Genomic DNA, 143,675 nt, shown 5'->3' with positions numbered 1-143,675 from the left:
GTCGTTTTTTCAAAAAATAAAACGCCTTACGATACATGGTCGTTTTTTCAAAAAATAAAACGCCTTACGATACATGGTCGTTTTTTATCCAAAAATAAAACGCCTTACTATACATGGTCGTTTTTTCAAAAAATAAAACGCCTTACGATACATGGTCGTTTTTTATCCAAAAATAAAACGCCTTACTATACATGGTCGTTTTTTATCCAAAAATAAAACGCCTTACTATACATGGTCGTTTTTTCAAAAAATAAAACGCCTTACTATGCATGGTCATTTTTTTTCCAAAAATAAAACGCCTTACTATACATGGTCGTTTTTTCAAAAAATAAAACGCCTTACTATACATGGTCGTTTTTTCAAAAAAATAAAACGCCTTACTATACATGGTCGTTTTTTTCCAAAAATTAAAACGCCTTACGATACATGGTCGTTTTTTATCCAAAAATAAAACGGCTTACTATATACATGGTCGTTTTTTTTCCAAAAATAAAACGACTTACTATAAATGGTCGTTTTTTCAAAAAATAAAACGGCTTACTATATACATGGTCGTTTTTTCCAAAAATAAAACGCCTTACGATATATGGTCGTTTTTTATCCAAAAATAAAACGCCTTACTATACATGGTCGTTTTTTCAAAAAATAAAACGCCTTACTATACATGGTCGTTTTTTATCCAAAAATAAAACGGCTTACTATACATGGTCGTTTTTTCCAAAAATAAAACGACTTACTATACATGGTCGTTTTTTATCCAAAAATAAAACGCCTTACTATACATGGTCGTTTTTTCAAAAAATAAAACGCCTTACTATACATGGTCGTTTTTTTCCAAAAATAAAACGCCTTACTATACATGGTCGTTTTTTCAAAAAATAAAACGCCTTACTATACATGGTCGTTTTTTTCCAAAAATTAAAACGCCTTACGATACATGGTCGTTTTTTATCCAAAAATAAAACGCCTTACTATACATGGTCGTTTTTTCAAAAAATAAAACGCCTTACGATACATGGTCGTTTTTTATCCAAAAATAAAACGCCTTACTATACATGGTCGTTTTTTATCCAAAAATAAAACGCCTTACTATACATGGTCGTTTTTTCAAAAAATAAAACGCCTTACTATGCATGGTCATTTTTTTTCCAAAAATAAAACGCCTTACTATACATGGTCGTTTTTTATCCAAAAATAAAACGCCTTACTATACATGGTCGTTTTTTCAAAAAATAAAACGCCTTACTATACATGGTCGTTTTTTTCCAAAAATTAAAACGCCTTACGATACATGGTCGTTTTTTATCCAAAAATAAAACGCCTTACTATACATGGTCGTTTTTTATCCAAAAATAAAACGCCTTACTATACATGGTCGTTTTTTTCCCAAAAATAAAACGCCTTACTATACATGGTCGTTTTTTCAAAAAATAAAACGCCTTACGATACATGGTCGTTTTTTATCCAAAAATAAAACGCCTTACTATACATGGTCGTTTTTTTCCCAAAAATAAAACGACTTACTATACATGGTCGTTTTTTCAAAAAATAAAACGCCTTACTATACATGGTCGTTTTTTCAAAAAATAAAACGCCTTACTATACATGGTCGTTTTTTCAAAAAATAAAACGCCTTACTATACATGGTCGTTTTTTCAAAAAATAAAACGCCTTACTATACATGGTCGTTTTTTATCCAAAAATAAAACGCCTTACTATACATGGTCGTTTTTTCAAAAAATAAAACGCCTTACTATACATGGTCGTTTTTTTCCAAAAATAAAACGCCTTACTATACATGGTCGTTTTTTATCCAAAAATAAAACGCCTTACTATACATGGTCGTTTTTTTTCCAAAAATAAAACGACTTACTATAAATGGTCGTTTTTTCAAAAAATAAAACGCCTTACGATACATGGTCGTTTTTTATCCAAAAATAAAACGGCTTACTATATACATGGTCGTTTTTTTTCCAAAAATAAAACGACTTACTATAAATGGTCGTTTTTTCAAAAAATAAAACGGCTTACTATATACATGGTCGTTTTTTCCAAAAATAAAACGCCTTACGATATATGGTCGTTTTTTATCCAAAAATAAAACGCCTTACTATACATGGTCGTTTTTTCAAAAAATAAAACGCCTTACGATATATGGTCGTTTTTTATCCAAAAATAAAACGCCTTACTATACATGGTCGTTTTTTATCCAAAAATAAAACGGCTTACTATACATGGTCGTTTTTTCCAAAAATAAAACGACTTACTATACATGGTCGTTTTTTATCCAAAAATAAAACGCCTTACTATACATGGTCGTTTTTTTTCCAAAAATAAAACGACTTACTATACATGGTCGTTTTTTCAAAAAATAAAACGCCTTACTCTACATGGTCGTTTTTTCAAAAAATAAAACGCCTTACAATGCATGGTCAGTTTTTTTCCAAAAATAAAACGCCTTACTATACATGGTCGTTTTTTCAAAAAATAAAACGCCTTACTATACATGGTCGTTTTTTATCCAAAAATAAAACGGCTTACTATACATGGTCGTTTTTTCCAAAAATAAAACGACTTACTATACATGGTCGTTTTTTATCCAAAAATAAAACGCCTTACTATACATGGTCGTTTTTTTTCCAAAAATAAAACGACTTACTATACATGGTCGTTTTTTCAAAAAATAAAACGACTTACTATACATGGTCGTTTTTTCAAAAAATAAAACGCCTTACAATGCATGGTCAGTTTTTTTCCAAAAATAAAACGCCTTACTATACATGGTCGTTTTTTTCCAAAAATTAAAACGCCTTACGATGCATGGTCGTTTTTTCAAAAAATAAAACGCCTTACGATACATGGTCGTTTTTTCAAAAAATAAAACGCCTTACGATACATGGTCGTTTTTTATCCAAAAATAAAACGCCTTACTATACATGGTCGTTTTTTCAAAAAATAAAACGCCTTACGATACATGGTCGTTTTTTATCCAAAAATAAAACGCCTTACTATACATGGTCGTTTTTTATCCAAAAATAAAACGCCTTACTATACATGGTCGTTTTTTCAAAAAATAAAACGCCTTACTATGCATGGTCATTTTTTTTCCAAAAATAAAACGCCTTACTATACATGGTCGTTTTTTCAAAAAATAAAACGCCTTACTATACATGGTCGTTTTTTCAAAAAAATAAAACGCCTTACTATACATGGTCGTTTTTTTCCAAAAATTAAAACGCCTTACGATACATGGTCGTTTTTTATCCAAAAATAAAACGGCTTACTATATACATGGTCGTTTTTTTTCCAAAAATAAAACGACTTACTATAAATGGTCGTTTTTTCAAAAAATAAAACGGCTTACTATATACATGGTCGTTTTTTCCAAAAATAAAACGCCTTACGATATATGGTCGTTTTTTATCCAAAAATAAAACGCCTTACTATACATGGTCGTTTTTTCAAAAAATAAAACGCCTTACTATACATGGTCGTTTTTTATCCAAAAATAAAACGGCTTACTATACATGGTCGTTTTTTCCAAAAATAAAACGACTTACTATACATGGTCGTTTTTTATCCAAAAATAAAACGCCTTACTATACATGGTCGTTTTTTTTCCAAAAATAAAACGACTTACTATACATGGTCGTTTTTTCAAAAAATAAAACGCCTTACTATACATGGTCGTTTTTTCAAAAAATAAAACGCCTTACAATGCATGGTCAGTTTTTTTCCAAAAATAAAACGCCTTACTATACATGGTCGTTTTTTTCCAAAAATTAAAACGCCTTACGATACATGGTCGTTTTTTATCCAAAAATAAAACGCCTTACTATACATGGTCGTTTTTTCAAAAAATAAAACGCCTTACTATACATGGTCGTTTTTTATCCAAAAATAAAACGCCTTACTATACATGGTCGTTTTTTATCCAAAAATAAAACGCCTTACTATACATGGTCGTTTTTTATCCAAAAATAAAACGCCTTACTATACATGGTCGTTTTTTATCCAAAAATAAAACGCCTTACTATACATGGTCGTTTTTTTCCAAAAATAAAACGCCTTACTATACATGGTCGTTTTTTATCCAAAAATAAAACGCCTTACTATACATGGTCGTTTTTTTTCCAAAAATAAAACGACTTACTATAAATGGTCGTTTTTTCAAAAAATAAAACGCCTTACGATACATGGTCGTTTTTTATCCAAAAATAAAACGGCTTACTATATACATGGTCGTTTTTTTTCCAAAAATAAAACGACTTACTATAAATGGTCGTTTTTTCAAAAAATAAAACGGCTTACTATATACATGGTCGTTTTTTCCAAAAATAAAACGCCTTACGATATATGGTCGTTTTTTATCCAAAAATAAAACGCCTTACTATACATGGTCGTTTTTTCAAAAAATAAAACGCCTTACTATACATGGTCGTTTTTTATCCAAAAATAAAACGGCTTACTATACATGGTCGTTTTTTCCAAAAATAAAACGACTTACTATACATGGTCGTTTTTTATCCAAAAATAAAACGCCTTACTATACATGGTCGTTTTTTTTCCAAAAATAAAACGACTTACTATACATGGTCGTTTTTTCAAAAAATAAAACGACTTACTATACATGGTCGTTTTTTCAAAAAATAAAACGCCTTACAATGCATGGTCAGTTTTTTTCCAAAAATAAAACGCCTTACTATACATGGTCGTTTTTTTCCAAAAATTAAAACGCCTTACGATACATGGTCGTTTTTTATCCAAAAATAAAACGCCTTACTATACATGGTCGTTTTTTCAAAAAATAAAACGCCTTACTATACATGGTCGTTTTTTCAAAAAATAAAACGCCTTACTATACATGGTCGTTTTTTTCCAAAAATTAAAACGCCTTACGATGCATGGTCGTTTTTTCAAAAAATAAAACGCCTTACGATACATGGTCGTTTTTTATCCAAAAATAAAACGCCTTACTATACATGGTCGTTTTTTCAAAAAATAAAACGCCTTACGATACATGGTCGTTTTTTATCCAAAAATAAAACGCCTTACTATACATGGTCGTTTTTTATCCAAAAATAAAACGCCTTACTATACATGGTCGTTTTTTCAAAAAATAAAACGCCTTACTATGCATGGTCATTTTTTTTCCAAAAATAAAACGCCTTACTATACATGGTCGTTTTTTATCCAAAAATAAAACGCCTTACTATACATGGTCGTTTTTTCAAAAAATAAAACGCCTTACTATACATGGTCGTTTTTTCAAAAAAATAAAACGCCTTACTATACATGGTCGTTTTTTTCCAAAAATTAAAACGCCTTACGATACATGGTCGTTTTTTATCCAAAAATAAAACGGCTTACTATATACATGGTCGTTTTTTTTCCAAAAATAAAACGACTTACTATAAATGGTCGTTTTTTCAAAAAATAAAACGGCTTACTATATACATGGTCGTTTTTTCCAAAAATAAAACGCCTTACGATATATGGTCGTTTTTTATCCAAAAATAAAACGCCTTACTATACATGGTCGTTTTTTCAAAAAATAAAACGCCTTACTATACATGGTCGTTTTTTATCCAAAAATAAAACGGCTTACTATACATGGTCGTTTTTTCCAAAAATAAAACGACTTACTATACATGGTCGTTTTTTATCCAAAAATAAAACGCCTTACTATACATGGTCGTTTTTTTTCCAAAAATAAAACGACTTACTATACATGGTCGTTTTTTCAAAAAATAAAACGCCTTACAATGCATGGTCAGTTTTTTTCCAAAAATAAAACGCCTTACTATACATGGTCGTTTTTTTCCAAAAATTAAAACGCCTTACGATACATGGTCGTTTTTTATCCAAAAATAAAACGCCTTACTATACATGGTCGTTTTTTCAAAAAATAAAACGCCTTACTATACATGGTCGTTTTTTTCCAAAAATAAAACGCCTTACTATACATGGTCGTTTTTTCAAAAAATAAAACGCCTTACTATACATGGTCGTTTTTTTCCAAAAATTAAAACGCCTTACGATACATGGTCGTTTTTTATCCAAAAATAAAACGCCTTACTATACATGGTCGTTTTTTCAAAAAATAAAACGCCTTACGATACATGGTCGTTTTTTATCCAAAAATAAAACGCCTTACTATACATGGTCGTTTTTTATCCAAAAATAAAACGCCTTACTATACATGGTCGTTTTTTCAAAAAATAAAACGCCTTACTATGCATGGTCATTTTTTTTCCAAAAATAAAACGCCTTACTATACATGGTCGTTTTTTATCCAAAAATAAAACGCCTTACTATACATGGTCGTTTTTTCAAAAAATAAAACGCCTTACTATACATGGTCGTTTTTTTCCAAAAATAAAACGCCTTACTATACATGGTCGTTTTTTATCCAAAAATAAAACGCCTTACTATACATGGTCGTTTTTTCAAAAAATAAAACGCCTTACGATACATGGTCGTTTTTTATCCAAAAATAAAACGCCTTACTATACATGGTCGTTTTTTTCCAAAAATTAAAACGCCTTACGATACATGGTCGTTTTTTATCCAAAAATAAAACGCCTTACTATACATGGTCGTTTTTTATCCAAAAATAAAACGCCTTACTATACATGGTCGTTTTTTTCCCAAAAATAAAACGCCTTACTATACATGGTCGTTTTTTCAAAAAATAAAACGCCTTACGATACATGGTCGTTTTTTATCCAAAAATAAAACGCCTTACTATACATGGTCGTTTTTTTCCCAAAAATAAAACGACTTACTATACATGGTCGTTTTTTCAAAAAATAAAACGCCTTACTATACATGGTCGTTTTTTCAAAAAATAAAACGCCTTACTATACATGGTCGTTTTTTCAAAAAATAAAACGCCTTACTATACATGGTCGTTTTTTCAAAAAATAAAACGCCTTACTATACATGGTCGTTTTTTATCCAAAAATAAAACGCCTTACTATACATGGTCGTTTTTTCAAAAATAAAACGCCTTACTATACATGGTCGTTTTTTTCCAAAAATAAAACGCCTTACTATACATGGTCGTTTTTTATCCAAAAATAAAACGCCTTACTATACATGGTCGTTTTTTTTCCAAAAATAAAACGACTTACTATAAATGGTCGTTTTTTCAAAAAATAAAACGCCTTACGATACATGGTCGTTTTTTATCCAAAAATAAAACGGCTTACTATATACATGGTCGTTTTTTTTCCAAAAATAAAACGACTTACTATAAATGGTCGTTTTTTCAAAAAATAAAACGGCTTACTATATACATGGTCGTTTTTTCCAAAAATAAAACGCCTTACGATATATGGTCGTTTTTTATCCAAAAATAAAACGCCTTACTATACATGGTCGTTTTTTCAAAAAATAAAACGCCTTACTATACATGGTCGTTTTTTATCCAAAAATAAAACGGCTTACTATACATGGTCGTTTTTTCCAAAAATAAAACGACTTACTATACATGGTCGTTTTTTATCCAAAAATAAAACGCCTTACTATACATGGTCGTTTTTTTTCCAAAAATAAAACGACTTACTATACATGGTCGTTTTTTCAAAAAATAAAACGCCTTACTATACATGGTCGTTTTTTCAAAAAATAAAACGCCTTACAATGCATGGTCAGTTTTTTTCCAAAAATAAAACGCCTTACTATACATGGTCGTTTTTTCCAAAAATAAAACGACTTACTATACATGGTCGTTTTTTCAAAAAATAAAACGCCTTACTATACATGGTCGTTTTTTCAAAAAATAAAACGCCTTACAATGCATGGTCAGTTTTTTTCCAAAAATAAAACGCCTTACTATACATGGTCGTTTTTTATCCAAAAATAAAACGCCTTACTATACATGGTCGTTTTTTCAAAAAATAAAACGCCTTACTATACATGGTCGTTTTTTATCCAAAAATAAAACGGCTTACTATACATGGTCGTTTTTTCCAAAAATAAAACGACTTACTATACATGGTCGTTTTTTATCCAAAAATAAAACGCCTTACTATACATGGTCGTTTTTTTTCCAAAAATAAAACGACTTACTATACATGGTCGTTTTTTCAAAAAATAAAACGACTTACTATACATGGTCGTTTTTTCAAAAAATAAAACGCCTTACAATGCATGGTCAGTTTTTTTCCAAAAATAAAACGCCTTACTATACATGGTCGTTTTTTTCCAAAAATTAAAACGCCTTACGATGCATGGTCGTTTTTTCAAAAAATAAAACGCCTTACGATACATGGTCGTTTTTTATCCAAAAATAAAACGCCTTACTATACATGGTCGTTTTTTCAAAAAATAAAACGCCTTACGATACATGGTCGTTTTTTATCCAAAAATAAAACGCCTTACTATACATGGTCGTTTTTTATCCAAAAATAAAACGCCTTACTATACATGGTCGTTTTTTCAAAAAATAAAACGCCTTACTATACATGGTCGTTTTTTCAAAAAAATAAAACGCCTTACTATACATGGTCGTTTTTTTCCAAAAATTAAAACGCCTTACGATACATGGTCGTTTTTTATCCAAAAATAAAACGGCTTACTATATACATGGTCGTTTTTTTTCCAAAAATAAAACGACTTACTATAAATGGTCGTTTTTTCAAAAAATAAAACGGCTTACTATATACATGGTCGTTTTTTCCAAAAATAAAACGCCTTACGATATATGGTCGTTTTTTATCCAAAAATAAAACGCCTTACTATACATGGTCGTTTTTTCAAAAAATAAAACGCCTTACTATACATGGTCGTTTTTTATCCAAAAATAAAACGGCTTACTATACATGGTCGTTTTTTCCAAAAATAAAACGACTTACTATACATGGTCGTTTTTTATCCAAAAATAAAACGCCTTACTATACATGGTCGTTTTTTTTCCAAAAATAAAACGACTTACTATACATGGTCGTTTTTTCAAAAAATAAAACGCCTTACTATACATGGTCGTTTTTTCAAAAAATAAAACGCCTTACAATGCATGGTCAGTTTTTTTCCAAAAATAAAACGCCTTACTATACATGGTCGTTTTTTTCCAAAAATTAAAACGCCTTACGATACATGGTCGTTTTTTATCCAAAAATAAAACGCCTTACTATACATGGTCGTTTTTTCAAAAAATAAAACGCCTTACTATACATGGTCGTTTTTTTCCAAAAATAAAACGCCTTACTATACATGGTCGTTTTTTCAAAAAATAAAACGCCTTACTATACATGGTCGTTTTTTTCCAAAAATTAAAACGCCTTACGATACATGGTCGTTTTTTATCCAAAAATAAAACGCCTTACTATACATGGTCGTTTTTTCAAAAAATAAAACGCCTTACGATACATGGTCGTTTTTTATCCAAAAATAAAACGCCTTACTATACATGGTCGTTTTTTATCCAAAAATAAAACGCCTTACTATACATGGTCGTTTTTTCAAAAAATAAAACGCCTTACTATGCATGGTCATTTTTTTTCCAAAAATAAAACGCCTTACTATACATGGTCGTTTTTTATCCAAAAATAAAACGCCTTACTATACATGGTCGTTTTTTCAAAAAATAAAACGCCTTACTATACATGGTCGTTTTTTCAAAAAAATAAAACGCCTTACTATACATGGTCGTTTTTTTCCAAAAATTAAAACGCCTTACGATACATGGTCGTTTTTTATCCAAAAATAAAACGCCTTACTATACATGGTCGTTTTTTATCCAAAAATAAAACGCCTTACTATACATGGTCGTTTTTTTCCCAAAAATAAAACGCCTTACTATACATGGTCGTTTTTTCAAAAAATAAAACGCCTTACGATACATGGTCGTTTTTTATCCAAAAATAAAACGCCTTACTATACATGGTCGTTTTTTTCCCAAAAATAAAACGACTTACTATACATGGTCGTTTTTTCAAAAAATAAAACGCCTTACTATACATGGTCGTTTTTTCAAAAAATAAAACGCCTTACTATACATGGTCGTTTTTTCAAAAAATAAAACGCCTTACTATACATGGTCGTTTTTTCAAAAAATAAAACGCCTTACTATACATGGTCGTTTTTTATCCAAAAATAAAACGCCTTACTATACATGGTCGTTTTTTATCCAAAAATAAAACGCCTTACTATACATGGTCGTTTTTTATCCAAAAATAAAACGCCTTACTATACATGGTCGTTTTTTCAAAAAATAAAACGCCTTACTATACATGGTCGTTTTTTTCCAAAAATAAAACGCCTTACTATACATGGTCGTTTTTTATCCAAAAATAAAACGCCTTACTATACATGGTCGTTTTTTTTCCAAAAATAAAACGACTTACTATAAATGGTCGTTTTTTCAAAAAATAAAACGCCTTACGATACATGGTCGTTTTTTATCCAAAAATAAAACGGCTTACTATATACATGGTCGTTTTTTTTCCAAAAATAAAACGACTTACTATAAATGGTCGTTTTTTCAAAAAATAAAACGGCTTACTATATACATGGTCGTTTTTTCCAAAAATAAAACGCCTTACGATATATGGTCGTTTTTTATCCAAAAATAAAACGCCTTACTATACATGGTCGTTTTTTCAAAAAATAAAACGCCTTACTATACATGGTCGTTTTTTATCCAAAAATAAAACGGCTTACTATACATGGTCGTTTTTTCCAAAAATAAAACGACTTACTATACATGGTCGTTTTTTATCCAAAAATAAAACGCCTTACTATACATGGTCGTTTTTTTTCCAAAAATAAAACGACTTACTATACATGGTCGTTTTTTCAAAAAATAAAACGCCTTACTATACATGGTCGTTTTTTCAAAAAATAAAACGCCTTACAATGCATGGTCAGTTTTTTTCCAAAAATAAAACGCCTTACTATACCCGGTCGTTTTTTCAAAAAATAAAACGCCTTACTATACATGGTCGTTTTTTATCCAAAAATAAAACGCCTTACTATACATGGTCGTTTTTTCAAAAAATAAAACGCCTTACTATACATGGTCGTTTTTTCAAAAAAATAAAACGCCTTACTATATATGGTCGTTTTTTTCCAAAAATTAAAACGCCTTACGATACATGGTCGTTTTTTATCCAAAAATAAAACGGCTTACTATATACATGGTCGTTTTTTTTCCAAAAATAAAACGACTTACTATAAATGGTCGTTTTTTCAAAAAATAAAACGGCTTACTATATACATGGTCGTTTTTTCCAAAAATAAAACGCCTTACGATATATGGTCGTTTTTTATCCAAAAATAAAACGCCTTACTATACATGGTCGTTTTTTCAAAAAATAAAACGCCTTACTATACATGGTCGTTTTTTATCCAAAAATAAAACGGCTTACTATACATGGTCGTTTTTTCCAAAAATAAAACGACTTACTATACATGGTCGTTTTTTATCCAAAAATAAAACGCCTTACTATACATGGTCGTTTTTTTTCCAAAAATAAAACGACTTACTATACATGGTCGTTTTTTCAAAAAATAAAACGCCTTACTATACATGGTCGTTTTTTCAAAAAATAAAACGCCTTACAATGCATGGTCAGTTTTTTTCCAAAAATAAAACGCCTTACTATACATGGTCGTTTTTTTCCCCAAATTAAAACGCCTTACTATACATGGTCGTTTTTTTCCAAAAATAAAACGCCTTACTATACATGGTCGTTTTTTCAAAAAATAAAACGCCTTACTATACATGGTCGTTTTTTTCCAAAAATTAAAACGCCTTACGATACATGGTCGTTTTTTATCCAAAAATAAAACGCCTTACTATACATGGTCGTTTTTTCAAAAAATAAAACGCCTTACGATACATGGTCGTTTTTTATCCAAAAATAAAACGCCTTACTATACATGGTCGTTTTTTATCCAAAAATAAAACGCCTTACTATACATGGTCGTTTTTTCAAAAAATAAAACGCCTTACTATGCATGGTCATTTTTTTTCCAAAAATAAAACGCCTTACTATACATGGTCGTTTTTTATCCAAAAATAAAACGCCTTACTATACATGGTCGTTTTTTCAAAAAATAAAACGCCTTACTATACATGGTCGTTTTTTTCCAAAAATTAAAACGCCTTACGATACATGGTCGTTTTTTATCCAAAAATAAAACGCCTTACTATACATGGTCGTTTTTTATCCAAAAATAAAACGCCTTACTATACATGGTCGTTTTTTTCCCAAAAATAAAACGCCTTACTATACATGGTCGTTTTTTCAAAAAATAAAACGCCTTACGATACATGGTCGTTTTTTATCCAAAAATAAAACGCCTTACTATACATGGTCGTTTTTTTCCCAAAAATAAAACGACTTACTATACATGGTCGTTTTTTCAAAAAATAAAACGCCTTACTATACATGGTCGTTTTTTCAAAAAATAAAACGCCTTACTATACATGGTCGTTTTTTCAAAAAATAAAACGCCTTACTATACATGGTCGTTTTTTCAAAAAATAAAACGCCTTACTATACATGGTCGTTTTTTATCCAAAAATAAAACGCCTTACTATACATGGTCGTTTTTTATCCAAAAATAAAACGCCTTACTATACATGGTCGTTTTTTATCCAAAAATAAAACGCCTTACTATACATGGTCGTTTTTTCAAAAAATAAAACGCCTTACTATACATGGTCGTTTTTTTCCAAAAATAAAACGCCTTACTATACATGGTCGTTTTTTATCCAAAAATAAAACGCCTTACTATACATGGTCGTTTTTTTTCCAAAAATAAAACGACTTACTATAAATGGTCGTTTTTTCAAAAAATAAAACGCCTTACGATACATGGTCGTTTTTTATCCAAAAATAAAACGGCTTACTATATACATGGTCGTTTTTTTTCCAAAAATAAAACGACTTACTATAAATGGTCGTTTTTTCAAAAAATAAAACGGCTTACTATATACATGGTCGTTTTTTCCAAAAATAAAACGCCTTACGATATATGGTCGTTTTTTATCCAAAAATAAAACGCCTTACTATACATGGTCGTTTTTTCAAAAAATAAAACGCCTTACTATACATGGTCGTTTTTTATCCAAAAATAAAACGGCTTACTATACATGGTCGTTTTTTCCAAAAATAAAACGACTTACTATACATGGTCGTTTTTTATCCAAAAATAAAACGCCTTACTATACATGGTCGTTTTTTTTCCAAAAATAAAACGACTTACTATACATGGTCGTTTTTTCAAAAAATAAAACGCCTTACTATACATGGTCGTTTTTTCAAAAAATAAAACGCCTTACAATGCATGGTCAGTTTTTTTCCAAAAATAAAACGCCTTACTATACATGGTCGTTTTTTCCAAAAATAAAACGCCTTACGATATATGGTCGTTTTTTATCCAAAAATAAAACGCCTTACTATACATGGTCGTTTTTTCAAAAAATAAAACGCCTTACTATACATGGTCGTTTTTTATCCAAAAATAAAACGGCTTACTATACATGGTCGTTTTTTCCAAAAATAAAACGACTTACTATACATGGTCGTTTTTTATCCAAAAATAAAACGCCTTACTATACATGGTCGTTTTTTTTCCAAAAATAAAACGACTTACTATACATGGTCGTTTTTTCAAAAAATAAAACGACTTACTATACATGGTCGTTTTTTCAAAAAATAAAACGCCTTACAATGCATGGTCAGTTTTTTTCCAAAAATAAAACGCCTTACTATACATGGTCGTTTTTTTCCAAAAATTAAAACGCCTTACGATGCATGGTCGTTTTTTCAAAAAATAAAACGCCTTACGATACATGGTCGTTTTTTATCCAAAAATAAAACGCCTTACTATACATGGTCGTTTTTTCAAAAAATAAAACGCCTTACGATACATGGTCGTTTTTTATCCAAAAATAAAACGCCTTACTATACATGGTCGTTTTTTATCCAAAAATAAAACGCCTTACTATACATGGTCGTTTTTTCAAAAAATAAAACGCCTTACTATGCATGGTCATTTTTTTTCCAAAAATAAAACGCCTTACTATACATGGTCGTTTTTTATCCAAAAATAAAACGCCTTACTATACATGGTCGTTTTTTCAAAAAATAAAACGCCTTACTATACATGGTCGTTTTTTCAAAAAAATAAAACGCCTTACTATACATGGTCGTTTTTTTCCAAAAATTAAAACGCCTTACGATACATGGTCGTTTTTTATCCAAAAATAAAACGGCTTACTATATACATGGTCGTTTTTTTTCCAAAAATAAAACGACTTACTATAAATGGTCGTTTTTTCAAAAAATAAAACGGCTTACTATATACATGGTCGTTTTTTCCAAAAATAAAACGCCTTACGATATATGGTCGTTTTTTATCCAAAAATAAAACGCCTTACTATACATGGTCGTTTTTTCAAAAAATAAAACGCCTTACTATACATGGTCGTTTTTTATCCAAAAATAAAACGGCTTACTATACATGGTCGTTTTTTCCAAAAATAAAACGACTTACTATACATGGTCGTTTTTTATCCAAAAATAAAACGCCTTACTATACATGGTCGTTTTTTTTCCAAAAATAAAACGACTTACTATACATGGTCGTTTTTTCAAAAAATAAAACGCCTTACTATACATGGTCGTTTTTTCAAAAAATAAAACGCCTTACAATGCATGGTCAGTTTTTTTCCAAAAATAAAACGCCTTACTATACATGGTCGTTTTTTTCCAAAAATTAAAACGCCTTACGATACATGGTCGTTTTTTATCCAAAAATAAAACGCCTTACTATACATGGTCGTTTTTTCAAAAAATAAAACGCCTTACTATACATGGTCGTTTTTTTCCAAAAATAAAACGCCTTACTATACATGGTCGTTTTTTCAAAAAATAAAACGCCTTACTATACATGGTCGTTTTTTTCCAAAAATTAAAACGCCTTACGATACATGGTCGTTTTTTATCCAAAAATAAAACGCCTTACTATACATGGTCGTTTTTTCAAAAAATAAAACGCCTTACGATACATGGTCGTTTTTTATCCAAAAATAAAACGCCTTACTATACATGGTCGTTTTTTATCCAAAAATAAAACGCCTTACTATACATGGTCGTTTTTTCAAAAAATAAAACGCCTTACTATGCATGGTCATTTTTTTTCCAAAAATAAAACGCCTTACTATACATGGTCGTTTTTTATCCAAAAATAAAACGCCTTACTATACATGGTCGTTTTTTCAAAAAATAAAACGCCTTACTATACATGGTCGTTTTTTCAAAAAAATAAAACGCCTTACTATACATGGTCGTTTTTTTCCAAAAATTAAAACGCCTTACGATACATGGTCGTTTTTTATCCAAAAATAAAACGCCTTACTATACATGGTCGTTTTTTATCCAAAAATAAAACGCCTTACTATACATGGTCGTTTTTTTCCCAAAAATAAAACGCCTTACTATACATGGTCGTTTTTTCAAAAAATAAAACGCCTTACGATACATGGTCGTTTTTTATCCAAAAATAAAACGCCTTACTATACATGGTCGTTTTTTTCCCAAAAATAAAACGACTTACTATACATGGTCGTTTTTTCAAAAAATAAAACGCCTTACTATACATGGTCGTTTTTTCAAAAAATAAAACGCCTTACTATACATGGTCGTTTTTTCAAAAAATAAAACGCCTTACTATACATGGTCGTTTTTTCAAAAAATAAAACGCCTTACTATACATGGTCGTTTTTTATCCAAAAATAAAACGCCTTACTATACATGGTCGTTTTTTATCCAAAAATAAAACGCCTTACTATACATGGTCGTTTTTTATCCAAAAATAAAACGCCTTACTATACATGGTCGTTTTTTCAAAAAATAAAACGCCTTACTATACATGGTCGTTTTTTTCCAAAAATAAAACGCCTTACTATACATGGTCGTTTTTTATCCAAAAATAAAACGCCTTACTATACATGGTCGTTTTTTTTCCAAAAATAAAACGACTTACTATAAATGGTCGTTTTTTCAAAAAATAAAACGCCTTACGATACATGGTCGTTTTTTATCCAAAAATAAAACGGCTTACTATATACATGGTCGTTTTTTTTCCAAAAATAAAACGCCTTACTATACATGGTCGTTTTTTATCCAAAAATAAAACGCCTTACTATACATGGTCGTTTTTTCAAAAAATAAAACGCCTTACTATACATGGTCGTTTTTTATCCAAAAATAAAACGGCTTACTATACATGGTCGTTTTTTCCAAAAATAAAACGACTTACTATACATGGTCGTTTTTTATCCAAAAATAAAACGCCTTACTATACATGGTCGTTTTTTTTCCAAAAATAAAACGACTTACTATACATGGTCGTTTTTTCAAAAAATAAAACGCCTTACTATACATGGTCGTTTTTTCAAAAAATAAAACGCCTTACAATGCATGGTCAGTTTTTTTCCAAAAATAAAACGCCTTACTATACCCGGTCGTTTTTTCAAAAAATAAAACGCCTTACTATACATGGTCGTTTTTTTCCAAAAATTAAAACGCCTTACGATACATGGTCGTTTTTTATCCAAAAATAAAACGCCTTACTATACATGGTCGTTTTTTCAAAAAATAAAACGCCTTACTATACATGGTCGTTTTTTTCCAAAAATAAAACGCCTTACTATACATGGTCGTTTTTTCAAAAAATAAAACGCCTTACTATACATGGTCGTTTTTTCAAAAAATAAAACGCCTTACTATACATGGTCGTTTTTTTCCAAAAATTAAAACGCCTTACGATGCATGGTCGTTTTTTATCCAAAAATAAAACGCCTTACTATACATGGTCGTTTTTTCAAAAAATAAAACGCCTTACGATACATGGTCGTTTTTTATCCAAAAATAAAACGCCTTACTATACATGGTCGTTTTTTATCCAAAAATAAAACGCCTTACTATACATGGTCGTTTTTTCAAAAAATAAAACGCCTTACTATGCATGGTCATTTTTTTTCCAAAAATAAAACGCCTTACTATACATGGTCGTTTTTTATCCAAAAATAAAACGCCTTACTATACATGGTCGTTTTTTCAAAAAATAAAACGCCTTACTATACATGGTCGTTTTTTCAAAAAATAAAACGCCTTACTATACATGGTCGTTTTTTTCCAAAAATTAAAACGCCTTACGATACATGGTCGTTTTTTATCCAAAAATAAAACGCCTTACTATACATGGTCGTTTTTTATCCAAAAATAAAACGACTTACTATACATGGTCGTTTTTTTTCAAAAAATAAAACGACTTACTATACATGGTCGTTTTTTCAAAAAATAAAACGCCTTACGATACATGGTCGTTTTTTATCCAAAAATAAAACGCCTTACTATACATGGTCGTTTTTTTCCCAAAAATAAAACGACTTACTATACATGGTCGTTTTTTCAAAAAATAAAACGCCTTACTATACATGGTCGTTTTTTCAAAAAATAAAACGCCTTACTATACATGGTCGTTTTTTCAAAAAATAAAACGCCTTACTATACATGGTCGTTTTTTCAAAAAATAAAACGCCTTACTATACATGGTCGTTTTTTCAAAAAATAAAACGCCTTACTATACATGGTCGTTTTTTTCCAAAAATTAAAACGCCTTACGATACATGGTCGTTTTTTATCCAAAAATAAAACGCCTTACTATACATGGTCGTTTTTTCAAAAAATAAAACGCCTTACGATACATGGTCGTTTTTTTTCCAAAATTAAAACGCCTTACTATACATGGTCGTCTTTTTTTCAAAAATTAAAACGCCTTACTATACATGGTCGTTTTTTATCCAAAAATAAAACGCCTTACTATACATGGTCGTTTTTTTTCCAAAAATAAAACGACTTACTATAAATGGTCGTTTTTTCAAAAAATAAAACGCCTTACGATACATGGTCGTTTTTTATCCAAAAATAAAACGCCTTACTATACATGGTCGTTTTTTATCCAAAAATAAAACGCCTTACTATACATGGTCATTTTTTTCCAAAAATAAAACGGCTTACTATACATGGTCGTTTTTTCCAAAAATAAAACGCCTTACGATACATGGTCGTTTTTTATCCAAAAATAAAACGGCTTACTATACATGGTCGTTTTTTCAAAAAATAAAACGCCTTACTATACATGGTCGTTTTTTTCCAAAAATAAAACGCCTTACTATACATGGTCGTTTTTTCAAAAAATAAAACGCCTTACTATACATGGTCGTTTTTTTCCAAAAATTAAAACGCCTTACGATGCATGGTCGTTTTTTATCCAAAAATAAAACGCCTTACTATACATGGTCGTTTTTTCAAAAAATAAAACGCCTTACGATACATGGTCGTTTTTTATCCAAAAATAAAACGCCTTACTATACATGGTCGTTTTTTATCCAAAAATAAAACGCCTTACTATACATGGTCGTTTTTTCAAAAAATAAAACGCCTTACTATGCATGGTCATTTTTTTTCCAAAAATAAAACGCCTTACTATACATGGTCGTTTTTTATCCAAAAATAAAACGCCTTACTATACATGGTCGTTTTTTCAAAAAATAAAACGCCTTACTATACATGGTCGTTTTTTCAAAAAATAAAACGCCTTACTATACATGGTCGTTTTTTTCCAAAAATTAAAACGCCTTACGATACATGGTCGTTTTTTATCCAAAAATAAAACGCCTTACTATACATGGTCGTTTTTTATCCAAAAATAAAACGCCTTACTATACATGGTCGTTTTTTTCCCAAAAATAAAACGCCTTACTATACATGGTCGTTTTTTTCCAAAAATAAAACGGCTTACTATACATGGTCGTTTTTTTCCAAAAATTAAAACGCCTTACTATACATGGTCGTTTTTTATCCAAAAATAAAACGCCTTACTATACATGGTCGTTTTTTCAAAAAATAAAACGACTTACTATACATGGTCGTTTTTTCAAAAAATAAAACGCCTTACTATACATGGTCGTTTTTTATCCAAAAATAAAACGCCTTACTATACATGGTCATTTTTTTCCAAAAATAAAACGGCTTACTATACATGGTCGTTTTTTCCAAAAATAAAACGCCTTACGATACATGGTCGTTTTTTTATCCAAAAATAAAACGGCTTACTATACATGGTCGTTTTTTCAAAAAATAAAACGCCTTACTATACATGGTCGTTTTTTTCCAAAAATAAAACGCCTTACTATACATGGTCGTTTTTTCAAAAAATAAAACGCCTTACTATACATGGTCGTTTTTTTCCAAAAATTAAAACGCCTTACGATGCATGGTCGTTTTTTATCCAAAAATAAAACGCCTTACTATACATGGTCGTTTTTTCAAAAAATAAAACACCTTACGATACATGGTCGTTTTTTATCCAAAAATAAAACGCCTTACTATACATGGTCGTTTTTTATCCAAAAATAAAACGCCTTACTATACATGGTCGTTTTTTCAAAAAATAAAACGCCTTACTATGCATGGTCATTTTTTTTCCAAAAATAAAACGCCTTACTATACATGGTCGTTTTTTATCCAAAAATAAAACGCCTTACTATACATGGTCGTTTTTTCAAAAAATAAAACGCCTTACTATACATGGTCGTTTTTTCAAAAAATAAAACGCCTTACTATACATGGTCGTTTTTTTCCAAAAATTAAAACGCCTTACGATACATGGTCGTTTTTTATCCAAAAATAAAACGCCTTACTATACATGGTCGTTTTTTATCCAAAAATAAAACGCCTTACTATACATGGTCGTTTTTTTCCCAAAAATAAAACGCCTTACTATACATGGTCGTTTTTTCAAAAAATAAAACGCCTTATGATACATGGTCGTTTTTTATCCAAAAATAAAACGCCTTACTATACATGGTCGTTTTTTTCCCAAAAATAAAACGACTTACTATACATGGTCGTTTTTTCAAAAAATAAAACGCCTTACTATACATGGTCGTTTTTTCAAAAAATAAAACGCCTTACTATACATGGTCGTTTTTTCAAAAAATAAAACGCCTTACTATACATGGTCGTTTTTTCAAAAAATAAAACGCCTTACTATACATGGTCGTTTTTTCAAAAAATAAAACGCCTTACTATACATGGTCGTTTTTTCAAAAAATAAAACGCCTTACTATACATGGTCGTTTTTTTCCAAAAATTAAAACGCCTTACGATACATGGTCGTTTTTTATCCAAAAATAAAACGCCTTACTATACATGGTCGTTTTTTCAAAAAATAAAACGCCTTACGATACATGGTCGTTTTTTTTCCAAAATTAAAACGCCTTACTATACATGGTCGTTTTTTCAAAAAATAAAACGCCTTACTATACATGGTCGTTTTTTATCCAAAAATAAAACGCCTTACTATACATGGTCATTTTTTTCCAAAAATAAAACGGCTTACTATACATGGTCGTTTTTTCCAAAAATAAAACGCCTTACGATACATGGTCGTTTTTTATCCAAAAATAAAACGGCTTACTATACATGGTCGTTTTTTCAAAAAATAAAACGCCTTACTATACATGGTCGTTTTTTATCCAAAAATAAAACGCCTTACTATACATGGTCGTTTTTTTTCCAAAATTAAAACGGCTTACTATACATGGTCGTTTTTTCCAAAAATAAAACGACTTACTATACATGGTCGTTTTTTATCCAAAAATAAAACGCCTTACTATACATGGTCGTTTTTTCAAAAAATAAAACGCCTTACTATACATGGTCGTTTTTTCAAAAAATAAAACGCCTTACAATGCATGGTCAGTTTTTTTCCAAAAATAAAACGCCTTACTATACATGGTCGTTTTTTCAAAAAATAAAACGCCTTACTATACATGGTCGTTTTTTCAAAAAATAAAACGCCTTACTATACATGGTCGTTTTTTTCCAAAAATTAAAACGCCTTACTATACATGGTCGTTTTTTATCCAAAAATAAAACGCCTTACTATACATGGTCGTTTTTTCAAAAAATAAAACGACTTACTATACATGGTCGTTTTTTCAAAAAATAAAACGCCTTACTATACATGGTCGTTTTTTATCCAAAAATAAAACGCCTTACTATACATGGTCGTTTTTTTTCCAAAAATAAAACGACTTACTACACATGGTCGTTTTTTTTCCAAAAATAAAACGACTTACTATACATGGTCGTTTTTTCAAAAAATAAAACGCCTTACTATACATGGTCGTTTTTTCAAAAAATAAAACGCCTTACTATACATGGTCGTTTTTTCAAAAAATAAAACGCCTTACTATACATGGTCGTTTTTTCAAAAAATAAAACGCCTTACTATACATGGTCGTTTTTTTCCAAAAATTAAAACGCCTTACTATACATGGTCGTTTTTTATCCAAAAATAAAACGCCTTACTATACATGGTCGTTTTTTCAAAAAATAAAACGCCTTACGATACGTGGTCGTTTTTTATCCAAAAATAAAACGCCTTACTATACATGGTCGTTTTTTCAAAAAATAAAATGCCTTACTATACATGGTCATTTTTTTTCCAAAATTAAAACGGCTTACTATACATGGTCGTTTTTTATCCAAAAATAAAACGCCTTACTATACATGGTCGTTTTTTCAAAAAATAAAACGCCTTACTATACATGGTCGTTTTTTCAAAAAATAAAACGCCTTACTATACATGGTCATTTTTTCAAAAAATAAAACGCCTTACTATACATGGTCGTTTTTTTTCCAAAAATAAAACGACTTACTATACATGGTCGTTTTTTCAAAAAATAAAACGCCTTACTATACATGGTCGTTTTTTTTCCAAAAATAAAACGACTTACTATACATGGTCGTTTTTTATCCAAAAATAAAACGCCTTACTATACATGGTCGTTTTTTTTCAAAAAATAAAACGCCTTACTATACATGGTCGTTTTTTCAAAAAAATAAAACGCCTTACTATACATGGTCGTTTTTTCAAAAAATAAAACGCCTTACTATACATGGTCGTTTTTTTTCAAAAAATAAAACGACTTACTATACATGGTCGTTTTTTCAAAAACTAAAACGCCTTACTATACATGGTCGTTTTTTATCCAAAAATAAAACGCCTTACTATACATGGTCGTTTTTTCAAAAAATAAAACGACTTACTATACATGGTCGTTTTTTCAAAAAATAAAACGCCTTACTATACATGGTCGTTTTTTATCCAAAAATAAAACGCCTTACTACACATGGTCGTTTTTTTTCCAAAAATAAAACGACTTACTATACATGGTCGTTTTTTTTCCAAAAATAAAACGACTTACTATACATGGTCGTTTTTTCAAAAAATAAAACGCCTTACTATACATGGTCGTTTTTTCAAAAAATAAAACGCCTTACTATACATGGTCGTTTTTTCAAAAAATAAAACGCCTTACTATACCCGGTCGTTTTTTCAAAAAATAAAACGCCTTACTATACATGGTCGTTTTTTCAAAAAATAAAACGCCTTACTATACATGGTCGTTTTTTCAAAAAATAAAACGCCTTACGATACATGGTCGTTTTTTATCCAAAAATAAAACGACTTACTATACATGGTCGTTTTTTCAAAAAATAAAACGCCTTACTATACATGGTCGTTTTTTCAAAAAATAAAACGCCTTACTATACATGGTCGTTTTTTCAAAAAATAAAACGCCTTACTATACCCGGTCGTTTTTTCAAAAAATAAAACGCCTTACTATACATGGTCGTTTTTTCAAAAAATAAAACGCCTTACTATACATGGTCGTTTTTTCAAAAAATAAAACGCCTTACTATACATGGTCGTTTTTTTCCAAAAATTAAAACGCCTTACTATACATGGTCGTTTTTTATCCAAAAATAAAACGCCTTACTATACATGGTCGTTTTTTCAAAAAATAAAACGCCTTACGATACATGGTCGTTTTTTATCCAAAAATAAAACGCCTTACTATACATGGTCGTTTTTTTCCAAAAATAAAACGCCTTACTATACATGGTCGTTTTTTATCCAAAAATAAAACGCCTTACTACACATGGTCGTTTTTTTTCCAAAAATAAAACGCCTTACTATACATGGTCGTTTTTTTTCCAAAAATAAAACGCCTTACTATACATGGTCGTTTTTTCCAAAAATAAAACGACTTACTATACATGGTCGTTTTTTATCCAAAAATAAAACGCCTTACTATACATGGTCGTTTTTTATCCAAAAATAAAACGCCTTACTACACATGGTCGTTTTTTTTCCAAAAATAAAACGCCTTACTATACATGGTCGTTTTTTTTCAAAAAATAAAACGCCTTACTATACATGGTCGTTTTTTTTCCAAAAATAAAACGCCTTACTATACATGGTCGTTTTTTCCAAAAATAAAACGCCTTATTATACATGGTCGTTTTTTTTCCAAAAATAAAACGACTTACTATACATGGTCGTTTTTTCAAAAAATAAAACGCCTTACGATACATGGTCGTTTTTTATCCAAAAATAAAACGCCTTACTATACATGGTCGTTTTTTCAAAAAATAAAACGGCTTACTATACATGGTCGTTTTTTATCCAAAAATAAAACGCCTTACTATACATGGTCGTTTTTTCAAAAAATAAAACGCCTTATTATACATGGTCGTTTTTTATCCAAAAATAAAACGCCTTACTATACATGGTCGTTTTTTCAAAAAATAAAACGCCTTACGATACATGGTCGTTTTTTTTCCAAAATTAAAACGCCTTACTACACATGGTCGTTTTTTTTCCAAAAATAAAACGCCTTACTATACATGGTCGTTTTTTTTCAAAAAATAAAACGCCTTACTATACATGGTCGTTTTTTTTTCAAAAATTTAAACGCCTTACTATACATGGTCGTTTTTTATCCAAAAATAAAACGCCTTACGATACATGGTCGTTTTTTTTCCAAAATTAAAACGCCTTACTATACATGGTCGTTTTTTTTTCAAAAATTAAAACGCCTTACTATACATGGTCGTTTTTTTTCCAAAAATAAAACGACTTACTATACATGGTCGTTTTTTCAAAAAATAAAACGCCTTACGATACATGGTCGTTTTTTATCCAAAAATAAAACGCCTTACTATACATGGTCGTTTTTTCAAAAAATAAAACGCCTTACTATACATGGTCGTTTTTTATCCAAAAATAAAACGCCTTACTATACATGGTCATTTTTTTCCAAAAATAAAACGCCTTACTATACATGGTCGTTTTTTATCCAAAAATAAAACGCCTTACTATACATGGTCGGTTTTTTTCCAAAATTAAAACGGCTTACTATACATGGTCGTTTTTTCAAAAAATAAAACGACTTACAATACATGGTCGTTTTTTCAAAAAATAAAACGCCTTACTATACATGGTCGTTTTTTCTCCAAAAATAAAACGCCTTACTATACATGGTCGGTTTTTTTCCAAAAATAAAACGACTTGCTATACATGGTCGTTTTTTCAAAAAATAAAACGCCTTACTATACATGGTCGTTTTTTTTCCAAAAATAAAACGACTTACTATACATGGTCGTTTTTTCAAAAAATAAAACGCCTTACGATACATGGTCGTTTTTTATACAAAAATAAAACGCCTTACTATACATGGTCGTTTTTTTCCAAAAATAAAACGCCTTACTATACATGGTCGTTTTTTATCCAAAAATAAAACGCCTTACTACACATGGTCGTTTTTTTTCCAAAAATAAAACGACTTACTATACATGGTCGTTTTTTCCAAAAATAAAACGCCTTACTATACATGGTCGTTTTTTATCCAAAAATAAAACGCCTTACTACACATGGTCGTTTTTTTTCCAAAAATAAAACGCCTTACTATACATGGTCGTTTTTTATCCAAAAATAAAACGCCTTACTATACATGGTCGTTTTTTTTCCAAAAATAAAACGACTTACTATACATGGTCGTTTTTTCAAAAAATAAAACGCCTTACTATACATGGTCGTTTTTTCAAAAAATAAAACGCCTTACAATGCATGGTCAGTTTTTTTCCAAAAATAAAACGCCTTACTATACATGGTCGTTTTTTCAAAAAATAAAACGCCTTACTATACCCGGTCGTTTTTTCAAAAAATAAAACGCCTTACTATACATGGTCGTTTTTTCAAAAAATAAAACGCCTTACTATACATGGTCGTTTTTTCAAAAAATAAAACGCCTTACTATACATGGTCGTTTTTTCAAAAAATAAAACGCCTTACTATACATGGTCGTTTTTTTCCAAAAATTAAAACGCCTTACTAGTATACATGGTCGTTTTTTATCCAAAAATAAAACGCCTTACTATACATGGTCGTTTTTTCAAAAAATAAAACGCCTTACGATACATGGTCGTTTTTTATCCAAAAATAAAACGCCTTACTATACATGGTCGTTTTTTCAAAAAATAAAACGCCTTACTATACATGGTCGTTTTTTTCCAAAAATAAAACGCCTTACTATACATGGTCGTTTTTTTATCCAAAAATAAAACGCCTTACTACACATGTTCGTTTTTTTTCCAAAAATAAAACGACTTACTATACATGGTCGTTTTTTTTCCAAAAATAAAACGACTTACTATACATGGTCGTTTTTTCAAAAAATAAAACGCCTTACTATACATGGTCGTTTTTTCAAAAAATAAAACGCCTTACAATGCATGGTCAGTTTTTTTCCAAAAATAAAACGCCTTACTATACATGGTCGTTTTTTCAAAAAATAAAACGCCTTACTATACCCGGTCGTTTTTTCAAAAAATAAAACGCCTTACTATACATGGTCGTTTTTTCAAAAAATAAAACGCCTTACTATACATGGTCGTTTTTTCAAAAAATAAAACGCCTTACTATACATGGTCGTTTTTTCAAAAAATAAAACGCCTTACTATACATGGTCGTTTTTTATCCAAAAATAAAACGCCTTACTATACATGGTCGTTTTTTCAAAAAATAAAACGCCTTACGATACATGGTCGTTTTTTATCCAAAAATAAAACGCCTTACTATACATGGTCGTTTTTTCAAAAAATAAAACGCCTTACTATACATGGTCATTTTTTTTCCAAAATTAAAACGGCTTACTATACATGGTCGTTTTTTATCCAAAAATAAAACGCCTTACTATACATGGTCGTTTTTTCAAAAAATAAAACGCCTTACTACACATGGTCATTTTTTCAAAAAATAAAACGCCTTACTATACATGGTCGTTTTTTATCCAAAAATAAAACGCCTTACTATACATGGTCGTTTTTTTTCCAAAAATAAAACGACTTACTATACATGGTCGTTTTTTCAAAAAAATAAAACGCCTTACTATACATGGTCGTTTTTTCAAAAAATAAAACGCCTTACTATACATGGTCGTTTTTTTTCAAAAAATAAAACGACTTACTATACATGGTCGTTTTTTCAAAAACTAAAACGCCTTACTATACATGGTCGTTTTTTATCCAAAAATAAAACGCCTTACTATACATGGTCGTTTTTTCAAAAAATAAAACGCCTTACTATACATGGTCGTTTTTTCAAAAAATAAAAGGCCTTACTATACATGATCGTTTTTTTTTCAAAAATTAAAACGCCTTACTATACATGGTCGTTTTTTTTCCAAAATTAAAACGCCTTACTATACATGGTCGTTTTTTTTCCAAAATTAAAACGCCTTACTATACATGGTCGTTTTTTCAAAAAATAAAACGCCTTACTATACATGGTCGTTTTTTTTCCAAAATTAAAACGCCTTACTATACATGGTCGTTTTTTTCCAAAAATAAAACGCCTTACTATACATGGTCGTTTTTTCAAAAAATAAAACGCCTTACTATACATGGTCGTTTTTTTTCCAAAATTAAAACGCCTTACTATACATGGTCGGTTTTTTTCCAAAAATAAAACGCCTTACTATACATGGTCGTTTTTTCAAAAAATAAAACGCCTTACTATACATGGTCGTTTTTTTTCAAAAATTAAAACGCCTTACTATACATGGTCGTTTTTTATCCAAAAATAAAACGACTTACTATACATGGTCGTTTTTTCAAAAAATAAAACGCCTTACTATACATGGTCGTTTTTTCTCCAAAAATAAAACGACTTACTATACATTGTCGTTTTTTTTCAAAAATAAAACGCCTTACTATACATGGTCGTTTTTTTTCCAAAAATAAAACGCCTTACTATACATGGTCGTTTTTTTTCCAAAAATAAAACGCCTTACTATACATGGTCGTTTTTTTTCAAAAAATAAAACGCCTTACTATACATGGTCGTTTTTTTTCAAAAAATAAAACGCCTTACTATACATGGTCGTTTTTTCAAAAAATAAAACGCCTTATTATACATGGTCGTTTTTTTTCCCAAAATAAAACGACTTACTATACATGGTCGTTTTTTCAAAAAATAAAACGCCTTACGATACATGGTCGTTTTTTTTCCCAAAATAAAACGACTTACTATACATGGTCGTTTTTTCAAAAAATAAAACGCCTTACTACACATGGTCGTTTTTTTTCCAAAAATAAAACGACTTACTATACATGGTCGTTTTTTCCAAAAATAAAACGACTTACTATACATGGTCGTTTTTTATCCAAAAATAAAACGCCTTACTATACATGGTCGTTTTTTATCCAAAAATAAAACGCCTTACTACACATGGTCGTTTTTTTTCCAAAAATAAAACGACTTACTATACATGGTCGTTTTTTCAAAAAAATAAAACGCCTTACTATACATGGTTGTTTTTTCAAAAAATAAAACGACTTACTATACATGGTCGTTTTTTCAAAAAATAAAACGCCTTACTATACATGGTCGTTTTTTTTCCAAAAATAAAACGACTTACTATACATGGTCGTTTTTTCAAAAACTAAAACGCCTTACTATACATGGTCGTTTTTTATCCAAAAATAAAACGCCTTTCTATACATGGTCGTTTTTTCAAAAAATAAAACGCCTTACTATACATGGTCGTTTTTTAAAAAAATAAAACGCCTTACTATACATGGTGTTTTTTTTTCCAAAATTAAAACGCCTTACTATACATGGTCGTTTTTTTCCAAAAATAAAACGCCTTACTATACATGGTCGTTTTTTTTCCAAAATTAAAACGCCTTACTAAACATGGTCGTTTTTTTCCAAAAATAAAACGCCTTACTATACATGGTCGTTTTTTTTCCAAAAATAAAACGCCTTACTATACATGGTCGTTTTTTCAAAAAATAAAACGCCTTACTATACATGGTCGTTTTTTTTCAAAAAATAAAACGCCTTACTATACATGGTCGTTTTTTATCCAAAAATAAAACGACTTACTTTACATGGTCGTTTTTTAAAAAAATAAAACGCCTTACTATACATGGTCGTTTTTTCTCCAAAAATAAAACGACTTACTATACATGGTCGTTTTTTTTCAAAAATTAAAACGGCTTACTATACATGGTCGTTTTTTTTTCCAAAATTAAAACGGCTTACTATACATGGTTGTTTTTTCAAAAAATAAAACGCCTTACTATACATGGTCGTTTTTTTCCAAAAATAAAACGCCTTACTATACATGGTCGGTTTTTTTCAAAAATAAAACGCCTAACTATACATGGTCGTTTTTTTTCCAAAAATAAAACGCCTTACTATACATGGTCGTTTTTTATCCAAAAATAAAACGACTTACTATACATGGTCGTTTTTTTAAAAAAATAAAACGCCTTACTATACATGGTCGTTTTTTCAAAAAATACAACGCCTTACTATACATGGTCGTTTTTTTTCCAAAAATAAAACGACTTACTATACATGGTCGTTTTTTCAAAAAATAAAACGCCTTACTATACATGGTCGTTTTTTCAAAAAATACAACGCCTTACTATACATGGTCGTTTTTTTTCCAAAAATAAAACGACTTACTATACATGGTCGTTTTTTCAAAAAATAAAACGCCTTACTAAACATGGTCGTTTTTTTTCCAAAATTAAAACGCCTTACTATACATGGTCGTTTTTTTTCCAAAAATAAAACGACTTACTATACATGGTCGTTTTTTCAAAAAATAAAACGCCTTACTATACATGGTCGTTTTTTTTTCAAAAATTAAAACGCCTTACTATACATGGTCGTTTTTTTTCCAAAATTAAAACGCCTTACTATATACATGGTCGTTTTTTTTCCAAAATTAAAACGCCTTACTATACATGGTCGTTTTTTTCCAAAAATAAAACGCCTTACTATACATGGTCGTTTTTTCAAAAAATAAAACGCCTTACTATACATGGTCGTTTTTTATCCAAAAATAAAACGCCTTACTATACATGGTCGTTTTTTTCCAAAAATAAAACGCCTTACTATACATGGTCGTTTTTTATCCAAAAATAAAACGACTTACTATACATGGTCGTTTTTTATCCAAAAATAAAACACCTTACTATACATGGTCGTTTTTTTTCCAAAAATAAAACGACTTACTATACATGGTCGTTTTTTCAAAAAATAAAACGCCTTACGATACATGGTCGTTTTTTATCCAAAAATAAAACGCCTTACTATACATGGTCGTTTTTAAAAAAAATAAAACGACTTACTATACATGGTCGTTTTTTATCCAAAAATAAAACGCCTTACTATACATGGTCGTTTTTTTTCAAAAAATAAAACGCCTTACTATACATGGTCGTTTTTTCAAAAAAATAAAACGCCTTACTATACATGGTCGTTTTTTCAAAAAATAAAACGCCTTACTATACATGGTCGTTTTTTTTCAAAAAATAAAACGACTTACTATACATGGTCGTTTTTTCAAAAACTAAAACGCCTTACTATACATGGTCGTTTTTTATCCAAAAATAAAACGCCTTACTATACATGGTCGTTTTTTCAAAAAATAAAACGACTTACTATACATGGTCGTTTTTTCAAAAAATAAAACGCCTTACTATACATGGTCGTTTTTTATCCAAAAATAAAACGCCTTACTACACATGGTCGTTTTTTTTCCAAAAATAAAACGACTTACTATACATGGTCGTTTTTTTTCCAAAAATAAAACGACTTACTATACATGGTCGTTTTTTCAAAAAATAAAACGCCTTACTATACATGGTCGTTTTTTCAAAAAATAAAACGCCTTACTATACATGGTCGTTTTTTCAAAAAATAAAACGCCTTACTATACCCGGTCGTTTTTTCAAAAAATAAAACGCCTTACTATACATGGTCGTTTTTTCAAAAAATAAAACGCCTTACTATACATGGTCGTTTTTTCAAAAAATAAAACGCCTTACGATACATGGTCGTTTTTTATCCAAAAATAAAACGACTTACTATACATGGTCGTTTTTTCAAAAAATAAAACGCCTTACTATACATGGTCGTTTTTTCAAAAAATAAAACGCCTTACTATACATGGTCGTTTTTTCAAAAAATAAAACGCCTTACTATACCCGGTCGTTTTTTCAAAAAATAAAACGCCTTACTATACATGGTCGTTTTTTCAAAAAATAAAACGCCTTACTATACATGGTCGTTTTTTCAAAAAATAAAACGCCTTACTATACATGGTCGTTTTTTTCCAAAAATTAAAACGCCTTACTATACATGGTCGTTTTTTATCCAAAAATAAAACGCCTTACTATACATGGTCGTTTTTTCAAAAAATAAAACGCCTTACGATACATGGTCGTTTTTTATCCAAAAATAAAACGCCTTACTATACATGGTCGTTTTTTTCCAAAAATAAAACGCCTTACTATACATGGTCGTTTTTTATCCAAAAATAAAACGCCTTACTACACATGGTCGTTTTTTTTCCAAAAATAAAACGCCTTACTATACATGGTCGTTTTTTTTCCAAAAATAAAACGCCTTACTATACATGGTCGTTTTTTCCAAAAATAAAACGACTTACTATACATGGTCGTTTTTTATCCAAAAATAAAACGCCTTACTATACATGGTCGTTTTTTATCCAAAAATAAAACGCCTTACTACACATGGTCGTTTTTTTTCCAAAAATAAAACGCCTTACTATACATGGTCGTTTTTTTTCAAAAAATAAAACGCCTTACTATACATGGTCGTTTTTTTTCCAAAAATAAAACGCCTTACTATACATGGTCGTTTTTTCCAAAAATAAAACGCCTTATTATACATGGTCGTTTTTTTTCCAAAAATAAAACGACTTACTATACATGGTCGTTTTTTCAAAAAATAAAACGCCTTACGATACATGGTCGTTTTTTATCCAAAAATAAAACGCCTTACTATACATGGTCGTTTTTTCAAAAAATAAAACGGCTTACTATACATGGTCGTTTTTTATCCAAAAATAAAACGCCTTACTATACATGGTCGTTTTTTCAAAAAATAAAACGCCTTATTATACATGGTCGTTTTTTATCCAAAAATAAAACGCCTTACTATACATGGTCGTTTTTTCAAAAAATAAAACGCCTTACGATACATGGTCGTTTTTTTTCCAAAATTAAAACGCCTTACTACACATGGTCGTTTTTTTTCCAAAAATAAAACGCCTTACTATACATGGTCGTTTTTTTTCAAAAAATAAAACGCCTTACTATACATGGTCGTTTTTTTTTCAAAAATTTAAACGCCTTACTATACATGGTCGTTTTTTATCCAAAAATAAAACGCCTTACGATACATGGTCGTTTTTTTTCCAAAATTAAAACGCCTTACTATACATGGTCGTTTTTTTTTCAAAAATTAAAACGCCTTACTATACATGGTCGTTTTTTTTCCAAAAATAAAACGACTTACTATACATGGTCGTTTTTTCAAAAAATAAAACGCCTTACGATACATGGTCGTTTTTTATCCAAAAATAAAACGCCTTACTATACATGGTCGTTTTTTCAAAAAATAAAACGCCTTACTATACATGGTCGTTTTTTATCCAAAAATAAAACGCCTTACTATACATGGTCATTTTTTTCCAAAAATAAAACGCCTTACTATACATGGTCGTTTTTTATCCAAAAATAAAACGCCTTACTATACATGGTCGGTTTTTTTCCAAAATTAAAACGGCTTACTATACATGGTCGTTTTTTCAAAAAATAAAACGACTTACAATACATGGTCGTTTTTTCAAAAAATAAAACGCCTTACTATACATGGTCGTTTTTTCTCCAAAAATAAAACGCCTTACTATACATGGTCGGTTTTTTTCCAAAAATAAAACGACTTGCTATACATGGTCGTTTTTTCAAAAAATAAAACGCCTTACTATACATGGTCGTTTTTTTTCCAAAAATAAAACGACTTACTATACATGGTCGTTTTTTCAAAAAATAAAACGCCTTACGATACATGGTCGTTTTTTATACAAAAATAAAACGCCTTACTATACATGGTCGTTTTTTTCCAAAAATAAAACGCCTTACTATACATGGTCGTTTTTTATCCAAAAATAAAACGCCTTACTACACATGGTCGTTTTTTTTCCAAAAATAAAACGACTTACTATACATGGTCGTTTTTTCCAAAAATAAAACGCCTTACTATACATGGTCGTTTTTTATCCAAAAATAAAACGCCTTACTACACATGGTCGTTTTTTTTCCAAAAATAAAACGCCTTACTATACATGGTCGTTTTTTATCCAAAAATAAAACGCCTTACTATACATGGTCGTTTTTTTTCCAAAAATAAAACGACTTACTATACATGGTCGTTTTTTCAAAAAATAAAACGCCTTACTATACATGGTCGTTTTTTCAAAAAATAAAACGCCTTACAATGCATGGTCAGTTTTTTTCCAAAAATAAAACGCCTTACTATACATGGTCGTTTTTTCAAAAAATAAAACGCCTTACTATACCCGGTCGTTTTTTCAAAAAATAAAACGCCTTACTATACATGGTCGTTTTTTCAAAAAATAAAACGCCTTACTATACATGGTCGTTTTTTCAAAAAATAAAACGCCTTACTATACATGGTCGTTTTTTCAAAAAATAAAACGCCTTACTATACATGGTCGTTTTTTTCCAAAAATTAAAACGCCTTACTAGTATACATGGTCGTTTTTTATCCAAAAATAAAACGCCTTACTATACATGGTCGTTTTTTCAAAAAATAAAACGCCTTACGATACATGGTCGTTTTTTATCCAAAAATAAAACGCCTTACTATACATGGTCGTTTTTTCAAAAAATAAAACGCCTTACTATACATGGTCGTTTTTTTCCAAAAATAAAACGCCTTACTATACATGGTCGTTTTTTTATCCAAAAATAAAACGCCTTACTACACATGTTCGTTTTTTTTCCAAAAATAAAACGACTTACTATACATGGTCGTTTTTTTTCCAAAAATAAAACGACTTACTATACATGGTCGTTTTTTCAAAAAATAAAACGCCTTACTATACATGGTCGTTTTTTCAAAAAATAAAACGCCTTACAATGCATGGTCAGTTTTTTTCCAAAAATAAAACGCCTTACTATACATGGTCGTTTTTTCAAAAAATAAAACGCCTTACTATACCCGGTCGTTTTTTCAAAAAATAAAACGCCTTACTATACATGGTCGTTTTTTCAAAAAATAAAACGCCTTACTATACATGGTCGTTTTTTCAAAAAATAAAACGCCTTACTATACATGGTCGTTTTTTCAAAAAATAAAACGCCTTACTATACATGGTCGTTTTTTATCCAAAAATAAAACGCCTTACTATACATGGTCGTTTTTTCAAAAAATAAAACGCCTTACGATACATGGTCGTTTTTTATCCAAAAATAAAACGCCTTACTATACATGGTCGTTTTTTCAAAAAATAAAACGCCTTACTATACATGGTCATTTTTTTTCCAAAATTAAAACGGCTTACTATACATGGTCGTTTTTTATCCAAAAATAAAACGCCTTACTATACATGGTCGTTTTTTCAAAAAATAAAACGCCTTACTACACATGGTCATTTTTTCAAAAAATAAAACGCCTTACTATACATGGTCGTTTTTTATCCAAAAATAAAACGCCTTACTATACATGGTCGTTTTTTTTCCAAAAATAAAACGACTTACTATACATGGTCGTTTTTTCAAAAAAATAAAACGCCTTACTATACATGGTCGTTTTTTCAAAAAATAAAACGCCTTACTATACATGGTCGTTTTTTTTCAAAAAATAAAACGACTTACTATACATGGTCGTTTTTTCAAAAACTAAAACGCCTTACTATACATGGTCGTTTTTTATCCAAAAATAAAACGCCTTACTATACATGGTCGTTTTTTCAAAAAATAAAACGCCTTACTATACATGGTCGTTTTTTCAAAAAATAAAAGGCCTTACTATACATGATCGTTTTTTTTTCAAAAATTAAAACGCCTTACTATACATGGTCGTTTTTTTTCCAAAATTAAAACGCCTTACTATACATGGTCGTTTTTTTTCCAAAATTAAAACGCCTTACTATACATGGTCGTTTTTTCAAAAAATAAAACGCCTTACTATACATGGTCGTTTTTTTTCCAAAATTAAAACGCCTTACTATACATGGTCGTTTTTTTCCAAAAATAAAACGCCTTACTATACATGGTCGTTTTTTCAAAAAATAAAACGCCTTACTATACATGGTCGTTTTTTTTCCAAAATTAAAACGCCTTACTATACATGGTCGGTTTTTTTCCAAAAATAAAACGCCTTACTATACATGGTCGTTTTTTCAAAAAATAAAACGCCTTACTATACATGGTCGTTTTTTTTCAAAAATTAAAACGCCTTACTATACATGGTCGTTTTTTATCCAAAAATAAAACGACTTACTATACATGGTCGTTTTTTCAAAAAATAAAACGCCTTACTATACATGGTCGTTTTTTCTCCAAAAATAAAACGACTTACTATACATTGTCGTTTTTTTTCAAAAATAAAACGCCTTACTATACATGGTCGTTTTTTTTCCAAAAATAAAACGCCTTACTATACATGGTCGTTTTTTTTCCAAAAATAAAACGCCTTACTATACATGGTCGTTTTTTTTCAAAAAATAAAACGCCTTACTATACATGGTCGTTTTTTTTCAAAAAATAAAACGCCTTACTATACATGGTCGTTTTTTCAAAAAATAAAACGCCTTATTATACATGGTCGTTTTTTTTCCCAAAATAAAACGACTTACTATACATGGTCGTTTTTTCAAAAAATAAAACGCCTTACGATACATGGTCGTTTTTTTTCCCAAAATAAAACGACTTACTATACATGGTCGTTTTTTCAAAAAATAAAACGCCTTACTACACATGGTCGTTTTTTTTCCAAAAATAAAACGACTTACTATACATGGTCGTTTTTTCCAAAAATAAAACGACTTACTATACATGGTCGTTTTTTATCCAAAAATAAAACGCCTTACTATACATGGTCGTTTTTTATCCAAAAATAAAACGCCTTACTACACATGGTCGTTTTTTTTCCAAAAATAAAACGACTTACTATACATGGTCGTTTTTTCAAAAAAATAAAACGCCTTACTATACATGGTTGTTTTTTCAAAAAATAAAACGACTTACTATACATGGTCGTTTTTTCAAAAAATAAAACGCCTTACTATACATGGTCGTTTTTTTTCCAAAAATAAAACGACTTACTATACATGGTCGTTTTTTCAAAAACTAAAACGCCTTACTATACATGGTCGTTTTTTATCCAAAAATAAAACGCCTTTCTATACATGGTCGTTTTTTCAAAAAATAAAACGCCTTACTATACATGGTCGTTTTTTAAAAAAATAAAACGCCTTACTATACATGGTGTTTTTTTTTCCAAAATTAAAACGCCTTACTATACATGGTCGTTTTTTTCCAAAAATAAAACGCCTTACTATACATGGTCGTTTTTTTTCCAAAATTAAAACGCCTTACTAAACATGGTCGTTTTTTTCCAAAAATAAAACGCCTTACTATACATGGTCGTTTTTTTTCCAAAAATAAAACGCCTTACTATACATGGTCGTTTTTTCAAAAAATAAAACGCCTTACTATACATGGTCGTTTTTTTTCAAAAAATAAAACGCCTTACTATACATGGTCGTTTTTTATCCAAAAATAAAACGACTTACTTTACATGGTCGTTTTTTAAAAAAATAAAACGCCTTACTATACATGGTCGTTTTTTCTCCAAAAATAAAACGACTTACTATACATGGTCGTTTTTTTTCAAAAATTAAAACGGCTTACTATACATGGTCGTTTTTTTTTCCAAAATTAAAACGGCTTACTATACATGGTTGTTTTTTCAAAAAATAAAACGCCTTACTATACATGGTCGTTTTTTTCCAAAAATAAAACGCCTTACTATACATGGTCGGTTTTTTTCAAAAATAAAACGCCTAACTATACATGGTCGTTTTTTTTCCAAAAATAAAACGCCTTACTATACATGGTCGTTTTTTATCCAAAAATAAAACGACTTACTATACATGGTCGTTTTTTAAAAAAAATAAAACGCCTTACTATACATGGTCGTTTTTTCAAAAAATACAACGCCTTACTATACATGGTCGTTTTTTTTCCAAAAATAAAACGACTTACTATACATGGTCGTTTTTTCAAAAAATAAAACGCCTTACTATACATGGTCGTTTTTTCAAAAAATACAACGCCTTACTATACATGGTCGTTTTTTTTCCAAAAATAAAACGACTTACTATACATGGTCGTTTTTTCAAAAAATAAAACGCCTTACTAAACATGGTCGTTTTTTTTCCAAAATTAAAACGCCTTACTATACATGGTCGTTTTTTTTCCAAAAATAAAACGACTTACTATACATGGTCGTTTTTTCAAAAAATAAAACGCCTTACTATACATGGTCGTTTTTTTTTCAAAAATTAAAACGCCTTACTATACATGGTCGTTTTTTTTCCAAAATTAAAACGCCTTACTATATACATGGTCGTTTTTTTTCCAAAATTAAAACGCCTTACTATACATGGTCGTTTTTTTCCAAAAATAAAACGCCTTACTATACATGGTCGTTTTTTCAAAAAATAAAACGCCTTACTATACATGGTCGTTTTTTATCCAAAAATAAAACGCCTTACTATACATGGTCGTTTTTTTCCAAAAATAAAACGCCTTACTATACATGGTCGTTTTTTATCCAAAAATAAAACGACTTACTATACATGGTCGTTTTTTATCCAAAAATAAAACACCTTACTATACATGGTCGTTTTTTTTCCAAAAATAAAACGACTTACTATACATGGTCGTTTTTTCAAAAAATAAAACGCCTTACGATACATGGTCGTTTTTTATCCAAAAATAAAACGCCTTACTATACATGGTCGTTTTAAAAAAAAATAAAACGCCTTACTATACATGGTCGTTTTTTAAAAAAATAAAACGCCTTACCATACATGGTCGTTTTTTCCAAAAATAAAACGCCTTACTATGCATGGTCGTTTTTTTTCCAAAAATAAAACGCCTTACTATACATGGTCGTTTTTTTTCCAAAAATAAAACGACTTACTATACATGGTCGTTTTTTCAAAAAATAAAACGCCTTACTATACATGGTCGTTTTTTTTTCAAAAATTAAAACGCCTTACTATACATGGTCGTTTTTTTTCCAAAATTAAAACGCCTTACTATACATGGTCGTTTTTTTTCAAAAACTAAAACGCCTTACTATACATGGTCGTTTTTTCAAAAAATAAAACGCCTTACTATACATGGTCGTTTTTTTTCCAAAAATAAAACGCCTTACTATACATGGTCGTTTTTTCAAAAACTAAAACGCCTTACTATACATGGTCGTTTTTTTTCCAAAAATAAAACGACTTACTATACATGGTCGTTTTTTCAAAAAATAAAACGCCTTACTATACATGGTCGTTTTTTTTCCAAAAATAAAACGCCTTACTATACATGGTCGTTTTTTCAAAAACTAAAACGCCTTACTATACATGGTCGTTTTTTATCCAAAAATAAAACGCCTTACTATACATGGTCGTTTTTTCAAAAAATAAAACGCCTTACTGTACATGGTCGTTTTTTCAAAAAATAAAACGACTTACTATACATGGTCGTTTTTTTCCAAAAATAAAACGCCTTACTATACATGGTCGTTTTTTTTCCAAAATTAAAACGCCTTACTAAACATGGTCGTTTTTTTCCAAAAATAAAACGCCTTACTATACATGGTCGTTTTTTTTCCAAAAATAAAACGCCTTACTATACATGGTCGTTTTTTCAAAAAATAAAACGCCTTACTATACATGGTCGTTTTTTTTCAAAAAATAAAACGCCTTACTATACATGGTCGTTTTTTATCCAAAAATAAAACGACTTACTATACATGGTCGTTTTTTCAAAAAATAAAACACCTTACTATACATGGTCGTTTTTTATCCAAAAATAAAACGACTTACTATACATGGTCGTTTTTTCAAAAAATAAAACGCCTTACTATACATGGTCGTTTTTTTTTCCAAAATTAAAACGGCTTACTATACATGGTTGTTTTTTCAAAAAATAAAACGCCTTACTATACATGGTCGTTTTTTTCAAAAAATAAAACGCCTTACTATATATGGTCGGTTTTTTTCCAAAATTAAAACGACTTACTATACATGGTCGTTTTTTCAAAAAAAATAAAACGCCTTACTATACATGGTCGTTTTTTCAAAAAATAAAACGACTTACTATACATGGTCGTTTTTTCAAAAAATAAAACGCCTTACTATACATGGTCGTTTTTTTCCCCAAATTAAAACGCCTTACTATACATGGTCGTTTTTTTTCCAAAATTAAAACGCCTTACTATACATGGTCGTTTTTTCAAAAAATAAAACGCCTTACTATACATGGTCGTTTTTTCAAAAAATAAAACGCCTTACTATGTATGGTCGTTTTTTTTCCAAAAATAAAACGCCTTACTATACATGGTCGTTTTTTCAAAAAATAAAACGCCTTACTATACATGGTCGTTTTTTTTCCAAAAATAAAACGACTTACTATACATGGTCGTTTTTTCAAAAAATAAAACGCCTTACTATACATGGTCGTTTTTTCAAAAAATAAAACGCCTTACTATACATGGTCGTTTTTTCAAAAAATAAAACGCCTTACTATGTATGGTCGTTTTTTTTCCAAAAATAAAACGCCTTACTATACATGGTCGTTTTTTCAAAAAATAAAACGCCTTACTATACATGGTCGTTTTTTTTCCAAAAATAAAACGACTTACTATACATGGTCGTTTTTTCAAAAAATAAAACGCCTTACTATACATGGTCGTTTTTTTTCCAAAAATAAAACGACTTACTATACATGGTCGTTTTTTCAAAAAATAAAACGACTTACTATACATGGTCGTTTTTTCAAAAAATAAAACGCCTTACTATACATGGTCGTTTTTTTTCCAAAAATAAAACGACTTACTATACATGGTCGTTTTTTCAAAAAATAAAACGCCTTACTATACATGGTCGTTTTTTTTTCAAAAATTAAAACGCCTTACTATACATGGTCGTTTTTTTTCCAAAATTAAAACGCCTTACTATACATGGTCGTTTTTTTTTCCAAAATTAAAACGCCTTACTATACATGGTCGTTTTTTTCCAAAAATAAAACGCCTTACTATACATGGTCGTTTTTTTTCCAAAATTAAAACGCCTTACTATACATGGTCGTTTTTTTCCAAAAATAAAACGCCTTACTATACATGGTCGTTTTTTTTCCAAAATTAAAACGCCTTACTATACATGGTCGTTTTTTCAAAAAATAAAACGCCTTACTATGTATGGTCGTTTTTTATCCAAAAATAAAACGCCTTACTATACATGGTCGTTTTTTCAAAAAATAAAACGCCTTACGATACATGGTCGTTTTTTATCCAAAAATAAAACGACTTACTATACATGGTCGTTTTTTCAAAAAATAAAACGCCTTACTATACATGGTCGTTTTTTTTCCAAAAATAAAACGACTTACTATACATGGTCGTTTTTTCAAAAAATAAAACGCCTTACGATACATGGTCGTTTTTTATCCAAAAATAAAACGCCTTACTATACATGGTCGTTTTTTCAAAAAATAAAACGCCTTACTATACATGGTCGTTTTTTCAAAAAAATAAAACGCCTTACTATACATGGTCGTTTTTTCAAAAAATAAAACGACTTACTATACATGGTCGTTTTTTCAAAAAATAAAACGCCTTACTATACATGGTTGTTTTTTTTCCAAAAATAAAACGACTTACTATACATGGTCGTTTTTTCAAAAAATAAAACGCCTTACGATACATGGTCGTTTTTTATCCAAAAATAAAACGCCTTACTATACATGGTCGTTTTTTCAAAAAATAAAACGCCTTACTATACATGGTCGTTTTTTCAAAAAAATAAAACGCCTTACTATACATGGTCGTTTTTTCAAAAAATAAAACGACTTACTATACATGGTCGTTTTTTCAAAAAATAAAACGCCTTACTATACATGGTTGTTTTTTTTCCAAAAATAAAACGACTTACTATACATGGTCGTTTTTTCAAAAAATAAAACGCCTTACTATACATGGTGGTTTTTTTTCCAAAAATAAAACGACTTACTATACATGGTCGTTTTTTCAAAAAATAAAACGCCTTACTATACATGGTCGGTTTTTTTCCAAAATTAAAACGACTTACTATACATGGTCGTTTTTTCAAAAAAAATAAAACGCCTTACTATACATGGTCGTTTTTTCAAAAAATAAAACGACTTACTATACATGGTCGTTTTTTCAAAAAATAAAACGCCTTACTATACATGGTCGTTTTTTTTCCCAAATTAAAACGCCTTACTATACATGGTCGTTTTTTTTCCAAAAATAAAACGCCTTACTATACATGGTCGTTTTTTCAAAAAATAAAACGCCTTACTATACATGGTCGTTTTTACAAAAAATAAAACGCCTTACTATGTATGGTCGTTTTTTTTCCAAAAATAAAACACCTTACTATACATGGTCGTTTTTTCAAAAAATAAAACGCCTTACTATACATGGTCGTTTTTTTTCCAAAAATAAAACGACTTACTATACATGGTCGTTTTTTCAAAAAATAAAACGCCTTACTATACATGGTCGTTTTTTCAAAAAATAAAACGCCTTACTATACATGGTCGTTTTTTCAAAAAATAAAACGCCTTACTATGTATGGTCGTTTTTTTTCCAAAAATAAAACGCCTTACTATACATGGTCGTTTTTTCAAAAAATAAAACGCCTTACTATACATGGTCGTTTTTTTTCCAAAAATAAAACGACTTACTATACATGGTCGTTTTTTCAAAAAATAAAACGCCTTACTATACATGGTCGTTTTTTTTCCAAAAATAAAACGACTTACTATACATGGTCGTTTTTTCAAAAAATAAAACGACTTACTATACATGGTCGTTTTTTCAAAAAATAAAACGCCTTACTATACATGGTCGTTTTTTTTCCAAAAATAAAACGACTTACTATACATGGTCGTTTTTTCAAAAAATAAAACGCCTTACTATACATGGTCGTTTTTTTTTTCAAAAATTAAAACGCCTTACTATACATGGTCGTTTTTTTTCCAAAATTAAAACGCCTTACTATACATGGTCGTTTTTTTTCCAAAATTAAAACGCCTTACTATACATGGTCGTTTTTTTCCAAAAATAAAACGCCTTACTATACATGGTCGTTTTTTTTCCAAAATTAAAACGCCTTACTATACATGGTCGTTTTTTTCCAAAAATAAAACGCCTTACTATACATGGTCGTTTTTTTTCAAAAAATAAAACGACTTACTATACATGGTCGTTTTTTCAAAAAATAAAACGCCTTACTATACATGGTCGTTTTTTTTCCAAAAATAAAACGACTTACTATACATGGTCGTTTTTTCAAAAAATAAAACGACTTACTATACATGGTCGTTTTTTCAAAAAATAAAACGCCTTACTATACATGGTCGTTTTTTTTCCAAAAATAAAACGACTTACTATACATGGTCGTTTTTTTCAAAAAATAAAACGCCTTACTATACATGGTCGGTTTTTTTCCAAAATTAAAACGACTTACTATACATGGTCGTTTTTTCAAAAAAAATAAAACGCCTTACTATACATGGTCGTTTTTTCAAAAAATAAAACGACTTACTATACATGGTCGTTTTTTCAAAAAATAAAACGCCTTACTATACATGGTCGTTTTTTTTCCCAAATTAAAACGCCTTACTATACATGGTCGTTTTTTTTCCAAAAATAAAACGCCTTACTATACATGGTCGTTTTTTCAAAAAATAAAACGCCTTACTATACATGGTCGTTTTTTCAAAAAATAAAACGCCTTACTATGTATGGTCGTTTTTTTTCCAAAAATAAAACGCCTTACTATACATGGTCGTTTTTTCAAAAAATAAAACGCCTTACTATACATGGTCGTTTTTTTTCCAAAAATAAAACGACTTACTATACATGGTCGTTTTTTCAAAAAATAAAACGCCTTACTATACATGGTCGTTTTTTCAAAAAATAAAACGCCTTACTATACATGGTCGTTTTTTCAAAAAATAAAACGCCTTACTATGTATGGTCGTTTTTTTTCCAAAAATAAAACGCCTTACTATACATGGTCGTTTTTTCAAAAAATAAAACGCCTTACTATACATGGTCGTTTTTTTTCCAAAAATAAAACGACTTACTATACATGGTCGTTTTTTCAAAAAATAAAACGCCTTACTATACATGGTCGTTTTTTTTCCAAAAATAAAACGACTTACTATACATGGTCGTTTTTTCAAAAAATAAAACGACTTACTATACATGGTCGTTTTTTCAAAAAATAAAACGCCTTACTATACATGGTCGTTTTTTTTCCAAAAATAAAACGACTTACTATACATGGTCGTTTTTTCAAAAAATAAAACGCCTTACTATACATGGTCGTTTTTTTTTTCAAAAATTAAAACGCCTTACTATACATGGTCGTTTTTTTTCCAAAATTAAAACGCCTTACTATACATGGTCGTTTTTTTTCCAAAATTAAAACGCCTTACTATACATGGTCGTTTTTTTCCAAAAATAAAACGCCTTACTATACATGGTCGTTTTTTTTCCAAAATTAAAACGCCTTACTATACATGGTCGTTTTTTTCCAAAAATAAAACGCCTTACTATACATGGTCGTTTTTTTTCCAAAATTAAAACGCCTTACTATACATGGTCGTTTTTTCAAAAAATAAAACGCCTTACTATGTATGGTCGTTTTTTTTCCAAAAATAAAACGCCTTACTATACATGGTCGTTTTTTATCCAAAAATAAAACGCCTTACTATACATGGTCGTTTTTTCAAAAAATAAAACGCCTTACGATACATGGTCGTTTTTTATCCAAAAATAAAACGCCTTACTATACATGGTCGTTTTTTCAAAAAATAAAACGCCTTACGATACATGGTCGTTTTTTATCCAAAAATAAAACGACTTACTATACATGGTCGTTTTTTCAAAAAATAAAACGCCTTACTATACATGGTCGTTTTTTTTCCAAAAATAAAACGACTTACTATACATGGTCGTTTTTTCAAAAAATAAAACGCCTTACGATACATGGTCGTTTTTTATCCAAAAATAAAACACCTTACTATACATGGTCGTTTTTTCAAAAAATAAAACGCCTTACTATACATGGTCGTTTTTTCAAAAAAATAAAACGCCTTACTATACATGGTCGTTTTTTCAAAAAATAAAACGACTTACTATACATGGTCGTTTTTTCAAAAAATAAAACGCCTTACTATACATGGTTGTTTTTTTTCCAAAAATAAAACGACTTACTATACATGGTCGTTTTTTCAAAAAATAAAACGCCTTACGATACATGGTCGTTTTTTATCCAAAAATAAAACGCCTTACTATACATGGTCGTTTTTTCAAAAAATAAAACGCCTTACTATACATGGTCGTTTTTTCAAAAAAATAAAACGCCTTACTATACATGGTCGTTTTTTCAAAAAATAAAACGACTTACTATACATGGTCGTTTTTTCAAAAAATAAAACGCCTTACTATACATGGTCGTTTTTTCAAAAAATAAAACGCCTTACTATACATGGTCGTTTTTTCAAAAAATAAAACGCCTTACTATACATGGTCGTTTTTTTTTCAAAAATTAAAACGCCTTACTATACATGGTCGTTTTTTTTCCAAAAATAAAACGACTTACTATACATGGTCGTTTTTTCAAAAAATAAAACGCCTTACGATACATGGTCGTTTTTTCAAAAAATAAAACGCCTTACTATACATGGTCGTTTTTTATCCAAAAATAAAACGCCTTACTATACATGGTCGTTTTTTCAAAAAATAAAACGCCTTACTATGCATGGTCGTTTTTTTTCCAAAAATAAAACGCCTTACTATACATGGTCATTTTTTTTCCAAAAATAAAACGCCTTACTATACATGGTCGTTTTTTCAAAAAATAAAACGCCTTACTATGCATGGTCGTTTTTTTTCCAAAAATAAAACGCCTTACTATACATGGTCGTTTTTTTTCCAAAAATAAAACGCCTTACTATACATGGTCATTTTTTTTCCAAAAATAAAACGCCTTACTATACATGGTCGTTTTTTCAAAAAATAAAACGCCTTACTATGCATGGTCGTTTTTTTTCCAAAAATAAAACGCCTTACTATACATGGTCGTTTTTTTCAAAAAATAAAACGCCTTACTATACATGGTCTTTTTTTTTTCAAAAAATAAAACGCCTTTCTATACATGGTCGTTTTTTTTTTCAAAAATAAAACGCCTTACTATACATGGTCGTTTTTTCGCCAAAATTAAAACGCCTTACTATACATGGTCGTTTTTTTTCCAAAAATAAAACGGCTTACTATACATGGTCGTTTTTTCAAAAAATAAAACGCCTTACTATACATGGTCGTTTTTTCAAAAAATAAAACGCCTTACTATACATGGTCGTTTTTTCAAAAAATAAAACGCCTTACTATACATGGTCGTTTTTTTTCCAAAAATAAAACGACATACGATACATGGTCGTTTTTTCAAAAAATAAAACGCCTTACGATACATGGTCGTTTTTTATCCAAAAATAAAACGCCTAACTATACATGGTCGTTTTTTTTCCAAAAATAAAACGCCTTACTATACATGGTCGTTTTTTATCCAAAAATAAAACGCCTTACTATACATGGTCGTTTTTTTTCAAAAATTAAAACGCCTTACTATACATGGTCGTTTTTTTCCAAAAATAAAACCCCTTACTATACATGGTCATTTTTTTTTCCAAAAATAAAACGCCTTACTATACATGGTCGTTTTTTATCCAAAAATAAAACGCCTTACTATACATGGTCGTTTTTTCAAAAAATAAAACGCCTTACTATACATGGTCGTTTTTTCAAAAAATAAAACGCCTTACTATACATGGTCGTTTTTTTTTCCAAAAATAAAACGCCTTACTATACATGGTCGTTTTTTATCCAAAAATAAAACGCCTTACTATGTATGGTCGTTTTTTTTCCAAAAATAAAACGCCTTACTATACATGGTCGTTTTTTCAAAAAATAAAACGCCTTACTATACATGGTCGTTTTCTTTCCAAAAATAAAACGCCTTACTATACATGGTCGTTTTTTAAAAAAAAATAAAACGCCTTACTATACATGGTCGTTTTTTCAAAAAATAAAACGCCTTACTATACATGGTCGTTTTTTCAAAAAATAAAACGCCTTACTATACATGGTCGTTTTTTTTTCAAAAATTAAAACGCCTTACTATACATGGTCGTTTTTTTTCCAAAAATAAAACGACTTACTATACATGGTCGTTTTTTCAAAAAATAAAACGCCTTACGATACATGGTCGTTTTTTCAAAAAATAAAACGCCTTACTATACATGGTCGTTTTTTATCCAAAAATAAAACGCCTTACTATACATGGTCGTTTTTTCAAAAAATAAAACGCCTTACTATGCATGGTCGTTTTTTTTCCAAAAATAAAACGCCTTACTATACATGGTCATTTTTTTTCCAAAAATAAAACGCCTTACTATACATGGTCGTTTTTTCAAAAAATAAAACGCCTTACTATACATGGTCATTTTTTTTCAAAAATTAAAACGCCTTACTATACATGGTCGTTTTTTCAAAAAATACAACGCCTTACTATACATGGTCGTTTTTTTTCCAAAAATAAAACGGCTTACTATACATGGTCGTTTTTTCAAAAAATAAAACGCCTTACTATGCATGGTCGTTTTTTTTCCAAAAATAAAACGCCTTACTATACATGGTCATTTTTTTTCCAAAAATAAAACGCCTTACTATACATGGTCGTTTTTTCAAAAAATAAAACGCCTTACTATACATGGTCATTTTTTTTCAAAAATTAAAACGCCTTACTATACATGGTCGTTTTTTCAAAAAATACAACGCCTTACTATACATGGTCGTTTTTTTTCCAAAAATAAAACGGCTTACTATACATGGTCGTTTTTTCAAAAAATAAAACGCCTTACTATACATGGTCGTTTTTTCAAAAAATAAAACGCCATACTATACATGGTCGTTTTTTTTCCAAAAATAAAACGACATACGATACATGGTCGTTTTTTCAAAAAATAAAACGCCTTACGATACATGGTCGTTTTTTATCCAAAAATAAAACGCCTAACTATACATGGTCGTTTTTTTTCCAAAAATAAAACGCCTTACTATACATGGTCGTTTTTTATCCAAAAATAAAACGCCTTACTACACATGGTCGTTTTTTCAAAAAATAAAACGCCTTACTATACATGGTCGTTTTTTTTCAAAAATTAAAACGCCTTACTATACATGGTCGTTTTTTTCCAAAAATAAAACCCCTTACTATACATGGTCATTTTTTTTTCCAAAAATAAAACGCCTTACTATACATGGTCGTTTTTTATCCAAAAATAAAACGCCTTACTATACATGGTCGTTTTTTCAAAAAATAAAACGCCTTACTATACATGGTCGTTTTTTCAAAAAATAAAACGCCTTACTATACATGGTCGTTTTTTTTTCCAAAAATAAAACGCCTTACTATACATGGTCGTTTTTTATCCAAAAATAAAACGCCTTACTATGTATGGTCGTTTTTTTTCCAAAAATAAAACGCCTTACTATACATGGTCGTTTTTTCAAAAAATAAAACGCCTTACTATACATGGTCGTTTTCTTTCCAAAAATAAAACGCCTTACTATACATGGTCGTTTTTTAAAAAAAAATAAAACGCCTTACTATACATGGTCGTTTTTTCGCCAAAATTAAAACGCCTTACTATACATGGTCGTTTTTTCAAAAAATAAAACGCCTTACTATACATGGTCGGTTTTTTTTCAAAAATTAAAACGCCTTACTATACATGGTCGTTTTTTTTCCAAAAATAAAACGACTTACTATACATGGTCGTTTTTTCAAAAAATAAAACGCCTTACGATACATGGTCGTTTTTTCAAAAAATAAAACGCCTTACTATACATGGTCGTTTTTTATCCAAAAATAAAACGCCTTACTATACATGGTCGTTTTTTCAAAAAATAAAACGCCTTACTATGCATGGTCGTTTTTTTTCCAAAAATAAAACGCCTTACTATACATGGTCATTTTTTTTCCAAAAATAAAACGCCTTACTATACATGGTCGTTTTTTCAAAAAATAAAACGCCTTACTATACATGGTCATTTTTTTTCAAAAATTAAAACGCCTTACTATACATGGTCGTTTTTTCAAAAAATACAACGCCTTACTATACATGGTCGTTTTTTCCAGAAATAAAACGCCTTACTATACATGGTCGTTTTTTCAAAAAATAAAACGCCTTACAATACATGGTCATTTTTTCAAAAAATAAAACGCCTTACTATACATGGTCGTTTTTTTTCCAAAAATAAAACGCCTTACTATACATGGTCGTTTTTTCAAAAAATAAAACGCCTTACTATGCATGGTCGTTTTTTTTCAAAAAATAAAACGCCTTACTATACATGGTCGTTTTTTTCAAAAAATAAAACGCCTTACTATACATGGTCTTTTTTTTTTCAAAAAATAAAACGCCTTTCTATACATGGTCGTTTTTTTTTTCAAAAATAAAACGCCTTACTATACATGGTCGTTTTTTCGCCAAAATTAAAACGCCTTACTATACATGGTCGTTTTTTTTCCAAAAATAAAACGGCTTACTATACATGGTCGTTTTTTCAAAAAATAAAACGCCTTACTATACATGGTCGTTTTTTCAAAAAATAAAACGCCTTACTATACATGGTCGTTTTTTCAAAAAATAAAACGCCTTACTATACATGGTCGTTTTTTTTCCAAAAATAAAACGACATACGATACATGGTCGTTTTTTCAAAAAATAAAACGCCTTACGATACATGGTCGTTTTTTATCCAAAAATAAAACGCCTAACTATACATGGTCGTTTTTTTTCCAAAAATAAAACGCCTTACTATACATGGTCGTTTTTTTTCCAAAATTAAAACGCCTTACTATACATGGTCGTTTTTTTTTTTCCCAAAAATAAAACGCCTTACTATACATGGTTGTTTTTTCGCCAAAAATAAAACGCCTTACTATACATGGTCGTTTTTTCAAAAAATGAAACGCCTTACTATACATGGTCGTTTTTTTTTCAAAATTTAAAACGCCTTACTATACATGGTCGTTTTTTTTCAAAAAATAAAACGACTTACTATACATGGTCGTTTTTTCAAAAAATAAAACGCCTTACGATACATGGTCGTTTTTTCAAAAAATAAAACGCCTTACTATACATGGTCGTTTTTTATCCAAAAATAAAACGCCTTACTATACATGGTCGTTTTTTCGCCAAAAATAAAACGCCTTACTATACATGGTCGGTTTTTTTCCAAAATTAAAAAGCCTTACTATACATGGTCGTTTTTTCAAAAAATAAAACGCCTTACTATACATGGTTGTTTTTTTTCCAAAAATAAAACGCCTTACTATACATGGTCGTTTTTTTCGCCAAAAATAAAACGCCTTACTATACATGGTCGTTTTTTATCCAAAAATAAAACGCCTTACTATACATGGTTGTTTTTTTTCCAAAAATAAAACGCCTTACTATACATGGTCATTTTTTTTTCCAAAAATAAAACGCCTTACTATACATGGTCGTTTTTTATCCAAAAATAAAACGCCTTACTATACATGGTCGTTTTTTCAAAAAATAAAACGCCTTACGATACATGGTCGTTTTTTATCCAAAAATAAAACGCCTTACTATACATGGTCGTTTTTTTTCCAAAAATAAAACGCCTTACTATACATGGTCGTTTTTTCAAAAAATAAAACGCCTTACTATACATGGTCGTTTTTTATCCAAAAATAAAACGCCTTACTATACATGGTCGTTTTTTTTCCAAAAATAAAACGCCTTACTATACATGGTCGTTTTTTCAAAAAATAAAACGCCTTACTATACATGGTCATTTTTTTTCCAAAATTAAAACGACTTACTATACATGGTCGTTTTTTCAAAAAAATTAAACGCCTTACTATACATGGTCGTTTTTTTTCCAAAAATAAAACGCCTTACTATACATGGTCGTTTTTTCAAAAAATAAAACGCCTTACTATACATGGTCGTTTTTTATCCAAAAATAAAACGCCTTACTATACATGGTCGTTTTTTTTCCAAAAATAAAACGCCTTACTATACATGGTCGTTTTTTCAAAAAATAAAACGCCTTACTATACATGGTCATTTTTTTTCCAAAATTAAAACGACTTACTATACATGGTCGTTTTTTCAAAAAAATTAAACGCCTTACTATACATGGTCGTTTTTTCAAAAAATAAAACGACTTACTATACATGGTCGTTTTTTCAAAAAATAAAACGCCTTAATATACATGGTCGTTTAAAAAACTTCACTATACATGGTTGTTTCTTTTTTTTTTTTTCTTTTTTAAAAAAATGACCATGTATAGTAAGGCGTTTTATTTTTTGAAAAAACGACCATGTATAGTAAGGCGTTTTATTTTTGGAAAAAAACGACCATGTATAGTAAGACGTTTTTTTTGGGAAAAAAAACGACCATGTATAGTAAGGCGTTTTATTTTTTGAAAAAACGACCATGTATAGTAAGTCGTTTTAATTTTGGAAAAAAAATGACCATGTATAGTAAGGCGTTTTATTTTTTGAAAAAACGACCATGTATAGTAAGGCGTTTTATTTTTGGAAAAAAACGACCATGTATAGTAAGGCGTTTTATTTTTGAAAAAAAATGACCATGTATAGTAAGGCGTTTTATTTTTTGAAAAAACGACCATGTATAGTAAGGCTTTTTAATTTTGGAAAAAAACGACCATGTATAGTAAGGCGTTTTATTTTTTAGAAAAAAACGACCATGTATAGTAAGGCGTTTTATTTTTTGAAAAAACAACCATGTATCGTAAGGCGTTTTGTTTTTGGGAAAAAAAAACGACCATGTATAGTAAGGCGTTTTATTTTTTGAAAAAACAACCATGTATAGTAAGGCGTTTTATTTTTGGAAAAAAAAAAATTACCATGTATAGTAAGGCGTTTTATTTTTTGAAAAAAACGACCATGTATAGTAAGGCGTTTTATTTTTTGAAAAAAAACGACCATGTATAGTAAGCCGTTTTATTTTTTGAAAAAACGACCATGTATAGTAAGTCGTTTTATTTTTGGCGAAAAAACGACCATGTATAGTAAGGCGTTTTATTTTTGGAAAAAAAACGACCATGTATAGTAAGGCGTTTTTTTTTGGGGAAAAAAAACGACCATGTATAGTAAGGTGTTTTATTTTTGGAAAAAAGACGACCATGTATAGTAAGGCGTTTTATTTTTTTTTAAAAAACACCATGTATAGTAAGGCGTTTTGTTTTTGGAAAAAAAACGACCATGTATAGTAAGGCGTTTTATTTTTTGGGGAAAAAAAACGACCATGTATAGTAAGACGTTTTTTTTGGGAAAAAAAACGACCATGTATAGTAAGGCGTTTTATTTTTTGAAAAAAAAATGACCATGTATAGTAAGAGTAATGCGTTTTATTTTTTGAAAAAACGACCATGTATAGTAAGGCGTTTTATTTTTGGAAAAAAACGACCATGTATAGTAAGGCGTTTTATTTTTTTTTAAAAAACACCATGTATAGTAAGGCGTTTTGTTTTTGGAAAAAAAACGACCATGTATAGTAAGGCGTTTTATTTTTTGAAAAAACAACCATGTATAGTAAGGCGTTTTATTTTTGGGGAAAAAAAAACGACCATGTATAGTAAGACGTTTTTTTGGGGAAAAAAAACGACCATGTATAGTAAGGCGTTTTATTTTTTGAAAAAAAAATGACCATGTATAGTAAGAGTAAGGCGTTTTATTTTTTGAAAAAACGACCATGTATAGTAAGGCGTTTTATTTTTGGAAAAAAACGACCATGTATAGTAAGGCGTTTTATTTTTGAAAAAAAATGACCATGTATAGTAAGGCGTTTTATTTTTTGAAAAAACGACCATGTATAGTAAGGCGTTTTATTTTTGGGGGAAAAAAAACGACCATGTATAGTAAGACGTTTTTTTGGGGGAAAAAAATGACCATGTATAGTAAGGCGTTTTATTTTTTGAAAAAAAAATGACCATGTATAGTAAGGCGTTTTATTTTTTGAAAAAACGACCATGTATAGTAAGGCGTTTTATTTTTGGAAAAAAACGACCATGTATAGTAAGGCGTTTTATTTTTTTTAAAAACGACCATGTAAGGCATTTTATTTTTTGAAAAAACGACCATGTATAGTAAGGCGTTTTATTTTTTTTAAAAACGACCATGTAAGGCATTTTATTTTTTGAAAAAACGACCATGTATAGTAAGGCGTTTTATTTTTTGAAAAAACGACCATGTATAGTAAGGCGTTTTATTTTTTGAAAAAAAACGACCATGTATAGTAAGCCGTTTTATTTTTGGAAAAAAAACGACCATGTATAGTAAGTCGTTTTATTTTTGGCGAAAAAACGACCATGTATAGTAAGGCGTTTTATTTTTGGAAAAAAGCGACCATGTATAGTAAGGCGTTTTATTTTTGGAAAAAAAACGACCATGTATAGTAAGGCGTTTTATTTTTTGAAAAAACGACCATGTATAGTAAGGTGTTTTAATTTTGGCGAAAAAACGACCATGTATAGTAAGGCGTTTTAATTTTGGAAAAAAAACGACCATGTATAGTAAGGTGTTTTATTTTTGGCGAAAAAACGACCATGTATAGTAAGGCGTTTTAATTTTGGAAAAAAAAACAACCATGTATAGTAAGGCGTTTTATTTTTTGAAAAAACGACCATGTATAGTAAGGCGTTTTATTTTTGGAAAAAAACGACCATGTATAGTAAGGCGTTTTATTTTTTTTTTAAAAACACCATGTATAGTAAGGTGTTTTATTTTTTTCAAAAAACGACCTTGTATAGTAAGGCGTTTTGTTTTTGGAAAAAAAACGACCATGTATAGTAAGGCGTTTTATTTTTTGAAAAAACAACCATTTATAGTAAGGCGTTTTATTTTTGGAAAAAAAAAATGACGTTTTATTTTTTGAAAAAACGACCATGTATAGTAAGGCGTTTTATTTTTGGAAAAAAAACGACCATGTATAGTAAGGCGTTTTATTTTTTGAAAAAAAAACGACCATGTATATTAAGGCGTTTTATTTTTTGGAAAAAAAACGACCATGTATAGTAAGGCGTTTTATTTTTTGAAAAAAACGACCATGTATAGTAAGGCGTTTTATTTTTTGAAAAAAAAACGACCATCTATAGTAAGGCGTTTTATTTTTTGAAAAAACGACCATGTATAGTAAGGCGTTTTATTTTTTGAAAAAAAAACGACCATGTATAGTAAGGCGTTTTATTTTTTGAAAAAAACGACCATGTATAGTAAGCCGTTTTATTTTTGGAAAAAAAACGACCATGTATAGTAAGTCGTTTTATTTTTGGCGAAAAAACGACCATGTATAGTAAGGCGTTTTAATTTTGGAAAAAAAACGACCATGTATAGTAAGGCGTTTTAATTTTGGAAAAAAAAACGACCATGTATAGTAAGGCGTTTTGTTTTTGGAAAAAAAACGACCATTATAGTAAGGCGTTTTATTTTTGGAAAAAAAACGACCATGTGTAGTAAGGCGTTTTATTTTTTGAAAAAACGACCATGTATAGTAAGGCGTTTTATTTTTGGAAAAAAAACGACCATGTATAGTAAGTCGTTTTATTTTTGGCGAAAAAACGACCATGTATAGTAAGGCGTTTTATTTTTGGAAAAAAACGACCATGTATAGTACGGCGTTTTATTTTTTGAAAAAACGACCATGTATAGTAAGGCGTTTTATTTTTTTTTAAAAACGACCATGTATAGTAAGGCATTTTATTTTTTGAAAAAACGACCATGTATAGTAAGGCGTCTTATTTTTGGAAAAAAAACGACCATGTATAGTAAGGCGTTTTATTTTTTGAAAAAACGACCATGTATAGTAAGGCATTTTATTTTTTGAAAAAACGACCATGTATAGTAAGGCGTTTTATTTTTGGAAAAAAAACGACCATGTATAGTAAGGCGTTTTATTTTTGGAAAAAAAAACGACCATGTATAGTAAGTCGTTTTATTTTTGGCGAAAAAAACGACCATGTATAGTAAGGCGTTTTATTTTTGGAAAAAAAACAACCATGTATAGTAAGGCGTTTTATTTTTGGAAAAAAACCGACCATGTATAGTAAGGCGTTTTATTTTTTGAAAAAACGACCATGTATAGTAAGGCGTTTTATTTTTGGAAAAAAAACGACCATGTATAGTAAGTCGTTTTATTTTTGGCGAAAAAACGACCATGTATAGTAAGGCGTTTTATTTTTGGAAAAAAACGACCATGTATAGTACGGCGTTTTATTTTTTGAAAAAACGACCATGTATAGTAAGGCGTTTTATTTTTGAAAAAAAATGACCATGTATAGTAAGGCGTTTTGTTTTTGGAAAAAAAACGACCATGTATAGTAAGGCGTTTTATTTTTGAAAAAAAAACGACCATGTATAGTAAGGCGTTTTATTTTTTGAAAAAAAGAGACCATGTATAGTAAGGCGTTTTATTTTTTGAAAAAAACGACCATGTATAGTAAGGCGTTTTATTTTTTGAAAAAAAAACGACCATGTATAGTAAGGCGTTTTATTTTTTGAAAAAACGACCATGTATAGTAAGGCTTTTTAATTTTGGAAAAAAACCGACCATGTATAGTAAGGCGTTTTATTTTTTGAAAAAACGACCATGTATAGTAAGGCGTTTTATTTTTGGAAAAAAAACGACCATGTATAGTAAGGCGTTTTATTTTTTGAAAAAACGACCATGTATAGTAAGGCGTTTTATTTTTGGAAAAAAAACGACCATGTATAGTAAGGCGTTTTATTTTTTGAAAAAACGACCATGTATAGTAAGGCATTTTATTTTTTGAAAAAACGACCATGTATAGTAAGGCGTTTTATTTTTGGAAAAAAAACGACCATGTATAGTAAGGCGTTTTATTTTTTGAAAAAACGACCATGTATAGTAAGGCGTTTTATTTTTGAAAAAAAACGACCATGTATAGTAAGGCGTTTTATTTTTTGAAAAAAAAAGACCATGTATAGTAAGGCGTTTTATTTTTGGAAAAAAAACGACCATGTATAGTAAGGCGTTTTATTTTTTGAAAAAACGACCATGTATAGTAAGGCATTTTATTTTTTGAAAAAACGACCATGTATAGTAAGGCGTTTTATTTTTGGAAAAAAAACGACCATGTATAGTAAGGCGTTTTATTTTTTGAAAAAACGACCATGTATAGTAAGGCGTTTTATTTTTTGAAAAAACGACCATGTATATTAAGGCATTTTATTTTTTGAAAAAACGACCATGTATAGTAAGGCGTTTTATTTTTGGAAAAAAAACGACCATGTATAGTAAGGCGTTTTATTTTTGGCGAAAAAACGACCATGTATAGTAAGGCGTTTTATTTTTTGAAAAAAAAAACGACCATGTATAGTAAGGCGTTTTATTTTTTGAAAAAACGACCATGTATAGTAAGGCTTTTTGATTTTGGAAAAAAACCGACCATGTATAGTAAGGCGTTTTATTTTTGGCGAAAAAATGACCATGTATAGTAAGGCGTTTTATTTTTTGAAAAAACGACCATGTATAGTAAGGCGTTTTATTTTTGGAAAAAAACGACCATGTATAGTAAGGCGTTTTATTTTTGAAAAAAAATGACCATGTATAGTAAGGCGTTTTGTTTTTGGAAAAAAAATGACCATGTATAGTAAGGCGTTTTATTTTTTGAAAAAAAAAACGACCATGTATAGTAAGGCGTTTTATTTTTTGAAAAAAACGACCATGTATAGTAAGCCGTTTTATTTTTGGAAAATAAAACGACCATGTATAGTAAGTCGTTTTATTTTTGGCGAAAAAACGACCATGTATAGTAAGGCGTTTTATTTTTGGGAAAAAAAAACGACCATGTATAGTAAGCCGTTTTATTTTTGGAAAAAAAAACGACCATGTATAGTAAGTCGTTTTATTTTTGGCGAAAAAACGACCATGTATAGTAAGGCGTTTTATTTTTGGGAAAAAAAAACGACCATGTATAGTAAGCCGTTTTATTTTTGGAAAAAAAACGACCATGTATAGTAAGGCGTTTTTTTTGGGGAAAAAAAACGACCATGTACAGTAAGGCGTTTTATTTTTTGAAAAAACGACCATGTATAGTAAGGCGTTTTATTTTTTTTTTTAAACGACCATGTATCGTAAGGCGTTTTGTTTTTGGGAAAAAAAACGACCAAGTATAGTAAGGCGTTTTATTTTTTTCAAAAAACGACCATGTATAGTAAGCCGTTTTATTTTTGGAAAAAAAAACGACCATGTATAGTAAGCCGTTTTATTTTTGGAAAAAAAAACGACCATGTATAGTAAGTCGTTTTATTTTTGGCGAAAAAACGACCATGTATAGTAAGGCGTTTTATTTTTGGGAAAAAAAACCGACCATGTATAGTAAGCCGTTTTATTTTTGGAAAAAAAACGACCATGTATAGTAAGGCGTTTTTTTTTGGGAAAAAAAACGACCATGTATAGTAAGGCGTTTTATTTATTTTTTTAAACGACCATGTATCGTAAGGCGTTTTGTTTTTGGGAAAAAAAACGACCAAGTATAGTAAGGCGTTTTATTTTTTTCAAAAAACGACCATGTATAGTAAGGCGTTTTATTTTTGGAGAAAAAAACGACCATGTATAGTAAGGCGTTTTTTAAAAAAAAAAAAAACAAAAAAAAAAACATGTATAGTAAGGCTTTTTTTAATTTTTTAAAAACGACCATGTATAGTAAGGCATTTTAAATTAAAAAACAAACAAACAAACAAACGACCATGTATAGTAAGGCTTTTTAAATTAAAAAACACTACAGACAACATGTAGTTTGACAGCAAATATCAACTGGGAGTGGTAATAAACAACTGGAAGCACACTTGGTCTCTTTTTTTTTTTTTTTTTTTTTTGAAGAAGAAGAAGAAGAATTGTTCACTTGCTGCTTGTACCTTCAATTTTTGCTCACAGGTCAATGCAAAAATAATAACACAGACAGTGAATTATTATATCTAAACAAAAAAAAAATCATTATTGTTAGTCATTTTGAGGGGAAACAAATTGTAACTAAAAAAATATGTGTATGAAAGTTGGGGATATTTAACTTTTTCTCCAAGACAAAAGGCAGAATTTTATGACAATACAAATAAAACATTCTCACCAAGAAAGTCCAAATATGGTCGTTTAATAATGTGTGTTGGTCACTCACGTGTTTGTGTAAACAGGCTGATTTTCAGGCTAGGCAAAGGACCAAATGTTGTAGTACCACCAGGAAACAGTGGGGGCAGTGTTTCGATTAAATTACATTTATTTTTCAGACGTCCACATGTCCTCTTTGAGTACAGCTTAAAAAAAAAAAAAATCTTTTAATGAGCGACACAATAAGAAAATCAGCTCACTTTGCTTTTACAGTTTTTTTATGAGCTGTGCAAGCAACTACAAGAGGTATATATTCATTTGTTTAAATCTCTTTTAAAAGGCGGAAGAAACACGAAAATGATAATAAATAATAGATCATTAAAAAAAGAAAAAAGAAAAAGAGGCGGTCCAGCCGTGATTGATTTGTGCACGTGGCCCGAGGCATGGCGGGAATGTGGTTAGTTTAATGGAAGCACTTTTTTTTTTTTTTTTGCTCCTTAAATTGACTTTTTACTTCCCTCTCTGGGGAACATGAAAATTTTATCATACAAATTATCGTAAGATATTGTGCGTATTTTGCACGTGTGCTGTGTTTTATTTCCACATGAGACGCCCCCCAACGCAATCCTCCTCATCCTCCTCTTCATCGTCTTCTTTTTTGCTGCTCTTCTTTCTTGTGGCCTTTAAAATATTGAAAGCGCCTCCGCAGGCCTCGCGCATGTTGAGCAAATGAGGCGTGAGCACACCAAATCTTTGTCACTCACTGATTTCACTCGCAAAGTGAACACACACACAAAAAAAGGAAATCTTTTTTTTGTACTATCATTGTAACAATAAGAATAAATGGTTTATTGCAGATGACGACGTCTGAATTCGTCTTCTTGTAGCTGCAATGAAGCTTGGCAACGGTTAAAAAAAAAAAGAAAACAAACAAAAGAAATCAGCGTGTTGTTGACGGTGCAAACACGCACGCGAGTGGGCAAAACAAACACGCGGACGGCAGCACACGCAATCACAGCAAAAAAAAAAAAATCTGGCTCAGCAAAACATGTTACAGCTTAGACCAAGAAATAAAAGGCCAACAAAAAAGATCAACAGAGCTGAATTTTGTCAAAAATGCAAATAAAAATAATTCTTTTTTTGTATATAGGTTTAGGCCCTGCCCGAATTTGTAATCTATTTATGAATTACATTTCAAGCAAATTATGCGAGTGACAAATGGGATAAACCGAAAGTGACAAAAGACAACAACAACTTTACCACTGGCCAAAAATAAATACATAAATAAAACGAATGATATTTGAATGGTTTCTGTGTAACTTTGCTTCTAGTTTTTGAGAACCATTTTGGACAAATAACTGATTGACAATGAATGTGCTATATTGACAATTCACAAAAACAGATACAGGCTCACCAAGTACATTTTCATTTACCGGTAATCAGTATTTTTTTATGGAAAAAAAAATAAAAATCTGTATATGCATTGTTCATACTGCATTTTTTCCACATTATGTATAATATTCTACTTCTGATTTTAATTTGGCTCTAACTTACTAATAATCCATTATTTTTTATGCACAAATAGAGACAAAGCCTGTTTATTTCAATCATTTTGTTTTTGTTGAATAAATCATCTCGTGTAATTGCAGTTTGGTCCAAGAAAAATGTTTTTGCAGTTTGGTTAAATAAGAAAAAAAATGAATAGACAATATGACGTCATGGGCTCGTTTTTTTAAAGATGTGTAAGAAATAAAGTTTTTTTTTTAAGATAACTGCGAGCATGTGCTATATAAATGAACTCTGAAATTGATTTTTTAAATGTATTATTATTATTATTATTATTATTATATCAAATACTATTGCAGTTTGGTGAGAAAGGGAAGCTGGGGGAAAAAAAATAAAAAATCTGACCTAATGTTTTGCCAGCATGATTTGAGTGGCTCAGTGACAACAAACAAAAAAGATTCTAATCTTTTTTTTTTGTTTTTTTTTTTGTTTAACATTTCTAAATAAAAATTAATTATGAATATAAATGCAAGGAGATGGTAATCGGTATATTTGTGATATTGCCCAATATCAGTAAATATATAAATATATACTTTTTTTTTTCAACGCACCAATATCAAACTGTATCAATGATACCAACCAAAGCATACTTGTATTTGTGGTATCACCCAAATGATATATTTTGATATCAGTACTTTTAAAAGGTTTGGTGTTAATATTTGTTTCAAGCATCAATATCAAACTGTTTTCGTGATATCAACTTGTATTCAATACAAGTGGTTTCAGCCATACGATACTTTGTGATATCATGACTAGTGTTGTTCCGATACTGGTATCGGCAGAGGCGCCGATACTGCATTAAAACAGTGGTATCGGAATCGGCCAAAAAACGGTATCGGAACAACATTAATCATAGGGATGGGCGAGTACCGATACCAGGTATCGGTATCGGGCCGATACCAGCCTTTTTTCAAGTACTTGAGTACTCGTGACGCAGACGAGTACAAGCGACCGATGGCAGAGGGGGAAGACGAGGAAGGGGGAGTGAGTCTTCCTCCTTGCAGCAGTTTTTCACCAAAACTTCACCGGTTTGGAAATACTTCAAAATTGTGAATCTTAAACTAAAAGAGCATTTTTGTGTTTTATTTTGAGCGTTAAGACTATTGAAGAGTGACTGTGTTTGTTTGTTTGTTTGTTTTTTGGTCAAAATTAAAGGAAATATGTTTGTTTAAAAATATCTTTTAGTGATTTTTTTCATTTGTCAAAATGTACTACTGGTATTGGCAGTTGGTATCGGTATCGGTGAGTACTGAGAGTCTGAGTATCGGTCTGAAAAAAAGTGGTATCGAACATCCCTACGAATCATGATATCGCTGATATTTTCGATGCTGATGTAACAGACAAACTCGTGCGTATTTCGCCCTCGATGGCGTCGCCGTCACTTGATCCCGTGCTGCGTGTCCTTGTGCCTGCGCAGGTCCACCTTCCTCTGGAACCCTTTGCTGCACAGGTGGCAGGCGAAGGGCTTGTAGCCGCTGTGTTTGCGGCTGTGCGTGATGAGGTTGGAGCTCTGGCTGAAGGCCTTCCCGCACACCTGGCACTTGTGCGGCTTCTCGCCCGTGTGGATGAACGTGTGCTTCTTCATGTCCGACTTCTGGTGGAAGCGCTTGCCGCAGTACTGGCAGGCGTAGGGACGCGTGTCCGAGTGGATCAGGAGGTGCGTGGACAGCGTGGACGAGCGCTTGAAGCTCTTGCCGCAGATCTTGCAGTCGAAGCTTCTCTCCTGTAGGGGGCGGGCAGGAGTCAGCCCCCCCCCCCAAACCTATTCATATTGGTGTAAGAAACAGGCAACGCGAATACTGACCTGCGAGTGCACGGCCTTGTGCTGCTCCAGACTGACGGCGTGGCCGAAGGTTTTGCTGCAGACGGGACACGCGAAGGGCCGGGTTCCGCTGTGGGACCTGCGCACGTGGACCTCCAAGCCGTGCGGCGTGGAGAAGACCTGCCGGAACATAAACGTACGTCAGCATCGTGCAACTGTTAAAGGTTGTAAAACAGTCTTTTGTGATGTATAGTGACAGGCAGAACAATTAAATGTTTCTCCACTAGATGGCAGAAGGTCCATAATTCCTCTGGTGATCAACGTTTTGTGATTGTTGGTTTACTTGCAAAATTTCTGACAATTTTTAAACTCTTATTTTCTAACTTCCTCTTTTGGGCGGAAGTTTATTTTGAAGGAATGCGGAAATGGATAACGACGTAGGAGACGGCAAACGGATTCGCGCATGACGAATGGGGGTCATTCCGGCCACTGTTAGCGGCATCCCAACACTCGCACTGTCGCACTCACAACCAACACCTCAGCTCTCTGAAATGCTAAAAAATAATAATAATAAAAATAAATAAATAAATAAATAAATAAATAAATAAAAAGCTCTCTGATATGCTTCAGACAACTGAGACAGATGCAACCAAGCCCACACATCGCAAACCGGAAGCGGAAACAAAGCTGATGTGTGGAAACCAGGAAGTCGGAAGTCCCGCTTCCTTCGCATATGCTGCATTCGAGGATGGTCCGGAAATCGCAGTTTTCCGAGTTCAAATCAGGAAATGTGTACGGAACGCCACCTTGAAGTCGGAAATTCCACTTACGAAGTCGGAAGAAAAAAAAAGGACCCCGACTTCACCGGCGGACTGCAATGTGACGTCACTCTGAATGGCAAAACACAATTTACTCGAATATAAAACTAGATAGCTTTCTTCATAAATATCCGACATAACTCCACTTAACGCAACGTCACTGCATGAAATTACGGTCAGCTACTTAACTGTATGGAAAGCTTATGAAACAATATTAAAAATATAAATGAAGCCAAATTACAAAAAGGTAAGTTTTCTAGAGGTCAAAATTAGTTATAAGGACCACAATAAAAAACAGTTTATCCCAATCCGCCATTTTAGCTGTTTACCTTCACCTCGAACGCTTTCGGGTCGGAACTGGGAAAAACCAACTCGGATTTTTCCGATTTCCGACCATCCTCGAATGCAGCATTATCTTTCAACAGATTTAGGTTTGTGTTTACCTTTGGAGTTTAATTAGCCTGACTTTATCTGTTTGGTGAGCATGTATACGTGATGTTTCGCTACATATTTTTGAATTGGTCGATTGGATCGTGTCAAATATTTTTCAAGCTGCTCAAACTAATGAGAATGTTTCTATCAGCAGCACTTCCTCCGATGTCTCACCTTGCTGCACTTGACACATTTGTAGGCGCCGTTGAGCACCAGACTGGCGCACAGAACATCCGGCGGGGCCTCACGGTGGGCCTCAAGGTGGTGGGCGTGTAGGGGCCCCCCGTCGTGGAAGAGCAGCGAGGCGGCGGCGGCGTGGCGGCCGTACGACTGCTGCGCGTACGCGGACGAGTGGTGGAGCACCTGCGCGCCGGGTTCCGCGTAATAGCCGTGCACCGAGGGGGCCGCGCCGGGGTAGAGGCCCTGCACGGCGGGGGGCGGGTATCCGCTCCAGTCGTACGGCGGGAAGGGGACGGAAAAGGCCGGCGTGTCGTCCACCAAAGGAGAGAAAGATTTGAGGGAATCTACTGGAAGAAAAATGGAAGCAAACTTAAAAGAAGACGAAACGTTAACGCACTCTGGCGTCAGGTCTGAGAAACACTATCAAAACTGCACAAATTCAGCCATTCAAAAGACATATTTCACAGCAAAACGAATACAAATCATAAATGACTCCGTTTGTGTGCTTACCCGGCGAGGCAGAAGGGGACGGCGGCCTCCAGAAGCCCTCATAGTCGGGCGAGGGCGGGCACGGGCTGCCCGCGCAGCTCAGCGGCGACTTGGGGGAGGAGTCAGCCGCCTTGGAGACCAGGCAACCCGGGGAGAGAGACGACGAGTCCGCCCTCACCACCGCAGCCTCCTCCGTGCAGGGAAAGCTGCACGCGGCACCGGACGGTTCCGGAGGAGGACACGCACCACCATCACTCCAAGGACCTGCATCACCAAGACAGTCATGAAAAACAAAATTGGGACATTTAACATTCAAAGCACATTTAAAAATATTCATTTGAAACATATAAAACAATGCAGTTATTTCCTTCATAAGGTTACGTTTGCAGATAACATCATTATAGGATGTTCAGTATGCTGAAAAATGCACATCACACTGCTAATATGTTTTGATTTCATTAAAAAAATTAATACATTATTATAATGATGATATTGAGACAATTTATGTGTATGATCCACAAGGCTATTTCCTGCTAAATGTGTTTATTCCAGCAGAACAATATTTTGCACACACACACACACACAAATCATCCATTGGTAATATGTTTAATTTTTAACATAATCATTAATATTTGTGGAAAATGCATGTCCACACGTTATTATCTAAAGAGTTTACTTTAAATAAAACAATGCATTTGATGTTTGAAAATACATTGTTTTAACAACACATTCTCACTTGACTTCATTTAAATCTTTTTTTTTTTTTTTTGTAGCAAATAACCGGCAAAATAATATGAACAATTTTTCATATTATTGCACACACAGACGCACACACGCGTATCTATATGTGATCAAATTATTTTAACAGTAAAACGGGTTCTTTGTTTTGATTTTGGGCATTTAGTGCTCATGTACACGTCAAGTAAAATGTCTTTAATTTGATAGTAAAACAATAAAATGGAGGTTTTTAACGCGTTTTTCCTCCCGCTATTTTATGGGCATACATAAAAGCCAAATATAGAAACAATGGCATATATTTTACTGTAGCAAGAGAGCACAAACGTCTATTTCCGACCAAAACTAACGATGCAAAGGAATTTAAATGTATGTATAATATACTTTTTAAGGCAAATGAATGAAATATGACAGGAAATATGATGGTTACCTGTGCAGTCGTGCAGCGCTCGTGGCTGGTGGTACGTGTGAGCCTTCTTGCTTTTCACCAGGAAGGAGCGAGGCATCCTCTTCTTCTCAATTCTCCTCTTGTCTTTCTTCTGCTCGCTTGCTTGCTGCTTTTTCAAGCTTGAGGCCAGGCCGCGCATGCGCCAGGACTGCCCGCCCGCCCGGCGCCTGCCAGGTGTCACGAGCACGCAGGTGACGCTGAGGAAGAGGAGGAAGAGGACGAGGAGGAAGATGAGCCCCCGGGCGCTGACTCGAGCCAATTGAGTCACCCGCACACACACAATAGAAGCTTTATTTGTTTGTTTGTTGTCAGTTTAATTTAAAGAAGGGGGGAGACAGTGAAACACCTGTCGATGATTATTTTTTATTATTACCTATTAACACTTCAAATGTGCAGCTACAGCCAGAATTACTACAGTATAGTCGGTACATTTGTTGTCCAACCGCCCTTTGAAAAGTAAATAAATACATCTTAAATTCTTATTTTTTTAGACGAATCTTGGCCCTCCCGATGGAATGATGACGTCACGTGGGGACGTGATATGGAAAGCCGGTTTAGCCTACAGTAAAAAATATATATTTTTAGTTTAATTGCTTTTAATTGTATTCATTAGATGTGTGATTGTTTTTGTAGCTAGCCTATAAGCTACCCAGAAATCACAATGTTTCAATTAAATCAACATGACACTTTAGAATTGTTTACATTTCCCCCTATCATTGCGTATAATGTCTCATAAAATCATTGCCTGTCTTTTTTTAAACGAACATTGCATTAACAATCCAGTTTTAATCAAATTAAACGGAACGTATTGAGATAAACGGCTACCTTTTTCACTTCGTTATTTGCTTAACTTCTTCTTTCGTCTTCTTCGTCTCCCTTTCAACAGCCTCTGCATCTTGCCAGGAAATAAAAAAAGTCAAACGTGAGTGAAGAAATCGGTCTTATACATTTACAAAGTGATCATATAAGCCGCGTTTTGCGTGCCTGCTCGGTTGCGAGGCCTGGTGAGTGACGTCACGAGCCGAAGTCACGTGGTTAGTTCAGCACCAGCGCGCATCAACGCTCCTTGCGAGTGTTTTCATTTTGCTTTTGTATGGTTGCCTGTTTTGTTTTTTGTTTTTTTTTGCCCCGCTCAAACGGCTCAGTGCGCGTGCGCGCCTCTGCGCACCTGATCAATATGCCCGACGCCAATCATGAAGGAGCAGAATCGCGACAGGATGCGAGCAGACACACGTGCCCGAGCTCGATTAGACTTCCGCTCAGCGAGAAGCCAGCAGATAGGAGCCCTGGACGATTAAAAAAAAACAAAAAACAAACGTGCACGTACGCCAGCGTTTCCTGCCAGCAAGTGCGCAATCGAATACAAACGCACCACTGAAAATGAACACATTACACAGCGCGCGAACACATAGAACGCTAATATAATGCAAAACGAACACGAGTAAAATGAGCACAAGTACACAAATAAAACGAGTACACACAAACACAAAGCCGCACACAAAACAAAACGAACAAGACCAAATTAACACACACGGAACACACAAAATGAGCAATATATACATACATTATATATATATGTGTGTGTGTGTGTGTGTAGCCTAAGGGAAAGCTTTGCTCGTCGACTTGACTTACTGAAAGTTTCAAATAAAAAAACAAACAAAAAAACTTCTGAAATGCCCTGACTGTATTTAATCAATGTCAGTAAATCACAGCTGAAATCTAAAAAGAGGTCTCAACACGTACTCGGTTCATGAGCGACAGATTGATATCAGACTTTTGTGGTTTTGGTGTTTGAAATCATCAGTAGCCTCCAAATAGTTTCCTGCCTTATTGGAAAGAGAGAGCGAGAGGAAAAAAAACCCCCATCAATATCAAAACAGTTCAAAAAATGTTTTATTGTCAATTCCTCGGACACAACAAACTCACATCCCCGAGCGTATGATGTACTGCAGACTCCCAAAGTGCTTTAAAAATAAACAAACAAAAAAAAAGTACATGGATGCTGACCAAACAGGTACAAGTGTGATGTCATCACTGACACCTACTGTGAACGGATAAAAACACTCAAACCACATCAGGTCCAAGTACAAGTACATGTCCAGAGTCCAGATTGATGTATATGCCGAGATACAAGTTCACACCAAATCCAGGTCCAGATCCAGGCCCAAGTTCAGGTCCGGGTCCACCTCAAGATCCGTTTTCAAGTCCAGTCCAGGTTGATGTCAAGTTAGGTTTACAAATCCCAAGTCAAAGTCCAGTTCAAGGTTGAATTTAAAGTCCAGGTCAGGTTCCGAGTAAAACTAGGTCAAAGTCAAGGTGCGGTTTCAAGTCCAGGTCCAGGTGTGTGAAATGGAGTGAACAAAAAAAGGACAACTTTGGTAACAGAACCACAAGTGTCGTTCATCAACACAAACGATTCCTCTTTTCTCCCTTGTGGTGTGCGTTACCATGACGACCGTCCCATTCTCCCAAAATGCAGATGGCTTGTCTCCGGGTAGATTTGGAAATGTTTGAAATGTCTCATTTCTTTCATGTTGGGGGAGGAGGGTTTATTTAAAAAAAAAAAAAAAAAAAAAAAGCATGAACACGCTGTAAAGTTTGTTGGATTAAAAAAATAATGTTCATATAAAATCCCAAGTGTGATATATAATAAAGTGTTTTATTGTCTTTTTCTGGGTATCAATTCCCAACTTCTTGTCCATGCTTCCCGATCCGGAAAAGTTCCACGCGTCACACGGCGGTGGACTTGTGATTTCCGACATTAGCGGCGGGGACGGAAAGCCTCAAAGCTTCGCCGTCCTCATCTTCATCATCATCGTCGTCCTCCTCCTCGCTGTCCGTGGCGCCCAGTTTGGGATGTAGCGTGATGCGGCGGCCGCCTCCTCCACGGTCGCCGCCGTCCTTGGACGCGTCCTCGTCCGAAGACGGGTACGAGCCGTCGTCCCGAGGGTCATGGCGGTCGTGGTGGTGGTGGTGCGCGTAGTGGTTGATGATGTGGATGCCGTCAAAGGCGGGCGGCTTGGAGGAAACGCCGCGCTGTCCCTTTAAGCAGATGATCTGGGACAGGCGGACAATGTGGACATCATTAAAAAACAAAAAAAAAAACAAAAAAAAACATTAGGATCATTAAAAAGACAATTATGACATTATTTAAAAAAAAAAAAAAAAAAAGACAAAAAAATGCAAGTATGACATCATCAATAAGCAATGATATAAGCGAGACATTAAAAATTATGAGACAAATATGACAATCAAGTCGGACACTTAAAAAAAACAAAAAAAAACTTATGACGTAATTCAAAACTATGACATCGTAAAATGCTTCCTTAGAGACAATTACGACAATATTAAAAAAAATGTAAGACGAAAATGAAAACATGACATTAAACAAATGATGCCGACAATATTATTCATAGACTATTATGACATAATTAAAAGGCAAGCAAATTAAAAAAAATGTGAGAATGATGAAAATTATAATGCTATTATGTGACAGCATAAAAAAAAAAAAAAGACAATTGACACCAAAGACAAAATGTTATTTTATCCAAAAGGAATTTGCATAATTAGTGTTTCAAATAATTTTATTTGTCTTAATATTTTTACGTTAAAACATTTTCTTGTTTTGTACCAAAAAACAAATGGTCATCTCAATCGCGATTTTAATTATTACCAATACAATCGTGATTAATATTTTCTTCATGATTGAGCAGCCCTAAATGAAACCATTAAGATGACTATGACATGATTAATAACACGAGAATGACCAAAAATGACAATTAACAAAAAAAAAAAAAAAAAGACATAACTAAAAATATTCACGAAAAAAATGAATAACGTTTAAAACATTTGAGATAAAAAAAAAATGACATAATTAAAAGATGCCATAAATAATAAAAGATGATAATAAAATAAATAATAAAGATGCCAGGAGGGGTTTTGTTGGTGCTGGATTTCACTTTGATGGATTGGATGTACTGGCTTCTATGGATCTCACACTGCCTTATCGATCCTTCCCTCCTTCCTCTCTTTAGTTTTTCCTCTGGTCTCTTGAGATCTCGCTAAATTTGCTGGAATTTAGAGGCTTCCGGGGTTGGCGTCAGACTTTGATTTTGTAATCATGGGGAAGGCAGGAAGTGTTTTGTATATATATATATATATATATATATATATATATATATATATATATATATATATATATATATATATATATATATATATATATATATATATATATATATACACACACACACACACACACACACACAATTATGACAAAAAAAATGTAAAAGATACACAATAATGGAAAAGATAAATATGACCTGAGTCAAAATATCTCATTAAAAAGATAATTACGACATCATTTAAAAAAAAAAAAAAAAAAAAAAAAAAAAAAAAAAAAAAAGCCCTCAATGCTGTCCAGAACAAACTTTAACGAATCACTGCGACGTCGGCTAACGTTAGCTTAGCACGCGCGTTTTATCCCCGTCAGCTTTCACCGACGCTTTGTGAAGGACCGCTCGCCGTGTTGCCGCGACAACCTGACGATGTCGCGGCGCTGCACAGGAAGCGATTTTGGGTGTAGTTGACACTTCGACTTATCTGTTAGCCTCACAGTCAAACCAAACCAGGAAACAAATCTCAGAGCGGGGACGGAAAAAGGTGAAGAAGAAAAAAAAAAAAAGGTGTGAAAAGCTTGGTCATTACCTCATGTTTGAGCTCTTGGATCTGATCTTTGAGGTCTCTGATGTATTGGTTGGAGTCACTGTGGTTCAGTTGGCCTTGCACCTTCCCTTCTTCTTTCTAGAGCGCCAAAAACAACAACTTGTTAGCATTTTTTATTTTTTTAATCCAATATAGAGTGCTAATGTCAAACAGTGCTGCTAGCTGGCTAAAGCTAACGTCAAAGCTGTAAGTAAAAAGGTGCGTTGTGATTATGTTATCAAGCTAAAGCTAACGCTAACAGTGTATGTACTCTGTTTACATAAACACTATATGTATGTACGGAAGTAACACTGATTAAACAAACTCAATCACTTATTAATTTTGCAGTTTATGTCACAAGGTGCCCATGTTTTTTTTTCATCTAAAAATAGTAACAACTTCCTGCAACACCGCGGGGTCCCCATAGGACCCCGAAAGGAGGTCCAAAAACAAGCCTGATGATGTTTTTGAGGTGTTTTTTTTTCCCCCCAGCTTCCTGGAGCTCAGCTGCGATGCCAAACAGGTGGCAGCCAGCCGGCGAGCGGCGGCCGTTTAACGTCTCGGGAATGTTTTTTTTTTTTAAGTTGTATTTTTGTGGCAATCTTCCAGTAAGGAGCTGACAAAATAAAGCGACACATGAAGAGCTGAGAGTGAAACCACTTCCTGATGGGCCCCCCGCGAGCACACACGCCGCGACTGATAAACGACCGGTCGCCATTTCTTAAACAATTGAAAGTGAAACAAATTATGCAGTCAGGTAAAATGTAAAAGCATTTCCCTTGCATACTTGCAAAAATGTTTTTCTCCTATCCAACTGAAAATCTCATCTATTCACTATTTTTGTGCTGAAGCCAAAGCAATACAAAAAAACAAACAAAAAAAACTTACTTTGGCACCATCTGGTGGAATCTTATCTTATATTACTCTTAGGTTTTATTTAGTGATAGATTTTTTATTTTTAAATTGAGAAGTCCTGTTATGCTGTTGATCTTGGAACGCACCATGTGCCATCAAAAGAAAAAAAATGAAAGTACGTTTTTGTTTCTAGCTAGGTGTTGTTGACCTTGCCATTAACCTTGAACACTGAACTTTACTGTACTTTCCAAAAGGTGACTTTAATGACTTAATGTTACATGTGACCTCACTAGTCTAAACATGACATTTTGATTAATATTACATTTGTGGAATAGGAGTAATGAAGCCAAATCCATCTCAGGGGCGGCCATTTTGTTACTTGCTGTCGACGGACGATGACGTCAATGTTGTTCAGGGTTCACCAATCACAGCTCGCCTGTTGTCTGAAGCTGGCCTGTGATTGGCTGTTACCTGAGCAACTGTGATGTCATCTTCAGTCGACAGTGAGTGGCAAAATGGCCGCCCCCTGGGATGGATACAAATGGCTGGATTTTACTGCTTAACTCATATTCCACTCACGCAATATTAACCAGAATATCATCTATAGACCATGGGGCTGCATAGAACATAATGTAAAAAAAAAAAAAAATGGGTTGAAGCCATCGATGATTAAAAGGCATACTTTACTTATTTAGCCATTTTTGGCTATACTAAATTTGATATTTTCCTTATTTTTCATGTACAATTAGTACGTTTAAAAACACATTTTGCAACTTGCTGTCGACTGAAAATGACATCACAAGGGCTCAGGTAACCAATCATAGCTCAGCTTGTGAATGTCACATGACCAAACCTAGAAAACAGGTGAGCTGTGATTGGTGACCTGAGCCCTTGTGATGTCATTTTTAGTCGACAGCAAGTTGCAAAATGTGTTTTTATAGGTATTATACATGAAGAATATAGAAAAGTATCTAATTATAGACAAAATTAATTTTTGCAGGACCTGAATCTCTAGCTCAGAGATCTGCTGCTGCAGCTCGGCCATGGCGGCCATGTTGTCAGCCTCCCGCAGCCTCACCGCCATCACTTCCTCCTTGCTCTGGGAAAAGCGGCAACGTTTATCAGAACATTTTTTTACGCTTGACTCCGAACGAGAATCAGTTCGTAGGGTACCTTGCATTCCATTTCTGCTTGTCGCCGTTTGATGTCTTGGAGCTGCGAGTGGAGATCTTTGTTCTGGGTCGTCAACGTCTGAACGCGATCCTGAAGGTTTCGCGCTTCCTGCTCGGCTCGCCGCATTTGATTGCCGTGAATCTGATTCTGGAAAATCCCCCCCCAAAAAAAGTAAAAAAAAAAAAAAAAAAAAATCATTTATTCAACACATTTTCCATCTAGTGGTCGATAGTGGAATTGCACCCAAGTACTTCCAAATATTTTATTTTTTTGTGCGCGTGGGTGTACCTGGGTCTCCAGCTCCAGCATCCTCTGTCGACTTTCCCGCATTTCGGCCTGCGCTTCGGCCTCCCGTAGCCGCACGCTCATCAGCTCGTCCTGCAGCTCGCTCAGCGTGTTCTTCTTGGGACTCTCCCGCCAGCGGCCGGACGTCCGAGCTAGGTGGCGCTGCGGGGGTGCAGAGTTACACTCAAGTAAGACGTCACGGAGGGATGCAAAATTCCAGGAAAAAGTTGGATGGATACTTTTCATGGGAATTGATGGGAATCACTGTGAAAGGATTTACGTGATAATTTTTCTTCCACAATGATCCTCAACTCACTGCTATAAAAACTAGCACTTTATTGTGGGAATGCTGAAGCATTCACTTCTCCTACACAATACTTTCAATTTACATTGTTCAAATTTAAACTAGCTTCAAAAATTCTACACAGAACTACACAAACAGAAATCAACCCAACTTTATTAACAGATGTGTTGCATTTAAATATCGTGAACGTGACGACGACGATATTGTGGCAGTTTTAATATCGTTACATCCCTACAATTTAACATTTAATATCAACTTTTCCCCATTCATTTTCAATGGGATAGACATTGAACTTTTTCTAAGTATCGCTTTTCCACTCCCACTTCCATACATATAACTTATCATCATTACCAGGTGTCTGATACTGCTCGGTGGCACAGTTGGTATTGTCCAATAACCAGGTGGTTAGAATTTCATAATTTGTCTCTCAATTTACTTCAGAAGCATTCCACATTTGTTTTGGTTTTAATTGGTGAGATCTGCTCAGTGTAGGGAAAAATCTATCCCAGCTGGATGCAGGGCCAAAATCTGGATAAATCACAACTGACTTTAGTATTTTTCAGCTCAAACTGAAACCGTTTTGTCAGAAAAACTCACCTGCCAGTGGTCCTCCAGGTCTCGGACTTGCTGCCGCAGCTCCTTGAGGCTTGTGAGCGCTTCGGCCTCCCTGACCGTCATGGCCATCAGCTCCTCCTGCAGTCGAGCCACGTTGGTGTCGTCCGGCAGCGACGTGTTGCGCTGTTGCGGGCAGCAAAAGGACGTTCAGGGATGTTTTCCGACATTTTACAGCCTAATTTAAGACTTTACTGACCTTTTATTCACTAGACCACAAAAAGTGGATGACATAGGGTCAATATTATATCAAGCCATTTTGGTATTTGATCGACTATAAAATAAATGAAATTAAATGTGCAGCAGTGGTTATTAAAATGTAAATGTATCCACAGTTGGACTGCAATGTGGAAGTTTTAAATATGAGTAGCTTGTTTTTTTTCGTTTTTGTTTTGTTTTTTAAATGTTTTCATTTTTTTCCAATTTCAATTTATTGTGCTCATTCGATTCTATAACTCTAGATTTTTGAAATTTTTTTCAAATGTTTTTTATAGTACACATTTTATATATTTTTAAATTAAATGTATTAAATTTAAAACTGTTTTCACTTATTTTTCAATGTAGATGTTTTATTAATTTTATTCCATTCTTCCAGTTTCAATGCCAGGTAATTTATTGTACTCAATTTTATTTTAAAATTTATTTTGCATTATACAAATATAATATTTTTATTTATTATAATAATTCATTTTCATTAATCACTTGCATACATATTTTATTTACATTGCTTTATTTTTCCAATTTAAAGACTTTATTTATTGTACTCCATCCTGTCATTATTTAATTTTCTATGCCACCTGTCCTCATTACGATAATTAATTGTACTCATTTATTTGTATTTTGTTTAATAATATAGGTATTTTACTAATTGTATTTTATTTAGAGTACTGATTTAATGCCATTTTATTTTAATTTAATTTCTAAATTATTTTGCTGTTGTTATATATATAAAACCACTTGTAATTTATTGACTCATTACATATGAACTCAATTGTATGAATAAGTTTTATTTTAAATTTTGAGGCTTGCTGATGGGGTTATTCCCTCTTTGGACGCATCCTCTGCACCTCATTGGCGCAGCATCTCAAGTATGCGGCATATTGAAGCCAATTTGTTATTAGTCACCTTCTCCATGTCCAAGATCTTGTCCTGCATCTCCTTGAGGGCGCACTGAGACTCGGCCTCCTTCAGCCGGGCCTGCACCAACTCCCGCTCCAGCTGCAGCACCGCCTCCTCCGAGCAGCGTAGCGCCCCCTTCTGACAAACACACACCGAAATACAAACGATAAGCACGACCACATCAGACGTCTTCTGTTCCGCATGACGATAAAAATCAAAGACAAGAATGCCTTCAGTGCTAACTAAGTGTCATTTATACAAATATGGTTGCCTGTGTGGCCCGCTACATGAATAAATCATCCAAATGTCACACGACGTAAAACACGCACAGGCATGAATTAATAACTAAACATAATTATGCCAAGAGAACAGCTGTGCGGGGTGTGAAGACATTTGTAAGTGTGTACAGGAGGCCTGATGCGTTTCTACGCGCGTGCCCAAGTGGGACTTCGTGCCTGCGTGCCTAAACACGGACCGACAATCGGCTGAGTGATTACCCACAAAGTGGGTGAGTTAATTTAAATGAAAAAAATAAAAATAAAAATAAATTAAAAATAAGTAAATAAATAAAATAAAAATAATAAAATAAACATACAAATAAATAAAATATTTTTTAAAAACCTGTGATTTAAATGACATATTCAGAATAATAATTGGGCCAGTTTTGCCTGACCACGAACGACCATGTTGAAGACAATCTCATTTCCATACAATTCTAAACAGATTTGTGAATAATGATGAAGCTTAGCTATATTCTAATGCTAATTGCTGAAAAACAGAAACAGATAGAAATATAGCTTTTTTTCCTGATGAAAGATGATACTCAAATCTTTCTTTTGGTAGGTTGCAGTTTTTATAGCAATAGAACACAATATTCTGTGGGCCTTGCAATATCAGTCAAAATCCAGTAAAACTGCTGGGAGTGAATGAGTTAAAAGAAAATAATAGTATTGCCGATCTCAAGTGTCTCTCGCATTTAACCAAAAGTCAGTATGCATTCACCCTGCAACACATACTGGCGCAGGCGCTCCTGAAATTTGGCTTGGCTCCCGCGGGCGGCGGTGGCGCCTCCCACTGGCCGTCCTTACCGCATGCGGCTGCTGCTGAAGCTGCCTGATGATGTCGTTGGCCTGCTCCAGCTGAGCAGCGGCCTCCTCGCTCTGCTGTTTGACCGTGGCCAACTCCCGCTTGACCAGGTAGTTCTCCTCCGCCTCCTGAGCCCGAGTCACTTGTCCCTTCGGACGCACACGACCGAGGGTGGGTGGGGGAGGGTGGACGGGTAGGAAGGGCGAAAGATGAGCACGATAGGAAGTGAAAGAAGATGGCGGAAGAGGAAGAAAAAGTTTGGGGTTGTCTAAAAGGGCATGCTGGTTTTAAAAGTTGTTTTTTTTGTGTTTGTAAACACCTGAACAAGCGAGTGCACACTGGGCTTGTACTGCAACATTGTTCCTCCAAAATTAAAATTAAATTAATTAAAATAAAAATAAAAATACGTGCACCTAATAATATGAATGCAAGAAGCCGCAAGCTGCGTGCTACAGACATAATTACACCGCTCTCAAAGGGGCTTGAGACAAAACTGAAGCGATGGAATGCACCTGCCTATGTCTTTCACACAACACCCGGGAAAGTAGAATATTGCCATGTATGTGCCTGTTCACATAGCCGACGCGGCTTCCCGTATTCAGATAATTAGATGACATCATTGTCAGCTAAGTAGGTCTGCCAACATTGGATCACATTGACGACCAAAAAAAAAAAAAAAAAAAACTCCCTGTGCTGCAAGTCAGCATTTCGTGCCTCTTCTTTCATAAAGGCTTGGAATGTCCTCCCTTGTTCAGGTGAACAACATTTAACCGTTTAATTTGATTCTCTCATTTGTGACTATTTCATGCATTTATTTCAATAACCGTTAAGCGTTATAATTATCTGGGAATTTGATAAATGCAGCACAATTTCCCCTAAATGTGCATCATTAGCCCTTTGGGACTGACTAATCATCCGCATGCGGTGCTGCAGAGGCAGACAGGAAGGAGGATGTGGGTGCAGCGAGAAAAATAAAGTGAAGGGAAAAATACCTGGATCAATCTATCTGCCAAGGAAGCACTTTCCTACAAAAAACAAAGATATCCACAAAAAGACAGAGCAGAGACAATCCAGAGGACAGTTTAAAGCACACACACAAGATACTTAATGATTTTGTTTTGGAGACAAAAGAAATTCAATGTTCATTTCTACCTCCTACGGCAGTGATTCCCAACCAGTGTGCTGCGTCACATCAGTGTTTGTGTAAAATGGTTTGAAAATAATTGTTTTCTAGAAATCATATATTTCTATTTATATATTCCCATGACGTATAGGGCAGGCAGAGCAGTTAAATGCTCTTCAGAGCTTCCACTAGATGGCAGAAGACACATAATTAACCTCTGCATTCATCAGTTGCCATTCATACAATTAAAGAAGCCAATATGAGAGCAAATTGAGTCAAGGTCATCGAGTTCCTGACCTATATCGAGGTTCATTTACCACAGTCCTGCTAAATCGCAGTTTTTTTTTTGTGTTTTTTTTTTTTTTTAATGGAACATATTGAAGAGCTCTTTTTTTTTTTTTTTTTTTTTTTGGTAGATTTTTTAAAAATGAGTTTATGTCCGGTGTCCAGGTTAAAGCGAATCAATATAAATTAGGAGGCCAATTTGGCAATAAAAAAGAACTTTTATTAATAGATTATTAATCTTTGACATTACTTGATCACAAAATCTGACAAGTCAGAAAGTTTCCTCAAACCTAACTACTATACAGACAATATTCAAATCAAGTAAGTTTCCGATGTAACGTTGTAAATTAGGGATGTAATGATATCCAAACATCACGATACAATATCACGATATGAAGGCCACAATACGATAATTATCACGATATTGTGGGGAGGTTGTTGATATAAACACAAAAAAAAAGTCACAATATTGTAAAGAAAAAAAACAATACTGTGCTTATACAGCAATGAAAATATTATAAAAATATTATATATAAAAATATATAAATATATGTATTGAGGCACGTACTCCGAATATTGACTCAGTTGACAAGCATATTACTTTCCCCTTCATCTGACAATTAGCGTGGATATTAAACGTATAAGGGCCAAAACATGCCTTGTGAAAATTAAACTGCACTAAAAAACTAGCCAGTAGGGGGTGCTACAACTGCACAAATGGAAATCAACTTGACTTTTTTAACAGCTGTGCTGCTTTTAATATCGTGACATGACGACGACGATATATTGTGGGAGATTGAATATCACGATATTGCCGGTATCTTTACACCCCTATTTTAAATGGTACCCTGCTGTGAGCAGTCAAAATCCAAAAGCACGACATCCAAAATGTTTTGTAAATCCATACAGATGCCGCAAAATATTTTTTCTTTTAGACAAGGCTATGGATTGCCTAAATGAAGCCCCTCAATTCAACATTGTTCCTTGGCCCCCAGATGCCACTAGATGGCGCTAACATACTTTTATATTTAGATATGGCTGAACACAGAAATAGTGAATAAGCACGTTTTTCAGTGAATGGTGGATGGGTTTACCCCCCAAAAAACCTAAATAGGCTAATTTGCAAATGTGAATTAAGTGACTATTTTTGTGTATTGTGATGCGAAGTTCTTTTTATTTAATTTATTTAATTTTTTTATGTTTGCTGCTTTGGCTCAATAAAGGTTGGGAAACACTATGTTTACATCTAGGGGTGCAAAAAGGAACATTACATGCAAGAAAGTGAGATATGCATTTGGAAATCAATTTGATAAGCTAGCAACACAATGACACGAAGCAGTGAGAGAGCGTGCGAGAGAGAATGTGTGAGGAAGGGGCGGTGCATAAAAAAAAAAAAAAAAAAAAGTTCCCACGCCCCACGCTGGTTGGCGTTAGTGATAAAGATCCTGTGATGAAGAGCCTGGCGACGTCTGGACTGACTTACAATCCGACCACCCGCCTCATGCTCGGCGTGGACGCAGCGCAAACAAACCCGACATGCACGACAAGCACGCGCGACTCGCCTCGGTTAGTGGCGTCGCCGTGGCAACCGACTACCACGGCGACCCTCAAAAACAAAAAACGGCCGGTTAGTGCGGGACGAGGATGCCGTCACGACAAACCCGTCGATGTGAGCGGAACTCACCTTTTCCAGAGTGTCGATCCTCTGCTTCAGAAGCCGGTTCTCCGTGCGCAGCCGCTGAGAGAAATAAGCGTAAAATGTGAGGGGAAAATCATTTTTAACATTAGGGCTGCTCGATTATGGAAAAAATAATAATCACGATTATTTTGGCAATAACTGAAATCACGATTTTTCAAACTATCATTTATTTTTTGGTACAAGACAATGTTTCAGCAGTTACAAATATTAAGACCAATTTAAAAAACAGAAACACTATAATTATCTAAGTTCCTTTATATATTTATAATAATATATATTTATTTATGTTGGCAAAAACTTGAAGTTGGAGTGCAGCTTGTGCATTGTGCAGTAAGAAAATAATTTATTTTTTTAGTATAAAACAACAACATTTTAAAAAATAAAAAACAAAATATATTAAGACAAATAAAATTCTTTGAAATATTATAGTTATGCAAGTTCCTTTTGGATGAAACAAAATTTATTAGATGAGTTATTTTAAAATTTTGAAAAAACATTTAAACAACTCAAAAATTGGTATTAATAATTATTTTTACGATTATGCTGATTTTGTAATTGTGGAGTGTAATATAATTTAAATTGTAATTGAATTTTAATTAATTGCACAGCCCTGCTAAAAATCTGAAAAAAAATCATTGAAAGTGGGTTGCTAGACTCACTTTGATCTCCACCTGTTCCTCCATCTCTTTGGTTTTGATGGTGGTGTACTCCTTCTCCAACCTGAAGAAAACAAAAGACAAGAAGGTGATGATGCATGATGGTGTTTTTTCCCCCCACTTGGCCACATGGTGGCGACAGAGACACTACTGACATGATTATTATTGTAGTTCAAAGTGATACACTATTCCAGTTTGGGTCAGAAATGATTTTTTACACAAAAAAAAACTGAGCCTCTGCTTACTTTTTCATCTTCTTGGCGTTGTACTTGAACTGATAAGCCGCCTGGATGACCTTGTCGGGTCCGGTGTCCAGCTGGCGCGGGATGACCCTCTGAAAGTGCTGTGGTTTGGGGAGCAGAGATTATCAAACAAACACATATAGACCAAACGGCATCCTGGAGCAGCCAGCAGTCACACCTGTAACATTCCCTCCATGTCCAGCTGAATGAGTTCCGCCTGGTTCATCTGCAGGATGGCCAGGCCCACTCGGAACACGATCTCCAGACCCTGATCGCAGACAGCAACGCAAATGACTGCATGTACATCTTACATTTTGCTGTGTACTTTAAAGTTTGGATCCCAAATGCAGACACAAATAAGATTTTCTCCATTTATTCACATCGAGAGGCAGAAACTCAAAGACGCTGTACACGGGACGGTTGGACAATAATCCGGCAAATCACACACAATTCTCAGACCCTTAAATAGACAGTCAATCAATCTCATTGGTTGTGGCCAGTAGGGGTGGGACAAAAAACCGATTCGACCGAACCATCGGTCGTCAAGGGGAGCTAAACGACCGTATCGGTAGCAGACTTGTCAACCGATACAAAATCCGCCGGGAATCCTTAGATACATCGCTTGTAAAGCTGTGGACCGGATATCGCGTGGCTGTGAATCGGTTTCGAGTGAGGCTTTATGGTTTTCATAACAATAGCAAGAGTTCTGCGCCGTGCTCTACTTGTTTTGTTTACATTTCAGTAGCATCACTATTCAAGCTACTTCCCTGTTTACAGAGAGCTAGCAAAGTAGCGCTCAGAGACGCTTCATTCCCCGGATGTTGTAAACATAATGCAAAGACGTTACGCACCTTGGGGAGGAGCCTACCGTCAACGCCGTGCTCGCGACACGGCGCGCGCGCGCACAACGAGTGACAACATGCAACAGTGGAGACAGTTAGCAGAAGCTAACCCATGGCTATCGAGTCCTCTCGGCGCACTTGTATGTCCCGGGCCGGCGTTGGTACTGCGCGCGAGCCAAAAAGAATAACTCCCGTGACGATCCAATGCATGGATTCAAACGACACAGGTATGTCCCACAGCCAACACACCAGCTAAGCTAAAAGCACACTGCAAGTATCTCATTTCTCAGTTTGTGGCTCCCTGTCAATGTCTACAACTAGCATGATCAGCAGATAGGAGAACTGAGACGTGCCCGTGATTACGTCATCAAACGCAAAATGAACGACAGCCCAAAAAAACAAAACATAAACAGTAGTGATTCTGTGGTCATCATCTTGTCTCAGATTAAAAAAAACAAAAAGATGTCATACATTAACCAAAAATGAATGTGATGGCAAAGAAAAACAAAAATTGTTAATAAAAAGGGAAATGCACTTTTGGAAATATTTTTGTTTAAGTGGTTAAAATGTGTTTGATAGATTTATTGTTCCATAAGGTGGCTTCCTATTTCTTTTGGCTGGACGGTAGGTTTATTTCATGTCTTAAATTTATGTTTCTGAAATACTTAACAATGTGCACATATTCTGTTTAATTGTGTTGGTGTCTTTTTAAAGGTTAAATATTTATATTTCAAATTGAATTATCAGCCTTTTTTTTTTTTTTTCCTGATCCTTATTTTGAATAAAAAAAATAAAAAACAATTATAACTCTCAATAACGACTAATAAATATTTAACCTGATACATTTTTCAGTCATATCGCCCAGCCCTTTGTTGCGGTCCATTTAAATAATTGATTCAATATATAAAAATATAGAAGACATTTTTGTTTTTTTTGGTTTTTTTTTAAACACATTTGTAGATACTGTAAAAATTTGTGGTGTTTTAAGATTAATGTTTACAAGCAACAAATGTCACTATAAGTTTTGAATATTGAAATGAATCGTATCGAATCGAAAATCGTATCGTTCCCAAACTTAATCGAACCGCATCGAACCGTTCTGTTCTGAAAGATAATCGTTTTTCAATCGAATCGCAACCTGTGTATCGAGATACATATCGAATCGGCCTCATGTCAGAGATTCCCACCCCTAGTGGCCAGACATGTGAGTACCAGTACTGACATGGAATTCTCTGATTGGCTGTTAACTACAGATAGTTCCGGACATCCATAAACATCACATAGCATAAAAGATTCCTGACATCACAAAGTCCACTCATCATATAGCCAAAGTAGTTGAAACTGGATGGCGTTACATCAATACCAAAACAGACACGTAACGGGTCGTGAACTTTGGCGCACGGTCCAGCTCCAACTTAACCCAGACATGACACATTTAGGCTCAAACTCAGAAAAGAAATTGTGACCAAAATAAATAAATAAATAAAAATAGGGGGGATAAAACATAATTGTGACATGTCATCACTTAAATCTGACATCCCCGCATGACTAAAATCAGAATACCAAATGACACTACAGAACTTTTAATTAAGGACATCTGGATCACTTATTCAGCAGGTGGCGGTAGTGGACAAACAACAAAATCTATTTTAGTCTTATCGTACCCACCTCACACATGAAGATGTCGAAGATCCGGGTGGCGACGGCCAGGGGGAAAGAGGTGAGGAAGATGGTGAGGAACCAGGAGGAGGCGTACATGGAGGTATGGAAGCTTTGAGCCTGGAAGTGCACGTGGAGCTCGGGGAGATCCTCCTGGACGGACGAGAAAGTCCAATTAGTTTTGGAGTTTTCTTATAAATAATATTTGGAGGCGGAAGAAGAAAAGCGGCGAATGATGAATTTTCTGTTCTATGGATGATTTTGGTCATTTTTAAACTGGTAAACATCGTTTCAGGACATGGAGGCGAAGCGACGGTATTGTAGTAGAGTGGAATGCAAAAATTGAAAACAGAATTACCGTAAAATTTTAGGTGTGCAAATAATTATAATTTGAGCTCGAAAAAACATTGGTAAATTTCTTTCTTCTTGCCCTCCTACCTGGATCATGGACTCAAACTGGTACATGCAGAGGCCCAACTCGGCCATGCTGGGCTTGAAGAGCTCCCGGAGCCTGTAGTCCTGCATCAGCTTGACAAAGACGCAGAAGGCCTCCTCCTCGGGCATCTGGAGAACGACCACAAAAAAAATAATAATAATAATAAAAAAATTAAAAAAAATCTCACCATGAGGGTTTTGGCTTTGGTTGCCGAGTATGCGCAACATCAGAACCAAGGTTATTTTAGTTATCTAAAACTAACAAAAAAAACAAAAACAAACAAAAATTCAAAGAACAATTTTGTTTCGTTTCAATTTTATATTTACAAAGTTAACTAAAACTAACTATAATTATAGCAAAAATGTCTTTTTGTTTTGGTCTTTGGTAATTAATTTAATGCATGAGTCTTTGGGGATGATTTTAAATGTGATTTTAAGTAGATTTATTTTGATATTAACTGGTATAAAGACGTTTGAAAGTGTGTCACACAGAAGTGACGTCATCTAGCAGCAGCCAATAGAAAAGCACCTTCAGATGATGTCGCTTCCATTGTGGGTTTTTTTAAATATTGCGCACAACTAATACACATTTTTTTTTTTTAACTAAAACTAATACTGAAACTAACTAAAACTAAACATTTATTAAATAACTAAAACTAATAAAAACTAACAAAACCACCCCGAAAACTAATTAAAACCTTCTAAATTTTAAAAACAAAATAAAAATTAAGTAAAATGAAAAATTTCAGTACTGTAATAACCCTGGTCAGAACGTGACAATTACCTGCATGAGCAGCAGCCCGACGATGAAGGCGCTGCCTTGACAATAACCCACCTCGCGGTCCACCAGGGAGTAAGCCTGAGGAGTATGAAATTGATATCAGGCAACAAGAGAGAGATCCCGCAAAATTGGCGTGTTCACACAGAATCTGGAGAAGCACGCACATGCTGATAAAAGCACCAAAAAGACTGCGTGAAAGGGGCTCATCGTTGGATACCTTCATGACATTGAAGAGAACCTCCTGGCCCAGGCTGTCCTTCTCCTTGAAGAAGTCGTGCTCGGGGTAAGTGCGAGCGATGTCGCGGCGAATCAGCTTCTCGCAGGGCGACGTCATCTTCAGGAGGTCCGAGTACTGGTCCTTGATGGCCATGTTCTGGGCGTTGCACAGCAGCTGCCATACGATGGCCCGGAAGTGATGCGGGATCCCCTTTCGGACGAGATCCTGGAAACATACCGCCGCATCATCAGCACACTTTAGGAATCGATGCTGTCATAATGCTTCTACTTCCTGTTCAGGTTGTCACGGCTGGATTACGTTGTGTGAATATCACATCTATATCTTGTCACATCAAAGACAAAAAGGTAAGCAGAGCTGCAGTGAGTTTTGTTGTTTGTTAGCTAACTGAATTAGCATGTGACAAGTGGTCCAATACTTGATTACAAGGTGAAATTGTCAGTTGGGTAATTTGTTGATTATGTGACAAGTGAATGAAGTGCTGCCTACACAAGTGAAAAAGTTTTCCCCCCCCTCAGCTTTATGAAGTGGAGTGTATGAAATGCTGCTGCCTCCGCAAGTCAAGATGCTTTTATTGCGTTTACGGGCACTATTTTTGTTTTGTTTTGTTTTTCTCCATACTCTAGACTCAAATTGTGCATGTAGAAGCCACTCGCCTAATCACAACACCCTCGCTCCGGCCCCGGTTGTCATGGTACTGTAAGCTGGACTTGCCATTGGCCAGCAGTATGTCATTTTATTGTGCAATAGGGAACAAGCTTTAAAAACAGAAACAACAACAATGATGAATATTCATGTTTTCTTTTGATCGATTTCTCTCAAATTTTCACTGCATTATGCAACAGAACAATCCGTCAAAACACCACCATTATGGTCCGGCACAGCTCCCCTCCAATTTTGTTACGTGATAAGGAGGAATAAAACGGTTGACAATGATGTTATTATAACATGTGTGGGTTTGTTTCCATGCATTACTGCTGACACAATGTGATTAAGAAACTTCCTGTGCTGACGGAGCACACTGCTCTTTCCTGCTATGGTGTGCGTGCGTGCGTGCGCGTGCATCTGGTCGAGCCAGGGTGCATTTGGGCCAGAGGTTGAGTTAAATTAAACCAAGCTCTGGACACGTGTGCGCTTTTCAGACACCGTTGCCATGTTGTTAAAAATGTTAGTTCACGAAAGGCACCAGTAGGTGGCAGTAATTGTGCAGCTGGCCCATAATAACCATACACAAGAAGAAGCAGCGCAAACTAGTTAAATCCAGTTCAAACACTACTAAAATACACAAATTTAACCTATGTTGTTCAGACTTATTACTAAAACTTTCAACAAAATCTTTCAAAAATTTTTATTTAAAAGGGACACTTTACTGATTTAGCAATTTTTGGCAGTGAAACATTAATATTTTGCCTATAAGAATTTTTCTATTTTCATTATTTTTCACGTACAATTAGTACCTTTAAAAACACATTTTGCAACTTGCTGTCGACTGAAAATTACATCACAAGAGCTCAGGACCCAGGTAACCAATCACGGCTCAGCTTGTGAATGTCACATGACCAAACCTAGAAAATAGGTGAGCTGTGATTGGGTACCTGAGCCCTTGTGATGTCATTTTCAGTCGACAGCAATTTGCAAAATGTGTTTTTAAAGGTACTAATTGTATATGAAAAATAATGAAAGTATCAAATTAATTATAGACAAAATATTAACTTTTTATTGCTATAATGGGCTAAATAAGCGAAGTATCCCTTTAAGTTGTACAGGTGTATTACTCAAATTGTAGCTAAGGGGGCAGTGGTGCACAGCTGGGCAAAAACAGAGAATTTGACCCCATCATGACATGGAAAGTTTTTTTGTTGTTGTTGTTTTTTGCATTTTATAATAGGAGCCCATTTTTAACCAAGCAGTACTGTTTGGTTCAGTTCGATAGTTTCCATTGTAAAAAAGTTGTGACTCATGCAGTCCCACTTTTGCCACTCCATCAATCTATGGATTGGCAGTCGCAGCGAGTGTCAGGTATCAACATCAGCGTATCACTTCCTCCTGGCACACAAGTCAGGTTCAAAGCGGGAAAGGGGTGCCAAAATTAGATCTACCTAAAATAACTTGCCCAAGGACACGTGGCAGGGGCGCCTTGTACAAAGATAGCGACGGGAAATTGTTGCAAGTAAACACACAAGTCGGACGCTTCCTTCAGGAGATCCAAAGAAAGGCAAGGAAGATTATTAGTGGAGCACCATTCACACACAAGGGAAAAAAAATCAACAGTGCTTTGCAGAGGCAAAGAAACTGTTATTAAATGGGAAAAAAAAATCAAGATAAAATCCCATAGGATGAAAAAATACAACAAATAGTAAAATAGCAACAAAGACTGCTCATAACTGGAAAAAAAAGCCATCATGTTGTCACAAAAAGCGTCGCCCCAAATCTTACCTTGAGCTGCTTCTCCTTCTTTTTTCGCACCTCCTCCCACTCGTTGACGATGCGCCCCCACAGGATCCACGAGTCCTCCTCCAGGTGCGAGAGGTTGGACGAGGCCGAGGAGCTGGACACCAGGGAGGAGCCGCTGTTCCGCCGCGAGCCGTTCATGGAGCGCAGCGATTTGCTGTCCGTCTCCAGGAGCCTGCAAGACCAACAAATGGGATTCCAATGAAACCATGTTTACATGCGCAGATATTCACAACAGAAGAACTTTGCTTCTTTTTTTTTTTAAAGCTGACAAGTTGTTGTGAAGCTTTTTATGTTTTTTAATTTCTCAAATAGTTGCAGTATTTTATCTCAAATTATATTTAAAAAAAAATTAAATATGGGAGCCCATAATAAATGCTAAATTGCTGCTGAGCACAAAACTAGCAATACAATTCCAGGTCATGTTTGTAATTGTAAATGACAATTAGTTCTCAAACATTTTTAGCTGGTTAAATAAAATAAATCAAAAAATAAAAACAATTGAATTTCACAATAAATCATTTTGTTTCTAATATTTTATGTCAAACAATTATTGTCAAAGGTATTTAAAAAATTAGTCAAATAAAAACAATTGAATATCACAATAAATAATTTTGTTTCTAATATTTTATGTCGAACAATTGTCAATGCTATAAAAAAAATTATCAAACAAAAACAATTGAATATCACAATAAATAATTTTATTTCTAATATTTTATGTCAACAATTATTGTCAAAGCTATAAATAAAATAGTCAAAAACAATTGAATATCACAATAAATAATTTTCTTTCTAATATTTTATGTCAACAATTCTTGTCAAGGCTAAAAAAAATTGTCAAAAACAATTGACTATCACAATAAATAATTTACTTTCTAATATTTCATGTCAAACAATTGTTGTTATAGCTATAAAAAAAAAAAAAAAAAAAAAAAAAAAAAAAAAAAAAAAAAAAAAAAAAAAAAAAGAGTCTGCTTGTACAGTAAATAAAGATTTCCATTCCCTCTCCATTACACGTTTTCAAGCACCCAATCTTGGAAGAGTGCAGCGGCAGTGTTGACGTCACGCAGCAGGCTCGAGTTTCACCCGCATCTGGGTCGCGTGGGCGGAACCCGCGGCCAGAAAGAGCCAGGGAGCTTCCCACTCAACTCAGACTACAAGTTGAACAAAAGGAACGCCCGGAATTAAGTTCGCACACAAACACAACCGTGCGTGACCTAGCACGGTACGTCAGCATTATTCAGGAAGCCGCATTGAACACCTCTCATTCAATAAATATGACTACTATATATACAGATGATATCATGTGACATTTTGCAATAGCGGTTTATACACAAGGTGTAAGACTTACAGGCAGGTAGGTTGCGGCATTTCTTTACGCAACTACCTAAATCCAGTCCAACCAATCAGGTCATTGATCCAATCATCATCCTATTTCAATGGGTGACCAAATAAAAGGCAAATTACTAAATCACTGAATAATTATAAATTATACCATAATCTCTAAAAAAAAAAATTACAAAATATAATATTCCATTAATTAGACATTTCTATAAAATAATTAAGGTTTTAAAATAAAAGTTAGTCAAAATAACTGAAACAGGCTCAATCTATAATATCAATCTATAATATCAATCTATAATACATTTAAATAAATAAGATTTAATTTAAATATCTAATTTATTATTATGAAATATTCTAGCTTAATTGGCTTTTGTATTGTATGGATAAAAATTATGTAAAACATTAACTATTTCATTGAACAAAATTATCTGTATTGCAGCACTTAACGATTTATGGACTTCCTTGTAAGCAGGTTGAACCATTGTATTTGCTCAACACAAGTTAGGCCTCATAAATTAGGCTTTAACAGTACACTTTCATGTTAATTTATCGATATACAATTGAGCGGAACCAACATCAGCAGCAGCATTATAGAAAAGATATGTCGAGCTAAAATGTTCAATGCTAATTACAAACATTTTGTGGCATTATAAGAACAAACCCTTCAGATTTAAAAATAATAATAATAAAAAAATCAAAGTTTTTTTTTTAAGGTTCCTTGGACCCGCTGTTATGCAAACACACGAGAAACTCAGCTAATAATTCACTAGCACGAGACGTGTGTCTGCTGTAAAAAGTCCTACTGGACCTCCTTCAAGTATAAAAGCAGCATACCAAGACCAGTTCATGATGTTCTCCTCATTCTCTTCTTGAAGATCTGGAGCGGTTTACAGACGAGTTTCTCCTGTGCTGCTCAACTACACTGTTGGACAACTTTTATCTGCCTTTGCAGGGTCCAAAGGGCTCGGGGGAAGAAAAAAAAAAACCACAAACACATTGGACAGTCCGAACGCACGAATGCAAGTCTGCCTTTCTCACCTTGTTTGATTGGTGAACATTATAATAGTCAAATTTCCACAGGGAACCTGCAAAATTGCTGCTTCAGCGGAATTAAAGTCGATTGGTCCGTAGCTTTTACACAGAACCCACTTAGGTGTGATATTGACAGTCAATGGCCTGAAACCATTAATCTAATAACTGGAATAATTTGATTACCAAAAAAAATGGTTATTTCAGAAGTGTGTAGAAAAACTGGTAGCCCTTCACATTAATCAGTAACCAAGAAGTAGCTTTCAGTTTCAAAAAGGTTTGTGACCCCTGCCTTACAATAATACTAAGATGCCACAAGATGGCGCCAATTTATTTATTTATTTATTTGAGTGAACCGGCGAAATTGCAACTGACCGTCTGTGTCGGTACAATTCAAACTGAACAACATACAGGACTTAAAAAATGTCCTCACCTGTTCTGCTCCTCCAGCTTGGCGAGCAGCTCCACGTCATCGGGGCTGAGCTGAGACGGCGACGGCGAAGACAACGACGGCGAGGAAGCGGAGGTCGGCAGGGACGTAGGCGGGGCCACCTGGCTAGCCATCTGACTGACCGTGTGCGACACCGACTTCTTCACCCATGAGAGAGTAGAACTCAGCCTACCAGAAACCTTGTCTGTCGCCACCTGCCCGGGATAAATAAAATACGCACATCAACGATGGAGAACCAACAAGCGTCAATTGCATTTCAGGGAGGTGTTTGTTCGTCTTAAATGATTGATGCACCCCACAGCTAACGGATGGACGACCACTTGAGACAAAGACGGTTCATGATTTTTTTTCTTAAGGAAAAAAAAAAAAAAAAAAAAAAAAGACTGTTCATGAATTATGATTGATAATGGGTCAATAAGACCAGGTCCGGATTTGGATGTGTGCCAAGGCTTTACACAATCAGGATTTTCGAGCCAATCGCGAATCATAACGGTTTAGAAAAAACAAACATCAATCATCAATCCAATCAGAAGATGGACCAATCTATCCATTATATTTTAAACAGTTTATTTACTGTGCAATCTACCCCCGGTGTTCGCAGGTGATTGGGAATCCCATCCGACGATGAATTACCAAAATCTTTGAAAGGCATTGGGAAAAATTAGCAACAAATAACACCTAACATTAGTAAAAACTCTCCCCAAACCACTGATAAATACTCAATACATGGAAAATGGGGACGGGGAAAGCGCCAGTACCGCTCACAATTATTTCGAAATAGTTGTGGGGGTGGGGGGAAGAAAAAAAAAATCCGACTGCATATGGCAACAATGGCAGCACAAAATGTACCTCACTCTCAGTGAATGAGATTGTGTTTGCTGTACTGTAATCTCTTATTTTGCAGATCTGATCAATGACATTACAACCGATTGCCGGCGATTTTGCATAAAAATGCAAAAATATCTGCAAAACCGATCCACCCAATCATGTGATCTGTGTAAAATCTAGTCACGAGACTCTTGTGACCCAAGATAACATTTTAAATAATTCAAATAATTGGAAAAAATAAAATAAAAAATAAAACAAAAAAGAAATACAGTGGAAAAAAACAAAAGCAAACTTTTGTTCAATTAAACAAAAGCAGAAACCCGAGACAGGTTTAAAACAGTAGATTCAAAATGAAAATAAAGCAAATATTTTTATTTTTCACAACAAAGAAAAAACAAGACAAGTAAGGCTGAAAACAGGTTGTAATGGAAAAATAAGATGGGGAAAAAATATATAAAAATAGGTAGCAAACCTAAAAACAATGTATATGCATGGTTCTTGCTTAGTTTGGAATAAAATACATAAATATAAGAAATAAAGGAAAAAAAATATCTGACACGTCATTTTATCATGCAAAAACTGTCCTAAACTTGAGTCAGAGTAATATCGAAACGGGGAGTGCCCTTGTTCTTGCCATCGCAGCGGACATTCGACGTCTTTCCATTACAAGTGCAAGCATGTTGTATATGGCATGCCACTTTGTTTCCACTGTGGAACACGATGGCAACCGGACCGACTCAAAACTCTCTTAAACAATCTTAACTTCTGCCATAAAATCAAGCAAAAGGTGGCAAAGGAAACTCATCTATCTCTTAAATCCCCTACCTGCTATTCCAAGTCATTCTGTCCTGGCTTTCCGCGGCGGCATATTATCCAGTAGCATCCAGTCAAGCGTAACGCCACCGATACATTATGCTTCTGAACCTTCGACCGCTTTGAACAGAACTCATTTAGTTATATGCTTGATCACATCAGCAGGTCAAAGTGCTGCAGCAAAGATAGTGCCTCCTAGTAGTCACAGAAAGTGCAACGTAACGCTCACCTGGACGCACGGAAAGACAAGCTCGGGATTCTCAAAATTTTAACAAGGGGTGCCAAATTAAACCTAACTAAGCTTACAAAATAAAGTCATGTTTTTTCCAAGATTGATATCACAATATGACAACGTCAAATAAAAATTTACAGTGAGAAGAAAGACATATTTAAACATGTAACTTTCAATTATACAAATTTGTTTGCCCAGCCCTATATGTAGGCATGCACTTTTTTTGAAATAATTGATGACAAATGACTTTGTGAACCCCCAACTTACATCCCACGGACCACTAGAGGATCCCCAGACCCCAGTTTTGGGGAAAAAAAACTGGTCTAGAAATCCTTTTCCTTCAGCCCCGCCTGCCTCCACAACCAGGTGGCGGCTGGCATTCCATTTGCGAGATTTGCCCATAAATCCGGGCGGCTCAGCTTTTGTGTGCCGGAAAGCTCAACAAAAAAAAAAAAAAAAAAAAAAGAAGAAGAAAAGAAGTCGAGGCAGAGCGGGGGGGGCCTGAGAGATGCAGTTCGCATGGCTAATGAGCGAGTAACGGTAAAGAAACTACTCATTCAAATGTTTCACAAGCCAGAGGACATTTGCGACTGCAGCTAAGCCTGTTCCTCTTCCTGCATATCAACGACCCACAATATGGACACAAATAGTTGTATTTTTGCTTACTTTACTATTAAGGCTGTTTTGTAGTTTGCAGCTCATATTTTGTAATCCTTTAGTTTTCTCAATGTCAGACAGCTGCTCTCAGTAGGGTGCATTACAGTTGAACACCCCCTTCACACACAAAATGGCATTTTAACTTAGTTCTCCGAGCAGAAACATTACTCCACTCATTAGACTCGCAAGCACTTTAAATTCAGCTCGCGTGCTGGAGTCACCACGCTGACTGATGCTGACCATTGTGCTACATTAACACTTTTATTTCCTCTTTTGCTGCTGCCCTGTCATCATCGCACTAAACTATAACGAGGAAATACCCACAAGAAGAAGTCACGATTATTGAACCTGCTCTGGCAGTAGCGCATGTTGTTACTTGCAGACCAATGCTGGGAAAAGAACTTCATCTCACGGCCTCGTGTTACGCCGAGTCACTCACTAAAATTATTCGAGGCACTCCAGTCTATGTTGTTTCCGGTTCATAATGTATAAAGTAACATATACTACTTAAGTTTCATTTTGCTTTATTTTTACTATGATGACTAGAAATAGACTTCACTTACAAGTCACATTTGTTCTGTAAGCACACTTGTAACTCACATTCCTCTCTCAAATCAATTAACTTTTCTCATTTGAAACAAATAAAGATGCCATTCATCCGTTCCAGCAACCCCCCCAAAAATGCCAAATGTCTTGTTTTAATAGCAACTATGCCACTCTCTACTCTCTAGTACTTTGCAGTTGTACTGTATAAAAAACATAAGAAAATAAAATGTAAAAATATTCAACAGTTCTTTTTTATTTCCTTAATAGTAAAATGAATTGCGATGCCGTGTTTGCAGTGAGTCCGCTAAATCAAGTCAGTGATCAAAACCACCCGAGTTGAGCGTGTTTTTGGTTCTGCAGTCAGTGAACCAAATAATTCAATTTTCTGCCATGTTGTCAGCACGTGAGCTAATCTGAGTCAAATCATCTGCGTTGAGCCAAATTTTGATTCCTCTGACTTGAGTCACTGAACGAAGTCAATCAGTTTTGCGGTGCTACCTTGAAGCAGTATAACATATCATCTGAGTGTGCTATATATTTCCAGTGACTCTACTAACTCAAATCACCGAGTCAGAGGACTCGGAGAAGACTTGTGATTCTTGATCCACATCATTAAACGACAGATGATTCAGGAGCCGTCCAACTTCGATACCACACTCAGTTGTGACACACTGATCGCTTCATCAACATTTTCTTCCTCATCTTCCATCTGTTGACCAGCGAGCGAGACACTTGGAAACAATACAAGAAGACTCATCTGCTCCTTTTATGGCTGCCTGGTCTTGAGTGTTGGAAAAGGGATACTCATCATCGAGCATCCACTGCATTGCCAACTAGCTCACCAACTCGAGTTCATTTAATATCCCAGCTCACAAGTTGGCGATTTATGCAGTGGAGTTTACAATTTAAGGACTCGTAACTAGTCTAGGGGGGGGAAAAAAATCATAAAAAGAGGTTCCAAAAGCTAACGATGCGCCTAGCTGGCTAATAGCTAAATCGCAAAACATGACACATAATGCTCATTTCAAATTTAACCATTAATAACCGGTGTTTTATGAAAAGTTTCAACAATTAGACAGACCCGAGAGGGAGATGAGGAGGAAAAAAAGAGAACATCCATTTACCTTGAAACAATTTTAAGACGCCGCGCCAAACTTCATTGCTTGGCTTGCTTCCCGTGCATCAAGCTATCGTCCGTCGCATTTTCGCGGAGAAACAAACCAAGAAAAAGTTGTTGTTTTTTCCCACCGTGACGCACTAGCGTTGCTCACTGTCGGGTGTCTCCTTATGCGGGCTAGGTGCCATTGCAGCCGTCTAATACGTGGACAGCAAAGTCTCGGGCAGGCGGCCTACACGCTACAGGCGGTGTTTACATGACATTGCGCATGCGCTCACGCTGCATACTCACTCTTCGCCTCGACGTCAGCGACATCGCTTGTCCGGAGTGCGTAACTGCACCTCAAATTTGGGACATTGCTTAATTCAATTTAGTCAGGGCCCAGGGTAACCAACTTTTTTTGAAAGTGTGATCTACCAGATTCACACACACTTCCGAAATAACAAAATTGCGGTAATTACATTGAATTATGTGTTCATAATGACGCTATATCTTTGTAAAGACACCATATATTTTTAACAGCAGCACATTATGTATGAAATATAAAGCTGTCTTGCATTGCATATATATATATATATATATATATATATATATATATATATATATATATATATATATATATATATATATATATATATATATATATATATATATATATATATATATGCGGCACGGTAGTCGAGTGGTTAGCACGTCCGCTTCCCAGTTCTGAGGTCTCCGGTTCGAGTCCAGGCTCGGACCTTCCTGGGTGGAGTTTGTATGTTCTCCCTGTGCCCGCGTGGGTCTTCTCCGGGTACTCCGGTTTCCTCCCACATTCCAAAGACATGCATGGCAGGTTAATTGGGTGCTCCGAATTGTCCCTAGGTGTGCGTGTGAGTGTGTATGGTTGTTCGTCTCTGTGTGCCCTGCGATTGGTTGGCAACCAGTCCAGGGTGTCCCCCGCCTACTGCCCAGAGCCAGTTGAGATAGGCGCCAGCAGCCCCCGCGACCCTTGTGAGGAATAAGCGGTCAAGAAAATGGATGGATGGATGGATATATATATATATATATATAATCACTGTAATCACTTCAAAAACATGTTTTCAACAATAATGGGATTTCTTATTGTCTTAATTCCTATTTTACAGGTGCCCATAATAATGAATATATGGCCATTATAACATGCCACCAGTTCTGACGTTGGAATATGAAGATTTACTTTAATTTTTCCCACGTGATTATCTATCATTTGTTTAAATAAATTTGGACCAGTAATATGATATTTCCTTTTTTTTAAAGCCTAGTCTCTTTTCACTTCACGTGTAATGTCTATTCATTGTTTTTTATTAATTCACACAGATTTTTCTGTTCATTTGCTTTTGCAACAATTATGTTAAATTGTGAACTGAGCTTGTGGACACACAATTTTACGCTGCACTATAGATTTTAATACTCAAACAAAAGGCACCAAAACATAAAATTTGAATTCAATCTTTAAACACAAAACATTCATAATCTCCCGTATTTGGGCTTTCAAAAGGCACAACCCCCCAAAAGCTATTGATAAATGTTGTAAAGTACAGGATGTACATGTAGTCACTCTTGCATGTCGACCTTATCTGATCACCACCTGACTTCCAAGAATGCCTTACCTGAAGTTCAGCTGGCATTCAGAAGAAAGACAAATCACCGGGAACACTTGTGTCAGATTACTGGTGGCTCCTTGAGTTAAGGCATTTTGTCTTCATTGTAGAAAAGTACAAAAAAAAAAGCAATAATCCACAATTATGGTGTAATATATTGTCTCCGTCTGTCCATCAGTGAGTGAAAATGTATCCCAGTAGACAGCAAGTGACGTGAAGGTTCCCACCAGGGAGTAAGAGCAAATCCTCCCTGGCCGCCGGGGTGAAAATGTGACTAATGCGACGGCTTGCGTTCACATACCACGCAAGCAGACGTGAAACCCACTTTTCTGGTTTCACACCGGCAACGCTGACGCATGTCTATTGTTGCTGGCCGGCAGGGCACTCCTGCTTGTACACTGAATGATAATATAAAAAAAAGAAAAAAAAAGAAGAAGACGACGATGACGTAGAAAAGCTCCATGGCGAGAGGAGGCCTCACATCCTGCATAATTAAAACTATTTAAGAAATGTTTTGATCCAACTTAATGACTGTTTTGTAGTAAAACCTGCACTCTGAGAGCCTAAAGTGGTATGAACCATCACTGGTGGTGTAAGTAACTAAGTGCCCGGTTACTATACTGAGACAAGGAGTTAGCAGAGAGGGGAAAAAAAGGAAAACAAATAAAACAGTCACCTCCTGTCAAACTTGTTGAAACTGTTAGTTTAAAAAAAAAATTAAATGAATTCTGGCATATTTCTCTGGTATCTTGCATCTTTATTTTGATTTGAAAGTATGACTGCCAAGGAGTCAATGATTTGCCATGCACTGACAGGCAATCAAACCTCGCCTTGACCTGTTATCTTGGGCATCAGAAGCTTTGCTGAAGCTATGCTGGAACATCCATCTCTAGTAAAAAATAAAATAAAATAAAATTAAGTAAAATAAAATAAAATAAAATAAAATAAAATAAAAAAGAAATTAGCTCGCTTACTTGCCAGTTGAATCACCAGTTGTGGCTAAAGTCAAACTGTGGCAGGGTTTTCATCTTCTAGACCTGGAATTGCCACATCTGGAAAACATCGATTGCTCATATTTCAATACCCTTCCCCTTATAATTTGTGATTTATGTTCTATTATGTGTGTGACTGTCATTGTCAAGGGTGAGAAAAGAGAAAACCCAGCGAACCTGCTTTCGCCTCTTTAAGTCTCCACGGCAGTACCACCCCAAGTCGCGACGGGGCAGTGTGATAAACTCACTCGGCTCTTTCTTCTCATCCTGTGACACGCTATTTACTGCACATGCGCACTGGCAAACTTCCTTTTCTCCCGTGCAGCGGAGTCAATTCCCAGTCTTTGGCTCCGGGCTCCTTCGTAAGGAGGCCAGAAAGACTGCAAAATGGTTTGTAATCCTCCCAATATGTGTCTACATGCGTACCTAAGACATGCATCTTGCTCTCGGCGGCGATTGTTGTGTCAAAACACGCAACTGTGTGAATGATGAACGTAGATTGAGGCCCAAGTGCTAGCTAGCCGGCTCTGCCTCAACGTGGCCTAATGGCCGTGCGGACAAACACATCACTTCCTGTTGCATACAAACGCAATTCATTGTCATTAATGGCACCGTTTTTGTTTTAACACCTATCACTGTCGTTGACAATTAGCTCCGGTCGTGTCATTTAAACTGTGAACTTGGTTAGCATGTTGCTAACGCACTTCAAATCGTAGCTGCGTGCTAACTAGCTAGCGACATTGACAGCCTGTCAAGTATACTGACTTTTTGACATGTTTATTGTATTAAATTGACTTATAGTGTTTTTCTCCTGCAGGGTTTCGTTAAAGTGGTAAAGAATAAGGCCTACTTCAAGAGGTATCAGGTCAAGTTCCGTAGGAGGAGAGGTACGTTCTTACAGTCACTTGTTGGATATTATTGCACATGAACTGGAAAGAACATGTTTGTGGTTCTTCATAGAGGGAAAAACTGATTACTTTGCCCGTAAGCGCCTTGTCGTGCAAGATAAGAACAAGTACAACACACCCAAGTATCGCATGATCGTCCGCTTCACCAACCGGGATATCATCTGCCAGGTGGGTTGTATTGCTTCATCTGCGTTACTGTGGCGAGACAGATTTTATGTGATGTGCTTTGTTGCAGATTGCCTACGCCAAGATCGAAGGGGACATGATTGTATGTGCGGCGTACTCCCACGAGCTGCCCAAGTACGGCGTCACCGTGGGTTTGACGAACTACGCAGCGGCCTACTGCACCGGTCTGATGCTGGCCCGCAGGGTATGTATTGCCGCCTGGCTCGTCGAGCCAAAATAGGAAGTCTAATGGGTATGTGTGGCTGAGTTGACAAAAAAACACTGCTCATTTGTGTCAGAAATGCTGGCTGACATTCGATTTCATCAATAAATAGTGCATATAGTTGAGCTGAACCACTGTTGCTCAGCCCCGGTCCTCGAGTACCCTAACACACCTGAGGCTCGTTATCAGGCTTCATGCAAGCTTGCTGGTTAGCTGATCATTTGAAACACCTGAGTTGGCTGTTGGAGACATGGAAAACAGGCTGGATAGGGGTACTTGAGGACCGCGGTTGAGAACCACTGAGCTAAACGATCAAATTAAAATTAACATTGCATTGTGGTAGAATGCAATGCTACAATTTGGAGGTGGGGAGCGGGGAACTCTTTGTTTTTTTGTTTTTGTTTTTTTGTTTTTTTGCTCGTTTGGTAGGTTTTATAAATTTGTGTATATAATGGCTAATTAACTGTGCTGAGGTCTGGCCACGTGATTTGTAGTTAATTTTAGTTAATGCCATTGCGTCCAAGATTGTTTCTGGTTGATAACCATTTACACGAGCTGTCACTAAAAAAATCTTGTGTGAATCGAATACTCTGGTAATCATGATTGGTCAGCAACAAATGTCCTTGCTGTAAACACGAAAATGATTAATTATAGTTTCAATGCAAGATCTTTTTTTTTTTTTGTGGTCGACTTAGCCAAGTTGGCCACAAAAAAAATTCACAGCTCTAATTTACACAGCTTTGCTCTTGTTGTCTATTATGGCTGTTAACGTTTCTCCTTCCCCTCCAGCTCCTGAACAAATTTGGCCTGGACAAGGTGTATGAGGGCCAGTTGGACGTAGATGGCAAGGAATTCAACGTGGAGAGCATCGACGGGAAGCCGGGCGCCTTCACCTGCTACCTGGATGCCGGCCTGGCTCGCACCACCACTGGCAACAAGGTGTTCGGAGCCCTGAAGGGCGCCGTGGACGGAGGCCTCAGTATCCCCCACAGGTCAGCTGATTATGCGTCATATAAGTGGGAAAAAAAACAAGTGCATTCAAGACCCCATTCAAAACCTGTTAAGACGTATTGATAATTTTAAGAGCAAATGTTTGGGTCGTAATCACAATGAGAAGTTTGAGAATGTTTGATTTCTTTTCTTTTGTATTTTTGCTTTTCTTGCCTGGCATTATTTTAAATTTACTGTCCAAAAACATCTGAGGGTGTCCTAAAAAGTGCTGTCATGTATCTGAACCATCACTGCATCCACTCATTAGGAGCCCAGTTTTTCTCTTCTACTATTTGAGTTTGCTGTTTGGCTAAGACAGAGCAATTAAAAAAAAAAAAAAAAGGCTCTTTTCTGTACTGACACAGTTTGAATGTGTGAAGTGTCACTCGAAAAGATGTAACATGAAGTAAACTGCTTGGAAGGAAGAGGAAAGCTCACCATAATTAGCATTTTAACAAGAAAGTTGTCCACAAAATCTATACGGTGGAAATTGAGGCATAGTTAACATGTTTGAGGGGCTGGCTAATGAATTGACTTCTCTGAGCCTTCTACAAAAGGGATGATTTGGAGCCCGGTTTGGCGTTTATCGGTTACTGGATTCAAGTTTTCAGAAGTTACGGTCTTAAAGCCATTTAAAAACTTTTTGTCAGCGCCAGTAGTATGTTTTTTGTTTTTGTTTTTTTTTCTTCGTGCATGCAATCAGTGGAGTGGGACAGCTTTTCCCACTGTTGAAAAAGTATTTTCAATTCTATGTTTTCCTCTAATTCCGTGTTTGCGCTCTGCCTATTGTTTTCATAATTTCTGCCCAATGGGAGCACCAGTCGTCACACGCGTCGATGTGTTTACAAACTATAGGTCACTTGCAAAAAGCACAGTGTGAATCCGAATGGCACAGAACGAGAAAAATTAAGTCCGCTTTTGTCCGGACCAAAGGACTTTACTGGTGAATGCATCCTATGATTCATTTACTGGTGTGTTCTTGTAATATGTCAGGGAAAAAAAAAGTCAATCATTGTTTTCCAATGTAAAAGCAGTTTGCAAACATGTTGTTTTGATTTAACACAAAGATAATTGGGGTGCTTTTATATTTTATAAGAAAATTTACTCTTGAAGGCTTAAGATTTACACACTTAAACACGATCTCTAAATGATTAATACATTTTCAAATTAATTTTCCTTTCATTTGGCAATTGATTAGTTGTCAATCGTTGTATATCTAGCACCGATGGAATGTCTTCAGTGGAAAAAAGTTATTTAAATTTTAAAGCTGTAAATGGGAATTTGCAATATCTTTTCTTACGGTTATAATAGTCAGAATGATACTTACTGAATTTGTCCATTTTAAAGTGGTGACTAGTACTATACTGTCTTCTGTTGAACAATTTGACATTCACTTGTTTTATTTATCCTGACCCACCGGTTCTCGCTGGAGTAACTTATTTGTTATTCATTACCTAATTGGGTGAGAGGAAAAAAAGTAAACCTTTTGAGATTTAGCTGGCAGTACAACCACAAACAAGTTTATAATCGTTTGTTTAGCTGCTGAATTTTCTGCCGCTTGGAAGTCCCTTGGCACCTATTACATGAAATGGTCCGAAGGCAATACTAGTGCTCTGATCGATTGGCCGATTTCCGTGGAAAAGTACGTGGTTGGCAAATAGTGGTCAATGCCTTTAATTGCCAATCACTAAAATCAATCATCCACACCTCGTGTTTTCGGAACGCCCCTATGTTTAGGCAATTTAAGGGAGGTCATAAATTACTCATGGAATTAATCTGGCGGTTGCACTGGTGGTGGATCCCCAATACTGTAAATGTATGAATAATTTAAGTAGTTGTTTAAATAACCTGTAAACAAATACAAAGTCTGTTATTAAGTGTACCAGGAAAAGTGGTAGGGGTTTGTTTCTCAAATATTTTTCATATCGCCTCCTCAGCACCAAGCGCTTCCCGGGCTACGACACAGAAAGCAAAGAGTTCAACGCCGAGGTCCACCGCAAGCACATCCTGGGCATCAACGTGTCGGAGTACATGAGCATGCTGATGGAGGATGACGAGGAGGCCTACAAAAAGCAGTTCTCGCGCTTCATCAAGAACGGCGTGGCCCCCGATTCGGCGAGTGCTACGCTAATGCAAAGCCTCCCACAACCGCTCTGGATCCTGTCTGATTTGGAATAATCTCCAAAACGTGTTTTTCAGCTTGAGGAGATGTACAAAAAAGCTCACGCCGCCATTCGTGAGAATCCGGTCCATGAAAAGAAGCCACCCAGAGAGGTCAAGAAGAAGAGGTGAGCACCACGCTGTCGCTTTTTATGCCACGTCTACAGTGAGCACACTATCACTTTCAAAAACAAAAAAACAAAAGCATCTTGTTCTGCTTGTCAAGGGTTATAATCTCAGATTCAAAATCTTGGCTTTTTTTTTCTTTCTTCTTTCTGTACATAATCAAAGATCGAAACACAAACGGTGAACACAGAATTATATAGGTGAAAGTGAGGGAACCCTTTGGTCTGTGCTGGACATTGTCTTGAGATTCAGGACTGACTGACTTTGCTGTTGCTATCGTGCTAATGGGCTCATTCTCAACAGGTGGAACCGTGCCAAGCTGTCTCTGGCCCAGAGGAAAGACCGCGTCGCCCAGAAGAAGGCCAGCTTCCTTCGGGCTCAGGAGAAGGAGGAAGCAGAGTGAGCCCTCACACTCTTTTGCTACAATGGCAGAATTTTGTTCAAATAAATATATGAAAAATCATTGCACCTCCTCGCCTGCTTTTATTTTACCTAAGCATTTCATCCACTTAGATTAAAAAAAACAAAAAACAAACATAATCCACCAAAGGTTACACTGGTTAAATTAAGATTTCTGTAAATCTGAAAGATATATAATTGAAATATGGCTACCTTTAAAGTTGCCCTGGTTAAAACCAAGACTACATCAAACCCCCTTTTAATGTTGAAGGTTAAAATAAGAATACCTCACCCAGTATAGTGATTGTGAGGGAATTTTCAAATAACATACTGTATGTTTAAAGTAGGGATAGACCGATTATCGGCCAGGCCGATTATCGGTGCCGATATCTGGCATTTTGACAAATATCGGCATCGGCCATTTTTGCAATCTGAAGGCCAATAAAGTTGGTAATTTCACTGAGCTTTTTTATTTTATAATTAAATTAAAATAAAAAATACACAATAAAAAATAATTTATTATCAGTAATTTTCATTATTATAATAACCCTGGAAGCTCACTGCAAATTTCGTTATAATTTTTTAAACAAATCTGTTAATATAGTTGAAAAGGATTTTTCTTTTTTTCTTTTTTTTTCTATTTTACTGCAAAGAATATCGGCTTGAAATATAGGTTATCGGCCTCCTTGACTACTAATAATCTTTATCGGTATCGGCCTGGAAAAAACCATATCGGTCTATCACTAGTTTAAAGTGCTGAAAATGGGGGGCAACCACACTGTACCAAGTTGCACAGAATACCTGACAAATCTGATTTATTATTAAATGGCCTGAAATGAGAACACTATAATACCCAAAAAGTTGTCCAAAGCCTATTATGTTGGGCTGATATGACACATTCAATATGGCGGATGAACTGACGTGCCTCAAGAAAAGGGAAGCCAAGTCGGCGCGGATCTGAGTCGATCACGTGTCTATTACGTCACATGCTATGTTCCTGTGTCGTCCGCTTTGGTCACCAGGGGGCCACATTGAGTTTGTTTTGACTTGACCTGTTTTGTCATAAATCAAAATTATTTGTTGTAATAGTACAATTAACGAATTAGGAGTGATGTCTTGAAAGTGATAATTTAAGTTGTGCGTTTTTTGTTTGCTGTACGCAGTAATTATATAGTAGTAGCAGTTGCGCAACAGTCTCCCACACAACATAACAGTGGGGAACAGTCAGGACAACTGTATGTTTATTTTTCAATAAAACTATATTCATTTATTGCCAACATTCTCTTTGTAGCATTTCTCTTGACTGCACTGCTTCCATTGGCTATTAGACTTATTTTATTTATGTTTTTGTCCAATCATATATCAGCCCGTGTTTGACATGTCAATCTAATCTGCCCAGTACCTTCACAATCGGTAGTGCAGTGGTTTTTGTTGTTTTTTGGAGTGAAACATTCACCGTTCAATGTATTTTTTTATTTATCAAATTGTAATTTAATTTTAGCAGTGTGGCGCATCCACCATTCAATTTAAAAATAAAATAGTAATTTTACAAGGGTGGCCACATAAAGATTCAAATGTCTTATTTAAAAATAATTTTTAAAAACAATACATTGAATCAGTTTAATTTAAATTTCTTTCTGTGAAATTTTGGTTTCACTTTTAATTGCATGCAAGTGAAATGCAAGTTGTGCAATAATACTGTAATGTAACTGCCGGTCAGGCTTTATGCTTACATTTGTCTGTATAGAAACTGCCTTCGATCTTACCATGACATTTCATTACGAATCAATGATTACAGAAGATGATTTAAGGACGCGTTACGTCCACACTGGCACCGGAGGCCATTTGGGAGCCGAGCGTTTTTCAGGCCCCGCCGCAGTACAATTGCATTTTCGCCGAGTCAGCAAGTCATAATTCAGCCTAAATGCGGAGCCCGGGGTTTGCACAATGTGCACTAAATTAACTCCTTGGCGCTTTGTTGTTTGGTGTGACATTATTATAGGCTGCCTTTTGGCATCCGGGCCCAGACTCGCTCGAGTCTTATCTGTTTCATTAGCGGCCAGCTTCTTACTCTTTGGCTGCCCTTGGCTTCGAGGAGGGAAAGAATAGCGCTTTGTTGTTTGTTTTTTTCCCCTGGAAAGGTGAAATAAGCGAGGAAGTCAAAGAGACGACTTGGCGGCTGTTGGAGTTGAAATAAATGTTACTTATTTCCCATAAGGCCTTTCCTTCTCTTCCCCCGGGGAGGGCAGATATATGCACGCAACGACTATTAGCCAGCAATCGGCCCTTTGTTACATCGAGCTGGCTTATTAAATCTTATTTAAAAGCCTAATCTTGATAGCGCTGTAAGCATAAAAGCTTTTGGTCCTGGTGGAATAAAGCTCAAAGTTCCTTTTTAGATACTTCATGTACTGTATGCACGCTTGTCACCCAGCATTACAAATAAAAGCTGCGTAATCTCTTCTTTATTTTTCTTCAAGATCTATCACAGATTTCTAAGCAAATTTAGAGTTGCACTCCTAAGTTTTGGCACCACAACATCCTGGGCAGAATCGAAGTCTACTGGAAAACATGCAGCAGAGTAGTGCTAGTAAGACAAAACTGTGCACTAGTTTATGAATGTGTGCTACTAGTACTATCAGTGCTTTATTGGTAGTACTAGGATTGTACAGATTTGCCTCACTTGTCACATAAAGTTGACCTAGTAGTGTGCAGAAATATCATGTAGAACTGTCTAACTTGTGGGGACATACAAGTAAACGAACCTTGAGTTGGAAATCAAGGATAGTGAATAAATGCGCAAACAGCTTTCCATATTTGTAAGTGTCAGTGTAGTGGTCAAGCAGGCAAAAAACAGCATTGAGGTAGGAGCTATTGTTTGAGCGGAGGTGCGAGCAGGGGAATGCAGTGTGGAAATATGAGCCGGGGATTGGAGGCGCTCCTGCCAGCTCCCATGAGATCACATGTGACAGAGGAGCACCACCTCCTTATAAATCTGCCACTTTATTGCGCCTCCGTCCCTCCCTCCTCTTGCACAATATCTTCCAAATGGAATCAAAATAAAGGTTGATTGTCTGGTGTGACCCCAACGGAGTTTTGACACGTAGCAGCTGAGCGCACCGGCTCTAAATGACATCTTATATTTTTTTCTGATTTTCCTGAAGGGGAAATGTATAACATGTTTACAGTTTGGAAACACATCCACAAACTAGATAAGCCAGGTTGTAATTTAATAAAGAGTGAAGAACAAGAGGCAATCTCGTCCAATAGGACTTTGCTTAGCTGTTAATGTTTTCGCCTCGCACGTTGTATTTCGCAGTCTCTAACCTCTCAAATGTGTTTTGAATAATGCACTGAAACAATAAACATAATCTCCATCAACTCATCTTCTGGGAACGCCCGTTATATCGCGATTGATTGTTTGCACAACTGCTATAATCACTTATTTTGAAGCAAGCAGCTTTTAAAATGTTTTATTTACAGTCTACGCAAGTCTGAATTTAGAGTTGGTGTAGTACCAGATTGTGCCACATCATGCCGGGCAGGACTAAACTCTACTGGTATGCATGCAGTGTAATAGAAGAAGAAGAGAAGGGACACAAATTAATGCTAATTTCCATTAGTCGTATATGGAGTTTCACATTACACGTTACCATTAACTGAGTGGATGTTCATTATTGGTTGAACATTTTCATGTTTTAAATATTCAATTCTCTCTAGTTTACTTTGTCAGTTTCATTTGATGCCTTAGTTTGAAACCCTAAACCTTGTTTAGAATCCTAATTTAAACCCTATTTTTAAACCCGAAGCCTAGTTCAAAAACGTGCGCCCCAGGTGGATGCTTGGGGCCCTGGGCCCCGTTGGCTCCACCCTCTGCATGCACCTGAGCTTGAGTGACACTGAAATATAAAACAGTAACACACATTTTTAGTTGAAACATTTTGTGAACTAAAAAATTGATGTCTGTCTTCATCTGACATAGAAAACAAATCAGGACAATTTTCAGACAATTTATAGAAACTGTCAGATTACAAAGTGAATTCCATTCACAATTCAGCCAAATCACATAAAGCAAAAGTTCACTCATTCCCGGCACAGAGCAAGAAGAAGGATAATCTATACGATATACAAACATATGCATTTGTGGGAGATTAAATGGAGTTAAAAAACAAGTTCACACATGGTGACATGATTTAGCTCACGCCCTTTTGACAAAGCTCGGACGCACCCTTCGTTTACACCTCGGAAATCAGCAGACTCTCGTATTGAGCGTGTAATACACCGAGTGCAAAACACGATTTTCAAACAAAAATAATAGTTGTGAGTCTTGTTAACAACGTTTCAGTTGGAGACGCTTCACTTTGGCGAATTTCCTGTTGCTGATCCGTTGTGTCAACCGAACAACTTCAAATTCCCAATGCCGTTGAACGCCACACAACTCCCTCCCTTCCCAGTGTGTTTCCAGGTCCAACAGAACAGAACAGAAGAACAGAACAGTACAACCGACTAGCATGGCGCTTGGTGGGTGCGCTTCGACTTGTCTTTCCTCGCTCCTCTCTTTTCCTCTTCGTTTGAGTTAAAAAAATAAAATAAAAAAAAACGCTACAACCTCAACGTGGGCGCTGATTAAAACCACCGGGAGGCATAAAGAACTCGTTTGTCGATTTTTTTTTAAAAGGGGGACGTGGGGGACTACTACTACTAGAAAGGGGGAGCTTGCTAACTAGTTAGGCTAGCCACAACTTGGTAATAAGGGACACAAGAGGGATACGAAAAGGTAAGTCAAGTATGGAAATTGGTTGAGTTTTCTGTATTTTTTGTCTAATTTTACCTTTAGGGTAATATTTCAACTGCTGTAAAAGTTGGTAAAGCCACTAAGTTACCGCATGCTGACGTACATTACAGTTGAATGTAGTTTTTTACTCTACTAATTGCAATAATGTTGACCAAGGTATTTGGAATGTTTTTGGTAAAGGGGGGGGGACACACACACCAAATTCAACAAACAAGAAGAGCCCAGTTGCCTCGATTCAACCTTTGCGGATTACCATGACTAAGGTGACTGAGAATCAACACAGCCATTATGAAAGAACACAATTTTGTGGGGAAATTATCCTATTGGGTCAACAATATTGTGGTTTTCTATATTGTGGTATTCTGTATATGTATGACATGTTATAATATAGGGGTCACCATCCTTTTCGAGTATTGCGAACTGCTACCAATTTTATACACATTGCTGAAATAACAAGTTGTCTTAAATGACCTTTTATTAATATTACAGATGATTAATAATTAATGCTATTCATTCACGTGAGCTTAACTCCTTTTAAGGATTTGTCACAATAATTAGCAGACAGATAAATATAAATATTGACTATAAATATAAATATCGAAATATCTCCTAAGTAACTTTTTCAGGTTTTTCAGGAAACACAAAAAATTGTACCATTTACATCACAAGGAGTTGATTTAGGCAAAAAAAAAAATAATTTTTGCAAAAAAAAAAAAGACTTAGATAATTATTTTAAGAGGATGACGAATCACAACACTTAATTTCTATACATTTGTGTTAGTCTTTACTCTTTACATTTTCAAATGATCATTTCTACAACATTCTGAGAAAATCACAATGCCCAATCACTATAAGCTATTTTTACAACTGGCCCACAGGCTAACAAAATGCAAGATGCAGCCTTAAAGCAAATAATTAATAGTGCTGGACTTTTCCTCGCACCTAGCTCTGTAAGGTTGCATACTATTGCCTGGGACATGCAGTGAACTTGTTTGGGAGATGAGATGCAAGCTGAAATATCCTCTGGTGATGTCACATTGCATTGGACTTACTACAGTACAGTAGTTAGTTCCTACATAGCATGACTTGCCCAATCACGTCAAATGGATGCACTATGTGGCTGAATTAATAGGCAATATTAGAGTAATACTAGAGGAAACAATTTCTGCTGAATGCGGAAGGAGCTGAAGCTAAAGTGCCTCTGATGAACAAAACCCTGACATCTGACCAGGGATGTGTAGAAGACTTCTTATATTCACTGTATGTATACACTTTTAAAAATGTCACAACTCATTTTATTGCAAATTATTTTGTAGACCCGTACCCCAGATTGAGAACCAGTGCTTTCAATTACAATGTAAGGCAGAGGAATTCATCAATTTAGTACATATGTTTGTGTTGAAAATTTGCTTTCTTCCAAGGCGACATATCCCGTCACGTCACTGTGTAGTTGTGTCACAATTCTGCCATCAGAGAATGTGCTGGATCACCAGTCGCAGGTGCGTCTATCCGCTTTGAGGCAAATTAGATTAAACGTGAACTTTAAGCACCTGTGAATTACTCCAATCAGGCTATGGTTGAGGTCTTAGAGGCTGTTTTCTACTCTTGTGCAACTAAATCATCTTTATACCAAGTGATGCGTGAGTCACATTAGGTAATAAATTAATCAGGATTTTTTTTTCTTCTTCTTTAAAATAGATTTATCAACGCTGTGGCGCCACCGAGAACTTGCCCAGTTGCTGTTCAACAACAATTTGCTACTCATATTTCCCATAGGATATTGTAAAAATGCAATTACAGTGTTTAGTGTTTGCACAAAATGTTGTAGTTATCATCAAAGCCAATCAATTAATCAAAATCATATCAACAACTCAATCGCAATGTATTAGAATGCAATTTCCCAGTGGCAAAGGCTGCAATTTGGGGGACCCCACCCCCCATATCTTCTTCATTGCAGTCGGTTGGTAGACTTCGTTAATGTATATTCATTTGTTTGTAATATTTTGTTTAGAATAGACACGATAAGTTCAACTCCTTCAGTGCAGTCCACAGTATATCGTTGTTTCATGAAACTTGAAAAATGTAAGCGATAAAGTAGCCACAGAATTGTTTGCTTTGTTGTTGTTAATCTGATTTATGCCTTACTGATAAGCAGTTTGGAAAATGAATGAATGGATGAATGACTTTTGTTTAGGCCACACTTGTTTGATAGAAATTTGTGAAATTGTAGTGAATGCAAGTTAGTGTTAACTCCTAATTGAAATGACAAGTCTGATATTTATTGGATTACCGATTAGTTTATTGCTTGTGTTTGTTAATAAAATACATGCAAAGAGGACCCTGAAAATATAATTGTATACTAAATGGCATTGAGGGAAAAAAAAAAAAAAAGAAAATTATTTTTCAAAATTGTTCAGCTCTAGTTTGTAGTTGGGTGATATTGCGTCAATATTCTTCAGCCATATGTGATTGTTATGCATCCGTCCCGTGACCTGGTTCTCTGTACTGTTGATTAATCAGCACGTGTTGACCCTCATCTGCAGCTCATGCACAGGCCATGGCCGTAATCGAGGGATGGGAGTGACGTGACACGAGTGGAGTGAGCGTCATGTTTTTCTGCTGAAAAGACCAAGGCGAAGCACTCGCAACGATGGACGAGTCGGTGCTTTTGGATCTGCTGGAGTGCCCCGTGTGCCTGGAGCGTCTGGACGCTTCGGCCAAGGTTCTGCCTTGTCAGCACACCTTCTGCCGACGCTGCCTGCAGGGCATCGTGGGTTCCCGCGGCGAGTTACGCTGCCCCGAGTGCCGCACCCTGGTGGAGTGCGGCGTGGACGAACTGCCCAGCAACATCCTGCTGGTGCGCCTCCTGGACGGCATCAAGCAGAGGCCACGCAGGGCGCCGCCCGGGGCCGCTAACGGCACCGCCGGAGCGGTGGCACGGGCGCACGGCGGTGGAGCCCGCGGTGAGCAGGGTGCACCCGGGGCCCAACCCCAGCGGGCCCAGGCGAAGAGCACACTTGTCCGGGTGAGTCCACTCATCAAGTCTTCACTCGTGCCCGCCTGATATGAGTTCTTTTAAAATTGGCAAAAATCATTGGGCAAAATTTGGCCCATTTTTGCCGATTGTTTTGATAATGACGTTTAAATAACCACACAATGCCATGTCTTGTCCTAGTCTGTCAAAATTATCTTGAGCCAAAGCAGCAGACGTGGTCACGGCCACCTTATCGATCCACTCCCGTTGGCTGTCAGTCATAAATCTAACATGCCATCGCTTAGATTTGTGATTGGATGAGCGAGTCATGAGCTGGGAGCGTTGTGAGAGCATTTGTGTAGGTGGAACTTCCACTTCCCGCTTTCCGACACCAAGTTTGATTGCGTGGGCCACTGGTTTTGCTGTGTTTACATCTGATAATATCATGACAGTGTTTTGCTATGAAATTGGACCTTTTTTGCAACTATTTCCTTCTTGCAAATATTGTTGGTAAGTTTCCCCTCAAAAAAATACATAGAGGTAAAATTGTGATTTGCAATTAACATACTGCATTTGTATTTTATAATTATTTTTTTGCTTAATAATTAATTTAGCCATTATTTAAGGGTATGAAAGAATAAATATACACATTTTAATGAACCAATTAAGGAAAAAATTGCAACTAATGCCGCAAATATTGCAGGACTCTTGATGGTGGGCTGTATTAAAGAAAAGCGGGCTCACCCCTGATATGGAGTCTTCAATAAAGCTAATTTGCATGTTTTTGCAACGTGAGATGATGCTGTATTACCCAGAGAAAACCCACAAAAACATGGAGAGAACATGCAACCTCCACACAGGAAGGCTGCCGTTGATATCCAAAGCCCAACCCCAGAACTGGGTGTCAGAAGCGCCAAACCTAATGGCCCACTGTGCTGCCCCGAGCTGAAACAATACAGCGTAAATCTGCGTGGATTAAAAGCGGCACGTTGCATTACCGCCACTAATCTTTGCTGCGGATTAACTGCGATCATATTGAAATGGAAAGCAGCCGGTTGACTAACGGGCGTGATTTAGATCAGTTAATAATTTAACACACAAGGTTTACTGCTTTCTGCACCAGCCCAACAGTTTTCCTATAACAACATTTCTCATGTTCACACTTTTTATTTCCTCCTGTTAGCCTTGCACTTGAGGTCCATTCAACGGTGCCGTTTGTCAAGGTACTTGAGATATTCAGGGTGGGACCCGAGGGGCGCTAGTCTTATCTGCACTTGTAAAGTACACTTGGCGAAACTGAAACATTCTTGGAGCCTGTGTGCAGAATTACTCAACCAGATGAGAGATTAGTTTTTTTTTTTCTTCTCACAAATCAACAAAAATAATATTCATCCACAAGCGTTCTGGTGCATGAATATGCCTTGAACAGTTAAGTGGAATTACATGTGCCTACGTCATGCAAGATATTGTGAAGTCTTATAACATATGCAGAAAGCTCACTTTTTAGTCTCACGAGATTTGAGGCAGCAAGTCAAGTCTCACGCAATATGCTCAAGTGCAGCGAGATTTTCAGACTTCTCATGAGATATTCTGCTATTGTTAGATTTGCAGGAGTATTACGAGACGTGTTCAAGTCTGATGGAAGTTAACACCTGAAGTCTTGGTTGCCGTTTTAACTTTTCACTGATAAAAATTTGGTCCTTTGGAGACAGGAAATAGGTTGATTTTACGAACATTGTCGCCAAGGAACCAAATGTTTTTTATGAGATTTTTCTCATACCAGCACGTATCTATTTAAGTACCTTTCAGTAAAGCAGTAGTTAAAGTTCCCCCGGGGAACAGTGTTACATTTACGAGGACACTTTTGTGTTATAACTTGTTTGTCATGTAAATTAACTGATATCATATGTTAACATCTTAATCCATGTTTGACACAAATAACTAGTTGTAAGCTTACTTCATTTCATAGCATTAAGTAAGATCCACCCCCCACAAAAGAGAGAAATAGAAGGTAAAAATATTTGAAGGGCCCCTTGTTGTGAGCAGCTCTGACCTGCAGAAAAAAGGGAGGATAAGGTTGATGAAAAGATGTCAAGGCCCTGTGTAAAATCATCAGAATGTCAACAGGCTGATAATGGATGGCCCCGGCCCGAGATCAGAGGCCCTCCTGTAAATTGCTACTGGGCGACCCGCCTTGCTGGCTACAGTAACGCTCTATTCATTCGTGCTCCTTTCAAAGCTTGTTTGGGCTTTTGGGAATTTCCCTCGTCTCCGTAAAACCCCGTCTCAGTGGACATCTCTTATGCTTTCAGGGTGTGTTGACATTTGACACATCTTGGTCCGGTTCAAACAAACTGTGGTGCGGTTTCTCTGATTATGCGGTTTGTTTGATGAATTGTGAATGCTGTCTTCCAGCTGTCTATACAAACTCAATGAGTTAACTAAGCATTATTGTTTTGATGGAAGGTTTGAGTTGCTTTGCTTTGCAACAATACATGCCACGATTCGAGTCCAGTCGGGGTGCATTGATGATGATGATGATGATACAATTGAACACTAAAGACACTTTTTCGATCAAATGATGTGTTTCCATTCAGTTCACCACAGGATGTTTTGGATCAGGGAAACCTAGCATTGACTACAAGAGAAGCGTGAAATCATCCTGTACCAGCGAAATGGTATAGTTGCAGATGTCTATTTTATTTAACCTTTATTTATCAAGGTAAGGCAATTAGCAAATACAAATAGTGAGATAGACTGGTATTTATCTAATATATTACATGAACAAAAGGTTCAAAACAGGCTGAAACAGGTGCAGGGGTCATGCACACCATCCCTCACTAACTTATAATTATTTTCAGGCTGTATTTTATGTGCCATTTTAGATAGTAGGGGTGTGAATTGCCTAGTACCTGACGATTCGATTCGTATCACGATTCACAGGTCACGATTCGATTCGATACCGATTAATCCCGATACGAATTTATAAGTCGATTGTTGCGATTTTTTTTCATTCAAATTTAGAAAATACTAATCAATAAGCTTGTAGAGTGTAAGATTTATATGAAAATGTATTATTTATTTATCTGAAATTTCAGTCTTATAGAGGTTGTAATCTGTTTCATGTTTGAACAGCATTAAAATAAAATATTAAGGCTTAATGTTCCGTTCATATAACATTCTTCCATGCTCAAGGTGCGAATCCTAACCCGAAGTCAGACGTTTTGTTGAATATTTTAAAAATGGAAGTTTAAAAATCGATTCACACACACACACACACACACACAAAAAGGCAATGATGATAAGACGTTGAATCGGTAAGACTACCGAATGAACAATTCTGAGCTCTTAAAAAAAAAAAAAAAAAAAAAAAATCGATTTTTTTTTTATTGAAGCGATTCGAGAATCGTGCGATGTAGTATCGCGATATATCGCCGAATCGAATCGAACACCCCTATTAGATAGTATAGTTTGGGACACTGGAATGGATGGAAACCTAACCATACTGCGACAAACAAGGGCAATTCCTGAACCACTGCCTTTAAGACAAGGATTTTCCCTATTAGTGACAAAATGTGTCATGTGAAATGCACCATGTACCACTTTAATTTTTTCCCTGGCAATAACAACATTATGACTAAAAATGTTTACGTTTAACCTGCTGTTTAAAATGCTCCTCTTGACTGTGCGTGCATCTGCAGATGTTTTCTTTTGTCCTTGATTTGGCAGGTCTTCACATATTCTCTTGTGAAAATAGTTTCTTGTGTGTCTGCTTGGCTGTCTTGGGGCGTTCCGCTAATGACAGACAAAAGCCCGGCTGTGCAGGTGTAACGTCTTCACAACATGAAAGGCCCTGGATCAAAGCCCATGCCGATTGGCCACTCTGACCCCCCCGTACCCTGCCACCCCATGGGCCAGTGCTCCACGGGGTCTTGAGCGCTTCACTAACCCCGTTTGTCACCCTTAGGTTCACTTCTTCATTGTTGGATGGCCAAAAATGTGCGCCTGGAAGCTGCTCCTTTCGGATGTCCAGCCCCACCTCCAATTTTTGTATGGCCGGGAGGGCCGAGGGCGGCCTGACAGATAAACAACAGGGTTTTGTCTCTTGTCCCCTTCTGATCTTACTGCTTGACACTAGTGGAATGACTGGTAACAGAAGCCGATGAGTGTTAAGTTATGGCGTTGTAACCAAAAGGGACAAATGTTTAGTGCAAAGTCAGCTCTGCGCCCCCTCCTCTTAACACCACCTCCGGGGGCTGCGGCAGTTGTTTGACACTCTTTTCTGGCATTTGCTTTGGCTTAGTGGAGGGGGGGTGGGTGAGCGGGTGGTCCGCTGGAACCCTTCAGTTTGATGACTCACATCCCACGGTGCTCGGTAACATGGATGTTTTGACTTCCCCCTTTCCCTCATTTGCCTCGTATAACAACTTTTTTTTTTTTTTCTTTTGCCAACGTGGATTGAGAACAGACGGCAGGCCAGGCAATGTAAAAAGCCGTTGGGTGCTGTTTGGGAGTCAGAGATCTGGGTTCAAGAGTCATTGTATAGTCATGGGTTTGAGCCAGAGTGACGGGGAGGAGGGAAGGTTTTAATATGGGAGATTTTCGTGGATGTCTTCACTTATCGTTATGGTCGACTGGTGAATTGAGGCTTTACTCACATAGTGGAAACAACAGTTTGCCGCTTGGGTTTATAAACTTGACCACAAAGAGTTCCTCATTCCCACCAGTTGGATGTTATGGAAAACGCTAATGACTTTGCCTCAGTTAAAGGCGGCACAGAGCAAGCTACAACTAATTGGGGAAAAACTCTTGCTACGTTGTATGCATTGTTTGTAACATTCTGAGTAGACAGACAGCGGAAACATCTTGGTTTGTTTTGAGTGGGCTACAGTTTAATACGCATACTCCCGATGCCTACAGGACTTTAAGGGAAACAACCACAGCACAAACTTATGACGTGTCTGTCAGTTGGGCTTCAATCATAAGCTTTGACAGTCTGAGTACACTCATAATAATTGGAATAATTGGGTCAAGTGACCATTTATACTTCCAATTCCAATTAAAATGATCAATAGCAATTGTGATGTCTCTAAAACATTCTCCTGAGTGATGATCCTGGTGCGTGATGTGTTAAGAGTGACCCGAAACGTTATTGAACAATTATAAACAGATTCAAAGTTGTTTCTCCTTGACACGGTGGAAAAGTGTCCTCCATAAATCCCTAATCTGAGGCTGATCGTGATCATGGGTGTTCCGGCTGCAGACGTTCACTGCATTGGCCACAGCTGCTAGAGATGTTCTACTCCGTCAAAGTGATGGATGACCTTCTTGTGTTTCTGTCATTGTTAAAATGAAAAAAAAAGTTGATTTGACCTGTGGCAGAGGGATGTTGTTACTTTTCCACAGCGTTCTTGACGTGAACATGTGGAGCCTCTTAATTCATTTGTTGCTTTACTTTTTCTGCTGGGCTTTGCCTGGTCTTCGTTGATAGGAAACAGGGAAATATTTTGTCCATGGGACGTCATCAGGCCTCTGCCTCGTGTAATGGAAGCCTTTAACAAACAGTTTGTTTTTCTTTTTAAAATGTCTCTCATATGCACATCAAACAAACGGGACGCCGGACGGTGGATTTTGTTTCCCTGTTATTTTTTGTCATTCAGTCATTGATTTATACCCCAGGCAAAAAAGAATGTTTGTGTTTTTCTTCTGCGGAGGTTCTCATTAAAATTCCTGCACGCCTCCCTCATCTGAGGTCGATGAGTCACACCGGCCCGCTTTGATGACGTCACGCTGTTGTCGAAGCCTCTCCTCGTGGCCGGCTGGCTGACCTCCGCTTGTGTGACACAAGCCCATCATTACGCCGTCACGCTGCGCCACAAAGCTGGCAAGCGTGCCATGGAAGCTTTCCATCGCTGGGATGTTTTCCCGAAAGGCTTCTGGGCCGCCCCATTCCTGATCACACGTACCTCTTGTTTCTCCAGGAGGCCCCCAAATTGCTAAATCTCCCCAATGATACGCTCTTGATTGAAGTGATTGTGTATAAATAGCCAATAAATTTCTAAGCTCTTGAGAGATTGCATTCGGGGCTGCACTGACTTTGCTGGATACTGAGCCATGGGCAAAGCATAACAACTCTCAAGGGACGTGCGAGGAAAGTTAGTTGAACTGTATATATTTGGAAATTATATCAAATGCAGTATATATCTAGTCTGATGCCAATTTGTAGTGTTCAACTTTGTGTACCTCAAGTATACTTGTGATTGACCCGTTACTCATGAAATTTGCACACAAGCTAGCTGACAGCAAGCTGCTAGCATGTTGATCTTTTGTACTACGCTACAACGGTGCACTTTACTTTTATTACAAAAGTAAGCCAGTCACACTACTTGTTTTAATAACACGGAAAACATCATCCTCTTCCTGGTCTACTGCTGTCTTGCAGTCTACCTCCGAGTCTAACATTATATGATCTGATCATCCAGAGGCCGATATAGACCCTGTAATAGTGCGATTTCTGTGTTATCCAGGTGATTAAGAGACTTCTTACAAACTCAATTTTGTGCGATTTTGGTCGGACCAAGGTATTTACGTCGATCTTAACAATCGCGTTTCAGTTGTGCTAACCCTGTGATTCAATTTATTTCCTAATGTTATTGTATTGACTGACACAGTCTGTATTTCCCCTACCATGGACCTCCCTCCCTGCCGTCTAAATCCAGGCTGGAGCCGTTAAAGGCCTAATGAGATTAGGGAGTTATTGGGGAGTTGTTTAGCATTGCTTCTCTTTATGCTCTGACTGCTGACTCTAATTTATTCATTGCTGTTAGGCAAAATCCATGCACCTCCAAAATCACTACTTTTCAGGAAATAAAGAAAACATCAGTATTCACAAAAGCAAACTGTGGGCTGTGATAACATCATATTCCCAAACACTTTTGCAAAGGTCTTAGAGCCATGAGTGATGCAATAAATGAAACAATAGGCTGACTAAGCAGTGTAAAATACATACATTAATTAATAAATAAATTAAACCGTATGAAATTTACCCTAATGGCTGATGGCTTCTTTCTGCACTGAATCATTACAGCAATCCATTTTTCAAACAGCCGCAAACTTTTTCATTTCACCTTCAAAATAATAACAATGCAATAGAGGGCTGGTTTTGTATGATGTAACACTAGTTATGTAGCTCATGTAGCCATTGCCGGCCAGCCGATGCAACTTGTATTGAAAACACAAGCCAGATCCGGGTTTACGATTACAAACGCTGCCATTGTGACCTGAAGTGAACTTTTCCCCACTGCATACTGTATAGTACCTGTTGTCAGTCATCCTTTTTAGGAGCAAAATTGGGTTGTTGGGTTAGTGATTATGCTGGACTCAAACATGTTTTACTTTTGAGTATAACTCACAAAATGCTGCCAATAAGTGTGCAGTTGTTGTAGATTACCTCCGAACACGATACTCAACAGCCAATCTGGCCGTCCATCATACACAGCCGGCCTCATTCGTCATCGCTTTAAATCCCGTCCGTGTTTTGGAAAACGTGCGACGAGTGAGCGGGCGAGCGGCTGCTTATTCTGCGGGTAATTACCATCCTCGCAATGTCAGGGTTTACGTAATTCCCAAGGAGAGGTTCAAAAGAGCAAATCATGTGATTCCTCCCTGGTGGGGGGGGGTAACACTACTCCCCTCGTGTGGACTTTCTTGTTCCCTTTTGTATTTATGTCCCTTTCAAGACTGGCTAGCCCAAACACAGCTAGGAAATACTTGGACTTGTTTTGTTCTGTCTCATCTTAACCTCATTTTGCCAGACATAGAAGGATTTTGTGCGTTCACATGAGTGTCTCTGAGGAATTCCATGAGTAGTTGCAGGTCATCTCCCCCCTCAATTCCCCCACCCCCATAAACGTGTCAACTCTTGTCCTGCACATCCGTCTTTTGTAGAACTACAAGATGGTGATTATTTGTATTGTGCATGCATTGTGTTTCGTAAAAAGAAGCTACATCACTCTTTGCCTGATGAGTAAACGCCATTTGTAAAGATGCTAGGGGTCTCTCATTGAGTCATGATAAGCTACGCTCTTGTGTAGACAAGACAGCATGCAGAGACGTGTGTCTACACTTGAAAGCCTTTGGGCAGAGTCATATTTTTTCTGTCTCCTCGCAAGATTGTTCATCTTAACTACGAGCTCTTTGACCGTTCCCCCCCCCCCCACACACACACATCTCTGCCTAGCGGTGGTTACTTTTAACAAAGCTGTTCATAGCCTCTTTACAAGTGGTGGTTTAACTTTGGGTGGTCCACCGACCAAACATATTTACTAATGGCCTATGACACTCCCCCCAGTCACACATCCCCTCCCCCGTTTCCCTCAGTCTCATCTCTTGCAAGTCTGTCAGCATGACTATGGTAATGGAAGCAGTCATTAGCCCACTCACCACATTCCTATCGCACCTGTAGGCCTCCACAGAATAGTTTTAAGCATGAGCGTCATCCAGTAGAAGTAGGGAAATACTTAAGAAACTGTTATTGGCTATTTCTGTTTTCCTGATTATTTATGTTTGGGGGGCATGGCTAAAATAGCTGCCCAGTGATGACCGACATGAGGCAAAACTGACAAAAATGTTGAGAAAAAAACAAGCAGAAATTGGACTTAAATCTGTTTAAAAGAAAATACAAATAATAATAACTGACAAATACAGGTGTAAAAAAAAAAAAAGAAATCAGATAAAAAACTTGCAAAAAAAAAGTATAAAAATAAACCTGTTGGGGGGGGGGGGGGGGGGGGGGGGTCATTTACAAATATAGCAAAAAAAAAAATATTTAAAATATGGCACTAAAATGACCAGCCTGACCAAAATCAGGCAAAAAACAAAACAAAACAAACCTAGACTCAAATATTGATTTGGAACGGATAACTCTGTGTATTTTTTCTTCTTCCAAATAATGGCATCGCAAAATGGTCAGTGATAGTCTACAACACGTTCGGACTTGAAGTACAATTTAGCTTATGTCGCCATCATAGGAAACAAACTGCATTGTAAACCGACGCCACATCTTCAGTGGGGTTTTTGCCTGTGGCTGTTTTGTCAGCTGCTGGACACCCTATCTTTTCATTGTGTGGCTGCTCTACTCCCAAAGAGCCCCTATAGTACCTGCCTGGCCTGTGCTGAACACTTTGACCTATCACCCTATGCTGTGATTGGTGGAGCGGCAGTGATCAACCATGGGCTGTTTGGCTGCTGGCATGTTAAGTGTTTTGTTCCCGTCCCCGGGGCCAAATAATGATTTGTCGAGAGTTTCGTTTTTAGTTGTTTGACCTGTGACCCCTGCGGCTATTACTGGCGCTGGATGCATCTTTGATACGGTGCTGCTGGTTGCCTCAGGCTCACCTTGAGTGATGTGCTCTTTTAGACCTCCCATAAAAAGTGAAACTATAAAAATCCATCCCCCAAAGCCAGTTTCCAATAGCGGCATGAAAGTTGGTAGGCTTGTCTATCACGAGTAGAGCCACAAAAAAGACTCAAGAAGCCATCAACAAAAATTGACAGGAAGGCTGCCATTTTAGTCTGATGAACAGGAATTTGTCCCATTGCTACCAAATTTGAGACAACTATACTAGACAGAAATGTAAATAGTCCGCAACATTGAACATTCTTCCGTCTCCAAGATTTCATTGTATTGAATAGAGTTGCACGTTTTATAGGTTGGGTACATTAATGGTTGACAAAGTTTTTTTAAATGATTTAAAAGACTGAGATTTTGTCCAATTGCAGAAAACTGTCCTGTTTGTTCCTTTAGTCTGTGTTTATCTTGAGTGGCATCTTTGTTCTGCTCTGTTGATTCCCAAGGGAAAAAGAGATGTACGCTATAATTAAAAGCGAGAAGGTAACATTTTGAATATGTCATCCTATAGACTGGTCTTCATTTTCGAAAGAATGGTGACTACAAGAAGACGAGATGAGTCTGCTTGCTGAAATGGTGTGATTAATTATGGAGATTGGAGAACTCAAGGAGGGCGAGATTATTGACAAGAGTCGCAGTTGAAGTGGTAGGACTCTCAGCCATTATCGCCTCTTCTGCGCAAACACCCCACCATGACTCGAGGATTACCGTCCCATTGTTTGTGTCCCATCCTAAACATGGCTGATTATCTGGAAGTGCACTTTGAACCCATTTGTCTCACACAAACACAAATCCATCCCAGGGCCTACCAAATGGCCATAATGTTTGTTTTAATGAGTCACAGGCCAGGACGTACAGAAATACAGGTGTGTATTCCAAGCAGCCATCTTCTCCATGGCGATCTTATTAGTACCAAGGATGAAGAGAGCAACAACTGCTTCAATTTACTGGATCTTGTGGATCTGGTAGTGGTAACCCCAGCAACCGTAGATTTTTCTGTCATTGGTGTGACGATGGTAGGCTGGCAGAACTGTTGGCTTGTCTTGCACTATGTTTCATTTTAGGAGTCTCTGTTCTCCCTACTTTTGTTCAGGAAATGGAGGCATAACCTGTTTTGAGGGGTCGGTCATGGTTAATAAAACTGAACCACTGCCAAGTCATTGAGAGCGGCTACTTGTTCTAAAGCGGCCCAGGGTCTAACAAGACAACAAAAAGTAGAAGTAAAAGAAAAAGTAAAATCATCGTTTGAATTTTCATTTGTGACTGCACAACTTCATTAGATTAAATTTGCCATTTGTCCTTGTTCAACATCTAGTTAAAGTTGAGGAGATCCACTGTATAACCTTGGCAGAAGATTCTGCGACGTCTCACTCAGTATGTCCGTGAACTTGAAGGCGAGCTAGCAGTTCCGTGTTACATCTGGGCTCAGTCGAGTCCGGAATGAACAAACACACTCACACTTTGTTTACAAAAGTGAAAAAAAATGGCCAGTGCCTTCTCGCAGCAGTGTTTGTGCCTCGGACCTTTGCCAATTGTGTGTCAATATCCTTTCTTTGTTTGCCCTCTAGCGGGGTGTACAAATACTAGCCGACGCAAGCAAAGTTCTTCACTCAGAGCAACATTGGGCCTGTTGGAAGTGACAGGTAGGGATGTCAGGACCAGACCATAACTGGAAAGTAACATAGTGAACCTATAGAGTCCACTTCCTTGACTTCCGCCTCTAATGGAAGTTGGTCCGAGCGGGGCAGGTGGCTCCCACTGAATGACTCGGAGGAACAAAAGAGCCGACAGTGCTCGCTTTCAGCCGCACAGCGGCGAATAAAGTGAGGAAACGCTTAGTATTCAGCTGGTATTGACTGCCCGCTCCGTTCACTGATACTCTGACATTTGTGGACCAAAGCCCTCTGTAGCTTGGATACAAGTTCACTTCTTGTGTGCAACTCGTCTCTTGGTACTAATCCACCAAATTAAATCTCATCTGATCGGGGCCTGAAATAATGGCCCCCTTTGTAAGATCAGAGGTTTCAGCAATCTACCGGCTCATCATGCCCATTTCCACCCAAGTCCAACAGTTTGGTTCTGTTTCATAAGGGTATACGCAGGCGTGCGCTTGGCACATAGCTTGGTTTTAAAGTAATGATTCAGTGGAGTAAGAGATGGTTTAAAATCATATAAAAAAAAGAAGCAGTTATTCCTCCAATAAAAAAAAATTAAAAAAAAGACAAAAATATCTTGAATGTTTTTTTTTTTTCTGAAAGTGCAACAAATAGTTTGTCTTCTTTTTGGAAAGTGCCCAATCCAGATTTGTTTATTAAAAGACTTGATTGACACCAACAGTACTTAGCATATACTGTACCATTAAAATGTGCCCATCATTTGATTAATTGCACATTACAAAACTGCTGAATGTAAGTATTTCTTGCTCAGTGTATGTCTCATCTTTCCCGGCAGCATTGTAGCTGTCTGGCTTCCCCTGCTGCTGTGTGTATTCTAGACACCAGCGGGCCCCTGCAAAGGCAATTCGTTAAAGCCCACTGTATGAACTGGCACGGAGTGAAAGACTTCTGTTCTCTCGGCCTTAAGTCAGACAAGCAGAGTGGGTGATCTACCGGCCCACCCAGAACAGCCTTTTCCCCCCACCCCACACGAGGGGCCGGCCAGGTAAACCATCCCACCCGGGCTTAGACAAAGTGCTGCGCCAGTCTGAGTTTTGTGCAAAAAATGCACATCTCAGAAATACACTCTCATGAGAACTGCATGGCCATAAGCCATATTAGCTCCCTGCTAAAACACTTTCCTTTTGTAGGCTAATCTATAGCTTACTAGCCGTATTGGAGGGGCCCTCCCAGGCTCGCCAAAAGAATGTTTTTATAGCACTCATGGCTTCCACCTATCTCTTTATAGACACAAAATCTCTATGTAATGCCTACTTTAACACATGGCAACCTTATGGGGCCAGGTAGCCAACTCCAGGAAGGAATGGCTTTGACCATCGACCCCACTTCCAGGTTCTCAGGAGCCCCTCTGAACTTCATCTCCAGGTCAGGACCTGCTAGTAAAACCGAATAGGGCCGGGGTCAGTGGGCGGTTAGCGCCGTGATGCCTTTTGCAACTAGCAGGGTGAAATCCTGTACATTGTCTCATTCGTATGGAAGGTTCAAGTTGCTTCTCTTGAACATGAGCTGGTACAAGAGTTTCCATTCCAACGCTTGTTGAAAACTTCCCGTTCTCATTGTGTGATCCATCTGGCTTCCAGACTGCGCCTTTTCGAGTGAGCGCTTTTGTGCCTGCAATATACGCTGGGCCTCATTTGCCATGTTGTGAGCGGCAACAAATAAGCGCGGGGGAGTTGTTGTACAGCAAAGTACTCGGCGAAGCTTGAATGGGTTATTGCAACTTCCCTGCTAGTAGATGAATTATTCCCACAACACCAAAGCTGAGCTTGGCTTTTTATGCTTTCGGCTTGTTTGCTTCCACTGCAGAAAAAAACAAAAAAACAAAAAGTATTTCCCCAGCCAGTGGACTACCCTCAGAGTGCCAGGTGTCGATTAGGGGTTAGGTATAACTGTTTATTATTAGCATTAAAGGAGACAAATTACAGCGGTACCTTGACTTAGGACTTTTTTTTTTCCCGGTGTTTTCCTTCCTTGAAGCCTAGCAAAAAATGCTAAATATTGGCAAAAATACTTGAATACCTCTATTGATGCTCAGAAAACAGTACATACTATATACAGTTAAAAAACAAACAAACACATTTAATTGGTGATATTGCTCCATCTTGTGATCGGATTGGTGATAGGTTATTGTTTTTTTTAAACTTACTGATCAGGTATCAACCACATAAAACATGATCGTATAAAGGCTTCTTACTAGTTAGGTAATTACTTTATTATTATTATAATTATTATTATTATTATTATTATTATTATTACTATTTTTATTATTATTATTATTATTATGCGTCTCTTCCAGTAAAGCTCGGTACTGGCTGGCATGTTGCAGCACAACGTGGTACTACATTGGGGTTCACCGTATAGCAATTTGTCAAGTAGTAGAGCTTGCTGGCTGTGTTGACTTCTTGACAATCATAAACATGCTGTGCCCCACCAAAAACTGTTTCCATGGAAACTAGAGGTACATGATGAGGCAACATTGTGCCGTGAGGTTCTGCTGTGACGAGGACTTTTGATCTGGCTGCGTTGTCACATTCTCTATTTTTAGTGTAATTGCCCGTTGTATTTTGACTTTTTGGCCCCTGGTGTGCTTGTCTCATCACACCTCAAACTGTTCTTCCCAGGCTTTTCTTTCTATTTTAATAAACCTGATACCGCCTCCCTTTGTCTGCCCGTGTGCTTCCTTCCGTGGCCCAGTTCCTGCGTTTTACACAAAGAAGCCCTCGGGCCGCGAAGGGAGAATGGCAGGGTGCTGAAAGGATCCCCGCTGTACAATGGTCATTAAAAATAAAAATAAAACACCATTAGGAATCAATTTCATGCGGCGCTAATGGAGTCAAGATGGTCTCTTGCCCCTCGGAATCTCCCTCCCTCCCTGTCTCGCGGTGGGCGGATGGGATTGTTGGGCGGCAAATGACCTGCTAATGAACAACAAATGTCCCGACAAATGACCACCTGGCCAACGGCTGCAGCCAGATATGTTGGCTAACTTTCAGGCTAGCACTTGTCATATCCTCAATGTAGTTCCTCAGTGGGCGCCACCTGCAGAGCTTTGGGAGGTATCCATTAGGGAGTGTAGACATGTCTGGCGTTAAAACACGAAGGAGGGAGTGGGGGTGAAGGTTTCTGTCTACTTTGGCCAGACTTCGACTGCTGACGGTGCAAACGTTGCTATAAAAATGTCGCGGATGCGTAGGCTGTAGAACACATCACTTCATGGTAATCTAGTGACTTGGAAGGGAGCTGCTAAATCCCTTTAGCACACTCTTGTAATTGCATTATCCGCGATGGAGGAGTGATCGTACACAGCAGCTGATCAGTGTCAAGTCTGCTCACAAAGTGTCTCCGTCAGAACAGACGAGCCTTTGATTATTATAAATCTGTCTGCTCCAGTTCCATGCGGGCGACTGAAAACCAAAAGTGTATTTTTAAAGCCCACGTTCTTCAGCTGACTACGTGGAAATTGCGGTTATTTTTGGATTCCAGCGCACTTGACATCCAGGCCGAACATTTCCTATGTCGACGAGTGCAACAATAATGTCACGCTGTGATGCGCTGCCTGTCTAAACACGTGTCAACGTCAATCATGGTTCCTTACGTGGTAGTAATGTAACTGCTATCCATTCTGTAACATTAGCTGCTTCTTTGTTGCAGGGTCCAGTAGGGATGGGTACCATACCAAGCCCCAATACTAAAATGGCCCCAAAGCTGAATTATTAAAAACTGGCTATCGACATGCCCCACCCTTAGGTCCTTTTTTTTTCCAGTGGTCTCCAAAAAATAACTCCATTTAATTTTCGACTTAATTAGGCTAAATGAACGTTATTTTTCACCTTCTACCTTTGTGATCTTCTATCAAGCTGGAAATGAAATTATGCATATGTGCATACGTATCCATATGCTTGTCATTTTCACAATCGGAGTCATACAATACATTCATCCAGTCACAGATGCTCGGAGCAGCCACGTCCACTCCAAAGAAGCACTGCCTTCTGTAAATAGAAAGCGTGTGCTATGATAGCATGAGTGAGGCATTTAAAAAAACAAAAAAACAAAAAAAAAACTATAAAAACTACAAAAATAAATAATTTGGGGATCTGCACATGCGGATTGTTTCTTGTTCATGCAAGTGACAAATGGAATATATCACTTGAAATTTACATGGAAATAGACAAGTAGTCAATTTATAGGCACAGGCATGGAATTGGAATTTGGCACTTGGACCTGCAGTGTAAATCCAGCCTTAGAAGTTCTGTGGTTTTACATCCTGTCCCTCTAAGGGACCGTGGGCCAACGAGCCGAAGCCTGTCAATGGCCAGTGTCCCTGTACTGCGACTGGAACAGATGACATCACTTGGGAAAGGGAGTAGAAAAGGAAAAATACTGGATTTTTACATTGAAAGAACCTTCAGTGTTCTTCATGACCATTAGACTACATGGACAAAATTATTCTGACATCTCACCATTACACCCACAGGATGTTAAAATGGAAGAAAAGATGAAATTGGTCCCTCCCTTTTTGCCACACCAGATTATTTATAATAATTTCGAGTTTGGTTGGTTTGAGGATTGACAAGTTCCTCCACATTGCACTCTTCTGAACTCCACAGAAAAGGGCATTTAAAAAGTCTCTACACCCTTGTTCAAAAGCCAAGTTGTTGTGATAGACGAAGATACATTATTTCAAAACCTTTTCCTAGCAATATGACCTATATACTGTACAACTCAGTATAAAGAAGGATGAAATATCTGAGATGAACTAGTGATGTGGCTATGCAAAAAAAAATAAAAAATGAAAAAGTAATTCAGTAGAACAGAGAGTGGGAAATGGTGTCTCCTGGCCGTGGTAGCCAATAGAGCGGACACATTTGCAGCGCAGGAGCTATTATGTAACCACAGAGTCCTTAAATCTTTGACCCCCTTAGATCGGTCACGGTTATTTCTTATTTACCGTGTCCTCAGATCCCATCGGCTTTGTGTCTTTTGCTCCCACTTTATCATTTGCATTTTCATCACAGTCCTAAACACCCCAGTCCCCTCCACAGAAAGGAGGCCCAGTTCGAGTACAAAATGCAGGGGGGGGGGCTCCTCCTCCCTACTGTTCCTGCTCCCGGCCGAGTCGAGGCAATTGGCGTCGCCTCATTGGTTCTGTGCTTCGGTGTGTGTGATTGTGTGCAGCGGGGTAACGTCAGACCGGCTCACCATCACCACTCGTTCTGTACTTTCATTCCCCCCAGCGCCTCCCAATGCTTCATTAGCCTCCAGCGAGACCATCCAGCCTCCTCCCAAGCACTGTTTACCCCTTCATTCCATGGCTCCCCGTCCACGAGGCTTCACTTCCAAAATGTTTGGGATTCACATCACTGGCGAGGATGTCCAGCTAGCAGTGGGATAAATGGTTGTTGTTGGGGGGGCACTTGGTTGAAGCTGAAGCCACCCCTATAGACACCCCTAACGCTGAATGGAGAACATTGATGCTTCTCCGGCCTGCTCCCCCCCTACTGGCTTGGCCCTCTTTCCTTGGATTGTCATCCACTGAATGGCCCTTTCAGGGTTTTGGGGGCTAAGATACAAAACCTTCGGGGGGGGGATGAAGGGACTGGACTTCTGAAAGTCTTAGTCGGACACAAATGTTTAAGTCCTTGACAGACTTTGCGCAGTCAGTTCTTGATATGTTTTGTTTTATTGGGGGGGGGGTCCTTCAATGTGGTTCTTTGCACCTTCACTTTAGTCTGAAAATCTGTGTGGTACCTTCCAAAAATGTGTTTCAGCAATGATTTTTTTTTTTCATATTCCGCATACAAAGCCAAGTTAAGCGAAAGGAAAATACTCTGTTTTAGTATTTTGATCTTTGCCTGAGAGATTCTGGATATGTGTCATGTTTTTCAGTACACATCTGTTTTTTTTTTGTTTTTTTTTTGTTTTTAAAGCTAAACTTTTTAACCTTGTTTCCACTTGTTCATGTCCCAGAAAACCCTCACATATTTGTGGTTAGGAATTTGTAGATTAGCTGTATTTTATTTATTTATTTATTTATTTGTTTATTTATTTAGGGGGTGCTGTCCTTTATTTGTTGCATGCTTTTTAGCACTCAAGCTAGAGCAAAAAACAGTTCTGTCGCCCATCTTCTGACTTCCTGGTAGCAAAAAAAACGATGTAGGAGTGAGTTGAGGTGTTTTTGTTTAGACAAAAGTAAGGTTTGCTACTATCTTGTGGCATGTATAGGCAATTACAGTCCCATATAAATGGTTTTAAGGGAGAGTTAAATCGAGTTGATTTTTGCGGCAGCCACAAAAATGCATGAAAAAAAATAAAAATAGAAAACCAATTTCCACAAAGAAAAAAGATCTTATCCCATTTTGGTGCAATGATTTCTTTTAACACAGGAGAAGTTATTGTGATAAGATGTGAGAATTAACGTCCCACCCTTGTGTACTTTGCACACTCGGCTCTGACTGATACTACTGCCAAAGGCAGAATCTTGCTTAGACAACTTAGCATCCCCATTCCGTGTCAGTGCCTTTTGTAAGGAACAGTGATCCGGAAAAAAGGCAGAAAAATGCCAACTTTTACAAGCAGTTACAAGCCTTATGTCACACCACTATGGCGTCAAACTGGCTTCTGGGTTAATTACTGCATCAGAGATGTGAAAGGGGAGCCGGGATTTGCTTGGCTTTCCCTTTCAGACAGAACTCACCAAAGCGAGATGTTGCTTTCAACACCGGCATAGAGCATTTGATTTTCTATTATGCCTCTAATGCCAACCACCTTGCAAGACAACCAATTTGCGGCTGAATTCATCTTGCATCAGCACCAACTGGTATCAGTGGCAGCAAAGATTATCCCTGTGTTGTTGGATGTGTTAGAGACAGTGATTTTTTTTTTTCCCCCTCCCTGATCTGCAATGACAAATCTGTACGTGTGTGGTCAACACTGAGTTAGGCCAAGTCACGGACTCTATGATTGGGACGTGAAATGGAACAATAGCCATTTAGGAAGCTCACTGAAGCTTGCGCTGTTGCCGGACACAAATGGAGGCCCAGTGATTGTGTTGAGTGTTTGTATAACGTTCTCACAAGTCACCAGGAAAAGACTTTTCACCCGCTACTTTCTTGACAATCGTTGTCAATGTTTTTGTGATTAAATAAAAAAAAAAAAAAAAAAAAGTATAAATATTTTGTCTGTGGAGCCTCAAAACCCAATTCTGGGTAGCAGTATTTCTGCTGCAGCGTTTTGGTAAATGTCCAATTTTTTTCATGGTGTGCTTCAGTCACATTTGGTCGCTTCACCTGGTTTGTGGCATCTAGTCAAGCCAAGTGACTGCAATCCCCGACCTGTCACATACTCTACTAAATGAAATTCTGTACTATATTTATGGTTGTATCACCTTGTAATTTCAGAGCATCCCCCAGCTGCCATGCGCCAAAGCACTCTACAACTACGACGGCAAGGAGCCGGGCGACCTCAAGTTCAGCAAGGGCGATGTCATCATCCTGCGCCGGCAGGTGGACGAGAACTGGTACCACGGCGAGATGGGCGGCGTTCACGGCTTCTTCCCCACCAACTTTGTGCAAGTCATCAAGCCGCTGCCGCAGCCGCCGCCTCAGTGCAAGGCACTGTATGACTTTGAGCTCAAAGACAAGGAGGCTGACAAGGACTGCCTGCCGTTCGCCAAGGTAACGAAAGAACTTGTTTCTTTCGGTTAAAGCACCCTAAAGAAATGCATGATAATTACATTTTGTCTGGCTTCTTCGTTAACGGCTGTAATTAGACTAGGCATGACGAAAATACTCTGGATATAGCGAGACCAGGCTCATTATGTGGAGACAGCATTTTAACTTAGCATTTAGTGGCGTCTCATTTCCATCTTTGAGTAAGACAAACTATCCAGTACGATGCAAAAATGTAATATAATAGCATGCAGCAACTGTGGTAGGTCTTCTAGAGCAATTCAAATTCAAAATCAATATTTACTGAATAATATTAGCAATCCTATCAAAATAAAAGTGTATATATATATATATATATATATATATATATATATATATATATATATATATATACCTAATGCTCACCAATATTAATTTGTACAGTAAGATTGACATGGCAACACAACACACAGAGTGATTGGACAAATCTAACATATAATGTGAGGAGTGCAGTCAATGGAAACACTGCTAATTAAAAAATATAAAGTAGTAGACTTTTTAGGATCAATGAATACGTTTTCATGGAAAAAATATTCTTATGTTTTCTAGGATGACATTCTCACTGTCATCCGTCGGGTGGACGAGAACTGGGCGGAGGGAATGCTGGGAGATAAAATTGGAATTTTCCCCATCTCATACGTGGAGGTAAGAACAGCAGGCTGCATAATTAGCATTCACCAAGTACGCTGAGATCCAGGTCACCGCGTAGGTGGCTTCCTGTTCAAACACTTATTTTTAGACTTTTTTTTTTTTTTTTTGACAGTTTGAGGTGATGAGCTCAGAAATAGCAGCACACGGAGCTATTAATAAAGTCTTCATTCCACTGTTTTCTTTGGGGCTTTTGTTACTTTTATTGTGTTATTAGTCCCTTTCACACTGCCTGTTCTACCACGTTGCTGTTCTCTATTAATGGCACTTCACTGACACAGAATTGAGGGCGGGGTGGGAGGTAATGAACTCAATCTGGAAATCTCCCGGTGTCAGAGCTAGCATCTGAGCCAAGACACCACCAGGTCTAGGGTGATTTATATTGTGGTATAGATCGGTTTTATGTCACAGCCACCAAGTCTTTGGATAATCAGGTGTTAACAGTCTCGATTATCAGGGAGGGAAAATGCTCAAATTCTGTCCAATTGTTATGTGTATCACGCCTAACTCCGCACACCCTTCTATTTTCTCCTCCCTCCTAGTTCAACTCTGCGGCTCGGCAGCTCATCGAATCGGACAAGCCCTCCGACCCCAACGGCGAGTCGGGCGAGGGGGCCACGTCGGGACCCCAGAGCAACGGCGGCCATCGGGACAAGAAGAACAGCAAGAAGCGACATTCCTTCACCTCCCTCACCATGTCCCACAAGCCCATGCTGGCTCCGCCCCCGCAACGCCACTCCATGGAGATCAGCGGCCCGGTGCTCATCAGCTCTAGCAACCCCACCGCCGCCGCCCGCATCGGCGAGATCACCGGGGGGCTTTCCTGCAGCGCACCTTCACAGGTAACATGCGGAGTACTCGCGGGGGGGAAACTACAGACCTCTGCCTTGCTGTATGACTGTATCAGATATTTTTTATAGTGGAAATGTTGGAAAAGAGAGCCACAGTTACATTTCTGTTTAATTGTAAGGTAAATGCCAAAAGATTGACAGAAAAGTACTACTTTTATCTAATGAAAGTCCTCAACTCACTATGACATAGTTCTTTGGTGCCACGATGCCACAAGATGTTGACAAAGCACAACTTTTATCTAGATAAAGCTCATCAATTCGCTTCAAAATATTTCCCTTACACAAGATGGCATCTAAGCACTACTTTTACGAACACTATGGGCTCACTTTCACATGGCTCCTTGTTACCAAGATGGCAACATAGTAATTTCTTTATTTTATTTATTTATTGAAATGATCGAAGTTAAAAAGTTGCTTCAAAAGAAAGAGTAGCCTGACCAAAACAGCAAAGTAATACTTGTTATTGTTCTGGCCTGAGCAGGAAAAATGGGAACAAATGATTTATTTATTTTATTTAACGTGTGTGTTTTTTTTTGTTTTTTTTTAAAGCAAATCTGTCCCATGTCTCATCCCTCCACAATGTTTATGAAATTTGGTGTTTGGTGTTTTGCGCCGATATCAAGAATCCAGGCAAAGACATGAGACAAGACATATGACATAATGTGAACAATGCTCCATCCGAGGATTCAAGCAAAGCGTGGCTGCATGACTCCACTCGCCTGTGAAAAACGTCTTCAGGCCCCCGGGTCCCCGCGTAGCGAGCCAGACATGACAGCAGCTGCTTTATGGTCGGCAGCTGCCGGAGGTTTTTGGACGTGGTTAGACACGCTCGCAGACGTGCCAATTTGTCTGAGGCCGCCTGCGCCGCGAATAGACCCAAAATAGGCAGCTAGCATCAGTTAAGGTGTTTAAAGAGCACTAAAATAATAAAGAGGAGCGGAGGAATGCACTAATCGCGCTGCGAGTTGCATTGAGAAAAACCCAAACACAACTCTCAAAAGGTAGAAAAAAAGAATAGCAGTTTCATCAATGGACACAACATTCAGTTCATTAACCTGTGTAGCCACCTCTTACTATTCATCCCAAAAATAACTAAAAAGGATCACTAAGTACGGTAGGTTTGTGTATAAATTCAGATGAGGTCATCATTTCAGTATACAGTTTACTTTTTCCTTTTTTTTTTCCCTTGTTGGTGTGTCGTGAGGTTTTTCTCATGACGGCCTTTGCTCAATGCAGGTTGGAAAATTATGTCCTAGTCTCCATATCATCAATTGCTTTATCTTCTTAATTGTAATGGTTTTTGAAGATCCATCCATGTAATCCAGTCTCATGAACATCAAGTCAAAGTCAGATCTTTCAAAAGTTTTATCCAAGTAATTACGAAGTCTTAATACTGGCGCCGACAGTATCATTCAAATCAAATCATGTGACTTGAACCCGACACCTCTGCAAGCATCTAAAAAGTACATTTTCAATATTTGAACAGAAGTCAAAACCATCAAATTTGCTCCTATGAGGTTAAAATGGTGATGAAAATTTAGTTTCAGTTTCTGAAAGCAATTGCTTGCGTGTGAACGAATAGGCAAAACATTTTTAAAGCATAATTGCCTTTGGCAAATATGTGTTTACCCTACACACAATAGAGACGCCGACTACCACACACCACACCACCCTCCTCCTACCTACACCTTACTGATCTTTCCAGCAGGCAGACAAAAAGACAACAAAGGTCGGCTACTGTAGTAGCCCAGGGGAGTATTTTGAAAGCCAACACGCCCGCCGTCAACTATTTCCTCAAAGTGCCGTCGTTGACGCCATGAAGCAAAATCCCGTCAAGTCTGGCAGGAAAGTGACTTGTAGAGACATTTTCGAGACTGCCGATGCAGTTGCAGGGTTCACCTTAAGAGGCGTCTCGGCCTGGTGCAGCCATGCGTGGCGAGAGTGAGCGAGCGAGTGAGCGTGCAGGCCACGGGGAGATATTGTGCCAGCGACACTGGGGCCCTGTTACCACGACACCGCCGCACTCTCACGCATATGACGGGCCAATCAGGTGTCACGTGCGTCACCTGATTGCGGTCAGCCAATCGGAAGTGTTGCGGTCCCCACCTCGTCGAGGAGCAAGATCACACAATGTGACACCCCTGTGAAACACTGTCTTCTGTTATTACGCTCTACATTGCATCACGAGTGTGCAACGTATGTCCTGGGGGTCACCCAAGTCCTTTTCATGGTGAATCCAAATCATTTGCATTTGTCACGTGTGCGTGGAATTTGCCGTCCTGTTTGATGAGCGCCTTTTCTTCCTCTGTTTGAAAGGTACACATTTGCACAACCGGACTGATCGTGACACCGCCCCCGAGCAGTCCCGTCACCACAGCAACGGTCTTCACGTTTCCGTCAGAGACCAGCTACGCACCCATTCCGCTGGTAGGTGCAGACCTCTGCCAAGGCAAGGGGAAAGAGTATGTTGAATTGTTGCTACAAGCTTGTACATCAGTTGTTTCAGTAATATTTAAAGGTCATATACTGTATTATGAAAGTGTGCTCTTTTGAATTGCTTGTGAACAAATTGTTGTGTCTCTGGAGCGCCTGCCTAACCATCAAGCATGAAATTATACAACAAAGTAAATCTTTTTTTATTCCCTCTTTCTATAACAGTGGACGACAGCAAGATATACTGTAACTATAATAAATTATATGGTTAAATTATTGTTCATAGCTAGTGGTGGCTTCCACCTTTCAGTTGCAGTCTGGACATGGTGTTGAACAACTCCTCCTCTGGAGGGAGTCTCTGAGTCTCCAGAAGCAGTCAATAGCACCACAAAAAAAGTTTCTGGAGTTGTTGCTTATTGATTGTCACTTGCGGATTCTGAAAAGACTCCAAACAAAAGTATTTTCTTGAGATGAACATGTTTGTGTCTTCGTATTTGTCAATTGGATTTTTGGGGGTATTTCCACACAAATCATTGAAAAGGAAAGTAAGTTATTAAAATAAGTTATTAAAAGTGACGTGAGTTTTTTCCCCACAATTTTTAACTGTTCCAAGAGGTCCTAATGGCATTTCAATGAATTTCAATGGGGAAAATTGATTTTATATATGAGTAAAGTGAGTTACAAGCTCGGCCATGTTGTTTGGTGAAAATTTTTATTATCGTATATCGTATAAGCCCTTTGAGATGCAACATTTTGTTTACGAGAGGGCCCCCCGTCATGGAATACATTTTAGAAAGTCACGGTACCATCGTATTGCACTGAGCAGTTTTCCCCCCTCTTTGCTATTCATCATAGCCGCAAATAAAGCCGAAGAAACGGCAAATTAATTCAACCCCTTAGATCAGGGATGGCCAATTTAAATGATGGAGGTGGCCATAATTTTTCAAAATCCCCAAATAAATGTGTGGACACGGTGCAGTATAGGGAAGTCAACTTTGTCCCTGATGCGTCCCCCGTTGAGCAATGTCTATCATCTAGTGGTAGACTACTATTATTACAGCTTAAATTGCTCACAACAGCAATCATTTTTATTTTTAAAAATTATTGAAGGGCAACCCCAGGTGCGGGCCGCCACTTGCCCATTCTTGTTTTAGTGGCACGCCTCGTCTCCTGAGATATGCAGGCACAAATTTAGCAAAAAGCCTCTTCATTCTTTACGTTTATGCTGAGGAAAAAGTGGCAATAATAGCTCTCAGCCTACACAAAAAGGGCACACACTTTCTGTGTGTGTGTGTGTGTGTGTGTGTGTACAAGCTGGCATGCCGAGTTAGTGAATGAGCAGGAATGCGCACACAAAAGGTGGAGTTCTCCGCTTCACTTGGGAACCCTACGTGATGTTTTTGTACAGATGATTCCTGCAGCCCGCAGGCGGCCTAATTATCTCAGCTCCACCGTCGGCAGTCGACCGTAACGCGCTCAGACCCTCGTGCGCATACCGCTCACGGGAGGCCGGGGGTGCCGCGGTGTCGTGTCGTGAACACGATCACATGACCGCTCGGTTTGTTGACTTCTTAACAGGTTGTTGGTGGTGACCTCACCGTAGAGCTGCGTGCCGTGAACTAGACAGGCACATGCATGTGGATGCAATTATAGCGCTGAAATGGTACAAAAAAAAAAAAAAAAAAAGGGGGATTTTGCCATCGTGACAAGCGCCAAGATGAATCCGAGTTGAGCCGAGTTGTGATTTGTCATTTCATATGGTCCACGTTAAATTCTGGGACGGCAGCTCTGCCGCTTGTGCAGCTGCGCCGTCTCCTAGCAACAAACAAACAAGCAAGAAAAGTACAAAATAGAAAGCAAAGCGGAGGTCAGATGGACTCACTTTGTCACTTCTAAACAAACAGGCGTTCAAAATTTTTCCACTGATAGTCTCCAATTTGATTTTCTTCACAGTGTGTTTCTGAAACATTCTTAAAGTTAAAGCAGTTGAATTCCAAAAATAGAGCATTTAGGGCAATACTTTATCAGCACGTCTGTCCAAAAAATAGGCATATTGGTCTTGAGGTGACATATCAGGATAAGCCTAAAATAGCAGCTAAACTGAATTTGACTTCCTCTAGAGTTTTTGTTTGCAAGTTACAGCAAAAAAAAACATTCAAATTAAGTCTTGTATCTCAAGACATCACTGTTCTAGAACATGGACCTTAAACTGGATATCGGGTATATAAAAAAACCTGTTCCCCATTTAATGCAAAGGCGCTCAAGTTACAGGTTTTTGTTTACCTGCCAGTATCGACAGAACTGTGACGGATTGTCAAGCGGTCATACTAATAACCACCTTTTACGTTTCTCTCTTCTCATCCCCACAGGACGCTCTCCCGCCACCGCCGCCTCCTCCGCCGCAGTCGTCCGCTGGAGGCAATGGGTACTCGCTGGTGGCGGGGCAGAGACCCTCCCCCAGCGTCGGCGACCAGGGCGGCAGACAAAGACCCACAGTGTGAGTTGGAAAAACAGTAAAAAAACAAAAAAAAACAGGCTGCCCTCGATCCATCCATTTTCTGTAGCGCTTATACTCATGGAGGTACGCAGGTGAGCTGGAGCCTCAACTGGAGGGCGGCCAGGTGCACCCTTGGAATGGTCGCCAGTCGATCATATGGCGCATATGGACAAATTATACATTACATAACTATAAATAATAGAGTACTGTTGAAAATGACAATGAATTATTCTTTTTAAAAAAAACATTTTTTTTTTTGTAGAGCTAAACCAAAATGTTTTTTACCGATGGAAATTATTAGTAGTCAAGGAGACCGATAACCGATATATGAAGTCGATATTCATTTTCAGTGAAAAGGGGGGAAAAAATATTGGAGTCAGCATTTTTTTTATAATACAAATGTCAATCTTGACTTTGTTGCAATATCTTAAAGAATTAATGCTTATTGAACAATTTTTCAGAATTTTCAAAATGTGTAATTTTCTTTAATTTAAATCTTAGACAAGATACTTTATTTTTTCAATTAAAAAAGATGTTCAGGGAGCTCCCAAGGTTATCAGTTTGTCTGAAAAAGTACAAATAGTTCAGCTTTATCTTTAAAAAAAAAACAAAACAAAAAAAAAAACAAAAAAAAAAAAACAAAAAAAAAAAAACTGAAATGTTCCACAAAAAAAAAAAAAAAGTTGAGAAGGTTGCCAGGGTCAGCAACATCTCTTATAAAGTTACCTGAAAATGGAAGTATTATTATATTCTATTATTTTTTTTATATTATATTATTTTTCCTGAGTTTAAAATTGTTTAGCTTTACCTTTTATCACCCGTCAAATTTTGTAAAAAGGGCCAATACCGATATTCGTCAAAATGCTCAATGTTGACACTAATTTATCCCTAATTTTTTGTATAGTTTACATACACATAATATTTAACTACCTCATGACTATGTCGCATCTTAAAAGAATGTCCAGTGGAATAGCACAATGACTTTTTCCCACATGCTTAAAACCAGCCGGTGACGCTTTCCTCCTGGGTCCCATTTGAGGTTCTGTGAGTCAGCCTTGACTTTTAAACCTCCCCCAAGGCAGCACACTCATACCTGTCTAGAATTAGATGCCCCCCGCAAGCCCGCTCTGCCGCCGCCATCTGCATCCGCTTTTGCTCGCACGTGCTATGTCTCGCTGGGATTTCATGCCGACAGCATCCCAGCTGTGACTCCTCGCCGGCCCAGTAAGAGACGTGACCCGCAAATTCCGTGTCACGTTCCCTCCCGGAGGGTCTGCAATTGTGAGGATAGCCAAACTTCCCGTGCGTTGCTTCTTACGGCGTGTGTCTTTTGATGCGTTTGTTTTGCGGCTGCAGCTATGTGGCCATGTTCCCCTATGCCCCCCGCAAGGAGGACGAGCTGGAGCTGAGGAAGGGTGAGATGTTCCTGGTGCTGGAGCGCTGTCAGGACGGCTGGTTCAAGGGCACCTCCATGCATACCGGCAAGATCGGAGTCTTCCCTGGGAACTACATGAGTCCAGTCAGCAGGTTAGTTCGAGCGTAACAATTTTTTTTTTCTTAAATTTTTTTTTGACAGACAGTGGGGACCTGCAAAGTGCGACACATTCCATCAAAAGTGTTGCTTTAAAAGTGTTGCTTCGGTGCCATCTTGTGGCATCCTGGCACCAAAGGACTATTTTTTTGTTTTTTATTTTTTTAAAAGATATGAACCATATTTTTAGCTGACTTGTTTGCTCTTTTTGCGTGCAAAGATTCGAGATACGGGCACCCCATGGTGGCAGTAAACTCAACTCACTTGACAAGAAGCAGCAGTTTTAATGAGCAATTCAAGCTTCAAGCTGTTTAAATGCAACCCCTAATTGACGATTACTGTCAAACTAAACAAAGCAAACAGAATTACACATTGTGTAATTCCATTTTTAGCTTAATGCAAACAAACAAAAGTGTGTAGATATGCTAATAGCATCGATATCCCACCGTTTTAACCCTTTGCGCAACAGATAAAATGTAAAGCGTATGGCAAGTGCCAGATAGTAATTTATAGATATTGCTTTTATGAAGAAATGAAAATGGAATGAGGTGCTTTCCTGTTACAAAGAGAACACACAAGAAAGCCAAAAGGAAACTTTTCGAAATGCTTGTGGAGTCTTTTAGATGCTAACTGAGTTGAAGTTTCACAAGGTTTGCTGACATCTTGTGTAATGATTCTTTAAACTCGCTTTTGTTTGACTTTTGGACAGTTTGTCTTTTTTCAGCGTTCGTGTCCGTTTTCACTCGGAATCGGATCCAGATTGCACATTTGGAAGCAATTGGAATCCATGCAAAAGCCATTTAACGTGTCCAAATGTCTACGTTCCTCAGATCAGCTTGTAATTTGTCATATTTAAATCGGCTCTCACTACCTTTTATTCCCTTGGATCCAATTTGGTATCTGTAAGACATTTTCCCTTCTTTAGATCCTAGACTGTATTCAGTCATCTGTGTGTATGTGTTGTGTCACGTTTGTAACACGCTTACGCCCCCCAAACCCCCCACCCCCTTTCAGAACGGCGTCGGCAAGCAGCCAGGCCAAGGTGCCCATGAGCTTGTGCACGCAGGCAGGCAGAGGGATCACCATCGTCAGCCCCTCATCCAGCCACCACGGGGCCATCGTGGCGTGCCCTGACTCTGCCAAACATCCTCCCATCGTTGCCTCCTCCGCCGCCATTCAGCCCGTCGCGGCGGTGACAGCGGCTCAGACGGCTACAGGCCAGCAGCCCAAAGTGCCGCTACACATCAGCTCGCAGATGACGGTCAATCAGGCTCGCAACGCCGTCAGGACAGGTGGGTCCGACGGGATGTGAATTCTCAACTATGAGCCAAAAATTGTTTACATTTTTAAAATATTTTATATATATATATATATATATATATATATATATATATATATATATATATATATATATATATAAATTATTATTGATATTATTATGATTTATTATTTCTATTATTATTTTATATAATGATAATAATAATAATAATAATAATATTATTATTATTATTATTTTGTATCTTTTTTTTTTTTGCTCTCTTTTTGTTGTTGGTTGCTTGTTTGTTTTTTGTGGAACCTGACACCTATTGTGTGCTTTGTTATTGCCTGAAACAAAAATAAAATACAAATACAAATTATTATAAATTGTTTTTATACATTATAATTATATACTGTTATAATTATTATATTATTAATTTTATATATTATTATTATTATTATATATTATAATGAGATATTATCATTATATATTATAATATAATTATTTATTATTATTATTAATTACTATTATTATTATTATTATTGTATACAATTGTTATATATTATATATACTATTTTATGATATATATTTTTATATTATAAATTAAAAAATTTCCATGTGTGGATCAAGACAACTTTCTGTTTTTTGTGCATTTGGTGGTTTGGTGCTTTTGCTGTGCCGTCGACTCATTCAAAGTTTTAAATTGTGTTTTCAGCCGCATGCCACGGTCAGGACCGGCCCACCACGGCAGTCCCGCCCACCCAGTCGGTGCCACCCGGAACCTACCTCCCGCACCTCAACGCGTGTCCCCAGCCCTCCCCGGGGCCCGCTCAGGGCTGCGCCCGGGCCGCCGTGGCGCTAGGGTGCGCCGCCGCCTCCCTCACCCCGCCCAACGTCAGCGCCGCCTGCCTGGAGGGCGACGCCTTGAGACCCGTGCCCGTCCTGGCCGGGAACGGTTCTACTCTCAGTGCCGCTGCAACCAGTGCTGCCCTTGCATGCCGCCTGGACAAGGACATCAAGGTGGCAAATCATACCGGCAGCCATTTTCTATTTGTGGCAAAGTGCAATATCAATAGTTTGTCTTCAATCGTTACATTTCATCTATTTTAGGAAAGTGCACAATCAGTAGTTTGTCTACTTTTTAGGGCACTTGAACGCCAACACAAAGAAAACTTGACTTGTTTCCGCAGAGAGAAAAGAAAAGTCTTCTGAAGCTGCTGTCCAACAAGAAGAAATCTCGTCAGTCGCCGCCTTCCTCGCCCACGCTCGAGGCGGAGCAAGCCGCCGCCGGAGAGTCGGCCCAAGGAGCCTCGGGACCCGAGGCCTCGCTTCCCTCCTGCCCGGATCCCGACGCCGCCGTCGCTGCCTCTCCATCTCCATCTTCCGCTTCCTCGTCAGACTCCTCCTCCCATCGGAGGAACGGCATCTTGGACGGAGGCGCTCCTATTGCACCTCCTCCTCGCCAGCCGTGCTCCTCGCTGTCCTCGCTGCAGCATGACGCACGGCCCATCATCTGTGAGAGGTATCGGCACGGGAAACCCTTTATTTTTTCAAGCTTTAGTTTCATCATCACATTTTTATGCACCCGAATCCAAGTCACTCCATTTTGAATTTCTGATGATACCTAATCCTCATGTGATACCCCAACAATGCAAACTAAATATCACAAATGTCACTTAGGGCAGTAACAAGACAGAGATCCTATTTAAATGGTCAATAAATCAATTTCATTAGTACAAAACTGTTCAAAAGTTTGAAATGCTGCATTCTTTCTTGAGAAATGATTTCAGAATTAACTATCAATTTATGACCTTTTTTTGAAAAAAATAAATAAATAAATAATAATAATAATAAATCCAATAATTTAATTGTTATATTGCTGAGATATTTTTCCGTCCCATAAACATTTTTTTTTCTATTTTTATATAAAAAAATACAATTGTATCTTATAACTATAACCTTTTCACAAATACAATTATATTCTATATGTAACAACTTTATTTGCACAAGTTTTTTTTTTTTTTATTATTATTTAAACTACAAATAAACCCCCGAACTTTTTAACAATCCAATAAAAACCAAGAGTGATGGAAGAAAAATATTTTATTCATAGTAATTGAAATGTTAAAATGTGCTATTTAAGAAACAATGTTAAAATTTTAATTTATTTTAAATGACTGATTGTAAATGGCATGTTTGAAGGTTTCAGTTACTATGAGTAAAATATTTTTCTTCCATCACTTTTGGTTTTATTGTATTGTTCAAGTTCACGTTTTTGTTTTCACCCTGTATTTTTAGTTTAAAAAAAAAAAACTGTTATGGAAATAAAGTTAAACACTTTAAGGAAAAAAGTTTCAATGTTACAAAGAAGAAAAATTCAAATTTTTCTAAAAAACAAAAAAAAAACAAAAAAAAAATTCTTGTTTTGCAAAATGTCTTTCTTAAAGAATATGACTTCTGTTCTTCTTTTTTTTTTCTTTCTTTTTGTGCTTCTGAACATCATTTAATACGTTCCTGACATTGTGAGCCCAACCGCTCCCCTTCTACAATATATTGTAACGTGCTCCCGTCTCAGGTACCGCGTGGTGGTGTCGTATCCGCCGCAGAGCGAGGCCGAGCTGGAGCTGAAGGAAGGCGACGTGGTGTTTGTGCACCGCAAGCGCGAGGACGGCTGGTTCAAAGGCACGCTGCAGCGCAACGGCAGGACGGGACTCTTCCCTGGAAGCTTTGTGGACAGTATCTAAGTACAGTATCCTCCCGCACACACGACCTTTTCTTTATTTATACCCTTAAATGTGTGCCTTGTACTGTTCTTCACTTTATTGTACATAAGGACACAAAGAGGATTTAGTTCCAGGAAAACAATATTCGTTAATATAGATATGTTGCTCTTCTTTTTTTGTTTGTTTTGTTAACTTATTTCAAGAAAGACTGGCCTATTTTTCCCCAGGGTAGTTCAAAGGGTTTAAACTGGCAGTGCCCTCACTTGATTGGCGGCCATTTTTGCAACGGCAGTACAGGTGCATCTCAGTAAGCTTACAACATGGTGGAATATTTCAACTTAAACTCTTTATTTACACACGATGAATTATTTGATCGTTAGGGTTGCCAGGCCTCACCTGTGTGGGATGGGCCTCCGCGGCCTGCCGCAGGGAGTTAAAAACTGATTTTAAACGCCACCTGCCCTAAAAAGCTTCCTGACTGACTACAGATGCCACAAAATGGCGGCAAGACTTACCTTTGTCTAAATGAAGAGCTTCAATTCACTTCAATGTATTTTAGTTCTACTTTTGTCTGACTGAAATTTAGTAATTTACCTTAAAGGGATACTTGACACATTGAGACATTTTCAGCAGTAAATAGTGAATATTTTGTCTGTAATTAATGTGGTAACTTCATTATTTATCAGGTACAATTAATACCTTTAAAAAGCAATTTTTCTACTTGCTGTCGACTGATGATGACATCACCTGTGCTGAGGAAGTAGGTAACGGCCAATCATGGCTCAGTTGCCTGACCAAACCCAGAAAACAGGTGAACCATGATTGGCCATTACCTACTTCCTCAGCACAGGTGATGTCATCAGCAGTCGACAGCAAGTAGAAAAATTACTTTTTCAAGGTATTCATTGTACATGAAAAATAATGAAGTTATCAAATTCATTCTCGACAAAATATTTACTTTTCACTACTGAAAATTGCTCATTGAGTCATGTATCCCTTTAAAATACTTCATTTGCATCATAAGTTGGCGCCAGAGCACTACTTTTGTTGAAATGAAGCTGCTCGATTTATGTCAACATAGTTCCTTGGCACCAAGATGCCACAAGATGGTGCCAAAACACTACTTTTGTCTACAAGGTTCTCATCTTATTTTTCTATATGTCATTCCATGTTTCATTGACTTTTTTTTAAAATTATTATTATCATCATTTTGCCTTAACTTGCAAGGAACAAAAACACCATACTTGACCCTCGCAAGAAATTTGGATACTGTATTACGTAAATTAAAATAGATTTTTGATGTAGAAATTAGTTAGTAATTGGCATTTTGAAAATGAATTTTCCAATGTGTTTTTTGAGTTTCTTTAATTGAGCCACTGAAGTAAATAAACGGCGGAGTAGTGATTAGCAAGTTCTGATTCCATATGAATTTTTCTTCCATATTGCAATATTTTATTGAGATGCATCGCTTGCCTTGACACTTGAAAAACAAATCAGGCCTCTCAGTGGACGTTTTGTAAATTGACCTGAGGTTCGCTTTCCTGCCGTCATGTTGTACGGGCTGGACGAGCTGTGCTGCTAATCAAACGCATCCTGACGTAGCTCTGATTCACCAGAGTGACTTAACATTTCAGACTTTTTTTTTTCCCTTCCCTATTTGTTTATCATTATTATTATTATTATTATTATGAAAAAAAAATGCTGCTCTTGGACAGTTGCAGTAACCTCAACACTACTTAATGTGACTCCGCCGCCACGACACAAACAAAAGCACATTTGCCTCGCTCTTGTGAACATGCTGGAAGTTTTTCGAATAAATATTTTAGAGAGCGAGATAATTGCTTTGATTGATCCCCTATTGATCATTTTTGTATCTACTTGAATTACCATAAGATTCCTTTTGCGATCGCAAAGATTTATTTGTTGTTGTTTTTTTGTAGAATGAATTACACTGAGCAGTTAGCATTTTTTTGTTGTCCATTTTAGATGTCCACTATTTTTGTTTGTTTTGGTAATTCAATGAAATACTGCATACTCGGGGTCGACATTTGCAAATTCACTTTCTCACTTTTTTTTTTTTTTTTTTTTTTTGTCCAACAGCAAACTATTTCATCCTTAAGAAAATACATCCTTTATATATTTTCCAAACATGAATTGGAGGAATAGAAAGGTTGCCCATCCCTTCTGTAGTTTAGTATTAACAAAGGCAAGGATTCAGAATTCATTCTTGGAATCTTTTCTCATTGAAGATTTCCTTACAATATAACGCAGAATTTTTTGGTCAAATTCAGTGACAAATCTCTGCAGCCACTCATTAGGCGGAATCCAGTTTTTTGTTTTTTTGTTTTTTCGTAGACTAAGTTTTGTATCTCCAAGTAGCTTTTACAAAGATGAAATTTTGTCAAAATATTACAAAAAAAAAGTCATACAGTAGGTGCATACTTGTAACATTACTTTTCTTGATAAATACACAAGATTTTCATTACAAGTTTTTGCACATTTTTCTTTTTTAAACAATTTGTTCAACTTAGATTTTTTTTTTAATGGCATTATTCCTTTATGTGCAAAATATTCCAAATTGGGGGAAAAACACTTATATTGAGAATATTTTTTTCCCATAATAAGACTTTTTCATAAAAAAAATAAAAAATAAATAAAAAATCCACCTCTTGAATCTTTTCAATCTTTTTCGGTTCATTTCGAGGAAAATGCAAATCTTCACTGCTCTCCTAAGTACTTGATAAATTGTTGTTTTTTGTTGTTGTTGGTTTCGGGGGTCTTTTAGTTCCACTGTCTGAAATTGAAATCAAGCTTATGTATGATCTTTTGTGAAATTCAGAAGTATTTGAGGGAATAGCACATTTTTAAGAGTCTGTTTAACAATAAAAGCTAAATGGTTTCCATGATGGTGTTTGCACACGTTGTCTTTTGTCTCGCATACGATGTGATTCGAACTGAGCTGGTAGAACGCTGACGGGAAGTGACAGGAGGTCATTCTCGCTACACAAATACACACACACTGCCCTGGAGAGGAGAGGTTACCATGGAGACGAGTTATGCCAATCACAGGGTGGCGTGCTGCTGCAGCGCAACAGTGAGTGTTTGGATTGTTGGATTTGAACCATTTCAACTTGTTCGGTGTTTTTTTTTTTTTTTTTTTTTATCGAAAAATGGGCATGACGCAACTTTATATAACATTTTAAAAAAACACCATCGCTGCATACAAATGCGGCTAAATTGGCAGTGACGTTCTCCATGTACAATGTATTTGTATTATACTGCCCCCAGCTGGCCAATGTGTGCAAACGTGGAGCAGCAAAATGTCCACTGAAGTGAAGCAAAAAATAAAACAATCATAAAGGACAATAGTACAATTTGATCTAAACTCTATTGATGATTTATTTAAAGAGCTGAAATTTGATTTGACAATATCAGACAAAAATCTCCAGCCTTGTCAAATTTACATTTGCTTCATGGATCAAAATCAATCGAGCCATTTATGATTACTTTATTGTTTGAAGCTTTGATGTTGCTCATAAAGACGTGTAACGCTGCGCCTGCCTGCGTGTGTGTGTGGGAGTGAAAACCTTTGGGCAGCATTTCCAGGACAGTATCAAAAACAATGAGGCACAATTAGCAAGTGCTTCCATTGGGTGTTATCGTTTGTGGATTAGAACCATGGACAGCAACGGAGACGTGACCAGGAGCCACCTCAGGAAGCGTCTGGACCAACTGGGCTACCGACTACATTTTGGGATGGACTCGGTGCCGCTGGTTGCTAAACTTTTCAGGTAAAAAAATAAAAATAAAAGTTACATTTGTCCAATTTTAGACTTTTTTTTTTTTTTTTCTCTCACAAAATTAAACTGAAAACAAAGTTCAGATTTTCAGTGAGGCATCATGCTTTGGAGCTGGAAGAAAAATGTTGGGAATAATCGGGAGAACATCTGAACTTTACTCGGGATTAATCAAAGGCATTTAAAACTGTGGCGTGTGTGTGTGCGTTGACTCCCTGTTACTTTACTCTGAAGAGGGTGTGTACACTTATGCATTTTTATTTTTATTTCCATTAGCAAAAAAGATTTAAGCATTTTAACAGGACTGTGCAGACATTTGACCCTTGACCCCTGGGAGGTCGCACTGCGGCCCATCCCGATGTCATCGCTTGACTTTTTGTTTGTCTTGGCAGCGACCTGGTGCACACCACGGTTAGCCTTCGCAATGCTAAGCTGTCAGCTGGGAAGCCCGACCGGTACCGTCACGCAAACGTCTCCCGCCAGTTGGATTCTGGTGACCATTTTAACAGTACAGGTCAGATGTTAACCATTTGGCATTCAATTAAATGTGTTGTTATGGGGAAAAAAAAAAAAGTTTAATTCAGTTGGTACTCTTGACTTATGAATGCTTCAACGTGCGAACTTCATAATGATTTAACCAAACCAGGTAAATTTGTTAGGAAAGTCCAAGTTACGACTGTAACTACGGTTCTATGAGTCCCGGATGACCACCAAATGGTAAAGCACCGCCATCTGGCGGTTGGGAGGGACGAAACAGAACGCCATCGACTGGCTGCTAACATGAGCTTCCGGTGTGTTTTCAGGTGGGAGAAAGATCGGCATTGCGTTGACCCACCAGTCCACGCAGACGGATGAAGTAAGACCGCCTCCTTGTGGTGAAGATGAAGATTTATCTGGAAGGTTTGTTTCAGCAACAAATATGAAGTCGTCCTCATATATTTTTGTGAGTTTTTGGGATCAGATTTTGTCTTTTTTTTTTTTTTTCATTTTGTCCTGTTGTTGTCAGTTTGGTTTTTTTTAATTAATGAATTTATTTATTTATTTATTTTTTTGTTTCTTTGCTCATTCTTTTCAGTTTTTGTCCATGTATTAACTATTAACTTTAGTGCTCAAATGTTTTTATTTTAGTTTGTGATAATGAATGAATGAATGAATTAATTTTCATACTGTGAGTGTTTTTCTACGTATTTAACGTGTCCTGTTGATGATTTGGCAGGTTGGTTGAATTGCAGGAAGAGCTTCTCACACTCAAATCGGAGCTGGACTTTTCTCATGGGCACACGAAAGCCATAACAGCCCAAGTAAGTCGCCGGACACGGCGTGCGACCACGGCGCCGCATCTGATGACCGCGGGCGCGTCCCACAGTTGGCGGAGGCGCAGGAGGCCAATCGGACGCTGGAGCGGACGTTGGAGGAGCCGCGGCGGACGCGGAGCGACGAGGAGCCGACGCGCAAGGACGGCGTGGCTCCGATGGTGGCGGTGAAGGAGCGCGTGCTCAACATGGCCTACAGGAAGCTGTCCGCCTCCAAGGAGGTCATCCTGGCTCAACAGGAAGTCATCCAGGACTTGGAGGACAACCTTTGCAAAATAAAAGCGGTAGGAAGTTGTTTTTAAAACGCACGTCAACCAGAAAAATCTTTCATCTTGCTGTGTTGAATCTTTGACTGCTTGCAGGAAGTTTGCGAGCAAAGTCGTCTTCGAGAGCAGCTTGCTGAAGCGAGATCTCGCAACGACCAACTAGGAGGATTGGTCGCCTTTTTTGAGGCAGAGAAGAGCGCGCTGCAGCACAAAGTGGACAAGATGATGGACAACGGTAAATCTGCACATTATGGCGCCAATTATTGATATATTATTATGATTTATTATTTATGTGTATTTTTTTTCAAGTTATTGATACTCGTGGTGGAACGGTGCTTAATTTGAAAATGTTGAATGGTGGGTATCGAGACTGGATCAGTTCGTAAGCAGTGAAAATCTGCATATAAATGACGCCTATTAAAATCGATAGGGGAGGGAAAAAAATTAAACCCAAAATATTCTTGAAAAAAAAAAATGCTGATAAATGTACAATATGTGATTCCAATTAAAAAAAAAAAAAAAAAAAAAAAAAGATAAACGGATGACGTGTGTTTCAGACCGAGACTTGGTGCTGGGCTTGGACTTGCCACGGGCCACCAGAGGTGGCAGTGGCGAGCCCACGCGCTGCCTGGCCGACGTCATCAAGAGCCTGGAGGAAGAGCGCGATCGCTTCCGCCGTGAGGCCCAGCTCTACAAAAGCCTCCTCAGAGCCACCACGGCACCCACGGCACTCACGACGTGCAGCCCCACCCAGGTCAGGAGGAACAAGGTGGCTTTGGCCGCCAGCTTCCACGGCAGCGTCGAATGAAACAAGTGGACGAGCGCGTCATAAACAACAAGCTGATAGCATTTACCTCAAGCAAAAACAATGCATTGAAAGGTGTTTGTTTGGTTTTTTTTTAAATAAAGACCATGTATAGTAAGGTGTTTTTGTTTTTTTAAACAACCATAAATGGTGAGACTTTTTTTTAAATAACTTGTGTATTATAGTAAGGCATTTTTTTAAATGACCATGTATAGTAAGGTTTTGTTTTTGTTTTTTTTGTTTTAAATAAAGACCATGTATAGTAAGGTTTTTTTTGTTTTTTTTTGTTTTTTTAATAAAGACCATGTATAGTAAGGCATTTTTTTAAATGACCATGTATAGTAAGTTTTTTTTTTTTTTTTTTTTTTTTAAATAAAGACCATGTATAGTAAGGTGTTTTTTTTTTTTTAAACAACCATAAATGGTGGGGCTTTTTTTTTAAATAACTTGTGTATTATAGTAAGGCATTTTTTTAAATGACCATGTATAGTAAGTTTTTTTTTTTTTTTTTTTTTTTTTTTTTTTTTTTTTTAATAAAGACCATGTAAGGTGTGTGTTTTTTTTGGGGGGGGGTTAAATAAAGACCATGTATAGTAGTGTGTGTTTTTTTT

The 143,675-nt window shown here is 36.1% G+C and overlaps 5 protein-coding genes across 12 annotated transcripts; 3 read left to right on the top strand and 2 right to left on the bottom strand.

The window, feature by feature from the left end:
- Positions 1–57,621: 57,621 nt before the first annotated feature.
- On the bottom strand, positions 57,622–64,131 carry LOC144026696 (zinc finger protein Gfi-1-like). 2 transcript variants are annotated; one of them, XM_077533608.1, is made up of 6 exons: positions 64,060–64,131; positions 63,217–63,431; positions 62,073–62,315; positions 61,557–61,909; positions 60,175–60,312; positions 57,622–60,093 (listed from the first exon to the last, which is right to left on the bottom strand). In XM_077533608.1, exons 2-6 carry the CDS (start codon positions 63,371–63,373, stop codon positions 59,749–59,751), a joined length of 1,236 nt encoding a protein of 411 aa, XP_077389734.1. In that variant the 5' UTR covers positions 63,374–63,431; positions 64,060–64,131; the 3' UTR covers positions 57,622–59,748. The 2 variants fall into 2 exon arrangements, with proteins under 2 accessions (XP_077389734.1, XP_077389735.1); XM_077533609.1 differs by having other exon boundaries at positions 61,557–61,906.
- Positions 64,132–65,109: 978 nt separating this feature from the next.
- Positions 65,110–92,681, bottom strand: evi5b (ecotropic viral integration site 5b). Of its 5 annotated transcripts, none has more exons than XM_077533602.1 (20): positions 92,429–92,681; positions 86,587–86,798; positions 83,766–83,955; positions 81,312–81,536; positions 81,098–81,172; positions 80,317–80,442; positions 79,888–80,031; positions 77,556–77,645; positions 77,381–77,478; positions 77,139–77,199; positions 76,465–76,518; positions 74,365–74,397; positions 73,375–73,521; positions 72,293–72,424; positions 71,153–71,293; positions 70,255–70,413; positions 69,967–70,113; positions 69,797–69,892; positions 67,942–68,037; positions 65,110–66,291 (listed from the first exon to the last, which is right to left on the bottom strand). In XM_077533602.1, the coding sequence occupies exons 1-20, from the start codon at positions 92,444–92,446 to the stop codon at positions 65,965–65,967; spliced, it is 2,571 nt and encodes an 856-aa protein (XP_077389728.1). In that variant the 5' UTR covers positions 92,447–92,681; the 3' UTR covers positions 65,110–65,964. The 5 variants fall into 5 exon arrangements, with proteins under 5 accessions (XP_077389728.1, XP_077389730.1, XP_077389729.1 ...); XM_077533604.1 differs by lacking the exon at positions 92,429–92,681 and adding an exon at positions 90,805–91,061; XM_077533603.1 differs by lacking the exon at positions 74,365–74,397.
- Positions 92,682–93,660: 979 nt separating this feature from the next.
- rpl5b (ribosomal protein L5b) lies at positions 93,661–98,446 on the top strand. Its single transcript, XM_077534873.1, has 8 exons — positions 93,661–93,801; positions 94,229–94,298; positions 94,372–94,487; positions 94,555–94,689; positions 95,497–95,699; positions 97,635–97,812; positions 97,897–97,985; positions 98,287–98,446. The coding sequence occupies exons 1-8, from the start codon at positions 93,799–93,801 to the stop codon at positions 98,384–98,386; spliced, it is 894 nt and encodes a 297-aa protein (XP_077390999.1). The 5' UTR covers positions 93,661–93,798; the 3' UTR covers positions 98,387–98,446.
- Positions 98,447–102,827: 4,381 nt separating this feature from the next.
- sh3rf1 (SH3 domain containing ring finger 1) lies at positions 102,828–137,583 on the top strand. Of its 3 annotated transcripts, none has more exons than XM_077535252.1 (12): positions 102,828–102,903; positions 105,721–106,202; positions 124,634–124,909; positions 125,492–125,587; positions 126,133–126,432; positions 128,758–128,868; positions 131,244–131,371; positions 132,728–132,898; positions 133,917–134,194; positions 134,876–135,180; positions 135,351–135,682; positions 136,736–137,583. In XM_077535252.1, exons 2-12 carry the CDS (start codon positions 105,828–105,830, stop codon positions 136,902–136,904), a joined length of 2,541 nt encoding a protein of 846 aa, XP_077391378.1. In that variant the 5' UTR covers positions 102,828–102,903; positions 105,721–105,827; the 3' UTR covers positions 136,905–137,583. The 3 variants fall into 3 exon arrangements, with proteins under 3 accessions (XP_077391378.1, XP_077391377.1, XP_077391379.1); XM_077535251.1 differs by having other exon boundaries at positions 102,880–103,159; XM_077535253.1 differs by lacking the exon at positions 102,828–102,903 and adding an exon at positions 103,370–103,440.
- Positions 137,584–140,436: 2,853 nt separating this feature from the next.
- Positions 140,437–143,352, top strand: LOC144027579 (centrosomal protein of 135 kDa-like). The gene is made up of 7 exons (XM_077535236.1): positions 140,437–140,674; positions 141,073–141,194; positions 141,484–141,580; positions 141,897–141,981; positions 142,047–142,277; positions 142,356–142,494; positions 142,817–143,352. Exons 1-7 carry the CDS (start codon positions 140,562–140,564, stop codon positions 143,065–143,067), a joined length of 1,038 nt encoding a protein of 345 aa, XP_077391362.1. The 5' UTR covers positions 140,437–140,561; the 3' UTR covers positions 143,068–143,352.
- The last annotated feature ends 323 nt before the right edge of the window (positions 143,353–143,675 follow it).

The sequence above is a fragment of the Festucalex cinctus genome, chromosome 10 (genome assembly GCF_051991245.1).
Source record: "Festucalex cinctus isolate MCC-2025b chromosome 10, RoL_Fcin_1.0, whole genome shotgun sequence".
Taxonomy (NCBI): Eukaryota; Metazoa; Chordata; class Actinopteri; order Syngnathiformes; family Syngnathidae; genus Festucalex; species Festucalex cinctus.
Note: the sequence above shows the minus strand (reverse complement) of the source record. Positions and strands in the feature narration are given on the sequence as shown.

Coding starts and splice junctions, on each gene's coding strand:
- LOC144026696 (XM_077533608.1), bottom strand. CDS start 63,373: ATGCGCGGCCTGGCCTCAAGCTTGAAAAAGCAGCAAGCAAGCGAGCAG. Junction 61,910..62,072: donor GTCCCCTTCTGCCTCGCCGG/GTAAGCACACAA, acceptor TTTTTCTTCCAG/TAGATTCCCTCAAATCTTTC. Junction 60,094..60,174: donor ACAAGGCCGTGCACTCGCAG/GTCAGTATTCGC, acceptor CGCCCCCTACAG/GAGAGAAGCTTCGACTGCAA.
- LOC144027579 (XM_077535236.1), top strand. CDS start 140,562: ATGGACAGCAACGGAGACGTGACCAGGAGCCACCTCAGGAAGCGTCTG. Junction 141,982..142,046: donor CGAAAGCCATAACAGCCCAA/GTAAGTCGCCGG, acceptor CGCGTCCCACAG/TTGGCGGAGGCGCAGGAGGC. Junction 142,495..142,816: donor GGACAAGATGATGGACAACG/GTAAATCTGCAC, acceptor CGTGTGTTTCAG/ACCGAGACTTGGTGCTGGGC.
- sh3rf1 (XM_077535252.1), top strand. CDS start 105,828: ATGGACGAGTCGGTGCTTTTGGATCTGCTGGAGTGCCCCGTGTGCCTG. Junction 106,203..124,633: donor CGAAGAGCACACTTGTCCGG/GTGAGTCCACTC, acceptor TTGTAATTTCAG/AGCATCCCCCAGCTGCCATG. Junction 135,683..136,735: donor CGGCCCATCATCTGTGAGAG/GTATCGGCACGG, acceptor CTCCCGTCTCAG/GTACCGCGTGGTGGTGTCGT.
- rpl5b (XM_077534873.1), top strand. Junction 94,488..94,554: donor ACCGGGATATCATCTGCCAG/GTGGGTTGTATT, acceptor GCTTTGTTGCAG/ATTGCCTACGCCAAGATCGA. Junction 97,813..97,896: donor ACGGCGTGGCCCCCGATTCG/GCGAGTGCTACG, acceptor CGTGTTTTTCAG/CTTGAGGAGATGTACAAAAA.
- evi5b (XM_077533602.1), bottom strand. Junction 74,398..76,464: donor GGATCGACACTCTGGAAAAG/GTGAGTTCCGCT, acceptor TGTTTTTTGTAG/GAAAGTGCTTCCTTGGCAGA. Junction 71,294..72,292: donor AGATCTTGGACATGGAGAAG/GTGACTAATAAC, acceptor TGCCCGCAACAG/CGCAACACGTCGCTGCCGGA.